We start from the raw sequence: 144,179 nt of genomic DNA on the forward strand, positions 1-144,179 counted from the left end.
GGTTCACCAGACTGATTCCCGGGATGGCGGGACTGACCTATCAAGAAAGACTGGATCAACTGGGCTTGTATTCACTGGAGTTCAGAAGAATGACAGGTTGAAACGTTTAAAATTCTGATGGGTTTAGACAGGTTAGATGCAGGAAGAATGTTCCCAATGTTGGGTAAGTCCAGAACCAGGGGTCACAGTCTAAGGATAAGGGGTAAGCCATTAAGGACCGAGATGAGGAGGAACTTCTTCACCCAGAGAGTGGTGAACCTGTGGAATTCTCTACCACAGAAAGCTGTTGAGGCCAATTCACTAAATATATTCAAAAAAGAGTTAGATGTGGTCCTTACTACTAAGGGGATCAAGGGGTATGGTGAGAAAGCAGGAATGGGGTACTGAAGTTGCATGTTCAGCCATGAACTCATTGAATGGCGGTGCAGGCTAGAAGGGCCGAATGGCCTACTCCTGCACCTATTTTCTATGTTTCTATGTTTCTATCAACACCACCGTCTCAAAAATCAACCCCTTTCCTCACCAAGATTCTTAAACATGTTGTCACCTCCCAGATCTGTGCCCACCTTTCTGTGAAACTCCCTGTTTGAATTCCTCCAGTCAAGCTCCCACCCTCCCCATCGCATTGAAACAGCGCTAACCAAAGTCACACATGGAATTCACTGTTGTAATGTAGGAAGAGCAAAGCCGGCATGTTCAGTCCCGGCCACAAACTCTCTAACCTCACCACCGACTCCATTCCCTTCCCTGCCACTGCCTCGGGCTGAATCAGACTGTTAGCGATCATATTCTCTTGGCTTTGAGCTGAGTTTCTGACTTCGTACCCTCTCCTTCACAAAGACTGCCTACTTGCATCTGTGTATAATCACCCATCTCGGCCATCCCATCTGTCACTGAAACCGTCCTCCATGCCTTGCTGTCTTCAGCCCCGATTACTCTCATCATCATAGGCAGTCCTTCGAAGCGAGGATGACTTGCTTCCACGCCAAAAAGGGATGAGTTCACAGGTGTTTAAATAAAGGACCTAATATTCCAGGTCCAGAAATACATCCTGAAGAGTGGAAGATGCCCGTGCTTGGATTTTTTTTAACGTGCGGTGGCCGTTGCACACCAGCCACCACACGGGCTTGACAGAGCTGGGTCTTGGTCCAGTGGCAAGGATTACCCAAGACTAACTGGAGACCAGCTCTGTTGCACAGACCACGCGCGCACACATATCGCAGTGTGGGCTGGCCCGTGCTGCCCCAGGCCCTCGCCTCTTCTGGGCCCCAGATTCACGCCTCTCCTGGGCCCCAGTCACTTCCCTCTACGGACTCTTGCCGTTCCTTCGCCCCTCCTGCTGTGCCTGCCCGCACTACAATCAGTGACCTGGCTTCGTAGCCATCGCCCTCCTGCAGCAGCACACGCTGCTCCCTGCAGTGGTATGCCACCGCACACTGCTCCCTCCAATGGCCTCGGTCTGATGATGGTCTTGCAGGCCGGGACCGCGCCGACTTCCAGGCCGGGCCGTCGAACGCTGCATGCTTGAACTCTAAGGCAGTGCTGGCTGACTTCCCATTGCCACCCTCCATAAATTTCAGCCTGTCTAAACCTCTGCTGCCGGTATCCGATCCCCCATCAAATCCTGCTCACCCAATAGCTTGTTGGCTCCTGGTTTTCCAAACACATCAGATTTAAAGTTCCAATCATTGTGTTTTAATCCCTCATGGCCTCTCTCCTCCCTTTCTCTGTCCTCCTCCTCCAGTTCTATAACCCCCCCCCTCCCCCCGAAATCTACCCCTTTGACTGGTGCATCCCTCCTTTCCCTTTGCCCCACCACTGGGGCCTTCATCGGCTTGGGTCCCGCTCTCTGGACTTCTCCGCCTCTCTAAACCTCTCCGCCTCTGCAACTTCCACACTTCTTTTAAGATGCTCCTGAAGATCCACCTCTTTGACCAAGCTTTTGATCACTCATCCTAATATTTCCTTCTTTGGCTTGATATCCATTTTACCCCTTGTAGGTCTGTGAAACAGCTTGGAACATAATTCTGTGTTAAAGTTGCTATATAAATGCAAATAGTTGTTCTTATTCATAGAATCATAAATTGATACGGCACAGAAGAAGTCCATTCGGCCCATCGAGTCTGTGCCGGCTCTTTGGTAGAACAATCTAGTTAGTAACTATCCCCCGCTCTTTCCCCATATACCTGCAATTTTTTCCCCTTCAGGTATTTATCCAGATCCCTTTTGAAACTTACTATTGAATCTGCTTCTACTATCCTTTCAGGCAATGCATTCCAGATTACAAAAACTTGCTGCATAATTTTTTTTTCCTCATGTCATCCTTGGCTCTTTAGAAAGTCACCTTAAATCTACATCCTCAGGTTACTGACCCTGCTGCCACTGGAACCAGTTTCTCCTTATTTACTCTTAATAAACCATTCATTATTTTGAACACTTCTATCAAATCCCCTCTTGACCTTCTCTGCTCTAAGGAGAACCACCCCAGCTTCTGCAGTCCCTCCACATATCTGAAGTTACTCGTCCCTGGTACCATTCCAGAAATCTCTTCTGCACCCTTTTTATTTTCATTTTAGTTTAACAGTCTTTGTTGATTGCTGTTTTGCAGTGATTGGGCAGGTTAAGCATCAAGTCTGCTAAAACTCCTGCATCTCTTTCAAACTCAGTTGTAGCTATTTCGACACCATTCGTAAAGAACATGGATGTCCCATATTTTCCTCTATGCAGAGCTTTCGTTGTTGCCCAAGGAGTTATATGACAAGCTACATTCCATCTGGAACAAAGCTAGAAGGACAGGGCGCAAAATCTGACCCTGTCTATGTCATCCCGTGGCTCCTTCTGCTAACTAATCATGAGGTTGGTAACTGTATGGGAAGGTCAACAGGTCAGAGTGCACTGACCTGTCAGCTGCTGATGTTGAGAAGCTTGTGGAGGGCTTAAATTTGCAAAAGAGAAGTTGGCTTAATTTTATCTAAAGTACAAGTTTCAGAATATTTTCATAGTGCAACCTCTGACACTTGCCTCCGATTATGGTCGGGGTGCATGCCTTTTGCGTAGAGTCATCTAGGCATTGGCAGCTTGTGAAAAGTCCACCAGCACAGAGCGGCTGGCAGCTGCAGGCTCAAAGCTGAAGCCTGCGGCTCTTTTATCACAAGGAGTTTTGAAAACTTTTTTTTTTTAAATTGGAGGCTTTTGGCTTGTCCTCATTACTTTCCACCTGGGCTGTGTGAAGTGCCATCTGTGGAAAGTAAAACCGATCAGTGCACCTTGGGCCTTGAAATTACAAGGCCAACTGGGAGAAGGAGAGAAAGAGCTTGCATTTATATCGCACCTTATCACATTCCTCAGAACATCCCAAACCGCATCAAGTACAGTGAATTACTTTGAAGAGCAGTGACTGTTGTGGAAACGAATATAGCAACCGTTCAGCACAGCAAGATCTCACAATAAGCAATGAGATGATGAGTAGTTAATCTCATTTTGGTTGAGGGGGGAATATTGGCCAGGACACTGGGAAAGCTCCCTTTAATAGAGATATAGAAATTTACATGGGAAGTAAGGATATTAAGAGATATGAAGAAAAGCCAATTATAAAGATAGAGCTGCCATAGCTAACAAGAGTGGTAGAGCATGCTCAATAGGACAGTTTAAAAAAAAACATTATTAGTTCATGGTATTTGGACATTGCTGCCAAGGCCAGCATTTATTGCCCATCCCTAATTGCCCTTGAGAAGGTGGTTGTGAGCCGCCGCCTTGAACTGCTGCAGTCCTTGTGGTGAAGGTACTCCCACAGTGCTGTTAGGGAGGGAGTTCGAGGATTTTGACCCAGTGACGATGAAGGAATGATGATATATTTCCAAGTCAGGATGGTGTCCTCCTAGGTAGAGGTTGCGGGTTTGGGAGGTGCTGTTGAAGAAGCCTTGGCAAGTTGCTGCAATGCATCTTGTAGATGGCGTATTCCTGTTCCTGTGTTCCCTGCACTCTCCAAATAGTGACACGGAATTGTTAACACCCAACAATCAGACAGTCTCTGAAAGAAGGGACCTTCAACAATACAGCTCTCCCTCAAGACAGCGCTGAAGGGTTATCCTAGGTTACGTGCCTAGGTTCCAGAATAGAGCTTCAACCCACAACCTTCTGACTCGTAGACAAGAATGCTATCAACCGAGCAAAGCTCACACTTGTTTATTTTAAATGGGCTAATGACTTCTGTTAAAATAGCATACAACGGAATTTCATACAAACACGTTACCCCTCGTGCACTGATAATTCACACAGGGTACATTCATTCATGCAATACCTAGTTATAGTGTTCACACCATGTAACGGGTTAAATAAATGTGCGGCCCAATCATAATGAAAGGCAAGTGCTTCCCTATAAGTAGCCAGTTACATTTTACCATAGCTCTTGAAAGCTCCAGAAACTACTGTAATTGCAACCATAATGTTCCCAGCAGTCCTTCCTGAAGTGTAGCCCCATGTGATGTGGTTTCAACTATATAATAAAAAAAATTCTGTTTTATGACGAGAACTGCTTATGCAGCATATCGATGTGGAGCCAGTGATGATCTCAGTGCTGCCTGTAATTCTACACTTCCTGCCCTGTAACTCTCTGGTTATTCAGTATGACAGTTGGTAGATTGCGCTCCCCAGAGTGTGTTTCTGGCAGTATCACGTTCTGCTGCCCAACAATGAACATACAGCAGAAAATGGCAATTTAATTACAGAGTATAAATCAGCGAGTGCTGATTGAGGCTTCCCACAGTCTGAGCAAATGCTGCCCCAGGACCGTAGGCCCACTCTCCTTTCTTACTCTGCGCATGCAGCTGGTGAAAAGAAAAATCTCCCTCTGAAGCAGAGCAGAAAATGCTAGAAATGTACAGCAGATCCATCAGGATCCGAAAGTGAAAGGAAGGTTTCCCCATCTTTCACATAGCCGCCGTGCATTTTCTTCCCTTTTCCCTGTGTAGCCGAGTGATGGGCACGACGTTTTACTCAAGGGTGCTATATAAATGCAAGTTGTTGTTGTACTGCTCCTGGCCACTTTGTTCGTTTGGCTGGGGAAGCCGTGGCAGAATTACCCAGTTTGTCTTTCGAAGAAACCTAACTTTTCACATCCTTTGTTGGCTCAAAAATAGCCCATGGAAAGGTTTGAAAAGGAACTGGATGTGAGGAGATCCATGAACAAGAGCCTCCTCCACTCTCCCTGAACGGCTGGTCAGTGTGTTCTTAATTCCGGCGGAATCTCGATTATCTGCCAGTTTCCATTATGGCCGTGGTAATTCCCTCCACTCTGATGGGCAGTCGGAAGCTCCGCGGTACCCACAGGCCTTTCCCACACAAATACCACAGGCTTGATTGAATTGTGATGGTCTGTCACAAGATCTTCTTTCTGTTAAATGTGCACTGTTCCAAACGCTTGTGAAAAGTCCAGCAGCTTGTTCTGGCCATTAAAGAGAAAGTGGGGGAGAGTGTCGACCCCACAACCAGCAGCCATAATTATACGGTCAGTGGAGCTAGAACACCACAAAGTTATATCAGAAGGGGCAATAACCATGAACTCCTCCCATACTGCCACTAACTAGCAGCTTTAAAGCATAAAACACAGTTCAAGTTAGTGACTGAGAGACACAGAAATGCACAGGTTATCTCCCTTTAAAACATTTAATGTTGTGTGCAAATGGAAAGAACATCCCACTGAATTAAGCGGTGACTAACTACAGTTCATAGTCATATTAATCTTCACTGCAGTTAGTTTGTAGTTCCTGAGAATAAATAAAATGACCCAATGTTTACCTGTTTACAGAGTGATCTGCTGGACTATTATCTCACATGTATATGATTTTATATTACACCTGGAAATGCTGCAACTAGTTAGAAGTGCAGATATTCAATTGCAATTGTCCAATAGAAATCGCTGACTAGCCACAGGCCTGGCTATGACGACACCGTTTTAGCCATATGCACTCATTTTAGTACAAAAAATGCATTGAACACAATTCCAGTTAATGTACTTCCCATGTATATTTGTTTAATAAACATCAGTGCGAAACTTTGAAGTTTTTCTCTTTTACTAAAGTTTGGCAATTCTGGCATGAATTGATCAGACACTGCACGTCTTAGTGCAGCTTTGAGTTATTGCAAGCAGGGTAATTGCTGAGAATGTTGACTCGTACAACGAGATGCACCTGACCGGCCCCTGCTCCCCGGATGCTGCTTGCCCGTTGCCATGATGTGTTTTGTTGGAGCTGCTTGTTATTGGCTGGGCTTGACTTCTTTCGCTTGCCCGGAACAGTTATTCCAATTGGTCGAGCTGACCATAATGACAGCTTCCCACTCCAATCAATGTTGCTGGTGTTTCCATGGTGCTGAAGTCTGACGTACCACCCATATCACACACCAATTTAGGAGTAACCAAGGAAATAAAGCACTCCGAACTGTCAAAAAAACACTAGTAAGCTCTGCATTTTGCCGTATTAGCTTAAATTTCAGCAAACTATCCAACTGCATTTCTGGAACTCTTTTGTCTGAAGACAGTAGTAGTGGGGTTTCAGAAGAGTTGACCTTGTTCAGGGTGCTCATCATTGGTCACTGTGAATTTGTTGGACTGTCATTCACTGTAGTTGGAGGGTGGCTAAATGATTGTTAGTCCCTGGAATTTGGGCCAAAAATCTTATTTTCTTGATTACTGAGGTCTTGAATCAGAAGTAATGTTGGTAACCTACGAACTGACTTCCCCTGCAAATGAGTCTTAATGGTGCTTACTTTGTAATCTGTAACCAACAGGGAGATGTGAAGGAACATACATTGTTAAATAGGGCCATTAGTGATTAATGCACTGCTATTGACATAATGTCGGCTATAGTTGAAAATTGAGGTCTGTTCTAGTCTGAAGATGAATTGCACTAATTACATCTTCTGAAAAAATAGCCTTAAAAAATTTTCCATAAAATGCCAATTGTTACAGTTTGATCTTTTTCACAACACTTGCTCTTGTCTTCATGGCTGGACAACAGTTTTCATAAGCCAACCAAGCTTTTGATGAACCAAAACCCCTGCCATTATTCACCACTGTGTATGGGCTAGCGTGCCCACGTTGAACAATTAACTCCTAATCATGGTAGACAGCTTACTGGAGAATCCCTGGAATGCTCACCACGTCCTCCATCACCTTCAAAGGGAGAAATAATATGCTACCACACATGCGTAGGCTAAAACTATTTGTTCAGGTGAAAAAATGTACAGAGCATGAAGACTCAATAAGATACTAAAACAGTAGACTAGTTAAAACGAGAACTAGAATTAGCCTTCAACAGGTACATATACTTTTTATAAAAGAGATATTTCTTACAAACGCTTGGAAATGTACAGCCTCTGATGTAGATATGTGAGACTGTTTCTCACAAAGCCCCTCTGGGCCCTCCTTTCACCAGAGAGGTTAGATGCTTGATGAAATGCAGAACTGGGAGACATGAGATGAGCAATTGTGCGATAGTGGTTTTTGATGTGAAAACAGACCTTTTGAAGATCTGACCTCAACACACACACATCACAGCGAGCCATGTGTTAATGTTTTATCAAACAAGTCTCATCTTGATAATCTTCCTAGCTATAATGGTTCTTGACACCTGACCACCATTTAGAAACACAGCCCAGTTTGTCAAGTAATACACATGAACATTTCAAATAATAGGTTTCTGCCATCAAAGTAAATGTAACATAATTTTTTTCTGAAACCAGGTATTTGCCTCTTTCCCATAAAGCTACCATCTGTCGTCCATCATTTTGAACCTTAGTGAGCGGGGACCTTAGTGCCTTTCATGAACTCAGGATGTCCCAAAGCCCTTTACAGCCATTGAAGTTCTTTTGAAGTGTACTCACCTTTGTAATGTAGGAAATACGGCAATCAATTTGTACACTGCAAGTTCCCACAAACAGCAATTTTATAATGACCATATAATCTATTTAGCTGGTTGAGGGATAAATATTGGACAGGACACTGGGGAGAACTCCCCTACTCTTCTTTGAAATAGTGCCATGGGATCTTTTACATTACAGGCTCTCGGTTTAATGTCTCATCCGAAATACAGCTCCTCTAACCATGTAGTGCTACCTCAGTACTACACTGAAGTGTTAGACTAGATTTTTCCGGAGTTGGACTTGAACCCATGACCTTTATGATTCAGGTGAGAGTGCTACCCACTGAGCCACAACGAGGAGGACAACCTTCCATTTGAACTCTAGCTAATTAAACAAATATATAAGGAATTAGCACATTAAGCCATATTTACATGAAGCTGTCAGTGAATAAGATATTAGTAACTGAGAGAACAAGGAGATAAGCCTGGAACAGTGTTGAATCCTCCTAATCCAGAGCCGTGCATTCCTGTACGATGGCTGTGGATTGAGCTCCTGGCAGCAGCAACCAATGCCGGGATAAAAATAATGCTAAAACTGTGGGATTGAAAATCATTGCAGTGCATACTCTGAAAATGTTCAGCAGTTGCTAAGGTTTGTGCAGCAGTCAAAGATTTGCTGCATTGAGGCCCCTAAGACATGGATAGCAATTTGAATTTTTAAAAAAATGCAGTTTTGGCCACAGATGTTTAACGGCAGATCTCGGAGTATGTCCATCTTCATGTCCGAAATTGTTTTCCACAAAAAGTAGCTATTTTCCTTCCTTGCTCAGAGCTCAGCCTAGAAGTTCTAATAAAGGGTCACATGTGGACTGACCACCTGTGCATTTTCAGAACCACCAACATAACCTCTCCCATCTTCACCCCTACCTTAGCCCATCGGTTGCTGAAACCCTCAGCCTCGCCTTTGTCACCTCCAGACTTGACTATTCAGACTTGACTGGGCTTCTCTGCCCAGCTTCACATCTTTCACCTCCTTCAACTTCAGCTCATCCAAAACTCTGCTACCCATATCCTATCCTGCACCAAATCCTGCTTGCCCATCGCTCACTGACTTACATGAAGGCAGAATATTATCTGAATGGTGGCAGATTAGGAAAAGGGGAGGTGCAACGAGACCTGGGTGCCATGGTACATCAGTCATTGAAGGCATGCAGGTACAGCAGGCGGTGAAGAAAGCAAATGGCATGTCAGCCTTCATAATTAGGGGATTTGAGTATAGGAGCAGGGAGGTCATGCTGCAGCCGTACAGGGCCTTGGTGAGGCCTCACCTGGAATATTGTGTTCAGTTTTGGTCTCCTAATCTGAGGAAGGACGTTGTTGCTATTGAGGGAGTGAAGTGAAGGTTCACCAGACTGATGCCCGGGATGGCAGGACTGACATATGAGGAGAGACTGGATCGACTGGGCCTGTATTCACTGGAGTTTAGAAGAATGAGAGGAGTTCTCATAGAAACATATAAAATTCTGACGGGACTGGACAGGTTAGATGCAGGAAGAATGTTCCCGATGTTGGGGGAGTCCAGAACCAGGGGTCACAGTCTTAAGGATAAGAGGTAAGCCATTTAGGACTGAGATGAGGAGAAACTTCTTCACTCAGAGAGTTGTTAACCTATGGAATTCCCTGCCGCAGAGTGTTGTTGATGCCAGTTCATTGGATATATTCAAGAGGGAGTTGGATATGGCCCTTATGGCTAAAGGGATCAAGGGGTAAGGAGAGAAAACAGGAAAGAGGTACTGAGGTGAATGATCAGCCATGATCTTATTGAATGGTGGTGCAGGCTTGAAGGGCCAAATGGCCTACTCCTGCACCTACTTTTTATGTTTCTATGGCTCCTAGTCCCTCACTGTTGCAATTCTAAAGTTTTCCTTTTGTATAAATCCCTCACTATCTCTGTAATCTCCTCCGCCCCTATAACCCTGCACCTCCTTTCCCTTCACACGTGTAGGGCCCATGCTTTGGAATTCCCTCCCTAACTCCTCCAGCTCCCTCTCCATCTTTAAGACCTTCTTCAAAACCTGCCTCTTTTATCAAACCTTTGGTCTCTCCTTCTAATAATTCTTTGGCTTACTGTCAGTTTTTCTTTATGTCTCTGTGAAGCCCCTGGGATACTTTTGTACATTAAAGGCGCTGTATAAATGCAATTTGTTGTTCATATTTCACTCAATGCTAATGAAAAGCTGATTAATCTCTCTGACGCTAACTATTTTTTCTCAGCCTGCATAGTTAGTCAGTTTACACTGCAGTCTCTGTAGGTCAGTAAAAAAAGCATCATCATTAAAATCCAAAAGCTTGGATCTGAACAGGAATAATGGTCTGAGCTACAGACTTAAAAAAAAACAGTGGTTAGCTCAGAATAAATGAGAGGATTACTGTTGGGGACAGAGATTGGTTCAGTGGACAGATACATCAATTTACTTTAAAAATGCAGTATATGTTCGTTGGCAGTCAGGACAGATTCTTTTTCAGAATGATTAACCCTTCTCATCCTAACCTAGTGCAATTATCTGCACTTAATATTTTCAGTTACGTTCTCAGAATCCTGAAACTTAAAGCTGTAAGACTCCATAATGTTTTCTTCTAACTCAAAATTAATTTTTTTCCTGAATAGATCAGGGCCTGCAGCCTGTTATGAGGAAGAGCGCATTGCCCCAATTACCCCACACTCCCAATTTTACCCCTCACTTCGTGCCCCTCCAATGGCTTGCAGATGACCTGTGCCTGGGACACCACTAATGTGCCTCTTGGTTGTCCACCTGAAGATGGCATCAATTGTTAGCCGTGGCTCAGTGGGTAGCACCCTCGCCTCAGAGTCAGAAAGTTGTGGGTTCACGTCCCACTCTAGGACTTGAACACACAATTCTAGGCTGACATTCCAGTGCCATATTGAGGGAGTGCTGCACTGTCTGAGGTGCAGTCTTTCAGATGAGATGTTAAACTCTCTCAGGTGGATGTAAAAAATTCCCATGGCACTATTCAAAGAAGAGCAGGGGTGTTATCCCTGGCGTCCTGGCCAATATTTATCCTTCAATCAACATCACTGATGCAGATTATCTGGTCATTATCACATTGCTGTTTGTTTGAGCTTGCTGTGCGCAAATTGGCTGCTGCATTTCCTACATTACAATAGTGACTACACTCCAAACAGTACTTCATTGGCTGTAAAGCGCTTTGGGACGTCCGGTGGTCGTGAAAGGTGCTATGTAAATACAAGGCTATCTTATAAGAACTGACTGGTGGAGATGTTATTTCTGATTCTCTCCACTTCGATCATGACATAGTTAATTTTATTGCCCGAGGTGTTTTTTTGCGACTTAACGCCATCTGTTGATGACATCACAATGCAATGTGTGGGAGAAGTAGCCAATTTGTCATGGCTAATCTGAGCATGTGCAGTGCACTCTACAACCAGTTCAGAGGGAGAGTGGCAGTGTGGGTGCCAGTGTAAATTCTCCCAAGTCCCAACCTGTAATATACAACAACAACTTGCATTGATTATAGCACCTTCAAAATAGTAAATGTCCCAAGGCACTACACAGGAGCATTATCAAACAAAATTTGACACAGAGCCATATAAGCAGACATTAGAGCAGGTGAGTAGGCTTTGAAGAGTGTTTAAAAGGAGGAAAGAGAAGTGGAGAGATTTAGGGAGGGAATTCCAGAGTTTAGGGCCCAGGCTACTAACTGCATGGCCGCCAATGGTGGAGCGATTCAAATTGGTGATGTGCAAGAGGCCGGAATTGAAGGAATGCAGAGATCGCGATGGGTTTTAGGGCTGGAGGAGTTAGATCGGGAGGAGCAAGGCCTGGAGGGATTTGAAAACAATAAGGAGAATTTTAAAATGGAGGCGTTGCTGAACCTTCAGGGCCATAAAAGTCTCACTGAAGAAGTGTATTGGTGTAATGTTGAAGCAAATTGGCTTAAATGCAAGTTAATCATAATCATTCCTACAACCTAAACAGGCCTAGTCATAACATTGGTTTGCTCTCCATAAACTGGCATTACCTAATCTATGCATTTTTGCCAAATTTAAAAGAGTCTGATTTAATTTACATCAAGCTGTTTCAAACTATTATCAACAGGGTGCAATGGCCTGCACTCTTTTTTTTCTAGGAACCTGTTTTTATTGTAAAGCAGTGTCCCTGAGCGCTCTCCCCATTATCCTGCACAGTATCCATTGTATTTCCTTGTTCCATGTCACTGCGAGTCCCAGTTGTACTCTGATGAGGTCAGAGACCAGTGTGCTCAGGACACTCGCACAATTCACTCATCGTGGGTGAGCTGTAATTAAAAAAAAACTCCTGATGAACAAGACCGATATCAGCCAACCCTGGTTGCCAACTCTGATTGGACATATTCCTGCAGGTGTCGTCACACTCCCCAACCGCCCCTCCCCCACACTCCTGTCATTGGTCGCCTTTCATGTACATCTTCACGGTGCTCCGCCTTCCCACGCCAATTGGAAAGCAAACAGACTCTTCATTACCCGATTGGATGATTCTTCACCGTCAGTCAAACAGCCTTTTTTTCTCATCACCGATATTTTTATGACTAATAAACAAAAGTGTTAAAAGAAAATATATAAAAAATGAATGGCCCTATGATCTTTCTCCAGGGTTACTCGCAGCAGTGTCCTGGAGATTAGTCTTTGGTTCCTGGAGACTCCAGCGCAAGCCTGGAGGATTGGCAACTCCAGCCAGCCCACCTGATGAAGCACATGTCTGTTGTTGTGGAATACCCTGTCACAAATCATCCTGCATGGGGAGGCCATGTGACCGATTGGCTCGGGGATATCCAGCGAGTTTGTCGTTGTTACACAGTGGTAATGAGAGCACACTTTACAGATGGGGACCCTGCAATGTTCCCCTTAATTTTTTGTTTTTGAGTGTGCGGCCCTCTTAACGGGCTGCACGGCTCCCTCAGGTTTCTGCACATGCGCGGGACCTCCGGACCGTTCCCCGACCGTGCAGCTTAACTGGAGCATTAGGACCCTGTGTAAACCTATGTGTGACAGTGCAGAGAAAGATGAGGCGAGTGGCAAAGGTTTAATATAAAGGGTGAACAAAAGGACAGCGAAATTCAAGGAACAAGAAAAGAAAACAAGCTGAAATGAGGGTTGGGAATGTACAATCTACATAGAGAAAAAATTGGCATCATTTTGAGATTTAATTGTCAGGTTTTTTTGTGGTTATGTTGCCATCCATTTATTTTGAAGAAGAAGCAAAGACAGACAACTGAATATCTGAAGAAAATCTATTACATTTAAATCTAAAAGCATCTAAATGTCCTGTTAAAATAAGCTAGCACTCCCACATTAATATGTATCTCCTGATCTTTTTAGTAGCCAAGTCTGCTGGTAATACTGGTCGACATGCCCTGCCCTGCCCAATTAACTGATCTGTATTACTGCATTTGAATGCTGCAGACTTAAGAGTCAAAATAAGTCTCTGTTTTCAGCAATAAAACGAGGATGACATATCCAGGACTATTATCCATCCTCTCTGTGCATTCTGCAGCTGCATTTATAGCTGTGTTGAAAAGCAAAGTGACAAAACATTTAATGTTACTAATGCAAAGACATTTTAAATGGAGATTTTCGTAAACCCAGACCATTCCAGTTGATGAATAATCCTTGGCAAGACATCCTGTTAGTGTAATTTTTGAGGACAAAGTTTGGAATATGCTCTGCAAAATGCCAAAATGTTATTATTTGAAGAATAAACAATCTAAGTCAAATTGCTGGAGGATTCCAAGGTCATGCCACCCATAGCCTTGGCTGCTGAATAATCATCCTGCCCATTGACTGTTTGCACGGTTTGGTTTGTGATTGGGTCTGTGCCGTGCCGACTGCTCGCCGATACGAGTGGGATTTGAAGCTTTGTGAGATGGTAGTGAGCATCTATTGCTGTTTCTGAGCTCAGTGTATGGCACCATTGAATGATAAGGGAGTCAAGGGTTACAGGGAGCAGGCCGGGAAGTGGAGTTGAGGCCAAGCTCAGAGCAGCCATGATCTTATTGAATGGCGGAGCAGGCTCGAGGGACCAAATGGCCTACTCCTGCTCCTAGTTCTTATGTTCTTATGATAGCAAAATAACCAAGGGTGCTGGCTGCGATGTGCTCTGTGTTGCTTTTTGCTATATTTATGTCAATTTTTCTTCTCTTCTGACAGCATTGACTTGCTGCTGGGGCACAGTTCCACAGGTGTTGAGGATTTTGTGGCTGTGATTTACTGCGGCTGGCAGCCAAGGCTGCCAATACTGCGGACACAAGACATTGGGTCAAAAAAGTTCATTTTGGTTTAACCTCTCGGCAGCTACTTGATCACCAGAGCATGTCTTGCTGAGCTGCTATCACGTATGTGGGATATGCCACTGATTCTCCTGAGCTTTTTTGTTTTGTTAAATATTTCCTGATGACCCTTTTGGATTCACCTGCTAAATTCTGACCGTTTTCTCCAGTTTTTCCGCATTGGGAAACCATTGAGTTAAAGATAAAGTTTTTTTTTAATTCATTCACGGGATGTGGACATCACCGGCAAGGCCAGCATTTATTGCCCATGCTTGATGGCCCTCGACAAATGAATGTCTTGCTAGGCCATTACAGAGGGCAGTTAAGAGTCAACCACACTGCTGTGGGTCTGGAGTCACATATAGCCAGACCGGGTAAGGGCAGCAGATTTCCTTCCCTACAGGACATTAGTGAACCAGATGGGTTTTTACGGCGATCTGGTAGTTTTATGGTCACCATTACTGATACTAGCTTTTTAAATTCCAGATTTATTTAATTTACTAAATTTAAATTCCCCAGCTGTCGTGGTGGGATTTGAACTCGCGCCTCAGGGCCTCTGGCTTCACTAGCCCAGTAACGTAACCACTATGTTACCGCATTAAATGTAGGAATTAAATTCATGACGATTTAAAAATACAGGTTCTTTTTTAAACGAAGGGGGCAAAGTTAACCCCACCTTTCCGGTGGGTGGGCAGTTAATATCATTCACGTTACTTACCTGTCCTGTAGCTGCTAGGAACTGACCAATCACAATATTAACTTACTCAACTGAGCAGGCACCAAGGGCTCTTCCCCGAGCCAGCGGGGTCCTTTTTTTACATTTGTATATCAGATCCTGATGGCGTCATCAGGGCCCGACTGCAGTCCTTACTAGGCGGCCTGAACGAGAAGCAGCAGTGATTTCCCCACCAAGCCAGCACAGCGAGTAAGCAGATCGGGGTCAGAATAGGCAGATAAATCCCTTGGACCTGATGGCTTGCATCGTAGGGTCTTAAGAGAAATAGCGGCAGGGATTGTGGATGCATTGGTTGTAATTTACCAAAATTCCCTGGATTCTGGGGAGGTCCCAGCAGATTGGAAAACTGCAAATGTAATGCCCCTATTTAAGAAAGGAGGCAGACAAAAAGCAGGAAACTATAGACCAGTTAGCCTAACATCTGTGGTTGGGAAAATGTTGGAGTCCATTATTAAAGAACCAGTAGCAGGACATTTGGAAAAGCAAAATTCAGTCAGGCAGAGTCAGCATGGATTTATGAAGGGGAGTCATGTTTGACAAATTTGCTGGAGTTCTTTGAGGATGTAACGAACAGGGTGGATAAAGGGGAACCAGTGGATGTGGTGTGTTTGGACTTCCAGAAGGCATTTGACAAGGTGCTACATAAGAGGTTACTGCACAAGATAAAAGTTTATGGGGTTGGGGGTAATATATTAGCATGGATAGAGGATTGGCTAACTAACAGAAAACAAGAGAGTCGGGATAAATGGTTCATTCTCTGGTTGGCAATCAGTAACTAGTGGGGTGCCGCAGGGATCAGTGCTGGGACCCCAGCTATTTACAATCTATACTAACGACTTGGAAGAAGGGACGGAGTGTAATGTAGCCAAGTTTGTTGACAATACAAAGATGGGAGGAAAAGTAATGTGTGAGGAGGACACAACAAATCTGCAAAAGGACATAGACAGGCTAAGTGAGTGGGCAAAAATTTGGCAGATGGAGTATAATGTTGGAAAGTGTGAGGTCATGCACTTTCACAGAAAAAAATCAAAGAGAAAGTTATCATTTAAATGGAAAAAGATTGCAAAGTGCTGCAGTACAGCAGGACCTGGGGGTACTTGTGCATGAAACACAAAAGGATAGTATGCAGGTACAGCAAGTGATCAGGAAGGCCAATGGAATCTTGGTCTTTATTGCAAAGGGGATAGAGTATAAAAGCAGGGAAGTCTTGCTACAGCTATACAGGGTATTGGTGAGGCCACACCTGGAATACTGCGTGCAGTTTTGGTTTCCATATTTACGAAAGGATATACTTGTTTTGGAGGCAGTTCAGAGAAGGCTCACTAGGTTGATTCTGGAGATGAGGGGATTGACTTATGAGGAAAGGTTGAATAGGTTGGGCCTCTTCTCATTGGAATTCAGAAGAATGAGAGGTGATCTTATCGAAACATATATAAGATTATGTGGGGGCTTGACAAGGTGGCTGCAGAGAGGATGTTTCCACTGATAGGGGAGACTAGAACTAGGGGGCATAATCTTAGAATAAGGGGCCGCCCATTTAAAACTGAGATGAGGAAAAATTTCTTCTATCAGTGGGTTGTAAATCTGTGGAATTCGCTGCCTCAGAGAGCTGTGGAAGCTGGGACATTGAATAAATTTAAGACAGAAATGGACAGTTTCTTAAACGATAAGGGGATAAGGGGTTATGAGGAGCGGGCAGGGAAGTGGACCCGAGTCCATGATCGGATCAGCCATGATCGTATTAAATGGCGGAGCAGGCTTGAAGGGCCATATGGCCTATTCCTGCCCCTATTTCTTATGTTCTTATGTAAAAGGTAAGTATTTACATTTTGTTTTTAACTTTCCTGCTTGGTCCCGCAGGAGCACTCCACAAGGGAAGCTTAGACGTCTCCTGGCATGACACCCCTCCCCACTTTCCCAATCACGGGGTTCCCGTGGGATGTCCCAGCAGCCGAATCTACCACTTGCCTTCTGCCGGCCAGTGACGTCTGGGTCACGTGATTTCCTGCTACTTCCCACTCCGAACAGGTGGAAAGTTGGCCGGCAGGATTTAAAACAAGGCCCAATTGCCGGGAGTCATTCTGCTGTGAGCGGGCAAGAAATTAACTCCCCAGCACGGTTCCCACCGGAAGCTCCACTGGCAGTTAAAATCCAGGCCCACTGTCCCTACATTACAACAGTGACTGCACTTCAAAAAAAGAACTTCAATGGCTGCAAAGCGTTTGAGATGTCCGGTGGTCATGAAAGGCGTTATATAAATGCAAGTCTTTCTACTATCCCCTCCTCCCCACCACATTATGATTCTGCAGTATGAACATGTCATTAGAAGGATACAGTTATGTTAATTCTGTACATATATTAAAACATTCTACAATTGTCCCTATTATCTCTTTAGGGTTTCGAGTATTGTACTAAATGCAGTAAATCAACCCAGTGCCTCAGTGGCTTAACAAATAAGTTGATGCTGCACTGAACCCAGCCCCGACTCTCACGATCACTCTGACTCTCACCAGCTGCTCCAGTGGTTGCACTGTCAGCACAGTCACACATTTGCTCAGCACTCATTGGCACAATAACAGTGATTAGTTTTCATTAAGCACTTGTTCACAAAGCCAGTAATCCCATTCAAGGCTGGGTCAGTGGACAAAGGCAAAGGTTCCCGGCTGTTTTACTAAGCAGAGCTGACCATAAATGGGTAAGTGAATTTAGCCTTAAGTGCTTGGTGCTGCACCTAAATAGGTTTAATTGTTACAAGGGGCTTAGAACCAATCTGATTAGCAGATGTGCAAAGGAAATTTCCAGCTGACTGGATTGGCGTGAAGAGGTAACCTGAGAGGCAGTGGGCTTGTATTGGTTGTGTGCTGAAGGCTGATTGATGGGCCCTGGATAACGGTTTGTGGCAGCTGGTAATCACATCGGCTTTGGCAGCCTGATAGTCGGATGCTTACACACACTAACTGGAGAGTACTGTGGACACACCATTGCTAACAATCACCAGCCAACAGCTTGCATATAACTCCATTGTAGAAGCCCTACAGACACCTCACAACTTGAGCCTCCTCGGGGAAATCCCCTCCGTGCCTTTCAGTTCTGCGCGGAGCGGATTCCTGTACGGGGGCTGCTCTTGCACACTCTCCACCTTGCCATTCTCGTCTGCTGTCCGGACATGCCATGGCGCACCATCTTGCCGACCGGAGGAGGCAGGGGTCCCCAATGGAGTGCACTCTACGCGGGAGTCCTCTCCCCTATTTATTGGGGACTTGGCCTGGAGGGTGTTGCACGGAGCAGTCCCGTGCAATAAGTTTTTAAATCGGTTCACGGGCTCCCAGGCCGCCTGCAATTTCTGCGGTCTGGAAGAGTCCGTGTTCCATGTTTTTACTGAGTGTGCGAGGTTGCAGCTCCTCTTCCAATATTTGAAGGGGCTGCTCTTCAAATTCTGGTTGCACTTCAGTCCCACACTCCTGATCTTTGGGCACCTTGTGGGGAGGGGAGCGGGCAGGTCAGAAGGCCTCCTCGTAGGACTGCTCCTGGGCATGGCCAAGGGGGCCATCAGCCGGACCGGGCAGCAGATGGTTGAGGGGGTCGTTCAGCCCGACTTCCTGCCTCTCTTCCGCAGTTACATCCGGGTCAGGGTGTCCCTGGAGATGGAGCACGCGGTGTCCATTGGTACGCTCACGGCCTTCTGTGAGAGGTGGGCGCCGGAGGGACTGGAGTGCACCATCACCCCCCGGCAACCAAATTTTAATTTGATTATTATTGTTTAAAGCTTAATTTGTCGATGTTTGTCAGTTTTAGTGCCCCCCCCCACCCCCCTCCTTTAACCAGGGGGCACTTGTATAATTTGCATTTTGATGTCCTCTGAAAAAAAAAAAAAACAAGGGGGCACCTGAAAAGTTTTTGGAGTGTGCCCCTCCTTTTAATCAGGGGGCACTTGATTATTGTCTTCAACTAAAATAGTTGCAGAGCTGTTGGGGGCGTGGCCTATTCACTTGGGAGGTGCTGCAACTGCTCCTGCAGCCTGCAAACCTGTGTACCCAGGAAGAGGAAAAGCCCTACAGAATTTGGTTTAAAAAAAACACAGACCAACTGGACTCACTATAGGATTGTCACCTGCCAACGAGTCATCATCATCATCATCACAGGCAGTCCCTTGAAATCGAGGAAGACTTGCTTCCACTAAAGTGAGTTCTCAGGTGACTGAACAGTCCAATACGAGAATTACAGTCTCTGTCACAGGTGGGACAGACAGTGGTTGAAGAAAAGGGTGGGTGGGGAGTCTGGTTTGCGCACGCTCCTTCTGTTGCCTGTGCTTGTTTTCTGCCTGCTCTTGGCGACGAGTCTCGGTGTTCAGCCCCCTTCTGGATGCTCTTTCTCCACTTAGGCCGGTCTTTAGCCAGGCATTCCGAGGTTTCGATGGGGATGTATCACTTTATCAAGGAGGCTTTGAAGGTGTCCTTTAAACGTTTCCTTTGCCCACCTGGGGATCGCTTGCGTGTAGGCGTTCCAAATAGAGCGCTTACTTTGGGAGTCTTGTGTCGGGCATGAGGACAATGTGGCCCGCCCAGCGGAGCTGGTCGAGTGTGGTCAGTGCTTCGATGCTGGAGATGTTGGCCTGATCGAGAACACTGACTATGCGTCTATCCTCCGAGGGCAATTGCAGGATCTTGTGGAGACATTGTTGGTGGTATTTCTCCAGCGATTTGACATGTCTACTGTATATGGTCCATGTCTGAGCCTTACAGGAGGGTGGGTATCACTACAGCCCTGTAGACCATAAGCTTGGTGCCAGATTTGAGGGCCTGGTCTTCGAACACTCTCTTCCTCAGGCGACCAAAGGCTGTGCTGGTGCACTGGAGGCGGTGTTGAACCTCGTTGTCGATGTCTGCCCTTGCTGATAGTAGGCTCCTGAGGTATGGAAAGTGATCCACCTTGTCCAAGGCCGCACCGTGGATTTTGATGACCAGGGGGAAGTGCTGTGTGGCAGGGTCAGGTTGGTGGAGGACCTTTAGTGTAAGGCCCATGCTTTCGTACGCCTCGGTGAAGATGTTGACGATGGCTTGGAGTTCAGCCTCTGAATGTGCGCAGATGCAAGTGTCGTCCGCATACTGTAGTTCGATGACAGAGGATGGGACGGTCTTGGATCTAGTCTAGAGGCGACGAAGGTTGAACAGGTTCCCACTGGTTCTATAGTTTTGTTCCACTAAATGAGTACTTGCTACAGCAAACACTATGAATAAGTTGTTTCTGCTTTCTCCCAGTACCACTGAAAAAGGCTTTATTTTCTTCAGAATTGTGCGCTTGCTGTGATGTGCTGGGTTGTCGGCTCTGGCTGTGATTTGTCTGTCCAAGAAGCAGGATCTATTTCTTTGTGACTTGTGAGCTGCCACCTTGCATTGGGCCCAACATTGGCCATGGCTTGCATCAATTTTTTTGGAGTAAGTTGTTTTTTCTGGCGTAAGTTTAAAAAATGACATTTTCCCCCAAGAATTTGCTCCAGAGTAAGTCAGTTAGGTCAGTTTTTTTTTTAGGTCAGTTTTTTAGGTCAGACACTTATGCCAGTTTTGGCCATTTATGCCACTTTGGACAGCAAAAACTTACTCCAAATCCACTTAGGTCAGTGTATGTGGCCAGCTCTGAAAAACCTTGCGCAGTGAAGAAAAAGCAGCGAAGAAAAGCAGCGCACATTCGGTAGACATTATGGCAGGGATAGGGGAGGGAAGAGAACTGGAGAGGACCTCAACAACCAAGCACCAAACATTGCAAGGAAAAGCTCAAACCATTAAAATACAATTAAAAAAGTATATCCTACCTTATCTTTAAAGTCTGCCCGGGAAAGGCAGCAGGCCGGCCTGTGCGTGAGGCCATTCGGCCTGGGATAGGGGAGGGAACTGGAGAAGTGCGAGCTTCTGGACGCCGTCTCACTGAGGGGGCGGGTGCCGCCAAGCAACCGAAGAAGTCACAGCTGCTGGGCCGGGGCTGTCTCACTGGGTGATGGGAGGGGGCGCCGCCGAACGACCGGAGCCAGATTTTGTCACTATTGCGCATGCGCGCACGTCGGGCCGGCACGACTGTGCATGCACACAGGTGCCGGCACTGTTTTTGGCGCTGGGGTTTGGCTCCGCCCCCCACTTCAGCATGCACGCCACACCAGGACTCCGAGGACTGTGAACAGCGGCGAGGATGGGGCGATTTATTTTTCTTTTCCCCAGCGCCGTTTCCAGCATGCAAAGTCGGCGCGCTTCAGGTCAATGCGCCGAAAAAAGGGCTTGGGCAATGTTGGGCCCATTGACTGGAGAGAATTTACACGTTTTTGAGCACAGTGTACATTCAGTCTACTGTTACTGGACTCCAATCCAATCCCCTTCAGGAGTTCTGGGGATATATCCAGGGTGCTGTAGATAACTTTCACTTGTGTGTAATTATCTTGAAGGATTAATGAGTATTTTAAGCAGAAAAGGTTTATTTAAAAACTGAAAATGTGTCAGTTGGCAGCAAAATGGCACCTGGCTCCAAACTTAAATCCATCATTCTGTGTTAATGTAAAAATGTTGAAGATATTGTGAGACAATTTGGCTACCGTGTTTCCGACATTACAACAGTGACTACACTTCAAAAAAGTACTTCATGGACTGTGAAGTGCTTTGGGACATCCTGAGGTTGTGAAAGACGCTATATAAATGCAAGTTCTTTCTTTAAAGACTTTAATGTAACATTGCGCTATTCCATTTGACATTCTAATCCTTTGACATGTTGGTGGTCTTTTTCCATCCAGTGGAAGTGATGACAACGTTACATCTTACAGTGCATCTGAACAAACAAACATGCAATCTGTTGAATGTTAGAAAGTACAACCGAGTTTCGTGAACCTTTTATGAGGAATGATGGTAGTTTGTGTGAAAATGTGCGTTTGTAATTTTTCAATTGCACTGTAGTCATGGGAAAATATTCGTAATAGATGTAGTTTATCAAAGAAAGACTTCACTACGTCTGAAACTTGGAGGAAAAACGTGTCTGCATGTTTCATTGATTAGTTCATACATGCATTTTTCAAACAAGCTATCACTCCTATCTTAATAATTGATTTTAATATTATGACGTTTCCTGTTTTAAGATACCAACTCTTTTGTTGATCTCGGGATGGAAAGTTCCACAAAATGTCGTGGTTACTCATATGTCAAGTGGTTGTTAGATACATCATCAGAGATAGAAAGACAGTTAAACCTTCTGATATAAACAGACCACCAGTTACTGGTCCTTGATGGTTGTTTTGTTACATCTGGTGAAGCTTAACATAAAGCAGGTTTTAGATGAGATATTTCTAAGTGGGTGGTGGTCTCTGAGGATTAATAATGTACTGATAGTTCAGACTCAAAAACAAGACTACTTAGTTCGCAGGGTGATTAGGTATTTCCATGAGTAAGTACTGGAGCAGTAGGTGCCTGGTAAATGTATATCTCTGCCCTTTGTAAGGACCCTATTCTCATATTTTCCATTTTCAATAGAATGACTTGCTTGTTGTAGTCTGGGGTTTATGTGCCTGTTTCCTTGAATTATAAATCTTTACGAGTCAATTTCCCATGGCATGGGCAGTGAAAACCCAGAGCAGTCTTCAGGCAAAAGGGATTAGATAATTGGACCAGGGCATGCAGACATAATTCAGTCCCCATTTTAAAATCATATGTTCTGTCCATATTTTTATATAATACTTTGATAAAACTTAGTAATTTGGGAACAGAGAACTACAGTGGGTTGCAGTTTCTCTGCAATACCAACTGAAGTGCTGATAGACACATAACCAAGGTGGTACAATGCCACCACTGGTGGGAGGGTATAATTACAATCTGAGAAGTTTATACAATTTCCATTATAAAAGCAGACAGAGGAATTTATAAGAGGAATTTATAATGGGGAAAGTTGACATAGGAAGTGTGTGCAACAGAAAGGATTTTAATATATTTAAAGATTTAAATGGAGACTCATAGTTTTGTCACTTTAAAAAAAATTTTAAGTAGGCTGAGGAGCTCAATCCCTCTTAGTGACTGAGTTTCCTTGGATTGTTCCCATCCCCTTCAACTTGCACCTCCTCTCCAGTGCCAAGTCTAATCCTGCCTAATCCGTTGCTAATCTGATGAGCCATTGGGGCAGGCTTTCCCTGGATTTTTGCTGGGTCATTAGACAGAACAATTCATGGTGTTGGAGAGCTTCTTCCTGAGGGAAAAAACTCTCGGGCTGGACCTACAATGAACAGCTGCAATCTACCAGTCTCTAAGTTGAATTGACAGCAAACTTGGCAAAGACCAGCTCTTTTCCACAGTAGCGGCTGAAGGACGAAGGGTCACAGAATTTGATAGAATTTAGGATCTAACGAGAGAAAGAGGAGGGCACCAGATGCAGAAAGTAAATGCTGGGAATACCGTAGTCCATTGCCGATGTATGCAGTACATATTGTATTTATATCGCAGAAACAGGCCATTTAGCCCAACAGGTCCATGCCGCTGTTTATGCCCCACATGAGCCTCCTCCCACCCTTCTCCATCTAACTCCATTAACATATCCTTCTATTCATTGCTCCCTCGTATTTATCTTGCTTCCCCCTGAGTGCACCTATGCACCTCTGCGACTCGTTGTGGCAGTGGGTTCCACATTCTAATCGCTTGCTGGGTAAAGAAGTCTTTCCTGCATTGCCTTTGGATTTATTAGTGACTATCTTATATTTATGGCCCTTAGTTCTGGTCTCCCCCACAAGTGGAAACATCATCTCTGCATCTACCCTATTGAACCCTTTCATAATCCTAAAGACCTCTATCAGGTCATCTTTTAGTCTCCTCTTTTCTAGCGAAAAGAGCCCCCGTTTGCTCAGTCTCTGCTGCTAGGTATAACCTCTCAGTTCTGGTATCATTCTGGTAAATTCAGTTTGCACCCTTGTCATTGCCTCTATATCATTCTTATAACATGGAGACCAGAACTGTTCACAATACTCCAAATGTGGTCTAGCCAAGGTGTTATACAAGTTTAACATAACTTCATAGAATCATAGAATTATCAAATAGTACACCACAGAAGGTGACCATTTGGCCCATCGAGTCTGTGCCGACTCTTTTGAAGAGCAATCCAGTTAGTAACTCTCCCTGGCTCTTTGCCCATATCCCTGCAATTTTTTCTCCTTCAAGTATTTATCAAGTTTCCTTTTGAAGGCTATTATTGAATCTGTACCCACCGCCCCATCAGGCAGTGCATTTCAAACCGTAACCACTCGTTGTGTAAAGATGTTTCTCTTCGGGTCACCACCGATTCTTTTGCCAATTACCTTAAATCTGTGTCCTCTGTTAATGGACCTTTCAGCCACTGGTAACACTTTCTCTTTATTTATCGTTATCGAAACCATTCATGATTTTAAACACCTCTATCAAATCTCTACTTAGCCTCCTCTGCTCCAAAGATAACAACCCCAGTTTCTCTAGTCTATCCATGTAACTCTATTCCCTCAACCTTGGAACCATTCCAGTAAATCTCTTCTGAATCCTCTCAAGCCTCCACGTCCTTCCGAAATTGTGGTTCCTAACTTATCTGCTTCTCAATTCTATCCCTCTGGAAATGAACCCCAGTGCTTGGTTTGCTTTTTTTCATGGCATTATGAACCTGTGTTGCTACTTTTACTGATTTGTGTATCTGTACCCCCAGATCCCTCTTCTCCTCTACCCCATTTACACACTTATTCTTCCTACCAAAATATACCACTTCACTCTTATCTATATTGGAGTTCATTTGCCAATTACACATCCATTCTGCATGTTTATTAATATCTTCCTGTAATTGGTTGCCATTTGATCCTTCGAGCCTACCTACTCTGTCATTCATTAAGATCATAACTGATTTTCTACCACAACTCTAAATTCTCCCTTCTCCCCCGCCCCCCACGTCCAGTTCTAGACTACCCAGTCACTGAAAACATCCTCGCAGCATCTACTCTGTCAAGCCACATAAGAATTTTATATGTTTCAATGAGCTCACCTCTCATTCATCTAAATGCAAGGGAATACAGGTCCAGTCTACTCCATCTCTCCTCATAGGACCATCCCCTCATCTCGCTCTGGGCCTCACTCTATTCCCCCGCTCCGCTCTGGGCCTCGCTCTATTCCCCCGCTCCGCTCTGGGCCTCGCTCTATTCCCCCGCTCCGCTCTGGGCCTCGCTCTATTCCCCCGCTCCGCTCTGGGCCTCGCTCTATTCCCCCGCTCCACTCTGGGCCTCGGCGTTTTCTGAACTTTTGAACTTTGGGACTGGCCAGCAAAATGTAAATTCCTATGTTCCTAAAATTAATCAAATATACCATAGCACATTAAATATAATTAGGATAATTGATTCATTTTCCCTGCTAGTTAAATGATGAATACCCTTTATGTTTCATAAATATGGAACTTTTTATGAATTTAGAAACATTAGTGGCTTTGTGAGACGGTTTACATTTTAATGTCACTGTTTTGCTCCAACTCTTAGCAGTCAACACATTGCCCGTTAATTCCAAATTAAAAGTGTGTGCAGTGTCAAGGTTTGTCGTGGATCAATTCTAGTCAACATCTCTGCCTTTCTTAGTCTTGCTGCTTTGTGGGTGAACCCATGCTTCTTATCATAGCTGAAATTGCTCCATGTGCCCTATGGCCATAAAGTGTGATTTCACCGACACCAAGGAGCATGAGTAAGAGCTGCCACCATTAAGTACTGAAAGCCCAGAGAATAGATATACTAAAGCTGTACCGGTAGAGGGAATAGAACGGTGGCAGATAAAAAGCTAGTATCAGTAATGGTGACCATGAAACTACCAGACTGTCATTAAAAACCTACCTGGTTCACTCGTGTCCTTTAGGGAAGGAAACCTGGTCTGGCCTGTATTTGACTCCTGACCCACAGTGATGTGGTTGACTCTTAACTGCCCTCTGAAATGGCCGAGCATTCAAGAAGAATGTATTCAAGTAGACGGCTCACCACCTTCTCAAGGCCAATTAGGGATGGCCTTACTGGCGACGTCCACATCCCATGAATGAATAAAAAGAATCAGAACGAGGTTGATTGGCAAGCTGTGAGAAATAAAGTGTACAAATATTTAATTTTGCAACTGCTCTCTTGCTACCTCCCCAGCCAAGAAACTTCCCAGAATTTTAAAACATTTTTTTAGAGGTTTTTCCCACTGCATCTCTTCCCCAACCCTGTCTGAGACCATCTTGGCCCCTCTTGGAACCCCGGTTGGTTCCCTCTTCTCAGGTACTGTCTCTCATACTTTCAAAACCACCATCATCACCCCCTCCTCAAAAAGCCCACCCTCAACAACTCTCACTCTATCTTCAACCTTGCTTTCCTCTCAAGTTCTCAAACGTGCTGTTGCCTCCCAAATTCAAACACATCTTTCCTGCAACTCCATGTTTAAAGCTCTCCAATCAAGATTCCATCCTTTCCACAGTACTCAGCCCGAACCAAAGTCCCAAATAGCATCCTCTGTGACTGTGACCGTGGTGTACTATCCCTTCTCATCTTCCCCCAACCTCTCCATGCTTGACCACACCAATCACCTCCAATGCCTTTCCTCCATTGTCCAGCACAGTGCGACTGCCCTCACTGTCCCACTCTTACCTATCCGATCATTGCCAGAGCATCTCTCGGAATGGCTTCTCTTCCCACCTCTGCACTCTTAGTTCCGAAATCTCCCAAGGATCTGTCCTTGGCCCTCTCCTCTTCCTCATCTACATGCTGCCTCTTGGCGACACCCACCACAAATATGGGGGTCAGCTTCCACATGTACACTGATGACACCCAACACCACCACTCCACCACCTCTCTCAAACTGTACGTTGCCTCTCTGTGTCAGCCTGCTTGTCCATTATCCAGTTTTGGATGAGCCCCAGTTTCCACTAGTTAAACATTTGGAAGACTGTAGTCATTGTCTTCGGACCCCTCTACAAACCCCTGTTTGCTTGCCACTGATTCCGTTCCCCTACTGGCCATTGTCCCAGGTTAAAACAGACCATTCACAAACTCAGCATCTTATTCAATCTAAATCTAAGATACCCACCCCATGTACTCTCCATCACAAAGACTACCTACTACCATTTCCATAACATCACCCACCTCAGTCCATCTGCTCATCCATGTCTTTGTCCCCTCCAGACTTAAGTGTCCAAAAGCTCTCCTGGCTGGCCTCTCTTTCTTCACCCCCCACTATTTAAAAAAGGAGGGAGCGAGAAAACGGGGAACGACAGACTGATTAGCCTGACATCAGTAGTAGGAAAAATGCTGGAGTCTATTATAAAGGATGTGATAACGGCACACTTAGATAATATCAACAGGATTAAACAAAGTCACCATGGATTTATGAAAGGAAAATCATGTTTGACAAACCTACTGGAGTTTTTTGAAGATGTAACTGATAAAATAGATAAGGGAGAACCAGTGAATGTAGTGTATTTGGATTTTCAGAAGGCCTTTGATAAAGTCCCACATAAGAGGATAGTGTGTAAAATTAAAGCACATAGGATTGGGGGTAATGTATTGGCATGGATTGAAAATTGGTTAAATGACAGGAAACAGAGAGCAGGAATAAACGGGTCTTTTTTGGGGTGGCGGGCAGTGACTAGTGGGGTACCACATGGATCAGTGCTTGGACCCCAGCTATTCACAATACATATAAATGATTTGGAGGAGGAAACCAAATGTAATATTTCCAAGTTTGCTGATGACACAAAACTAGGTGGGATTGTGAGTTGTGAGGAGGATGCAAAGACGCTGCAAGGCGATTTAGATAGGTTGAGTGAGTGGACAAACACATGGCAGATGCAGTATAATGTAAAGTTATCCATTTTGATAAGAAAAACATAAGGACAAAGTATTATTTAAATGGTGATGGCTTGGGAAATGTCGATGTACAGAAGGACCTGGGTGTCCTTGTACACCAGTCATTGAAAGCAAACATGCAGGTGCAGCAAGCAGTTAGGAAGGCAAATGGTATGTTGGCCTTCATTGCAAGAAGATTTGAGTACAGGAACAAGGATGTCTTACTACAGTTATACAGGGCCATAGTGAGACTGCACCTGGAGTATTGTGTGCAGTTTTGGTCTCCTTACCTAAGAAAGGATATACTTGCCATAGAGGGAGTGCAGCGAAGGTTTACCAGACTGATTCCTGGGATGGCAGGACTGTCATATGAGGAGAGATTGGGTCGACTAGGCCTGTATTCACTAGAGTTTAGAAGAATGAGAGGGGATCTCATTGAAACGTATAAAAATTTGACTGGGTTGGATAGACTGGATGTGGGGAGGATGTTTCCCCTGGCTGGGAAGTCTAGAACAAGGGGTCACAGTCTCAGGATACGGGGTAGGAAATTTAGGAGCAAGATTAGGAGAAATTTTTTCACTCAGACGGTGGTGAACCTGTGGAATTCTCTACCACAGAAAGCTGTGGAGGCCAAGTCACTGAATATATTTAAGAGGGAGATAGATAGATTTCTAGAAACAAAAGGCATTAAGGGGTATGGGGAAAAAGCGGGAATATGGTGTTGAGATAGAGGATCAGCCATGATCATGTTGAATGGCGGTGCAGACTCGAAGGGCCAAATGGCCTGCTACAGCTCCTATTTTCTATCTATGTTTCCATAAACTTCAGCTCATCCAAACCTCTACTGCTCGTGTCCTATCCCACAGCAAGTCTCGCTCACCCATCACTCCTGTCCTTGTTGACATATGGTTTCTAATCTCCCATTTAATTTACATCCTTGTGTTTAAATCCTTTCATGGCCTCACCCCTCCTTATCTCTGTAACCTCCTCCAGCCTGACAGTCACACCACCAGAACACTCCATTCTTCTGACTCTGGCCTTTTGTGCATCTCACTCACCCTTTGCCTCACCATTTGCCTTCAGCTATCTAAGTCCCGTGTTCTGGAATTCCTTACCTAACCATCGCCACCTCCTTCTCCTCCTTTAAGCCCTCTTTAAAACCCACCTCTGACCTAGCTATCTGTGACCAGTATATCTCCTCCTTTGACTTGCAGCCTATTTTCGTCTTATTACCGCTCTGTGGACTTGGAATATTTTTCTACACTAAAGGCGCTATATAAATGGAAGATGCCATACATCAGAATCAATCCCCAATACAAACCTTGCCCAGTATTTCCCCACAGCTGTTGTTAAATCCTAGAATCTGTTCCGCAGTGTTACCAAACCCATGTATCTACCTCCAATCTGTTACACATTGCCTACAATCCTTTTGTCTATAATCTTAAAAAAAATAAACAAATGTATAAGACAGTCCTCACCATTTATAGCACCCACACTAACGGCAGGATGGCATGTTGGCCTTCATAGCAAGGGGATTTGAGTACAGGGGCAGGGAGGTGTTGCTACAGTTGTACAGGGCATTGGTGAGGCCACACCTGGAGTATTGTGTACAGTTTTGGTCTCCTAACCTGAGGAAGGACATTCTTGCTATTGAGGGAGTGCAGCGAAGGTTCACCAGACTGATTCCCGGGATGGCGGGACTGACCTATCAAGAAAGACTGGATCAACTGGGCTTGTATTCACTGGAGTTCAGAAGAATGAGAGGGGATCTCATAGAAACGTTTAAAATTCTGATGGGTTTAGACAGGTTAGATGCAGGAAGAATGTTCCCAATGTTGGGGAAGTCCAGAACCAGGGGTCACAGTCTAAGGATAAGGGGTAAGCCATTTAGGACCGAGATGCAGAGGAACTTCTTCACCCAGAGAGTGGTGAACCTGTGGAATTCTCTACCACAGAAAGTTGTTGAGGTCAATTCACTAAATATATTCAAAAAGGAGTTAGATGAGGTCCTTACTACTCGGGGGATCAAGGGGTATGGCGAGAAAGCAGGAATGGGGTACTGAAGTTGAATGTTCAGCCATGAACTCATTGAATGGCGGTGCAGGCTAGAAGGGCCGAATGGCCTACTCCTGCACCTATTTTCTATGTTTCTATGATAACCATCTGTCTGACAACATTTAACGATAACCATTATCTCTCACTATAGGAATCTATTACAAAGGCACTGCTTACAAAGTATTAAGCATGCGGACTATCTAGGGCAATTCAGTAAACTCCTAGCACCATTGTTGTTGATGGAGAGCACTTAAAATCCTCTAAAATACACTGACGTTTCAGTGGCAAAAATGAATTAATCAGAACGAAAGATAGTGTGGGGGCAAAATTTCCCCCTTTTAAAGCCCCGTTAACGCCTCCGGAGGGTGCGGGCCACCGTGCAATCGGCGATGATGTCATTACCGTGTGGGGTGATCCCTCACCGCCCCCCGCTGACCGTTACCGCCCCGTGGGTCACGAGGCTGGCGCGAGCGGATGTCATCGCCAGCTTCACAGGTCAGGAAGCTGGCCGACATCTGCTGTGGGACGTTAGTTAAAGGGGAGGGCGACAGCGCCCCGGGTCACCATCTTTTTTTCATTGCCGACTCTTGGGTCGGCTCTGCGATGGTGGCCCTAGCATGTTCCGTTTTGGGTGCTGGGCTGCAGGCCCGGTCCAACGCTGGCCTGGTGGAGGCCATCAGAGGCCTTGCGGAGCACGCAGCGCCCCTCCCCTTTAAGCGAAGGGGAGAGGCATTGAAGCACGTCAGTGCTATGTGGAACATCCACGTAGCGTTTCCCTCACCGCTGCGGTAACCACCCCCGCAAAGGAAGTGGAGCGCGCGAATTTTCACTCCGTTTCCTTTGAGGCGCGGTAAGCCAAATTCAGCGGCGGGGGCAGGAATTCTGCATCGGGCGCAGAAAGTCCCGGCCACAGATGCTTACCGCCCGCAATTGGGGGGGGCTGGACAATTTCGTCCCCTGTGTTTATTCATTTGACAAGAATGACAAAAAAGGATGGAAGCCACCAGTGCCACAGGCAATGGTCCCTCTAATTATATTTTGGGCCGCGTGGCCCCTTTCATAGAAGGGTTGCAGCACAGAAGGAGGCCAGTCAGCCTGTCGAGCCCGTGCCAGCTCTCTGCAAGAGCACATCAGCTAGTCCCTTTCCCCATTCCCTTTCCCTTGCAAATGTTTTTCCTTCAGGTTCTTAGGTTCTTATCCAATTCTCTTTTGAAAGCCACAATTAAATTTGTCTCCACCACCCTTTCACCACCCGCAGGTGCCACAGGGCGAACGGTCGCAGATACCAGTGCCGCAGGGCGAATGGTCGCAGATACCACAGTCGCAGATACCACGGTCGCAGATACCAGTGCCGCAGGGCGAACGGTCGCAGATACCACAGTCGCAGATACCACATTCGCAGATACCAGTGCCGCAGGGCGAATGGTCACAGATACCGGTGCCGCAGATACCACAGTCGCAGATACCGGTGCCGCAGGGCGAATGGTCACAGATACCAGTGCCACAGGGCGAATGGTCACAGAAAGCAGTGCCGCAGGGCGAACGGTCGCAGATACCAGTGCCACAAGGCGAATGGTCACAGAAAGCAGTGCCGCAAGGCGAACAATCGCAGATACCAGTGCCGCAAGGCGAACAATCGCAGATACCAGTGCCGCAAGGCGAACAATCGCAGATACCAGTGCCGCAAGGCGAACAATCGCAGATACCAGTGCCGCAAGGCGAACGGTCGCAGATACCAGTGCCGCAGGGCGAACGGTCGCAGATACCGGTGCCGCAGGGCGAACGGTCGCAGATACCGGTGCCGCAGGGCGAACGGTCGCAGATACCACAGTCGCAGATACCAGTGCCGCAGGGCGAACGGTCGCAGATACCACAGTCGCAGATACCAGTGCCGCAGGGCGAACGGTCTCAGATACCAGTGCCGCAGGGCGAACGGTCGCAGATACCGGTGCCGCAGGGCGAACGGTCGCAGATACCACAGTCGCAGATACCAGTGCCGCAGGGCGAACGGTCGCAGATACCACAGTCGCAGATACCGGTGCCGCAGGGCGAACGGTCGCAGATACCGGTGCCGCAGGGCGAACGGTCGCAGATACCGGTGCCGCAGGGCGAACGGTCGCAGATACCACAGTCGCAGATACCGGTGCCGCAGGGCGAACGGTCGCAGATACCACAGTCGCAGATACCGGTGCCGCAGGGCGAACGGTCGCAGATACCGGTGCCGCAGGGCGAACGGTCGCAGATACCACAGTCGCAGATACCGGTGCCGCAGGGCGAACGGTCGCAGATACCGGTGCCGCAGGGCGAACGGTCGCAGATACCGGTGCCGCAGGGCGAACGGTCGCAGATACCACAGTCGCAGATACCGGTGCCGCAGGGCGAACGGTCTGGTGGTTTCTGCTTACAAACTTATTGAGCAAGTGAGTAATGCACGGCGGGAAAGGAGGGTCAGGTGCACAGGCGTAGAAATTAATCTCCATGGATATTGTTAGGTCATAACTTGAACTATTGTCTATAAAAAAAAACACGTTGCTAAAACTTTGCCTCTTGAATGTGAGCTGGTTCATTTCAAAGTTCCTGAACTGCTGCTTCCGGTTTTGTAAATGTCAAAAATTAACAAAAGTTTTAAGTACCATTTAATAATCAGCCTCCAGCACCTGTCACTTGCTGCGACCTTTAACACACTTGGATTTACTTTAGCTTCGTAACTTTTAAAGATACATTCCAAATCCTCTGGAGGGTGTCTGGGGCTATGCTTCATTCCTACCACCTATAATGGTTTAATCGTCCAACGCTTGTAGCGACGAATTGTGTGAACACCATCGTGCCCACCACAAGTTGTGCGGACTGTAATAATAATCAAGGCCACTCCTTTATAGTGGTCATAGAGTAATGGAAAGTTGTGGAATTCCATCTCCCAAACATTGGTAGAAATTCCAGCATCCTATGTAATAAAAACTGAATTTGACATTTTCAGCTATTGTAAGTCAGTGTTGTCCAATTAAAATCACTGACTAGCCACAGGTGTGACGACAGAGGCACAGTTTTGGCCTAATTTTAGTAGAAACTGTCTCACATACACTCTCAAAATATAGGTAAATGTACTTTCCATGTATGTCGACAATCATTAAGTAACCAAGGAAGCAAAGCACTTACAATGATTAAAAAAACACTCCTCTGCTCTGCCTTTCGTCTTATCATTTTAACAACAACCGCACTAAAAAGGTTTAAGTACACATGCATGCACTGTGCAAATATGAATATTGAGATCACACACCCAACAATGTGGTCTAGTTGGGTGTGTGATCAGTTTTTATTTACGAATCAGAAATGCAATTGGCCACATCTGGATTCCCAATTAGCCACACGTGGCTAATGGTTAATGTATTAGACAACACTCCCTTAAATCAATGGTCCTGATAATACACTGGGGCTGATGGTCGCCTGGAGGACACCTGATGCACTGTGCCCACTGCCTGTATTATTGGATGGAGAGGTCTGCAATGCACCCTGTGTGCTCACCCCGATTTGGTTCATCAGCACAATGGGTGCTGGGAATCTGTGTACGAGCAGCGTGGGAGGCTTATTATTGTGAGATGTCATAGGACATCTACTCATAGAACATATAATAAAAGAAAGAAAGACTTGCATTTATATAGCACATTTCACAACCACCAGACGTCTCAAAGCACTTTACAGCCAATGAAGTATTTTTGGAGTGTAGTCACTGTTGTAATGTATAATGTGTTAGAAATGTATAAATTGAATATTAGAAACTTCGTTAAATTTTATAAAAACTATTTCCATTGACTACAGTAAAATGCAATGAGTGGAAATATTTTAACCAGGATACAGGAAATAATTTGCAATTTTTTACATTCTTTTCTGCCAAAAGAAAATGAAATGAAAAACATCTAAGTCTACACTTGACTCTGGAAATCACTTTAAAGCTGACTCTGTTAATGCCAGTCTGTGGACATATACCGAGACAGAATCTGTCTGTTTTTCTGATCTGTTGTTGTGTATTGCTGTGTGTGCAATGGGTCAAGGTGGGCTGTCTATATAATGCGTGCTATGTACATGATGGACCAGCTGCGTACATGCTGTTTACATGAACAATCACAGCTCGTGTGTGTATATGAAGGATCACTATGAGGACAGTGTCGGGGGATGCTCAAGCCCACTCCAACTGAATGGCTCCCAGTGTTGCCCCACCTGCCATTCGTTGTGATGCCACCATGCACCATGAGATGGAAAAAGTCATGAGCAACACTGACCTTCCCAGTCATGAAATACCCACCACAAAAGTGCTTAAAATCGCCCTGGCCATTAGACACATGGGACCTCATCATTGACCCCACAGCAGAGGTCTCTGGCTTCAACCTCTCTCGAAGACAGTGGACAAGGCTCAACTGAATCCGCACAGGGAACGGATGATGCGGCCAACTGCTCCACAAGTGGAAAATGAGGAACAACCCGAAGTGCAGCTGTGGCCATGAATCCCAGACCATGGAACACATCACATCAACCAGCCCACTGAGATCTGTTGCGGGGAGACACCTAATTTCTCCATTCGGCACCTTAGGAGGCCATCGAGTGGATAGCCAAACTAGATATCCCATTATAAGCTTTTCCCATCATATGAAACAACAACAGATATAGAAGCATAGAATCATAGACATTTACAGCACGAAAGGAGGCCATTTCGGCCCATCGTGTCCGTGCCGGCCACAAGAAGCTATCCAGCCTAATCCCACTTTCCAGCTCGAATACAATTATAGAAATATCTAGGCCATGTTCAAAATAATTCTCAAACTATCGCACAACAAGGATTTGCATCCACCAATACAGGAAAAAACAAATAAAATTTAATGGAAATTCTTTTCTCTGTGACACATAAGAAAACTTCATTATACTGTACTATATCTTTACTAAATAATGGAGTCTTCAGTGTCCCGTGTCAGTGCTGAGCCTATGGTGCATCAAGTCATAGGCAACACAAATACTTTTCTTTAAAAGAGTATATTCTGCTTTATTGCTGCACCATTCTAAATATTATAAGAGGAGATATTTGTACCCTAATTCACTTTTTGTTACCATACATGCTAATCTCAAAAACTAGCAAAGACTGATTAACAGTTTCAAAAAGCTGATCTTGCCTACAAAAGCTGACAACACGTGTGTGTATGTGTGTGTGTGTGCACGGTGGATGCATTGTGCATGTGTATATTCTGGGTTAGTGTGTTGCTGTGTACATCCTGGTTTAATGTGGCGCTGTGTATATGATGGGATTGTGTGTTGCCGTGTAAACTGAGCTGATTCTGCTTGATGTAATGAGATCTCTCTGAAGTTCTACTGGGGAACTATGTGTTTGAACAACAGGGTTTATCTGCAGACCACATCAGCTGGCGATACTTTCCACACAAAGCGTTTCAGTTTCCCCGGTTTCCTTTCCTGACTTAACATGAAAGCCAGATGGCATTGTGGGCAGGACAGCAAGTGCACCGCGGTATTACACCCTCTTGAAGCAGCTGAGCGCTGTCTCGATCATTACTTTAATGGACTAAACTGTTAGTTGGAAACAGTTTAATTGTTCAACGGCTAGCTCAAGATAAAAAGAAATGTATGTTTTGTATGTCTGCTTGGCTTTTCATTAATCTTGTTATTCCAGTACCTTTATTGATGTCCAGGCAGCTGGATTATTGGTCCCTGCACTGGATAGTCTGTCAGTAAGGCAAGCAGAGCCAATGGAGAAGCAGATGATAGTGGCGGGCAGGTGTAAAAGATGTGCACAATTGTGTACGAATGTTACTTCAATGTTATCTTGGTAGCAGTGGGAGATATTTCCAATGTTGCTTATTCCTTGCCGTTTTGTGTGGTGAAGAAGTGAGATAGATGCACTGTAATGTGTGCAAGGTGGGTGTCTGGGAGGGGAAGGGAACAATATCACAAACTTTACATTTTCGACCTCTATCCCTGGTTGTGGGCACACTGATGATATTTCCATTACTGCAGTCGGAGGTGAAAAACAGAATTTCCATCTGCCTGTTCAGATTTAGACCGTGCTTGTCATGTAGCCGAGAGGATGAATAGGTGACTTGCCTCGTTGTTTGCAGGATTTGGTCCTCTGAGTCTCGAGAACTCAATTCCTCTGCAGCACATTGCCTCTCCATGCCTCCTGCAGCGAATGTTATTGACTTTTACCCCGCTCTTATCTGTGCCGTTCCTGACACCTGTGCTGAGAGATGAGCTTGGAGATCTGCTCACTGCCCGCCATCAGTGTAGTTTTTGTCATTCATCTTCCTTTTGGAGGACATAAGCATCTGCACAAAGTTGTTTAAACAGTGCACTTGCAGTAAGCAAATGCTTCACACATAAAACATGCTTCACACATAAAACACACTCAACCACCAAACCATGCAATGTTTCCCTGCTTTGATTCTCCTTTGAGATCCACTGAATGAAAATCCAGGCACTGTGTGCAAAACATATTCACTCCTTTGTTTTTATTGGGGCTAGACTTTAGACTTAATGCCCAGCTGTTCCCGTCTGCCAGTGCTGTATTAGGTCTGTAACACTTTAAAATCATTTATATTTCATTAAAAAATTACTTGTATGTTAACCTCAATATAAAGATTGAAAGTGTTGATCTTATACTTGGCAGGTTTCTGTCCTTTGTAACATAGTTACTGTGGCGTGTTAAACCTACACCGAACAATACTTGAGCAGTGCTGAGGACAACAGCAGCTGTTGTGATATCACAATAGCCTCTGTGATGGTAAGATGACCATGGCCCTACAGATCATGGGAACAGAAGCTTGAAGGGTAGAGCTGGGAATAGAGAAATCATGGGCAGGATGATTAGTGCTTATTCAAAAAGTCCAAACAAAACTAGATTTAAAAAAAGAAGTAAAAATGAAACATGCCAATCAATGTTCCCTTTAATTTATTTTGGGTGCATGGCCCCCTTTAAGGGGCTGCGCGGCACATTTAAGACACTGAGCATGTGTGGTTTTTCCCATTTTAACCCAGTGAGCCGACTGTGCGGGAGCTACTGAACACTGCGGCTTAAAGGGACCATTGAGGTCAATGCTGAAATTAGAACAGAAAATGGTGGAAATACGGAATAGATCAGTCATGATCTGAAAAAGATAAAGGGAGATTAACGTTTCAGGTGGACCCCCGCCATAAACACCTGAAATAGTAACCTGATTTTTCTCTCTCAGATGCTGACTGACATGATGTGTGTTTCTAAGATTTAAAAAAATAAATCCTTGATGCACCCTTTTTGTTTAATACTGGAAGATTTACACGAGGTGTAGAATAAATGTGTGCTTCACATAGGGAAGAAAGCAATGTGTGCCTGCCAATACCCCCAAGCAATGAGCTCCTGAGTTGAATCGGCCAATAAGAGCAGTCCACTTATTGGCGATTGGGTACTTTGCAGCAAATAAATGAAAAGAATAAAACTATGGCATCAGTGCCCCTTTTCAATAGCGGCCCCTCATTTGCTAATTGAAAGCTGTGATAGCCCAGCCCTCTAACAACATTCCCATGCCATCATTTGTTAGAGGGCCTGAAGAGGAATGGGAACTTTAAGAAATAAAGGCCTTCATATTTAGCGAGGGTTCTCCTGTGGCAGGAGATCCACAGAAATCCGAGAGAAATGGTGTAAACGTTAAATGCTGTTTCCCAGGGGGATCTGTCACAGTTATGATGGGCGATCGGAACGAATCTAGTGGAATTTTCAGGTCAGAATTTCCAACATTTCCCATTATTTTAGAGGGAACTGTCCCGATCCCCCACTTAGTGACGATGGCAGAGTCAGGTGGGGTGCAACTGGAGGTTCAGAAGCACATGGAGCAGAAAGTGAGCTGAGAGCCACTTTGTCAATGGGAGGATTATCAGGACCACTGGCTTACACACTCGCAAGGAATGATTGTGTTGGTCACACACCCCACTCTCTCGTCCACCTGCCACTCACTGATGTACTTCCTGGTACTTGGCAGACATCAACCGCCACCAGACTTCAGTGTAACCTGAACACTACTCCTTCCACATTCATCATGAAAATAAACAATTGATGAAACATCTCCTGAAACAAATTGCAATTGCGGTATAAATGGAACATGCTGTCGAGTGTGGAACTTAGCAGGCGGGGGGGATGGGTGTTGGGTGGAGGGAACACATTTTGCACCTCCTGCTACTGCACCAGAAATCAATGTCTCAGTACTGAGTGCATTCCAGCACAATCGACAACTGCAAGCTACTCTGTTAGGGACAGATCTTCTTAAAAGCCCTGCCCCAAAGAGCGGTGCACGCAGGGCCAAACCCTCAGTTGGCTGGCTTTCCTTACCTCAGCTACTCTGTGAGGAATGTGCTCAGAAGAGACAAGGGTCATGTTGGGCAGGGAGGAAAAATCTATGGCAACCGTCACTTCCCTCCTGGTAACCTGCTAAGACTGGAATTGCTGGATGTCTGGCAGAATGCCTAATCATGTTCTCGTCCAGTATCCACACAAACCCTTTGCAGTCGGAACAGCTGAATAGCAATCAGGGACTCTCACTGATTTTTATTTTCTGTTCCCTAAATCAGTGTCACTAAGGCCAATTATAGCCCCCCCACCGCGTCTTCACCAGCTGACATCAGCAAACTCAGCACAGACCAGAACTTTAACCTGGAACCGTGTGGTCTGTACTATTCAATTACTCACTGCCTTAATCACTGGGGAGAATTAAGCAAGGTCAGTGAAATCAACAAAGACCCGAGATTGAACCTGGGACCTTCCTGATTTGTACAGCACTGTTCCATTCACTTGACACAGAGCCATTGAGGGAGCATTGTACTATTCATAAAAAGTCAATCATCAGAAAAGAATACTAAAGCTTTGAGTACATTTTCACAAATCAAGGTTTCATGCTGCAAATGGGTTGCATGTCACACTGTACTCATTGTATTCGGACTGCTGCTGTATTGACATCCCAAACGATCTTTGTTGACACCTTGGGGTAGAGTTTCCGTGAGTAATATCAGCACAATCCGGGCGGAATCATCCAAACCAGTGCAAAAGATCGGGGAATTGTATACCTAAGTGAGTTATGCCCCAAACCACCTGCATTCATGTTTACTGTGATCTTTTAGGTTAGTTCAGGACTCAATTTTCTCTAATCCAGCCCGCCCACAAAACTGGCAAACCCCCAGGTCGAAATTGCAATATTTTGGCAATTGCGCTCATTTTCTTAGTGGCACAGGCACTAGTAGGCAAGTTTTAAACATTTGTTCACATCTAAAAGTATTTAATTTACTAAGAAACTAACTGGTAAATGATTTTTTTGAAGTCATTTTCAGTGATTTTAAATCTGGTTACTCACAGGTGATGGATTAGACATTCTGATTAAAAATGTTTATTTTTGGTGACAAACCCATTTTCAGCTGTATTAATAAAAGTGCCCCAGGTTATGACTCTTATACATCAAGCAATACCTTTTAATGGAAAGGGGGGGAAAAATAAATGATTACAGTCTATTACACTGCCCAATTGCACTGGTGCATGGAAGATTTTACGTATGTGATTTTGTAAATGAGTTTTAGCAGAAACTTGAAATGTAACCCAACCAACCATGCAATGTCAAGTGAATTTTGGGCGCAATTTTCCGATTGTACCCAAAGCAGAAACGTCACCCCCTCCATGTGTATGTTAGTGGGAGAGCATTGCAATTTTTTTTAATTGTTTTTGAGAAATTGCAAGACTAGCAAAAATAATTTGCATTCTAGGAATTTCTAATTGGCTTGACAAAGGTTCTGTGTCCTTCTAGTAAACATGCACAAAGAAGATATGTTAAATTACATCTACATGTAGAAAGACTTCGAATATCTTTGAAGTGTTACCTAGATTGTTTTGCATTACTTGATATTTGTTGAATTATTTTAAAGTGCAGCTATCTGTCATCGTTGCTGCTGCCTGTGTCTCAACCCGCTGATTATCACAAAATTCCACAGCACCAAACCACACATTCTTTTCTATTTCATATTTTTAGTTCTGCGTCTCTCCTTCTTTCCATAAGTCCCTCCCATCTTCCTGAGCCAGCCTGAGAGATCAGGGTTTTAAAGAAAAATATGTATAAAATTACAGTGCATGGGATACACATCAAACTTTAAAAAATTAAAATCAAACTAATTATATGTTCATGCTCAGCTCCCATTGCTTGAAATGTGGGAATCATGCTGTGAAGAATAGACCCGTGACAAATTAAGACATCTCAATTGTGTTGCGTAAGGTTTGATGAAACAGCATGATTTATATTACGTTGACTCAAGTGTTTCTTTAATTGGGAATGTGGTTGACGCACGAATGTTGCAGCTACATTTTGTATGTCTGATGCAAACAATTGAGCAGCCAGTCAGGGTCCTGTTCGGTAGTTAAGAACAACCAGTGAATATCAGCAGAGGCTTGAGCTGAAACTACCAGACTGCTTGGTTATGCAGAATCTTCTTTGCCGGGCATCATTTTGTGCTGAAGGAAAGTAAGTTACTGGAATGGGAGTAACACTGAACCAGTTCAGGCAGATCAGAGGCAACCAATATCCCAAAGGAATCTTTGAAATTTTCAAAGTGAATGCACAGATCTCATAAGCAAAAATAAAGCTTTGCTGGAAACACTCAGCAGGTCAGGCAGCATCTGCAGAGAGAGAAACAGTGTTAAAATTTCGGGTCGATGACCTTTCATCAGAATAAAGATCTGATATTGTGTGTGTGTATGCGTTTATTTCTTAAATAGGTTGAGGCGGTGACTGGATCTGTGGACTCTGATGGCAACTGACAGCCCAGCGGTACAGTGCACTGCAATAGCCTGTACAGTGTTGAGTTCCTGAGGTATGGTTATTTGGTTTCCATTTAAGTATTAAAATAAAAATTATGTTAAATTAAGCTACTTCTCTGAGTATTTGAAATAGGCAAACAGCTAAACAAATGAATTTATTTACCATTAGCAAGAAATGAAGATATTTGACCATGTTCCAGATGTTTTGTTGGGGTAACTCAGGTACATAAAGATCCCAAACTGGTCCAGTACAGCTCACTTTAATGATTCTAAATTATCCTGAAGCAAATTGTATGGTTCTTGTGAAAATGCCAATACCAATGAGAAAGCAGCAATTCCACACTTCTGCGCCTCTTTCTGTATTGTTTGAAACAGGAAGTGTAGATACGGGTACTGTAGTAGATGTAATATATTTGGATTTTCAAAAGGCATTCGATAAGGTACCGCATAGTAGACTCATGAATACGGTCAGAGCATGTGGAGTCAGGGGACATGCAGCAGAATGGATAGCAAGCTGGCTACAAAACAGAGAGCAGGGTTTAAAGGTATTTACACAGATTGGCGGGAAGTGGTGTTCCACAATGCTCGGTGCTGGGACAACTGTTGTTCAAGATTTACATAAATGATTTGGACTCAGAAATCGGAAGTGCTGTTTCAAAATTTGAGAATAACACAAAATTGGCGGGGTATAGTTAATCCTGAGAAAGAATGCGACAAAATACAAAATATTTTATTAAACTTGCAGAATACGTATGTAATTGGCAAATGGATTTCAATATAGATTAGTGAATAAAGAATTCAGGAGAAATTTCTTTACCCAGAAAGTGGTGTGAATGTGTAACTTTCTACCACAAAATAGTTGAGACGAATAGCGTTGATGCATTTAAGGGGAAGCCAGGGAGAAAGGTATACAAAGTTATGCTGTTGGGGTTAAATGAAGGAAGTTGGGAGGAGGCTCGTGTGGAACGTAAACAGCCATGGACCAGTTGTGCTGAATTGCCTGTTTCTGTTATGTAAGTTCTATGTCATTCTATGAAAGTTGACATTTTGGTCTTTAATGATGGACCAACAAGCATGAGCCCTAAATTCAAAACAAACAAAATTCAGCACTTTGTGTCCCCACTGCTGATTTGATGCTAGCACTAGGTCCAAGTTGCCTGGAATGAAAATGATGAGTTTTGCATCTAAAGGGTAGGTTTGGTCAATCTCGGTCGCAAGAACAGAAATAAACCAGACATGAGAGGATCAGAACTAATTTCTCCCCCGACTGAGCTTCATTTCTTGGACTTTCATTCCACTTTTCTTCTCTCTCTTACATCCTCTTCTCCATTGCTTTCCAGAAGATTTCTCAGGCTTGGGTATTGTTACACGTGCAGTGAGAGTCATTCACCTGCTTGGTCAAGTGGCCATACTTAATGCGTGAGTCTGAACAAACAGTGAGAATGACTGTATGATTATGGGAGAGAGGAGTTGGCTTTACCACTGAGCCCTATTCTGTCTTCTCCAAATTCATGAGCTTTTCAGCAGCAGTTATTTAATTGTGATCAAGGGCAGGAACCCTGCCGGGGTACTGAGGTAAATTATAAAGCCCCAGCCATTGCTCTGGAATTGAAGCTGGAACCTGTGCGATGGTGGTAACCATGGAGATGTCTTTGGATTGGACCAGTTGCAAAGATTTGAGGGAAGGGTGAGGGGAAATGAGGGAAATATTTGAAGGAAAGAAAATTAGGGAATCTATTTTGGTGAGAATGTAGCAAGAGAAGTGAGCACCTGTCAGTAGAGGCATGAATTTATTTACATGCTTTGTGACTTCTGCACATCAAGGCATCTTGCAGTGGCATTTCATCTGCAGCCTCACTTTAATGAAAGGCTGTGTTTGTAAATGAATTAGACCCCTTTACTCTGCTTCAGCACTTGTATGGATGCTGTCCTTCCAGTTCACTGTGAGGCAGTCTGACTGTGCCTCAGTAGTTTTTTTTAAGGAAATGTCATTCTCATGCAGTGGGTTGGATTTTTCTGGCGGTGAATTGAAATGCCGTGCGTGAATAATGTAAAATGGCTCGTGCCTGATTTGACCTCATAGTTCTTAGAACTGACGTACACTGCAATAATCCTCAAAGATGTTTCATGACTTACTGGAGCCCATGGTGTCTGAAACATCGTGGTGCTTTGGGTGTTGCCAACACGCCAGGATTGTCCTGGAATCGCCAGGAATTAACGATTAATCTGCAGCACACTGCTGCAGGCAATCCAGGAGAAAAATCATCGTGGCATTGAAAGAATTGTGTCTTTTATTCATTTTCTTTGAATATTTTAATTTTATTAGTTATAAAAGTATTGTAGATGGGGAAAAATGGCTTTGACTGAGTGAGGTGGTTGGAGGCGGAAGGTCATGTCATGAAACCTCCAAGAATTTGTCCAATCAGGATTGGCAACCCTAGTTAGGGCAATATATTGTCAGATTCAGAGGCATGAAGCCTACTCTGCAACTGATGCACGAAGCACAGGGAAGTGTGGGTGGGCAGCGCCCACAGTATTGGGAGCCCCTGCATTAGCAAGGTTCATTTGCAATGTGGATGAGGCCTGTTCTCTGTAATGAGTCTGTGTTCCTGGGAAGCATGCCAGTTGCTCAGCCTTCATTGTAAGGGACAGCTGTGGGGAAATTTCCTGGGTGGCCTTGATCTTCCACTACAGTCTCCCACTTACCTGCGGCTGCATAGCTGGGACTCAAAAGGCCGAGTTTGCTCAGACTCTGCCCTCCTCCCCTCGAGTATGCTGTGCTGCCTTCAAGTCATTCACATACCACTGGTGCTGGCAATCCTGGTTCGCAACCTCAGTGCTCCCTCAGCGTGCCATGAACAATATGTGGGAGCAACATTCAAAGATTCTAAAAATACTCATTATTTTGCCACGTCGGTTTATTTGCATGTGGCTGTATGATGAGTAGCACTGTGCCATCGGCCCCAGTCAGTACTACTACTAACAGTTGTTGTCATAATTGCTGTTTTTCTGAGAGTTGCATTGGTTTACAATTGGATTGAATCGCTACACTTTGTTCACGTGGTATTTGAAAGGCGCAAGCATCAAGCCAGCAGGCTGGCTCAGTTGTATAGCACGTTTTGGGCAATATTCAGGTTTTTTTTAGTTCAGGGAGCTTATCAAAATAGTAGCTGAGAAATACAGATGAGCAAGGCTAAAAGTTTGATCCCAGGTTTATGCTCAATTGGCAGATCTTAACCATGCTGAAGTTAAGAGTTTTATTTGGCATTAACTATATCTGGAAACCACCAAGAATCTATCCTGGGCCTTCTATTTCTCATCGACTTGCTGTCCTTGGCAACATCATCCGAAAGCACATTGTCATGCTCCACATGTACGCTGAGGATACCCAGTTCTACCTCTCCACCAGCTCTCTCAACTCCTCCACTGCCTCTGATTTGTCACCCTGCTTATCTGACATCCAGTATTGGCCAGGCAAAAATTTCCTCCAATTAAATATTGGGACGATTGAAGCCACTGTCTTCGGTGCCCGTCACAAACTCCCTAGCAACCGACTCCATCCCTCTCTGTGGCCACTGTCTGAGGCTGAACCAGACCGTTCACAATCTTGGCGTCCTATTTGACCCTGAGCTAAGCTACTGACCCCATATCGTCTCCATCACCAAGACTGCCGACTTCCACGTCCGTAACATCACCCATGCCTCCTCTTATCTGCTGCTGAAATCCATATCTTTGTTAACTCTAGTCCCGACTATTCCAATGCTCTCCTGGGCATCCTCCCACCTTGCATCCTCCATAACCATGAGCTCATCCAAAACTCTGCTGCCTGTATGCTAACTTGCGTCACATTCCCATTCACCCATCATCCCTGTGCTAACTGACCTACATTGGCTTCCGGTCTGGCAACACTTCAATTTTAAAAGACTCACCTTTGTTTTAAAATACCTTCAGGGTCTCGCCCTTCCCTCCTCTAGCCCTACAACTGTCCAATTCTAGCCTCGTGCCTGATTTTTATCACTCCACCATTGGTGGCTGTGCCTTCAGCTGCCTGGGCCTTAAGTCTGGAACTCCCTCCCCAAACCTCTCCGCCTGTCAACCTCTCTCTTCTTCTTTAAGGTGCTCCTTAAAATCTGCCTTTTTGACCAAGCTTTTAATCATCTGTCTTAATATCTCCTATATGGCTTGGTGCCAAGATTTGTTTGATAACGCTCCTGTGACTTGGGAGGTTTTACTACTTTAAAGGTGTTATATAAATGCAAGTTGTTGTTGCTAATGCCCTTGGAATAGGGAAAAGAAAATAGGATCAATGCCTCTGTTCCTGATCGGTACCAAGATTCTGACAGGTTAGATGCAGGAAGAATGTTCCCGATGTTGGGGAAGTCCAGAACCAGGGGACACAGTCTAAGAATAAGGGGTAAGCCATTTAGGACAGAGATGAGGAGAAACTTCTTCACCCAGAGTTGTTAACCTGTGGAATTCCCTACCGCAGAGAGTTGTTGATGCCAGTTCATTGGATATATTCAAGAGGGAGTTAGATATGGCCCTTACAGCTAAAGGGATCGAGGGGTATGGAGAGAAAGCAGGAAAGGGGTACTGAGGTGAATGATCAGCCATGATCTTATTGAATGGTGGTGCAGGCTCGAAGGGCCGAATGGCCTACTCCTGCACCTATTTTCTATGTTTCTAAGTGACCTCTGCTGAAAGTGTGCTTGTGCTGAAACCGGGTGAGAACAGAATCTGTAGTGGCCCTGCTCCCTATGCCATGGACAAGTAGCCTGCTGACACTCACTAGCAAGGCTGACATTTAAAGATTGGTCCCTTAGGCATGCTCCCTGAGAGAGTCGGACATCCTTGAAATTAGATTGCAGCAAACAAATCAATGCTTTCAACTGAAGAGGAGAGAAAATTTGAAAATAAAAATGACTGCTTGTCTACAAGGCCTCAAAATATCCAACGAGTGAGTCACTAATTGATGGGACATGTTTCGGTGAGGCTTCCCCAGTGGCTTTGAAATATAAAGATATGGGCCGTGGAATTCCAAGGGCCAGAGCGGACACATGCTCTGCCAACTAAAGAGCTAGAATCTGGACATGAAGCCAGTTCCACCAGCATGTGCACAAATTAATCTTCCCAACAGTGGCATTGAGCGCTCTTAGAAGAAGGTTTAAAAAAAAAAATGCTGCCCTCTGTCTCTTCATCCTTTGTTGGCCTCCAATCTGCTGTTGGAGCAGGCTCCACACATGTGCATTATGGGTTATCTATCCCGAGTATTTAAATGCCTGTACCCCACAAATTTAGGACAGGGTCTGTCATATTGCAAGGCCTGACAGGAGTTCCGCTCCATCATAATTTGACTGGCGAAGCCAGACGCCAGAAACTTCCAATTCACAGTTTTTTTTTTATTCATTCATGAGATCTGGGCATCACTGACAAGGCCAGCATTTATGGCTCTTGAGAAGGTGGTGGTCAGCCACCTTATTAAACCGCTGCAGTCCGTGCAGTGAAGGTACTCCCACAGTGCTGTTACGGAGGGAGTTCCAGCGAAGATGAATGAACAACAGCAATTTGTATTAATATAGCACCTTTAACATAGTGAAACATCCCAAGGCGCTTCACAGGAGCAATATGAGATTTAAAAATTTGACAGCGAGCCACATGAGAAATTAGGGCTGGTGACCAAAAGCTTAGTCAAAGAGGTAGGTTTCAAAGAACGTCTTGAAGGAGGAAAGAGAGGTAGAGAGGTGGAGAGGTATAAGCAGGGAATTCCAGAGCCTAGGGCCTAGGCAACAGAAGGCACGGCCACCGGTGATATACTTCCAAGTCAGGATGGTGTGTAAGTTGGAGGGGAATGTAGAGGTGGTGGTATTCCCATGCGCCTGCTGCCCTTGTCCTTCTAGGGTGGTAGAGGTTGTGGTTTGGGAGATGCTGCCGAAGAAGCCTTGGCGAGTCTCAGAGCCATAAAAACTGGAAAGGCCCCAGACTCGATCCCCACCCTATTCTGAGGTAGTTGATTTCAGCCAGGGCAGTGGCAGCAGAACTACATTTAGCTTCAGTGCCTCTGGGTCAGGGAGGGAAATATAGCCAGTGTTCCTGTTCCTGTGGATGTTGGATGAAAACAAGCTCAGGTTGTGGTATCTTTCATGGTCAAGTAGTCCATCAGCATTCACTGTCGAGGATTTCGGGCGAATAATGGCCAATTGGGGAACTGTATCCCAGCAAGAAGTTAAAGCCTGCAGAGGAGGATGGGGTGGGGGGGAGAAGTCTTTCCTGGTAGACATTCTAGCTCCATGTAGTCACCTGAATGTCGCAAATGTAACTTACTGCGAGCACTCAAACTTGTAAACAGGGCACATGGTCCTCCACCACTTGAGTTTCCGAGTTGTCCAGTCAATCTTCCTCTCTGTCACCTGGTCATTAAAAGAAAAAACACTTTGATAACAAAAAACTTAATTGGCATCTGCATATGTTTAAGCCATTCAGTGAGTTAATATTGTATGTGCTGTAGGGTATTATGGAAAGTTTGAGAATCGATTTCCTCTTGCTGTGTTTAATAGCACATCCTGTATTTTTCAAGTGCTGACCACTCACATATGTTTCCACACGCTTGTGAGTGCCAAGAATTGTGTTTTACAGTGGCTCGTGCCCACAGTCTGTCGTGCTACATCTCGAAGCTCATGAGAAGAGAATTTTCCCCTGTCATGTTCTCGTTGAAAAACACTCAGTCATTAAAGCGATTTATTGTTTTACTCTTCGTGCTTTGTCTTTAGACACATGATTAACTGCAAGAGTATTAGCTTATATTCAATGACTCTGATATAGAGTAATGTGAGAAGTTGGGAAGATTCCAGAAGCTATAATTAACATCATATAGTAGCTTTTTAAGCAAGGAAATAATCCCATTGCTATATATGTGTTGGGCACATCGTTAATACAGTAACGGTATTGTTGAATCCTGTTATGGTGGTTTTATAATGAGATCCTCTGTCTCTCTGTCTGTCTTGCACTGATATACCCAGCCTAAATTTTCATTTGTTCCCTCTCACTTAATAAAAAATATATATCTTTGCCATTGTCTGGAATGCACTACCTGAAAAGGTGGTGGAAGCAGATTCAATAGTAACTTTCAAAAGGAATTGGATATATACTTGAAACGGAAAAATTTGGAGGCTATAGGGAACTAATAGTGGGACTAATTGGATCGCTCTTTCAAAAAGCCAGCACAGGCCGATGGGCCAAATGGCCTCCTTCTGCTCGTAAGATTCTTTGATCTCAGCCACCTTAATTAGGTTCAGTATCCTTGGGCTGGGTAGGCAAAATTCAGCAAGAGGATCTTGCTGCTTAACACGAGCCACTGAGCCCAGCTGGAAACATGCTTGTGTGGACTGGCCTTGGCTGTGTGCTGCATGACCCTCACTCTCCAGGGGAATGGCTGCTGCCCTCTCTGACATTAAAAGATTTGTACGGCACTGGGCAGCTTGAAGAAAGTAAAAGAGGAAAAACTGAAACATAAACTGCAGGGCTGAGCATTTCCATGGGCTTCTCCCGATCCCCTACCGTATCTTCAGTGGAGATGGTGGAAATCCTGGATAATCGGCATAAGCGTCCACTTTTTAGTCCGTGCTTGTGCATCACACTTCAGATACCGGGTCTGAGGTGGTTGGCTGAATTATGGGTGCAATAACCTAAGTTAAAGAAGGAAAAGGGTAAAAAGAAATAAAACAGACTGACTTGGCAATCCTTCATAATCATAAATTGGCAGTAGCCAGAAGAATAAGGACATGGAAGTGTGAGGAACTCGTCAGAAATCACCTATTTTTTGGTTTTCCCACTTGAGTGGTTGAAGTACTCATTTCAGATGATAAACATTGAATAACTCACGTGAGAAACAACATGATAATTGGTGGACATTAAGTACTGAATATCAAAGATATGGCAAGAGTAACAGGGAACTGGCTAGCAGTGTGAGTGCAAACCCATCTGAATGAACGACACTTGAGGTGGCAGAGTTATTCCAAATATATCTTGAGGTTTACAGTCAACCATGAATGACTGAATGCAGCAGGGTCCAGGAAAAGACTGAATGCAGAAACAAGCACTGATGGGAATGAGGCACAGAGTTAGGGAAGCTGTACCCAGTTGGATAAACGCTGGACTCTAGAGGGACCATGGAGTTGCCCATGAGCTAAATTATGATTTTGGGTAGAGTGAGTTGAACAGCATCTCTGTTCCTACTCTGGTGTCAGCCGTGGCTCAGTGGGTAGTACTCTCGCCTCCAAATCAGAGGGTCGTGGGTTCCAGTCCCACTCCAGAGACTTGAGCACAAATCAGAGGGTCGTGGGTTCCAGTCCCACTCCAGAGACTTGAGCACAAATAAATCTAGGCTGACACTCCAGTGCAGTGCTGAGGGAGTGCTGCACTGTCGGAGATGCCGACTTTCGGATGAGACTTTAAACGGAGGTCCCATCTGCCCTCTCAGGTAAAAGATCCCATGGCACTATTTCGAAGAAGAGGAACGGAGTTATCCCCGGTGTCCTGGCCAATATTTATCCCTCAGTCAACATCACTAAAACAGATTATCTGTTCATTATCACATTGCTGTTTGTGGGAGCTTGCTGGGCGCAATTAGCTGCGAACCTGTTCAACCTTCGTCGAACCAGATCCAAGACCATCCCATCCTCTGTCATCGAACTACAGTACGCTTGCGTCTGTGCACATTCAGAGGCTGAACTCCCAAATCATCGTCAACACCTTCACCGAGGTGTACAAAAGCATGGGCCTTACACTAAACATCTGTAAGACAAAGATCCTCCACCAACCTGACCCCACCACACAGCACTGCCCCCCAGTCATCAAGATCCACGGCGTGGCCCTGGACAATTTGGACCACTTTCCATAACTCGGGGCCTTATATAAGCAAGGACAGGTGTCAACGACGAGGTTCAACACTGCCTCCAGTGCGCCAGCACAGCTTTCGGCTGGCTGAGGAAAGGTGTGTTTGAAGACCAGGCCCTCAAATCTGGCACCAAGCTCAAGGTCTACAGGGCTGTAGTGATACCTGCCGTCCTGTAAGACTCCGAGACGTGGACTATATACAGTAGACACCTTAAATCGCTGGAGAAATACCACCAGCGATGCCTCCGCAAGATCCTGGAAATCCCCTGGGAGGACAGACGCACCAATGTCAGTGTTCTCGATCAGGCCAACATCCCCAGCATCGAAGCACTGTCCACACTCGACCAGCTTCGTTTGTCGGGCCACATTGTTCGCATACCCGACACAAGACTCCCAAAGCAAGCGCTCTACTCGGAACTCCTACTCGGCAAGTGAGCCCAAGGTGGGCAGAGGAAACGTTTCAAGGACACCCTCAAATCCTCCTCGATAAAGTGCAGCATCCCCATCAACACCTGGGAATCCCTGGCCAAATCCGGGAGGGCGCTGAGCACCTCGAGTCTCGTCGCCGAGAGCATGCAGAAAACAAGAGCAGGCAGCGGAAGGAGCGTGCGACAAACCAGACTCCCCACCCACCCTTTCCTTCAATGACTGTCTGTCCCACCTGTGACAGAGACTGTAATTGCCGTATTGGATTGTACAGTCACCTGAGAACTCACTTTTGGAGTGGAAGCAAGTCTTCCTCGATTTCGAGGGACTGCCTATGATAATGATGATGATTCTTACATTATAGCAGTGACTACACTCCAAAAAGTACTCGATTGGCTTGAGATGTCCGGTGGTCATGAAAGGTGCTATGTAAATGGAAGTCTTTTTTGCATTATGCTTAGGTGGCCAGAAGCTGAGGGGAGGTTTAACTGTTGCCTCTGCCCCCACTTTCCCTCCAGTGGGATGTACTTTGAGGTGAGGAGGTGCTGCATTGATGCTTCAATGTGTTGTGCCACGAAGTGATAAGATGACAATTTATGCCTAACACCGCACTGGGGGAGATTCACAATTTACACCGTGCTCCATTTGAAGAACACAATACCGGCCCTTCCCTGGTTGGGAGCTGTGAGTCCTTTCGGCATAGAACTTGCTAGGCAGCCTTATATGCTGCCTTTTCAGTTGAGGCTAGGCTGCATGACAAGAAGCGGAGCGGAGAAAATTGAAATAGCTTGGAATATCTCATCAAGAAATTCTTTGTGGCAATTGTGAGAAACTTAGTGGAGTGTGAAGCAGACAACTACAGAAATGGCCCAGGTTTTAGAAAATATGGCAGAAGATTCCCCTTATTCACTGTTTCTGGCAAGGTCTCAAATGTGTTCTTTACCATTGGCTTCACAAAGAGTGAATGAGGGAAATCGTCCAGTATCGTGCCAGCCACAATATCCTACAGCACTTGATCGTCCATTTCCCGTGCCTCTGTGGGAAAACACCTGAACAAAATCTCAATCTGAGAATTTTTTTTATAGAGTTTACTTCAAAAGACCTGTGAAGAGGCACACTCCACATCGAGGAGCTGAAATCGCCTTCAGTGAGAAATTGGGGAGGGCACTTTGAATTAACCGGAAATTTACCGTCTGGCTTGGAGGGAAGAGCCGGGAAAATCGTCTCTTTCACTCTGGCACTGCCTCCCAGTGCTTTGGCCGCTGTTAGAGGCGGGATCGGGTCCGGAATGGTGTCCATCACCTCGACTCGGATGTGTCGCAACGTCCGTCCCCTTCACTTAAAGGGGAGGGACGCTGTGAGGCCTAGTGAGGCCCTCCATGGAACCCAAGAGGGGGTGCCGGACAGCCGCCATTCTCGGGCCAACTCAGGAATCGGCCGACAAGTAGGAAAATGCAGGCTGCGACGGTGCGCCTTCCCCTTTTAAGGGACAGGTTCATATCGCTGTTTCTGGGGGTAGTGTGCATCCTCAGATAATATGGCACAACAATAATATTATCGGTCAGTCATGGGAGCATTAACCAGCGAGCAGAAACCACCAGCCCAGATGCCACACGCATCATGTCATTTAATGTTCCATTCATGGTTCTGCTATGACTTGCACTGCATAGAAACGTTTAAAATTCTGACGGGTTTAGACAGGGTAGATGCAGGAAGAATGTTCCCAATGTTGGGGAAGTCCAGAACCAGGGGTCACAGTCTGAGGATAAGGGGTAAGCCATTTAGGACCGAGATGAGGAGAAACTTCTTCACCCAGAGAGTGGTGAACCTGTGGAATTCTCTACCACAGAAAGTAGTTGAGGCCAATTCACTAAATATATTCAAAAGGGAGTTAGATGAAGTCCTTACTACTCGGGGGATCAAGGGTTATGGCGAGAAAGCAGGAAGGGGGTACTGAAGTTTCATGTTCAGCCATGAACTCATTGAATGGCGGTGCAGGCTAGAAGGGCTGAATGGCCTGCTCCTGCACCTATTTTCTATGTTTCTATGTTTCTATTAACATAAATTGAGGAATACATAGAAACTGTCACGAAGAAACGGTTTACACTCTTGTGAACCCACATGTCCACACCCCACCTTTCCAGGTTAATTTTGACGGCAATTATTGCCATTGTTTCCTCTTCACGTGCTGTTCAATGTTGAATGATGGCACGTCATTCTCCAGCAGCCTGACATTGTGTGCTTTGCCCTTTAACTCCATGCAGCCATTTAAAAACACAAGTAGCGCCCTTGCTCCTTCCCCTTCGGAATTTTCCACCCCGTCCCCATTCCCCCCCCCCCCCCCCCCCAGGATTAATTTGGAGTGCTGGTGGCAGGACTCGTGCCCTCGTCATAGAGTCATAAAATAATACAGCACAGAAGGAGGCCTTATGGTCCACCGTATCTGCACCGGCTCCTTGTAAGAGGTTTCCAATTAGTCCCACTCCCCTGCCTTTTTCCCATGGCCCTGCAAATCTTGGGGAATCAAGGGATATGGGGATTGGACGGGAAAGTGGAGTTGAGGTAGAAGATTAGCCATGATTTTCTTGAATGGTGGAGCAGGCTTGAGGGGTGAATGGGCCTACTCCTGCTCCTAATTCTTATGTTCTTCTATTTGTTATGTTCTTGCAAGCTCTGCCCTTCCAGCTCCAGCTCACAATGAGGCTACAGTTATGTAATGGCACCATATCGCCTAATCTTGCACTGGTATCACTTGACGTCCTGAATAGTCAAGTTCTGTGTGTTTAGCTGTAGTCATCTGTTTAAATAAGTATGAACCATATGCCCTATGTATCCTGCAAATGGATTACATGTATGAACCACATGCCAAATGTCATCATCATAGGCAGTCCCTCGGAATCAAGGACGACTTGCTTCCACTCTTAACATGAGTTCTTAGGTGGCTGAACAGTCCAATACAAGAACCACAGTCTCTGTCACAGGTGGGACCGATAGTCGTTGAGGGAAGGGTGGGTGGGGAGTCTGGTTTGCCACACGCTCTTTCTGCTGCCTGCGCTTGGTTTCTGCATGCTCTCGGTGACGAGACTCGAAATGCTCAGCGCCCTCCCAGATGCACTTCCTCCACTTAGAGCCAAATGTATCCTGCAAATGGATTACATGTCAAGGCCACTTAGTTGCCAAAAAATAAAACACCCTTTTCACGCTGACAAACCACTCGGGCAAGTGATGAACTCCGTCATGCAGAGGTTTATTTTTCTACAAGTCAGCAGTCCCTGGAATGTATCTACTATTACTGAGAGGAGGCATGTTGTGAGAAAGTGGCTGATGGAGTGAACAGCTATCAAACCCTGACCAGCTGTAGTGTAAATGGATAATCATTTACAGGCGGTCTCTCATTCAGCTGTATTTGTGCAGTCGGGCAATATTGCTAGATGCAATAAGCAGAGGGAGCAGTGCTACATGGGTGGCAGAGGGAGCAGTGCTACATGGGTGGCAGAGGGAGCAGTGATCTACGGGTGGCGGAGGGAGCAGTGCTACATGGGTGGTGGAGGGAGCAGTGCTACATGGGTGGCAGAGGGAGCAGTGATCTACGGGTGGCGGAGGGAGCAGTGCTACATGGGTGGCAGAGGGAGCAGTGCTACATGGGTGGTGGAGGGAGCAGTGCTACATGGGTGGCAGAGGGAGCAGTGCTACATGGGTGGCAGAGGGAGCAGTGCTACATGGGTGGCGGAGGGAGCAGTGCTACATGGGTGGCAGAGGGAGCAGTGCTACATGGGTGGCGGAGGGAGCAGTGCTACATGGGTGGCAGAGGGAGCAGTGATATATGGGTGGCAGAGGGAGCAGTGCTACATGGGTGGCAGAGGGAGCAGTGCTACATGGGTGGCAAGGAGTGATCCAGTTGGGTTAACTTGGCTCTTACAAACCTGTGTAATGTCGGTCAGAAATCAATTGATGGAAATTGCATGTTAGTGCCACACATAATTGATTTAACAGCTTTGGTCTGTATATAGGTATTGGAGTAGGCCATTCTGCCCCTCGAGTCAGTGCCGCCATTAATTTAGATCCTGGCTGATCTTTACCTCAACACTATTTACCGTCTGTTGTTCCATATACCTTGATACCCTTACTGGAAGAAAAATCTAGCGATTTTGGTCTTATAAATTTCCAGCCATTTGGCAGAGTAAGTTGCCTTTTTCCACTACCCTTTGTGTGCTAACGTGCTTCCTGATTTCCTGAATGGTCTAGCTCTAAATTTCATATTTTACCCTCTTGTTCTGGATTTCCTCACCAGAGGAAACAGTTTCTCTGTAACTACACTATCAAATCCCTTTTATAATTTTAAACACTTTGATTAGATCACCCCGCTACCTTGTAAACTCAAGGGAATACCAGCCAAGTTTATGTTGCCTGTCCTCATAATCTAACTCTTTAAGCCCTGGTATCATTCTGGTGAATAGGCGCTATATCCCCTCCAAGACCAATATATTTTCCCTGACGTTCAATGCCCAAAACTGAATGCAGTGGTCTGATCAAGGCTCGTCACAACTGAATCACGTTTGAATTCCGCCCCCTTTTGAGATAAATGCCAATATTCCATTAGCCTTTATGATTACTTTTTGTACCTGTGCAGTAGCTTTTAGTGATTTGTGTACCTGGACACCTAAATCCCTTTGCTCTTCACAGCTCCCAGTCTCTCATCATTAAGAAAATATGCAGAGTAAGCATCTTCACTTTGCCCTCAAATTGCAGATTGCGATTGTGGTATTGGTTTTGCCTTCCTTGGCTGATTTATTGATGCTGTGATTTTTATTCTCGTGGATTTAGTGACACTGTGAATTTTATTTTCAATCAGAAAGTTGTGAGTTCTAGGTCCTGGGTTTCATTTCACTTGCCCTGGCTGACTGAGTCTCTTTGGTTTGTGACCAATGCAGCTTAATCAAGTGCGTTGAGCTAAAGGGATGTGTGGTTAAGAAAAGTCTGGAAGAACCTGCTACCCAGCTTGGATTGTGGTTACTGTGAGCCAGTTCGCAGAGTGGCACTGAAGGCAATGTGCTGGTGAGCTGCTCTGTTAGGCAGATCTGACAGAACTCAACACTCCCCACTTGACTCCATTAGAGATTGCAGAGTACCATTCGAGGTGGCAGTGGGGAAATCTGCCCAGACTATTCTGCCTTGGCCAAAGAGGGTTTTTGTGGGAAGAAGCAATAACTGGGGGAGAGCATGAGGTGAATTGGGCAGTGAATTTAAATTTAAAAAATAAAATGATTTGGGGTGGATTCAGAAAAGGCAGATAATATTGTGTATTTATTCACCAGCTGCTACAGACTACTTTTGGCATTGATCCATTGTCCGTGGATTAAAGAAGGCACTGGATGGTTTCGTGTGGAGTGTGTGTGGGCTGCAAGAGTTTCTCATCTGATAGCAATGTGTAGGGAACAAGCTTCAGGTTAAATGATTTATTCATTGGCTATGAACAAAAACTATGCAAGAACTCTCAGCAGAAGCATCAATACACTTCTGTTGGAATTCTATGTCATGCGAAATGCATTTAGCTAGGCTCCATTGTACATTGTTCCAAATCCTTATTTACATTCCGAATCTCTCACCTGCGGACAGTGATCTATTGGGGTTTCATCGCTAATGGCAATCCTTGCTAGAAAGTGCATGTGTGGACGTCGGGTGAAAACGAGATCAGGCTCAATTGTGATGTTTTGCCTATGAACAAATAGCCTCCCAATATTTACTGTCCAAGCTCGCAGAGGAAAATGGGCACTTGGGGGAGGTACTGGAGGGGGGGGTTGTTGGTGCGTTTGAAACCATTATTGGTTAATATTATCAGGTGGTGGAGCTGTCCCAATGTGTGTGGCAGCTGTAGTCAATTTGTACTCTCTCAGCAGTACTTTCTGTAACAGTGTGAAGCAGGATCCTGGCTTTAATTTCCAGAGTGCATCCTTATTGCTTTATATTGCAGTTACCTCAGAAACATCAGCTAAAACATCAAAATGTGCAAGCAATAAATGGCCACATGGTGGGGTAGATCTTGACTTTGTGCGATAGTGTAAAATGAGTGATAGCAAATCAACAGTGAGTTTTAGTTGGAAGTCAATGGAAATAAAAATCGAAAGATGTAAAACAGGCTACCGACTTGTTATCGCCCGTTAAGATCTTCCCCAGTTTGTGTTCATGGGGTGGGGGATTATCTTGGATTATTGTGACCTAACTTGTGTTGTGCCAACATCTAAATTTCCACAGTAGGAGACATCAGCACGACTGCCAGAGCTGAATCTACACATACGTATGTCATTCTTTATCCGTATTAAATGTAGTTGATGGCATTGTGCAAATTTATCTTCACATCCCATCCAGAACCATAACTGGGAGGTGAAGTCTGTAGCTTAGAAATTCCAGATCTCACAGCCTAATTCAGTGGTTCAACTCCTGACATTTTATTAAATGATGTACAACAGAGAATGTTATACCCTATCTGTGCATTCCTGAACTCTTGCACTCGGATTTCATAACTATGCCATGGTTCTTCCCCGAAATGAACATTTATAAAATGTAATTTGGTTCCCATGAGAAGGGGAAATAAAAACAAAATATTTATTTTCATTAAGTTGCTGTATTAAGGATAAAGGGTTATTCAAATATAAACTTACAAGCTACCTTACAACTGTAACAGAAAGAAAGATTTATCATACTTCAGCTTTCTGTTTGTCAGGCCATTGTAACAACAAATAGCTCTGGCGCTGCTTAATTACAATGCACAGATGCGAATTCACAAAGACTTTCTTTAAAAGTGAAATAATCATTATTGTACTCAATTTAAGGAACGAACAATTGTACTTAGTACAATTTAAAACGGTGAGTATGTTTAAAATTAAATGGCACAACTTTGCCGCTGAGTTACATTGGGAGCAGCTTTTCTGCTACTCCTTGATCTGATAGCTTTAAAAATGTGCTTCCATCAGGGGTCAGATTTTGCCCCTTTCATTAGCAACAGGGTGGCTGTCATTATGAATCATTTGCTACCTGGAATGACCTAACATCCAGGGTTCCACTGCTTGCTGTGTGCCATTATCAGCAGGGACAGAACCAATGGGGAGCTGGTTCTATTGCTGTAGTGCTGACTGAACGCAGGAGCTTGGGCATCTCTGAATGGTAGAACAGAAAAACATCAACACTGCTGAGACATTCTTTCTGGGAAGGGGAAAATGAACAAGCCTATGTTTAGAATCATAGACGTTTACAGCACAGGAAGATGCCTTTCGACCCAAAGTTCTTGCTGGCTCTTTGCTAAAGCAATCCAAAAAAATCCCACTGCCCTGCTGCCTCCCTATATCCTTCGCTTTAAATGTATATCCACTGTTTCCTGAAGAGATGCAATGGTTTCTGCCTCAACTATTCACTGCAGCAAAGCATGCCAAACTGTAACAATCTTTTGCGTAAAGAAATTTCTCCTAACCTCTCTCCTCACTTCCTTACTGACCTTTTTAAAGTAAAAACCCTTTGACGTTAGCACCCCAGCCAGCGGAAATAGCCTTTCCCTTTTCATTCCATTGAAAGCCCTTCATAATTGTAAATAAATGTATTAAATCTCCTCGTAGCCTTCTCTGCTTCAGTGGAAATAGTCCTAGTGTACCAATCTCTCGTCATAGTTCCCTATCATTGGTACCATCTGGTGAATCATCACTATACATTCTCTATAGCTTTGTGTAACTTTGCATGTGTGGAAAGTTAGCTTAAATTTGAATCTGATCAGTCAGACAAATTAGTCTTGGGAATCTGCGAGAATGTTGAGGAAAAGAGTAGCATTTTTACGTTGGTCTTAGCTAGGTGCTATAAGGTAATCACAGTTATTGAGAAGAAACCTAAATGTTTTTGTCTTGCCCACTGTTCCTCTCTCAGTACATTTCTGATCTCCGCCATGCTGTTGTTCTGAGAGGCTGAGCAGGTGACTGACATTTGGGAACTTGTGCCACAATTGGGCGAGCTGTCCCACAGACTAGTCAAGCAACAGCCTGACATAGTCATACTCACAGAATCATACCTTTCAGCCAAAGTCCCAGACTCCTCCATCACCATCCCTGAGTATGTCCTGTCCCACTGGCACCATTACTGACCGAGCTGGCCGAGTCCTGAAGGACATAGCTGCCAAACTGGGCTAGTGGTGAGAGAATTACCTACTTGACCTCATTCTCACCAATCTACCTGTCACAGATGCATCTGTCCATGACAGCATTGGTAGCAGTGACCACCGCACAGTCCTTCTGGAGACAAAATCCCGTCTTCACACTGAGGACGCCCTCTATCATGTGTGGCACTGCCACCCACGCTAAATGGGACAGATTCAGAACAGATCTAGCAGCTCAAAACTGGGCATCCATGAGGTGCTGTGGGCCATCAGCAGCAGCAGAATTGTATTCACTACAATCTGTAACCTCATGGTCCGGCATATCCCTCACTCTACCATTACCATTCAGCCAGGAGACCAACCCTGGGTCAACGAGGAATGCAGAAAAACATGCCAGGAACAGCACCAGACATACCTAAAGATGAGGTCCCAATCTGGGGAAGCTGCATCAGAGGACTACATGTATGCTAACCAGCAGAAGCAGCATGCTATAGACAGAACTAAGCAATCCCACAATCAATGGATCAGATCAAGGCTCTGCAGTCCTGCCACATCCAGTCATGAATGGTGGTGGACAATTAAACAACGAACGGGAGGAGGAGACTCCATGAATATCCCCATCCTCGATGATGGCAGAACCCAGCTCATGAGTGCAAAAGACAAGGCTGAAACATTTGCAACCATCTGCAGCCAGAAATGCCGAGTGAATGATCCCCATCACCCTCCTCCTGAGGTCCCCACCATCACAGAAGCAAAACTTCAGCCAATTCAATTCATTCCACATGATATCAAAAAACGGCTGAGTGCACTGGATACAGCAAAGGCTATGTGTCCCGACAACATCCCGGCTGTAGTACTGATGAATTGTGCTCCAGAATTATCTTTGCCTCTAGCTAAGCTGTTCCAGTACAGCTACAACACTGGCATCTACCCAACAATTTGGAAAACTGCTCAGGTATGTCCTGTCCATAAAAAGCAGGACAAATCCAATTCGTCCAATTACCGTCCCATCAGTCTACTCTCAGTCATCAGCAAAGTGATGGAAGGTGTTGTCGACAGTGCTATCAAGCGGCCCTTACCAATAACCTGATCATCGATGCTGAGTTTGTGTTGAGCCAGGACCACATCGGCTCCAGACCTCATTACAGCCTTGGTCCAAAATGGACAAGAGCTGAATTCCAGAGGTGAAATGAGAGTGACTGCCCTTGACATCAAGGCAGCATTTGACCAAGTTAAGAAGCTCTAGTAAAATTGAAGTAAATGGGAATCAGAGGGAAAGCTCTCCACTGGTTGGAGTCATACCTAGCACAAAGGAAGTTGGTTGTGGTAATTGGAGGTCAATCATCTCAGCCTCAGGACATAGGGCCCAAATTTCCCATGAGTTGCACTGTTTTTTTTTGGTGTAACTTGATTTTTCTGGTGTATCTTTTTAGTTGCAAATATGGCCATTTAATTTGCGCCGGTGTAAGTGAGTTAGTTAGGTTTTTTGTTAGGTCAGTTTCTTTTCAAAAGGGGGCGTTCCCAGCCACTTACAGCTTTTATGCCAATTTGGCCAGAAAAAACTAACTTAGGGCAGCGTATGGGTCCACGTTTGTCCACATGGAAAGACCTTACTTACAGTTAAGGAATCGGCGCAAGTAACTATATTTAAAGCACCACCAAGCACCAAACAAAGCACAAAAAGTAATAAGCAATGAATTGACAAATAAAATAGAAGGAACACTGCCCTTAAAGCACCAAGACCAAAGTAATAAGCAATCAATAAATAAAAAATAAAAAAATAGAAGGAACCATGCACCTGAAGCACCAAAATCAATCAGTAAATAACAAATAAAAAATAGAAGTCCTACCTTAGGGAACACAGCGGGCCGATGAGGGAGCCCATTTGGCCAGGGCTAGGAGGGGGAGGAGAGGGGGGTGGGGAGGCGAGGGAGGGGAGGGGAGAGGAGGGGGGAAGAGAGAGATGGGGGGGAGAGAGGAGGAGGGGGAGGGAGGAGAGGAGAGGGTGAGAGGAGAGAGGAGGAGGGGGAGGGAGAGGGAGGAGAGGAGAAGGAGAGAGGAAGAGGGGGGAGAGCAGGGGGGGAGGTGGAAGTACCATCTTGATCACATGGTACAAATCCTCTGGAAGGTCTGGAGCCACCCCTTGGACTTCAGCATCCTGAGGATCTTGTTCTCCCAAGATACAATGGACGTTCCCTCCGCTCAGGTGCATCTGTTCCTGCTGTCGGGGCCGCTTACTGGGCTGCCTGTGCGACGCAGTTACTCCCGTCCTCGTGCACAGAGGGCCTGGCTTCACGTTTGGGGCACTGATCTTGGAGGCTTTGGTGATGACCGCTTGCTGATGACAATAGTCTACAAACCCCTTCAGAGTCCTGTAAGAGTTTGGCATGTCTAGACTGATGTCCGGCATGGCATCAAACACCCGCATGAATACTTGGTTCATCTGGTCGAGAGTTACAAACCCAGACCCCCAGAAACTCTTCAGGAGTTTAACAATCAGGTCAGAGTGGACACAGCCTGCAGAGGGGATGAGGGAGCCCATTCGGCCAGGGCTAGGGGCGGCGTGCTTCGGGCCCCTCCCACACAGCCTGCAGTGTGCGTTCGCACATGTACGCAGACTCTAGTGTGCATGTGCACAGGTCCCGGCATTGTTTTCAGCGCCGGGACCCTTGCTCCGCCCCCAATCCATTGGGCCACGCTGTGCCACAACCGAAGAGAGGCTGGGGAGCGGCCAGAATACCGATGTCTTTTTTCGGAGCTCTTGGAGGCGGACAAAAACGGCGCACCTCAGGTGAGGGCGCCAGAAAAACAGGTTAGGGAAATTCTAGCCCATAGCTGCAGGAGTTCCTCAGTGCAGTGTCCAAGGCCCAACCATCTTTAGCTGCTTCATCAATGACCTTGTCTCCATCATAAGGTCAGAAGTGGGGATGTTCGCTGATGATTGCACAGTGTTCTGTTCCATTCGCAACTCCTTAGATAATGAAGCAGTCCATGCCCACATGCAGCAAGACCTGGATGACATTCAGGCCTGGGCTAATAAGTGGTAAGTAACATTCACGCTACACAAGTGGCAAGCAATGACCATCTCCAACAAGCGAGAGTCTAGCCACCTCCCCATGGCATTCAATGGCATTACCATCGCCGAATCCCCCACCATCAACATTCTGGGGGTCCCCGTTGACCAGAAACTTAACTGGACCAGCCACATAAATACAAGAGCAAGACAGAGGCTGGGTAATATGCGGCGAGTGTCTCACGTCCTGACTCCACAAAGCCTTTCACCATCTACAAGGCATAAGTCAGGAGTATAATGGAATACTCTCCACTTGCCTGGATGAGTGCAGCTCCATCAACGCTCAAGAAGCTCGATACTATCCAGGACAAAGCAGCCCGCTTGATTGGCACCCCATCCACCACCTTAAACATTCACTCCCTCCACCACTGGCGTACCGTGGATGCAGTGTGTACCATCTACAAGATGCACTGCAGCAACTTGCCAAGGCTTCTTCGACAGCCCCTCCCAAACCCACGACCTCCACCACCTAAAGGACCAGGGCAGCAGGTACATGGGAACATCACCACCTCCAAGTTCCCCTCCAAGTCACACACCATCCTGACTTGGAATTATATCGCAGTTCCTTCATCGTCACTGGGTCAAAATCCTCTAACTCCCTCCTTAACAGCACTGTGGGAGTACCTTCACCACAAGGACTGCAGCTCCTCAAGAAGGCCGATCACTACCACCTTCTCGAGGGCAATTAGGGATGGGCAATAAATGTTGGCCTTGCCAGCAACGACCAGAGCCCATGAAAGATTAACAAAAAACCTCAGGGATTCATGTTCCATGTGGCCCCTTCATTCGAGTAAACTTTTTTTCTATGTGCAGGATAGAGCGGGTAATGATGCACATTAATCAATGATGCTTTGCACTATACACTTGTCCCTCGGGACTTGAGGGACAAAACCCCATGTGGCTTCGTGCCTCCCTGATAAACCCATCATTCCCCTCGCCAGTTGGAAAATCTATGCTGTAAGTCACAGAGAACGAGAAGGATGTTGAATTATTTCTACAAAGTCAAATTTGATCTCGATCTTCGATGTTTGTCTTGTCAATGTTGGTATTCTGCTTTGTAATTATAAACTGGGTTCGTCTGTTTGACTGTCAAACAGACCTTATCTGGTCATATCTGATGTCAAGTTAACAATAGTTCCATTAAAGTTAAATGTTTACTGTCTTTACTGCTGTGAGTTAACCATTTTGGTGCCAGACTGCTCAAGTAATCTGGTTGAAGTGCAATAAAAAGAACCTGCTTTTATGTAGTGCATTTCATGACGTCCCAACTTAGTTTACAGACAATTGTTTTTATTCATTCTTTGGGTATAGGCATTGCTATCAAGGCCAGCATTTATTGCCCATCCCTAGTTGCCCTTGAGAAGGTGTTGGTGAGCCGCCGCCTTCAACCACTGCAGTCCGTGAGGTGAAGGTACTCCCACAGGACGTACTTTTAAAGTGTAAACTACATTTAGTGAAACCTTTTTAAAAATTTTCTTCTGTGTTCCACCTGTTTGATTTTTCCTCCCTGTGGTATATTTGGAGATGAAAGTTTGGCCAGCTCCTTTGTTGCCAGATGCATTGCTTGGGTGGCCTCCGGATTGATCTTTGTTCTGTATGGAGTTTGCTGATCTCAGCTGAGCCTGCAGTGGAATTGCTCAATGGCCTGTTCCCTGAGCTATGGAAGGAAGAAAATCAGCCCCGCTTCCTGCTCCTGATTATTATCCAGTGGCCTGCATTAGAAAGTGGACTAAGCTGCGATTCCCTTCATGGTCGACCAGCCTGCTAATACAAACTGTCTGGGACATGTATGAAGAATAGGTGAGGTACCAGAGGGTGACCAGCACCCAAGAAGCTGTAGCTCGGCTTCAATCTGTATCTCATGGGAGAAAAGGGAAAAAAAATCAGAATATATATTTTTTAATCTTCCCTAGAGGGGCAACGTGAGCTATGGGGAATACTTATTTAAAATTCTTCCCTATTTCATGTAGAAAAATAATGTACCAACTTAAAAAAAACTATGTTTTATTTCTCAGCTTGTAATAGACATGCAAGTTTGTGTCGTTCTCCCTGTTAGGCCACTCCGTGGGTCGCCCATGGGGTCTGACCCTGTGGTCTAAAATTGTTCCATTGCAAGCGGCAGACACGGTGATTTCTGAAACAGCCCGAAATATGGATCCTGGGATTTCTCGGTAAAACAAGACTACTGGCTGCGTAAATTCAATGCCAACAAATGGTTGCAATTATTTCTGTCTAAAATGAGGGAGCACTTTGAATAAAGAATACTCCCCAGAACCATGCCTTCCTCTTTAAGAATGGCCGAAATAAAATCTTGAGGGAACTTCCTTTCATTAATTCCAGCCTCTTCCATCACAAGAAAGAAAGGCTGACAGCAACTCAGTCCTTGAGCCTAGTTTACAGTGGGTAGATCTAGAGACAGGGGCACTCGCGCCTAGTCATACTCTTTCTCCCTCTCTCTCTCTCTCTCTCTCTCATTAGGTACAGCTATTTACCACAAAAATGCAGTGCTGGGAATAATGAGGTAAAATCTGTTTATCGAATCATGTTTCTGAAATGTACTAATCGCTAGTGCAACAGAGACCTGTTGTTGCACAGCAACAGAAGAAGCATAGAACACAGACAGTTTAGTCTTAGAAGTTTCCAGCTAACTCCGTTTGCCGACTTCTCGTTAGACCTTTCTGTGTATCGGTTCAGAATTTAAATGAAAGTCAGGTCACTTTTCCGCTCAGGGTGGGGCTTCCACTAAAGTAACATTTGCTCTCTCTCTCTCTCTTCCTTGTAGGTGTGTGTTTTTTTTATAGATATGAACAAAGTTGTGGGCAGACCTTGGAACGTCCTCCAGTGAAATGGTAACGTCATGTACCGGCCTGCACACTGATAAAGACACACAAACCCACTGAAACTTGGGTTCCGAGGGAGAATCAATCAGCACAGCACAGACTCGTCAGTTGGCAGATGAACACAGTTGAATGTGACATTTGATTTCTCTCTGTGATGAAGTAAGGATTTACCTTCTCATTGACGCCTCGACCTAACAAATATTACAAGACACCAACTTTCAACTCTGTCTGGGTTTTTTTTTTCAGCCTAAGCATTTTTACTTGGAGTTTATTCAGTGCGGACTGAGCAGAAGGGCTTTGCACCAGTTTGGATTAAACCATGTGTCATGTGATTGTTACCTGTCGCTCGATGCTGTGGACCCTGCTAAGTATTGTGGTGGCCTTTGCCGAACTGATTGCCTTCATGAGCGCGGACTGGCTCGTGGGCAGGCCAAAGGCCAATGGCACTCCTGCCCTCGCAAACCGCTCCAGTACTTGGAAAGATCCCTATCACCCAACTCTGGGCCTCTATGGCCGCTGCATCAAACTGCCACACTTGCTGAACTTAAAACGAGGGAGTCTGTGCGGGCCGTATGCCGAAAGCTTTAACGAGATTGCCAGTGGATTCTGGCAAGCAACGGCTATTTTCCTGGCGACGGGGATTCTCGTTCTGTGTGCCGTGGCTTTTGTGTCGGTCTTTACCATGTGCGTGCAGAGTTTTCTGAAGAAAAGCATTTTTAACATTTGTGGATTACTACAGGGAATCGCAGGTAAGTTTGACCGTAAAGGGGTAGTTTCGCTGAACTGCCACAGAGGTGCTAGGGATTATTTATTGGGGAATGGATTTGTCGAAGGTTAAAGCTGGAAATGACATTTGAGTTTTAGGACAGCTAGCTCAATCCTGATAACAACTCTGCTGAGTCACTCAGTCAAAGAAGTTATTTTACAGTCGGGCGTTGCATATACCTGGAATGGCCACGTGTGTACAAACTGAGTCAGGAGCAAATTGTACCAGATTTTCTTATCCAGAATCACCTTCTAAATGATTTGTATGTAAGTGGGTCTTACTGTAGTTTATACTAAATATTAAAAGGGCTGTCAAAAGTTCCTAAACACACAGTTTTTCCTTCAAGTGCAGCACTGTACTGATAAACTGACCTCTCATACAATGCTCATTGTTCATGGTTCCTTCCTTGATAGATAAAACAACCTCAAAACACCAAGGTCTCTAATGTATTTCCAACGTGTCATGCCCTCCGCACAGCAGTCGGACACAGTATCGGAGAAAGACTGGAGTACATGCTAGGGTTTTGTTTTTCTCCCAGTGTTGAGGAAACCACTTAAGTCTACAAAATATGTTGTGAATTTGATTTAATCTAATTTGGATTTTCACATTTTTGCTGAGTCTCACCATACCTGCCCTGGTCCACACATCCCACGCAAACATGTTTGAAAGCTAGTTGCAAAATAGTTATTTTCAACATCATGGGCTGGGGATAGTTCCATTAAGGTTGGGATGGCCTCAAGGTGAGGATGGAGGAATATATACAATATCATTATAATGTAAACTCACCCTGCTCTTTAGCTTGTTAGACAGGCCTTTAAACAATCCACTCTTTATCAGAAGCTTTTTTTTAAAAGAAGATACGTTGCCAACTATTAATCCCTCTTCGAATTGTTCAGCATTCATTTCCTCAGTGAGTAAATTTAGGGCCAGATGTGGTCATGCAGTCTGGGAGATCCCAAGGTGGCCATTAGTTATGTCAACCTTAAAAGTGTGTTCAGCGGGCTGTTTTCCGCCCCCCACTCACCTCCGGAGGGATAGCATATTGGAGTCACATCCTGTCCACATCTTGCATTCGCACATGCACATGTCCAGCAGGGACTGCTGGATAGCAATGAGTAACAAGTACTCTGGCTAATTTCACTTTCACAACCCGGGTTATGGGGGCCAATTGTAGTGCCCCCCCCACCCCCCCCCCCCAAACACTGTGCCGGCTGAGAGCTAACACACCGCCATCCAGGGTAAGGACCTGGGACTTTCCTTAGTCTGTGCGTTCTCAATTGCTAAGTGGATATACTTCCTAATCCATGGAGGGAGCTCTTGACAGAGTCATTCAGCAGAGGGAACAGAAGCAGCCAGGGGACAGGTCGTGTTACAACAGGTTGACCAGGGAGTGGTATTACGTGGGATCGTCAAACCCTTTCCTGAGGGAATAAAAGAGGGGGAGGGAGTAGTCTTGAATTATAAAATAAGGAAACCACATATCTAGTCAGTTTGATCAGTCTGGTGCACAAATGGTGGCATACTCTGAAACTAGTTTCATTTAGCAATGTCAGCTCAGAGTGAGTTGTTCCAGGATCACAGAAATGCACTTTGTAAACTGGGTGGATTAACTCCCTCACTGCCAGAACAGCAAGACTTTGACTCTATATCAAGTTCCAGAAATTATTCTCATTGGTTTGATTCAGCAAGGGAACCAGCAGAAACCATCCTCCTTCTCACCCTAACAGAACCTGCAAAAGGACATTGACAGGCTAAGTGAGTGGACAAAAATTTGGCAGATGGAGTATAATGTTGGGAAGTGTGATGTCATGCACTTTGGCAGAAAAAATCAAAGAGCAAGTTATTATTTAAATGGAGAAAGATTGCAAAGTGCCGCAGTACAGCGGGACCTGGGGGTACTTGTGCATGAAACACAAAAGGATAGTATGCAGGTACAGCAAGTGATCAGGAAGGCCAATGGTATCTTGGCCTTTATTGCAAAGGGGATGGAGTATAAAAGCAGGGAAGTCTTGCTACAGCTACACAAGGTTTTGGTAAGGCCACACCTGGAATACCGCGTGCAGTTTTGGTTTCCATATTTACGAAAGGATATATTTGCTTTGGAGGCAGTTCAGAGAAGGTTCACTAGGTTGATTCCAGGGATGAGGAGGTTGACTTCTGAGGAAAGGTTGAGTAGGCTGGGCCTCTACTCATTGGAGTTCAGAAGAATGAGAGGTGATCTTATCGAATTGTATAAAATTATGAGGGGGCTCGACAAGGTGGCTGCAGAGAAGATGTTTCCACTGATGAGGGAGAATAGAACTAGAGGGCATGATCTTAGAATATGGGGCCTCCCATTTAAAACTAAGATGAGGAGAAATTTCTTCTCTCAGGGTTGTAAATCTGTGGAATTCGCTGCCTCCGAGAGCTGTGGAAGCTGGGACATTGAATAAATTTAAGACAGAAATAGACAGTTTCTTAAACGATAAGGGGATAAGGGGTTATGGGGAACGGGCAGGGAAGTGGAGCTGAGTCCATGATCAGATCAGCCATGATCTTATTGAATGGTGGAGCAGGCTCGAGTGGCCGTATGGCCTACTGCTGTTCCTACTTCTTATGTTCTTATGATTTCAGGTGGTTAAATTCTTTGGTCTTCAATGTGACTGTGTTGTCATACCAGTTTACAAGGCTCATGGATGAATTCCGCAGTGCAATGATTGAATTTTGTACATCCTTAAAAAATGCACTGAAAATTATTAATAATAACTTTTATTTATATAGTGCCTTCAAAGTAGTAAAACATCCCAAAGCGCTTCTCAGCAGTGTTACAAGACAAAATAGATAAATTTGACACCAAGCCACAAAAGAAGAACTTAAGGCAGATGACCAAAAGCTTGGTTAAAAAGGTAGGTTTTAAGGAGTGTCTTAAAGGAGGAAAGAGAGGTAGAGGTGCAGAGATTTAGGGAGGGAGTTCCAGAGCTTAGGGCCCAGGCAGCTGAAGGCACAGCCACCGATGGTTGAGCAATTATAATGAAGGATGTTCAAGAGGGCAGAATTTGAGGAGCGCAGACATCTTGTGGGATTGTGAGGCTGAAATAGATTACAGAGATAGGGAGGGGCAAGGCCATGGAGTGATTTGTAAACACGGATGGGAATTTTGAAATTGAGGTGTTGTTTAACCGGGAACCAATGTAGGTCAGAAAGCACAGGGGTGATGGGTGATCGTGACTTGGTGCGAGTTAGGACATGGGCTGCTGAGTTTTGCATGACCTCCAACAGAAGGCTGCACAAAATGCTGTCTATATTTGCATCCATTTAGAATAGATTATACCACCAGTCTGATTTTTGAGGGACTTTGGAAAGTTGCACCCCTAGTATTTTTAATTACAAATATGGAATATTTTTATTTCCCGTCTGAGTGCAAGCGGAGAGTAGAATGGCTATGAGATGTGCAACTTCCAGATAGGAGAAGTATTTCCATTATTAGTTTAAACTTGCGGAGTCTAAAGTGAGATTTCCATTTTGAGTCAGTAACTGAACTAAAGTTATCCACTTCAAATGATGGAGCTGTAGCTTGTTAACCCTTTGACTCTCGGGCATTCTCAGTACAAACAGCGGATGGACAGAATAGGGCCACAATTATTCGGTACGGGGAAAAGGTGTGGTGGGTCAGCAGAGAATCTTTTATCAACTTGCATTATGTAAAAAGTAAAGTTTAAAAACTTCATCTTCAACAAAAGTTTTGCAAACCCCGCTGCCGAACATAGCAATGGAATTTGCATTGAAATGTATTAAGGCATCACAGAAACATGCATTACACACAGGTGATGTTGTGATGAAAGTGACCCCAGGCTGTTTTGCAGAACGGTCTGTTGAGCTGTGTGACACTGTATCACTGAATGTTCAATTGTTACACATTTCACTACTAGACCATGCAATCTCATTTGACGTTGGAAAATTCACTCTGTTCTAAAGACTGAAGTAAACATGGATATGTTGTTTATTTTTAAAAAACAGGTTTCTTCAAATTGTTCCCCTAATAATCTAATCATATAAACACTTTACTTTCATTAAAGTTGCTAAAAAGAATACCTTATCTTGTGCTACAATCATATAGGGTAGATGCAGGGAGGATGTTTCCTATGACTAAAGAGTCTAGAACCAGGGGTCATAGTCTCATAATAAGGGGTCAGCCATTTAGGGCTGAGATGAGGAGAAATTTCTTCACTCAGAGGGTGGTGAATCTTTGGAATATTCTACTCCAGAGGGCTGTGGAGGCTGTCGTTGAGCATATTCAAGACCGAGATCGATAAATTTTTGGATATTAAGGGAATCAAGGGATATGGGGATAGTGCACGTAAGTGGAGTTGAGATAGAAGATCAGCCATGATCTCATTGAATGGCAGAGCAGGCTCAATGGGCCGAATGGCCTACTCCTGCCCCTATTTCTTATGTTCTTATTAATGCTACATCAGCAAGAGTAAAAGGAAATTACTACAGATCCAGGCTCAAGACTCATACTCCACAATAGGTTCTACAGTTTCCACATACCAATTGACTCCATGGCAACCTACATACCACACACAGCTCGAATATCTTTCCATGACTCAGTGCATAAATATTGGCTAAGTCCATATGTTCGTTCATTTTTTCCTTAATGAACCAAATTTTTAAAAAAAATATTTTGAACTCTAGTCACTTATCCATTGTACAAAAGGTTTCTAGGGTGAAATGATACTTTACTATCTGTAGACTTGTGGCTTGTGTAAACATTATATCTAGTACCTTGTTATCTGTTCTGTTTAGAACCTTTGATGTATCCTCAGATATTGACTCCTGTGGGCCGAAATTGCCCACCGCCCGAATTGAGGCGCACCTACCAATTTCGATGTGTTCTGGCCATCCCAGGCATTGGAGCTGTCTAACCGTCGAAATTTATCACTTCAGGGATTTTTTTTGAGCGGGGCAGAAGTGGCCTCATCATGGGGGCGGGGCGCAATGGCCATCAATAGCGAGGTGGAATCGGGAGCGGGGCGGAGTAGCCGAAGCTGTCAGTCATCAGTGGCGTGCTGATGACGTCATTGCGCTGACGCGTCACAATGCCTCTCTCCTTCAGTTAAAGGGGAGGGCCGCTGCGAACTCTGCAGCCACTTTGGTGGCAAACAGTGGGCCACCGGGGAGGGTTTCGGCCGGGCCAGCGGCCTGGCACCCAGATCAAAAAAAATAACATGCTGTCACCGGCAGCACCACCTCCCCTTTAAGGGCAGCCGTGCCGCTAAGCCACAGGCAGTGTACTGAGGGGAAATTTCGGGAAGGGGTCCCCGCCGGTCGGTAAGGAGTCAGCGAGTGCACGCCGCGGCGGGAAAACAGGCGGCGTGGTCCCGGACACCACTCCAAACCTGAGGAAGGGCAATTTTAAAAAATGGCGGCCCCTCCACGGAGACTCGCCGACCAATCCGCACCGACCCCTGGTGGCTGCTTTCAGGCAGCCAAAGGCCTGATAGAAAGGGGCAATTTCAGCCCCTATATCCAGTACCTTGTTATCTGTTCTGTTTAGAACCCTCGATGTATACTCAGGTTTTGACTCCTGAGGTACAGTAACTGTTTAAATACAGAGGATCGAGAGGTACTTCTATTAAAATGCATTGTGTGCAGACACACTGCTTTGAGTAATTTTCTGAGTATGGGCTACTTGTGGTTCCCCACTGCCAACACATACGTGGAACATTACCAACAGTGGCAATATAGCTTTATATCTAGGTATATCCAGAATAACTTTGGAATAGCAACATTTTAACTGTTACCCCTTCATGAGGAATGTCATTCAGTGCTTTGCCAGTGCCCACACAAACAGAAAACTGATTGGAATCATCCCGTATAGAGTCTAACATGACTTGGAGCGAAGCTGTCATTTGATCGCAGGGTGCAGATTACATTTTTTTAAATCACTCGAGTTTTGCTTTCATAGTTGATGACACTATCATGTCTTTGATTTAATTGCTGCCTGGTAATCACTCCTAAGTACTTGTGTTTTCTACCTCTTCCAGAAGTTTTATAACTCATGTAGTCATATGAAAAGTCAGGACGTTATCAGCTTTTCTCGCATGTGTTTAAGGGTCGGAGTGAAATATCATTAAGGGAGTCGCAGTCCAATTGCCACACAAATGGAGGTTCACAGGGCAAGTCTTTCACAATGAATAACATTTACGTTATCAGTTCAAGATAAAATGAGACATGTTTCATGCTAAGAAGTTTCCAGTGCCTTGTCGGCTAAAGATAAGGGGCCAGTGAGGGGCTTGACAGACAAAGGTTTTATCTTTGTGCAAGTCATTCATACTATGTTTTCTTATTATTTTGGCACAAAGTGGGTTTCCAGACTGTTCATGTACAATAATAGGAAGGCATTCACGCTCTATAAGGTGATGGTAAGGAAAATTCAGATGTCAAACGGTTAAATGGTGATTTTAAAAACTTTCAATGCAGTTCTGGAAAGACAGCACCTCTGGCCAAGCAAAAGACTAGCAGCTCAGTGGTTTTTTTACTTCTCAGTGTTATGAAAACAGCGAGTGGCTGGTTGATGAGTTAGCGAGGGGTGCTCTGAGAATGCCACTACTTTGCTTCAGCTCTTTGCACTTGGAGTTGCAGCGCTGCCTGCAGACGTACTCAAGCGGGCTATGACCTAGAGGATGCACATGTGAGTCGTAGCCGTTGTTTCGAATCTCTGTTCTGGCACTTGCCAGGACAGTCAGTTGGTTGGCAGTCTGGGGCATTGCCTGCAGCTGCCACGGTGTCTGAAACCCCAACTCCCAGGAGTTTAAAAATATTTCCCTTTTCTTTCTGTGAACTGTAATTCAAACATCTGAGGATGGTCTTTTCCCAAGTTCGTCAGTGAATGAATGCATTTAAAAGTCTGGGGAGTAGTTTACAAAACTTTAACATTGATATTCTGGGAATACTGTAGCTACACCCCATGAGCAGAGTATCAAATTCTGCTCTTCAAACACTTTTTTTTGCATTTGAAATTTGGGACATACTCTTTGGGCAGGAGCTGATCATTTCTCAGAATATGTCATCAGCTTTGGCACACGATTTTTGTCTAGTTATTGTACAGCAGCTATCGGGCCATCAGTCTCGCAAGTCTATTCCAAGATGTACCCTCAATCCTCATAAAGACTCATAAATTCTTTTTTAAATAATTCTGGTTATTTTAGTATATCTGAGTGTATTGTGCTTGTTGGTTGTTTTTGAATTGTTCTTACAGAACCATAGGGGGAAAAATTGCCTCTCACCCCGATTGGGGGCGGGACCGCGACTTTTATCACCCGGCCCCGAAGTCCCGCCCCCGATGTGGAATTGGGCCGTATGCGCATCAAGGGGGTGGGGGGCCGCTGTGCGCTCCGCAGTCCCTTTAGTGGCCAGCTGATTGACCGGGCCAATGGCCCGGCACCCAAAGCGGAGTGCCAAGCTGCATGATGGCGGCCCGGTCGACATGAGGGCCGCCGTTGTCGGTCCGACGCAAGAGTCAGCCGACAAAATAAAATGTCTGCCCGGGGCGCTAATGGCCTCCCCTTTAAGGGGCGCCCTGGCGGCGAATGTCCGCCAGCTTCAAAGGGAATGGCGCGGGGCGATGACGGCGTGGGGCGCACGGCAATGACATCATCGCCGGTTACGCACCGGCCTGGGGCGCTAATCACAGGGTGCAGTGCTCCCAGGATGGCGCCCCCCCCCCCCAAACCTCCCGGGCAATTTCCTGGGGGGGCTGTGCCCCCCTACCTCCCCCCCAGTCAAAAATGCCATTGCGAACCCCCCCCCCCCCAGAGGCGCTAACAGGGCTATAAAAAGGAGCATCGAATTTTACAGCACAGAAAGAGATAATTCGACCCATCGTGCCAGTGCCAGCTCTCCAAAAGAATTATTCACTTAGGCTGACACTCCAATTCAGTATGGAGAGAAACATTAAACTCAGGCCCCATCAATTGCGGAGGGGGGGGCTCACAATTAATCAAACACCATCCAGGCGCACAGATATGTAAGAGTAAGAAATCAGAAACAGATTAAGGGAGGATGGCAGGCTCCATTGGGAGCTGTCAGTTTTTAAGGTAAAATAAAGGACTGTGATCTATTTTTGAACCCTTGAACTCGCCTGAGACACCAGTGAAAACAAGGTAACATAAAAGGGGTATGGAAAAATTCAAATGGGAACATGAGGCAGAGAAAACTTTAGGGGGACCATTTGAGAGAAATAATGTTAAAACTATTTGAGAGAAGAAGAAATAACTTGCATTTATATAGCACATTTCATGTCCTCAGGACGTCAAAGCATTTTACAGCCAATAAAGTACGTTTGAAGTCTAGTCATTGTTGTAATGTAGGGAACTGCGACAGCCAATTTGCACACAGCAAGGTCTCACATACATCATCATTATCATAGGCAGTCCCTCAAAATCGAGGAAGACTTGCTTCCACTCTAAAAGTGAGTTCTCAGGTGACTTTACAGTCCAATACGGGAATTACAGTCTTTTTAACAGATGGGGCAGACAGTGGTTGAAGGAAAGGGTGGACAGGGAGCCTGGTTTGCCGCACACTCCTTCCGCTGTCTGCGCTTGGTTTCTGCATGCTCTCGGCGATGAGACTCGAGGTGCTCAGCGCCCTCCCGGATGCTCTTCCTCCACTTTGTGCTATCTTGGGCCAGGGATTCCCAGATGCCGGTGGGGATGTTACACTTTATCAAGGAGGCTATGAGGTTGCCCTTGAAGCGTTTCCTCTGCCCACCTGGGGCTCGCTTGCTGTGCAGGAGTTCGAGTAGAACACTTGCTTAGGGAGTCTCATGTCGGGCATGCGGGCGATGTGGCCTGCCCAACGGAGCTAGTTGAGTGTGGTCACCACTTCGATGCTGGGGTTGTTGGCCTGATCGAGAACACTGACATCGGTGCGTCTATCCTCCCAGTGGATTTGCAGAATCTTGCGAAGGCAGCGCTGGTGGTACTTCTCCAGCGCTTTGAGGTGTCTACTGTATATGGTCCACGCCTCTGAGCTATATGGGAGGGCGGGTATCACTACTGCCCTGTAAACCATAAGCTTGGTGCCAGATTTGAGGTCCAGGTCTTCAAACACTCTCTTCCTCAGGTGACCGAAGGCTGCGCTGGGGCACAGGAGGCGGTGTTGGACCTCGTCATCGATGTCTGTCCTTGCTGATAGTAGGCTCCCGAGGCCGTGCCGTGGATTTTGATGACTGGGGGGCAGTGCTGTGTGGCGGGGTCAGGTTGGTGGAGGGCCTTTGTCTTATGGATGTTTAGCCTAAATCCCATGCTTTCGTACGCCTCAGTGATGGTGTTGACGATGGCTTGGAGTTCGGTCTCGGAGTGTGTGCAGACGCAAACATCGTCCGCGTTCTGTTGTTCAGTGACAGAGGATGGGACGACCTTGGATCTATCCTGGAGGCAACGTAGGTTGAACAGGTTCCTATTGGTTCAATAGTTTAGTTCCACTCCAGTGGGAGCTTGTTGATAGTGAGATGGAACATTGCAGCGAGGAAGATCAAGAAGAGCGTTGGTGCGATGACGCAGCCCTGCTTGACCCCGGTCCAGACGTGGATTGGGTCTGTAATGGATCCGTTGGTCAGGATCACGGCCTGCAAGTCGTCATGGAGCAGGCGGAGGATGGTAACAAACTTTTGGGGGCAGCCAAAACGGAGGAGGATGCTCCATAGTCGCTCACAGTTAATAGTGTCAAAGGCCTTTGTGAGGTCAAAGGCGGCCATGTTATAAGGGTTGATGCTGTTCCCTGCATTTCTCTTGTAGTTGTAGCGCAGTGAAGATCATGTCCGTTAGTGGACGGAATCTGCATTGTGACTCTGGGAGGAGTTCTTCAGCCACAGGGAGAAGACAGTTGAGGAGGATTCTTGCGATGACTTTCCCAGTGGCCGACAGCAGGGAGATTCCTCTGTAGTTGCCGCAGTCGAACTTGTCCCCTTTTTTGAAGATGGTCACGATTACAGCATCTCTGAGACCTGGCATGCTCGCCTCCCTCCAGATAAGAGAGATGAGGTCATACATTCATGCCAATAGTGCTTCTCCACCATAATTTAGTGTCTCAGCGGGGATTCCATCTGCTCCTGATGCCTTGTTCTTGAGCTGACAGATGGCCTTTTCTACCTTGTGCCGGGCTGGGGATTGCCGAGAGGGTGGCGGGTAGCATGCTGCGGGATAGAGTCGAGGACACTCGTGTCGAAGGCAGAGTCTCGATTAAGGAGACCTTCGAAGTGCTCCTTCCAGTGGGTCCTTACATACAGCAATTAAATAATTGACCAGGTCACCAGTTTTAGGAGTGGGTTAAGGGATAAATGTTGGCTAGGACTATTCTAGTACCGTGGGATCTTTTACACCCACCTGAAAGGCAGAAAGGGCCTCGCTTTTTAACATCTTTGCTGGAGTTCTTTGAGGATGTAACGAGCAGGGAGGATAAGGGGGAACCAGTGGATGTGGTGTATTTGGATTTCCAGAAGGCATTCAATAAGGTGCCACATAGAAGGTTACTGCACAAGATAAGTGCTCACGGGGTTGGGGGTAATATATTTAGCATAGATAGAGGATTGGCTAACTAACAGAAAACATAGAGTTGGAATAAATGGGTCATTTTCAGCTTGGCAAACTGTAACTAGTGGGGTGCCACAGGGATCGGTGCTGGTGCCTCAACTATTTACAATTTATATTAATGACTTGGATGAAGGGGCCGAGTGTAATGTACCCAACTTTGCTAATGATACAAAGATGGGTGGGAAAGCAAGTTGTGATGGGTGGGAAAGCAAAAAATCTTTAAAGGGATATAGACTGGCTAAGTGAGTGGACAAACATTTGGGAGATGGAGTATATTGTGGGAAAGTGTGAGGTTATCCACTTTGGTAGGAAAAATAAAAAAGCAAATTATTATTTAATTGGAGAGAAATTACAAAATGGTGCAGTACAGTGGGTCCTCCGGTCCTTGTGCATGAAACATAAAAAGTTAGTATGCAGGCCCAGCAAATAATCAGGAAGGCACATGGAATATTGGCCTTTATTACAAAGAGGGTGGAGTATAGAAACATAGAAAATAGGTGCAGGGGTAGGCTATTCGGCCCTTCTAGCCTGCACCGCCATTCAATGAGTTCATGGCTGAACATGCAACTTCAGTACCCCATTCCTGCTTTCTCGCCATACCCCTTGATCCCCCTAGTAGTAAGGACTTTATCTAACTCCCTTTTGAAAATATTTAGTGAATTGGCCTCAACAACTTTCTGTGGTACAGAATTCCACAGGTTCACCACTCTCTGGGTGAAGAAGTTTCTCCTCATCTCGGTCCTAAATGGCTTACCCCTTATCCTTAGACTGTGTCCCCTGGTTCTGGACTTCCCCAACATTGGGAACATTCTTCCTGCATCTAACCTATCTAAACCCATCAGAATTTTAAACGTTTCTATGAGGTCCCCTCTCATTCTTCTGAACTCCAGTGAATACAAGCCCAAATTGATCCAGTCTTTCTTGATAGGTCAGTCCCACCATCCCGGGAATCAGTCTGGTGAACCTTCGCTGCACTCCCTCAATAGCAGACCAAAACTGTACACAATACTCCAGGTGTGGCCTCACCAAGGCCCTGTACAAATGTAGCAACACCTCCCTGCCCCTGTACTCAAATCCCCTTGCTATGAAGGCCAACATGCCATTTGCTTTCTTAACCACCTGCTGTACCTGCAAGCCAACCTTCAATGACTGATGTACCATGACACCCAGGTCTCGTTGCACCTTCCCTTTTCCTAATCTGTCACCATTCAGATATTAGTCTGTCTCTCTCTTTTTACCACCAAAGTGGATAACCTCACATTTATCCACATTATACTTCATCTGCCATGCATTTGCCCACTCACCTAACCTATCCAAGTCACTCTGCAGCCTCATAGCATCCTCCTTGCAGCTCACACTGCCACCCAACATAGTGTCATCCGCAAATTTGGAGATACTACATTTAATCCCCTCGTCTAAATCATTAATGTACCCCACTAGTCACTGCCTGCCATTCTGAAAAGTACCCATTTACTCCTACTCTTTGCTTCCTGTCTGACAACCAGTTCTCAATCCACGTCAGCACACAACCCCCAATCCCATGTGCTTTAACTTTGCACATTAATCACTTGTGTGGGACCTTGTCGAAAGCCTTCTGAAAGTCCAAATACACCACATCAACTGGTTCTCCCTTGTCCACTCTACTGGAAACATCCTCAAAAAATTCCAGGAGATTTGTCAAGCATGATTTCCCTTTCACAAATCCATGCTGACTTGGACCAATCATGTCACCTCTTTCCAAATGCGCTGCTATGACATCCTTAATAATTGATTCCATCATTTTACCCACTACTGATGTCAGGCTGACCGGTCTATAATTCCCTGTTTTCTCTCTCCCTCCTTTTTTAAAAAGTGGGGTTACATTGGCTACCCTCCACTCCATAGGAACTGATCCAGAGTCTATGTAATGTTGGAAAATGACTGTCAATGCATCTGCTATTTCCAAGGCCACCTCCTTAATACTCTGGGATGCAGTCCATCAGGCCCTGGGGATTTATCGGCCTTCAATCCCATCAATTTCCCGAACACAATTTCCCGACTAATAAAGATTTCCCTCAGTTCCTCCTCCTTACTAGACCCTCTGACCCCTTTTATATCCGGAAGGTTGTTTGTGTCCTCCTTAGTGAATACCGAACCAAAGTACTTGTACAATTGGTCTGCCATTTCTTTGTTCCCCGTTATGACTTCCCCTGATTCTGACTGCAGGGGACCTACGTTTGTCTTTACTAACCTTTTTCTCTTTATATATCTATAGAAACTTTTGCAATCCGTCTTAATGTTCCCTGCAAGCTTCTTCTAGTACTCCATTTTCCCTGCCCTAATCAAACCCTTTGTCCTCCTCTGCTGAGTTCTAAATTTCTCCCAGTCCCCGGGTTCGCTGCTATTTCTGGCCAATTTGTATGCCACTTCCTTGGCTTTAATACTATCCCTGATTTCCCTTGATAGCCACGGTTGAGCCACCTTCCCTTTTTTATTTTCACGCCAGACAGGAATGTACAATTGTTGTAGTTCATCCATGCAGTCTCTAAATGTCTGCTATTGCCCATCCACAGTCAACCCCTTAAGTATCATTCGCCAATCTATCCTAGCCAATTCACGCCTCATACCTTCAAAGTTACCCTTCTTTAAGTTCTGGACCATGGTCTCTGAATTAACTGTTTCATTCTCCATCCTAATGCAGAATTCCACCATATTATGATCACTCTTCCCCAAGGGGCCTCGCACAACGAGATTGCTAACTAATCCTCTCTCATTACACAACACCCAGTCTAAGATGGCCTCCCCCCTAGTTGGTTCCTCAACATATTGGTCTAGAAAACCATCCCTTATGCACTCTAGGAAATCCTCCTCCACCGTATTGCTTCCAGTTTGGCTAGCCCAATCTATGTGCATGTTAAAGTCACCCATTATAACTGCTGCACCTTTGTTGCATGCACCCCTAATTTCCTGTTTGATGCCCTCCCCAACATCATGACTACTGTTTGGAGGTCTGTACACAACTCCCACTAACGCTTTTTGCCCTTTGGTGTTCTGCAGCTCTACCCATATAGATTCCACATCATCCAAGCTAATGTCTTTCCTAACTATTGCATTAATCTCCTCTTTAACCAGCAATGCTACCCCACCTCCTTTTCCTTTTATTCTATCCTTCCTGAATGTTGAATACCCTTGGATGTTGAGTTCCCAGCCCTGATCATCCTGGAGCCACGTCTCCGTAATCCCAATCACATCATATTTGTTAACATCTATTTGCACAGTTAATTCATCCACCTTATTACGGATACTCCTTGCATTAAGACACAGAACCTTCAGGCTTGTTTTTTTTATCACCCTTTGTCCTTTTAGAATTTTGCTGTACAGTGGCCCTTTTTTATCTTTTTCTTGGGTTTCTCTGCTCTCCACTTTTCCTCATCTCCTTTCTGTCTTTTGCTTTTGTCTCCTTTTTGTTTCCCTCTGTCTCCCTGCATTGGTTCCCATCCCCCTGCCATATTAATTTAACTCCTCCCCAACAGCACTAGCAAACACTCCCCCTAGGACATTGGTTCCGGTCCTTCCTAGGTGCAGACCGTCCGGTTTGTACTGGTCCCACCTCCCCCAGAACCGGTTCCAATGCCCCAGGAATTTGAATCCCTCCCTGCTGCACCACTGCTCAAGCCACGTATTCATCTGCGCTATCCTGCGATTCCTACTCTGACTAGCACGTGGCACTGGTAGCAATCCCGAGATTACTACTTTTGAGGTCCTACTTTTTAATTTAGCTCCTAGCTCCTTAAATTCGTTTCGTAGGACCTCATCCCTTTTTTTACCTATGTCGTTGGTACCAATGTGCACCACGACAACTGGCTGTTCTCCCTCCCTTTTTAGAATGTCCTGCACCCCCTCCGAGTCATCCTTGACCATTGCACCAGGGAGGCAACATACCATCCTGGAGTCTCGGTTGCGGCCGCAGAAACGCCTGTCTATTCCCCTCACAATTGAATCCCCTATCACTATCGCTCTCCCACTCTTTTTCCTGCCCTCTGCAACAGAGCCAGCCACGGTGCCATGAAGTTGGCTGCTGCTGCCCTCCCCTGATGAGTCATCCCCCTCAACAGCACTCAAAGCAGTGTATCTGTTTTGCAGGGGGATGACCACAGGGGACCCCTGCACTACCTTCCTTGCACTGCTCCTCCTGCTGGTCATCCATTCCCTAGCTGGCTGTGGATCCTTCTCCTGCGGTAAGACCAACTCGCTACACATGCTACTCACGTCGGTCTCAGCATCGTGGATGCTCCAGAGTGAATCCACCCTCAGCTCCAATTCCGCAACGCGGTCAGTCAGGAGCTGGAGGCGGATACACTTCCCGCACATGTAGTCGTCCCTGAGTTCCCACATGGTACAGGAGGAGCATATCACGTGACCGAGCTCCCCTGCCATGACTTAACCCTTAGATACACTTAAATTGACAACAACACTGTTAAGTTACTGACTGATATAAAAAAGAAAGAAAAAGAAAAGCTACTCACCAATCACCAGCCAATCACTTACCCCCTTGGCTGTGACGTCACCTTTCTGTTTCTTTCTACTTCTTTTTTGCCCTCTCCCTGTAGCTGTACCGGCTCGCCTCTCGCCGACCCCGGACTCACGCCTCTCCACGCACCTCCCGACGCCTCTCGCGACCTTTTGTAGGCCTCTCGCCGACCCCGGACACGCCTCTCCACGCACCTCCCGACGCCTCTCGCGGCCTTTTAAAAGCAGAGAAGTCCTGCTACAACTATACAGGGTATTGGTGAGGCTACACCTAGTGTACTGAATACAGTTTTGGTCTCCTTATTTAAGGAAGGATATACTTGCATTAGAGGCAGTTCAGAGAAGGTTCACTCAGTTGATTCCTGAGATGAAGGGGTTGACTTATGAGGAAAGGTTGAGTAGATTGGGCCTGTACTCATTGGAGTTTAGAAGGTGATCTTATCGAAACATATAAGATACTGAGGGAGCTCGACAAGCTAGATGCAGAGAGGATGTTTCCCCTCGTGGGGGAGTCTAGAACTAGGGGGCATAGTTTCAGAATAAGGGGTTGCCCATTTAAAACTGAGATGAGGACGAATTTCTTCTCTCAGAGGGTTGTGAATTTTGGAATTCTCTGTCCCAGAGAGCTGTGGAGGCTGGGTGATTGAATACATTTAACGTGGAGATAGACAGTCAGATTTTTGAGCGATAAGGGAGGGAAGGGTTATGAGGAGTGGGCAGGGAAGTGGAGCTGAGCCCAAGATCAGATCAGCCATAATCTTATTAAATTGCGGAGCAAGCTCGAGGGGCCAAATGGCCTACTCCTGCTCCTATTTCTTATGTTCTTATCTGAAAGATGGCACCTCTAGCAGTGCAGCATTACCTCAGTGTTGCAGATAACATGCTGAAGTCTCGAGTGGGTCTTGAACCCATGACCTCCTGACTTGGAGGCAAGAATGCTGCAACTGAGCCAAGACTGACACCGAAAAATTAAAGAGGGTCACTGAAAAGAAATAAGATTAAAGGTAGGGGAGAACATCAGGGAAGTATTATTATGATGTGTGTTTTCTGTGGGACGTTTAGTCAGAGAAAGTCAGGTATACTGAGTGGGAAAATATTTTTTGTTGATCAAAAAAAATTAAGGCAAGAGTTTTGGCCTTGACAAGGTCACAGCAGACAAAACCAGATGGGGTTATCAAGGGCAAGTGGAGAGTACCATTCTTGTTAAGTTAGTTATCGCAGAACAGGGAGCAGGTCAAGCTAGCATTGGATCTTGAGACTAATTCATTGGGCTTCCGAGTTGGAGATGAGTTCAAAATGGCATGTGCCAAGAAATGGAGGCAAGTGTTGAGGGGAAACCAAGAAAATAGAAAAATTTAATGGATTATGGTTTGAAAGAATAGCAGGGAAGATAAGAAAAATATTTCATCTACTCAATAGGTTACAATAACAATTGCAGCCATTGTCCTATAATGCAGAAACATAAAAACATAGAAACATAGAAAATAGGTGCAGGAGTAGGCCATTCGGCCCTTCGAGCCTGCACCGCCATTCAATGAGTTCATGGCTGAACATGCAACTTCAGTACCCCATTCCTGCTTTCTCGCCATACCCCTTGATCCCCCTAGTAGTAAGGACTACATCTAACTCCTTTTTGAATATATTTAGTGAATTGGCCTCAACAACTTTCTGTGGTAGAGAATTCCACAGGTTCACCACTCTCTGGGTGAAGAAGTTTCTCCTCATCTCGGTCCTAAGTGGCTTACCCCTTACCCTTAGACTGTGACCCCTGGTTCTGGACTTCCCCAACATTGGGAACATTCTTCCTGCATCTAATCTGTCTAAACCCATCAGAATTTTAAACGTTTCTATGAGATCCCCTCTCATTCTTCTGAATTCCAGTGAATACAAGCCCAGTTGATCCAAGTCTTTCTTGATATGTCAGTCCCGCCATCCTGGGAATCAGTCTGGTGAACCTTCGCTGCACTCCCTCCATAGCAAGAATGTCCTTCCTCAAGTTAGGAGACCAAAACTGTACACAATACTCCAGGTGTGGCCTCACCAAGGCCCTGTACAGCTGAAGTAACACCTCCCTGCCCCTGTACTCAAATCCCCTCGCTATGAAGGCCAACATGCCATTTGCTTTCTTAACCACCTGCTGTATCTGCATGCCAACCTTCAATGACTGATGTACCATGACACCCAGGTCTCGTTGCACCTCCCCTTTTCCTAATCTGTCACCATTCAGATAATAGTCTGTCTCTCTGTTTTTACCACCAAAGTGGATAACCTCACATTTATCCACATTATACTTCATCTGCCATGCATTTGCCCACTCACCTAACCTATCCAAGTCACTCTGCAGCCTCATAGCATCCTCCTCGCAGCTCACACTGCCACCCAACTTAGTGTCATCCGCAAATTTGTAGATACTACATTTAATCTCCTCGTCTAAATCATTAATGTACAATGTAAACAGCTGGGGCCCCAGCACAGAACCTTGCGGTGCCCCACTAGTCACTGCCTGCCATTCTGAAAAGTACCCATTTACTCCTACTCTTTGCTTCCTGTCTGACAACCAGTTCTCAATCCATGTCAGTACACTACCCCCAATCCCATGTGCTTTAACTTTGCACATTAATCACTTGTGTGGGACCTTGTCGAAAGCCTTCTGAAAGTCCAAATACACCACATCAACTGGTTCTCCCTTGTCCACTCTACTGGAAACATCCTCAAAAAATTCCAGAAGATTTGTCAAACATGATTTCCCTTTCACAAATCCATGCTGACTTGGACCTATCGTGTCACCTCTTTCCAAATGCGCTGCTATGACATCCTTAATAATTGATTCCATCATTTTATCCACTACTGATGTCAGGCTGACCGGTCTATAATTCCCTGTTTTCTCTCTCCCTCCTTTTTTTAAGAAGTGGGGTTACATTAACTACTAGAAGAGGTAGCTAGTAAACCTGAGAAGATAGCTGAGACAAAGAGGCAGGTTGAAAGGCACAAGCAAATAACTTGAAGCGACTCTTATTAGCAAGATGGACAACATACCTGACTTTCAAGTGCCTAAACACTCCACAGCAAACACACATTCTAATAAAACTCCTCTCATGGTTTCCCCCATCCATATTGATTTAACTTTTTTTCAATTGCCCCTCTTTAGCTTTTACTTAGGGTCGTGGAAGTAAGATCAAAGCTAACACTCCAGTGCAGTACTGAGGGAGTGCTGCCCCACCAGAGGTGTCTTCTTTTGGATGAGATGTTAAACTTCCCTCTCAGGTGGACATGAAAAATTCTATGGCACTATTTTGAAGACGAGCAGAGGCATTCTCCCCGGTGTCCTGGACAATATTTATCCCTCAACCAACATCATTAAAATGGATTATCTGGTCAGTACCACATTGCTGTTTGTGGGACCTTGCTGTGTGCAAATTTGGTTGCTGTGTTTCGTGAAAGATGCTATATAAATGCAAATCTTCCTTTTCAGATTCAATAGTAACTTTCAAAAGGGAATTGGATTTATACTTAAAAAGGAAACATTTGCAGGGCTGTGGGGAAAGAGCAGAGGAGTGGGACTAGTTGGATAGCTGTTGGATGTTGTACAGGGCCTTGGTGAGGCCACACCTGGAATATTGTGTTCAGTTTTGGTCTCCTAATCTGAGGAAGGATGTTCTTGCTATTGAGGGAGTGCAGCGAAGGTTCACCAGACTGATTCCCGGGATGGCAGGACTGACTTATGAGGAGAGATTGGATCGACTGGGCTAGTATTCACTGGCGTTTAGAAGAATGAGAGGGGATCTCATAGATCCTGATGGGATTGGACAGGTCAGAGGCAGGAAGAATGTTCCCGATGTTGGGGAAGTCCAGAACACAGTCTAAGGATAAGGGATAAGCCATTTAGGACCGAGATGAGGAGAAACTTCTTCACTCAGAGAATTGTGAACCTGTGGAATTTTCCACCGCGGAGAATTGTTGATGCCAGTTTGTTAGCTATATTCAAGAGGGAGTTAGATGTGGCCCTTACGGCTAAAATGATCAAGGGGTATGGAGAGAAAGCAGGAAAGGGGTACAGAGGTGCATGATCAGCCATGATCATATTGAATGGTGGTGCAGACTCGAAGGGCCAAATGGCCTACTCCTGCACCTATTTTCTATGTTTCAGAGAGCTGACACTCGCATGATGGGTTGAATGACCTCCACCTTTGCTGTATGATTCTATATTACTGATCTCAGTTAGGTGGGTAGCCATGTGTGTTGCTTAAAGGATGGTGAACTGTTTACCTGGAGCTAGAGCAGTGCACTTTGAGGCCAAGTGGTGATAACCATGTAGGGGTAAATAGAATAGGGCTTAAAAACTCCTAGATAGAGGATGCAAAGTAATGTTGTCTGGTATACTTCTGGTATTTGGAAAGGAGGGATGGGCTGCAAGTAAACAAAGCAAAAACAATGAGACTGAAAGGAACCTTGAGGCAAATAGATAGATGGGGTAGACGGAGGGTGAGGAAGAAATTAGATCCCAGACTAGACAGATTGTAGACTAGAAGGTAGTCAGCAGGCTTACAGTGACAGGTAGAGACAACAGAAACCAGACACCACAAACAGAAAGACACTGGGGGCCAAGAAACTAGACAAATCTGCATTTAAGACTACTTGAACTGGAAGCTGTATTGCAGTAGGGAATTATGATGGAGTAGAGACATTGAAATCTAGCTGCCCCGAGAGGGTAATAATGAATACAACATACAGGAGTATAGAATTTTCAAAAAAAAAGGGGATAGAGTAGGTTGGAAAGGAGATAGTGCATATATGTCAGGGACACCTGGAAAGTTAAAGAAATTGATCCCATTGGAGGCGGAAAGTTATACAATGTACTAGTCTGGTTGGACGTATTTAATGTGACTAGAACAAAGCTAAGAGTAAGGATATGCTCAGACCAATAGGTCAGAATAAGGAAGCGAGGCAGCGTTCTCTATGAAGAGATAAATGTATGTGAAATCAGGAAGGTTATTTTAATAGTAGACTTGAATAAATTGAGAATACTCAACTGGTTGGTAGTGCAGATGTGTAGCGTAATGTATGACAGCTTCATGACTCAAAGCATCAAGGAAGCCATGAAAGACAGTGCGCATTGTGACTTGGTCATGGCAAATGACCAGACGACACAAAGTCACTGCACCCTTGGGTGTGGAGCCATGACCAGAACTTTTACCCCACCTTACTGTTGAACTAAATACATCCAGGATTAGATTTTCATGCTGCCAGAATCAGGAGTAGTTACCAAGAGTGTTTTTGTTATCCTTAACCTGGTAAAGAGCGAAGTTACAGTTTTCTTCTTTCTCTAGCCTTGGTGAAAGAAAGAAAAGAAAGACTTGGATTTATATAGTGCCTTTCACGACATCCTAAAGCACTTTACAGCTAATGAAGTACTTTTGAAGTGTAGTCACTCTCATTATGTAGTAAATGCGGCAGCCAATTTGCGCACAGCAAGCCCCCACAAACCGCAGTGTGATAATGATCAGATAATCTTTTTTAGTGATGTTGATTGAAGGATATGCCAGGACACCAGGCATAACTCTCCTGCTCTTCTTATAAATAGTGCCATGGAATCTTTTACGCCCACCTGAGAGCAGATGGGGCCTTGGTTTGATGTCTCATCTGAAAGACATCACCTCCGACAGTGCTGGTCTCCCTCAGTACTGAACTGGAGTGTCATCCTAGATTTTTGTCCTCAAGCCTCTGAAGTGCGACTTGAACTCAGCACTCCTGACTCAGAGGCAAGAAAGCTACCCACTGAGCCACAGCTGGTGAGGCTCAAGTCAGGAGGGTGACCAGAGGAATCAGGGCGGGTCTCTATATTGTAGCTGGGGTGCTACAATTAACCTCAGTACCTATGTTTTAGTAATGGGAAAAATCAGCTGGGGTTCCCACTCCTGATCACTATCAGGAGACCTGTGTTGAAAAGTCCAGGGGTGTGAACGTTAGCTGAGAACAGAATTGGGTTCAGCTGTGATGCCCCCGATAAGCTAATAGATTGTCAACACTTATTGCCTTGGTTCATACATGAGGATGGCCACTTGGCTAAGGCATTGGAGGGCAGCTGCCATCTGTGTAACACAGCAAGAGTCAGGAGTGCCTTTCCTCCCGCTCCATTTCCTCCCCATTTATGCTCGTTAAAAGGGGCTTTCACCGAAGCTGCGGTGGCAAAACAGTAAAAGTCCTGAGGAAATCCCCCCTCCCCTTCCTCCAGTGCCTTTAGGAGAGGTGGGGAACGCATTTGGGGAATGGAGAACATCCAATACCTGAAATAATGTCCAATACTTGTTAGAAGCCCTTATTTCTGACTTCCTGTTGCTGGTGCAGTGCTCTGTGTTTATTCGTGTTCCAATATGCCCAGCTATACAAGCCTTGACACTCTCTTTGGACGGTGACGAGAATTCTCTGCAACAGTGCGTTGTGTAATTCCTTCCACTCCTATTACAGTGAGTCTAAAATTACAAAGGTACAATTCAGCCAAGGGTCAATGCTGCAATGGTTACTGCTTGATTACATTTGCAAAGGGCAGATTCTACACTGCACTTTGATGTATTTGCAGATTTATAACTATAGCTGTCATTAACTTGTTGTCAGTAATGAAGTTAGAAATGTGGAAAACAAGGACAACAAATGCAAACTTATTGAGTGAAAGAGCACTGAGCCCTGGCACAGTAATTTTAGACTTGCTGCTATTATCCTTAAATTCCCCCACTCATTTAGAGAAATGGTTGAATCATCCTCAAAGCAGAACACTTGGAAACAGAGGCAATAAAAACTGGCATTAGAATGCTGTTTGGGACTGATGGAGATATTATGTTGCTTCATTATGTGATCTGTGATTTCACTTATTACTAGTCAATCGCCTGTGACATATCTCAAGATCAAGGCAGTCTTCAGGTGAAGAATAATTAGAGGGCAGGGGGTCATTGGACCAGAATGTGTAGATATAAATGAATAAAATGTACGTCTGTGCACATTTCCACATTTATAATGGAAATTGCTCGCATAATTGTCACGCAGTAATTGCCATTGCCGAGAGTTTGTGGTAATTTTACATGGACAGTTTCCATTATAAATATGGGCATAGGAATTTATATCGGGAAAAGTTGACAGGAAGTGTACACACTCAGAACATTACCAGTCGATCTCTCGTGTCATTACACACTGTACATTGGAGAACATGGCCTCGGTCTTATCTGTTGTCTTACTGCTTTTGTTTCTCTTGCTGTCCATTCTCCATAGGTTCTGTGTCTCTCTCTTCTGCTTCTCTTCCATTAATTGTTTTTGTTGCTCTCTCTGTCTTTTGAGTTTTCTCTTTCTCGTTGAGATCTTTTATGGGATCTTTTATGTCCACCCGAGAGAGCAGACAGGGCCTCGATTTAACACCTTACCCTTAATCTTCCATCCACTCAACCCCGATCCCACTCACCTGCCCTCAGGCAGCTGGTGCAAGGCCAACATTCTCATACACTGGACATGTTGGGGAAAGGAGCCATCATTGGCTGCAGGCTGAATTTGAGGTTGGACTTTAGTGGAAAATGTAACATTCATCCCTTCCCCAATCACTCGTGCTTCGCCCCACCCCCTCACTCCCATCATGTTTCCATTCCCCTTCCTAACACACTACCTCTTTCTCTTTGAACTACTTACTCAGCTACTTTATCCTTCCCTGCCCTTGAAAAAAGAAACACTTGCACTTATATAGCACCTTTCACAACCACCAGACATCTCAAAGCACTTTACAGCCAATGAAGTACTTTTGAAGTGTAGTCACTGTTGTAATATAGGAAAAGCGGCAGCCAATTTGCGCGCAGCAAGCTCCCACAAACAGCAACATGATAATGACTAGATAATCTGTTTTAAATGTTGGTTTAGTGATAAATATTGACTAAGACACCATGAATAACTCCCCTGCTGTTCTTCGGAATAGTGGCGTGGGATCTTTTATGTCCACCTGAGAAAGCAGACTGGGCCTCAATTTAACACCTTACCCTTAATCTTTTATCCATTCAACCCTGATCCCACTCACCTGCCCTGAGGCAACTGGTGCAAGGCCAACATTCTCATACGCTCCCTTCTACCTGTTTCCTTCAAAGGCTTTGCTGTCAAAATTGAACTTTCCTATTTAAAAAAAGCAATCCTATTAGAATGAGAAGAAAATGGCCATTCTCTCTATTTGTGTCTCTATTTCTCCCTCTGTCTCGCATGTGAAATCCATCAGCATTGATCTTTTCCAATTGTCAACAAAATACAGTACAGGGAAAGTAATTAGTTGGCTCCAGAATTCAACTGGTGCTTTTGGGGGGGGGGGGGAAATTAAAGTAAAATTAATTGAAAAATTGCACTCTTTTCCCCTCCCCTCACTCACACGCTTTCACTTTCTAAAGTTTATAGAACTCAAAACAAAGTCTACAAAATGCGTGTAACCAGAACACTCATTTTTCTCACACACACACACATACTGTTTGTTTTTAAAAATTAAATACCAGAAGTAATTATTTTTTTACTTCAGTAAAGCTTTTGCAAATAATTTTGATAAAGTTAAGGAAATAAATATTTCTTTATATAGCTGACTGATCCTTATGCATCCTGGGAGATTAGGTACACTGCACATGCTCAGTCTGCACAACCCAAATTCCATCCACAGTAACACGATGCCGGACAAAAATATTAACTCCAAGTCCAGATAGTTGCTGCTCCAACTGGCCTCTCAAAAAAATATATATTTTATTAAATCTTATATCTTTTTGAGCCATTGCTGGGTGTCCAGTCGGTTTCATTGGTCAGGGTGACCACAGTATGGCATTACAATTGCCTCAGGGTCCAGAGTGACAGGCCCCTACTTAACATGTGTTAATGAGGCAACTGCCTGGCTCAGGCGGACACCTCAACCGCCCAGCGTTAAAATTGCTGCGAGATGGTATCAAAGCGTGAAAAAGGGACGTTCAAGTTTTTAACACCCGTTCCAATTGGTTTCCCCCATACGGAAGGAGTTAAACAACTTCCCTAGACCCCTCTTTTTAAAAAAATGGTGCCAAAAACGTGATAAGAAGTGGAATGGTGCAGACAGGAAGTGAAAAATACAAGATTTTAAAATATATTACAGATACAGGCAACTCTCGATTATCCGTACACGGATCTAACGGAGAACCCACTGCAACGGCACTGTGATTCTGTCCCGTGTACAGCTGCACGCGACCATTAAACCCACCCCACACACAGTCCTGCGCTGACACACAGCATTATCACTACACACAGAGGAAGGGCTTTATTTGATAATAAAGTTTAATGCTGTCTCGACCTTAAAGGAATCCTTGTAGAGCAACATTTGTACTTATTGAGCTTGTGCGCTAAGCATGGATCCAACCATTAATGAAATATGACTAGGGATGGCACGCAGTTCGAGAGTCAAGCCTATGCACACGGGTCCCTTCTTAATTCCGATTTATATATGTATAAAACTTCCAATCAAACTCATCAATCAAATTAACTCAGACCTGAACAGTCTGTACGCTCATACTGTGACCCATCCTCATGTATCACTGAGGGTGCCGCCCGGCCTCAGGAATAAGTAAGAGCCGAGTCTCATTCGACCTCCAGCGGTTGAAGCCTTTAGACTGGCCATTTTAAGAAAAAGTAGACACAGTATAATATGGGTCTCTTCACTTTATATTAAAATGAATAGGTGGACAATCCCATCCTGGAGTGCACAGAGGTAGGAAAGCATCAAAGTATAAATTTGGGACCCAAACATTCTCGGTAAGTACGTGCACTCGCCCTAGCGGCAAAATCGTTTACCCGGAATAACCCGATCCCCGAGGGCCCCGGATAATCGAGAGTTGCCTGTATATAGATATTGGAGAGAAACCAAGTGGTCCGCAACTGCTTTAAAAAGCACTAATGGAGTGGACTGCACTTTGGTTGCTTGGGTTCACTGTAGTTAGTGTTCCCAGGGTTGTTGTGCCCTGAAGGCACCTTCACATTTGGAATTCTGTAGTTCGTACAATGCAGACGAGCAGCAGCTATGTGCTCGATCGCCCTGTTTACATTGCTAAATCATCATCATCATTGACATTCCCCCGGAATCAAGGAAGACTTGCTTCCACTCTAAAAGTGAGTTCTCAGGTGGCTGCACAATCCAATGCGGAATTACAGTCTCTGCCACAGGTGGGGGAGACAGTTGTTGAAGGAAAGGGTGGAACCTGGTTTGCCGCACGCTCCTTCCGCTGTCTGCGCTTGGTGACGAGACTCGAGGTGCTCACCGCCCTCCCGGATGCTCTTCCTCCACTTAGGGCAGTCTTGGGCCAGGGATTCCCAGGTGCCACTGGGGATGTTGCACTTTATCAGGGAGGCTTTGAGGGCACATTGATGTCACTCTCTCACAATCCAAATTATAGAAACGCCAAATGAAAGTGAGTTGGAAGAGTTCTGATGAAAGGGCATCGACCTGAAACGTTAACTCTTTCTCTCTCCACAGATACTGCCTGGCCTGCTGAGTATTTCCAGCATTTTCTGTTTTTATTTCAGATTTCCAACATCCGCAGTATTTTTGTTTTGTGAGTTGGAACTGTTGGTTACAGTTTTCCCAGGAATGAATTTGGCTTCGGATTCCAAGCCGGTCATTGATACCATTTGAATGAGCTATTTAATTCTGAAGTATCAATGGGGAAACTTAAATGTCAAATAACTGAAAACCTAATTACCAACTTGTTTGGACATTGTTTCATTTTTCCCATTTTTGTCATGCTCGCTATCAGAGTTTCTGGGATTCTGATCTTTGTGTCCACTAAGTGCAGAGGAGGGAGGTGTGGGAGGTAATGTAATTGAGCAGTAGATTAATTGAGCAGTAGATTAGCTTGGTGCCATGACTAGTAACACTGATTCGTCAGTGTTAAACCAGCCACCACTCAACTGTTGTGTCCTGTCTGTCCCCATTACATCAGCCCTAGTGCTATGTGTCAGCTGTGGCTCAGTGGGTAGCTCTCTCGTTTTGGAGTCAGAGGTTGTGGGTTCAATCCTACTCCAGGGACTTGAGCATATAAATCTAGGCTGACACTCCAGTGCTGAGGGAGTACTGCACTGTCCCATCTACTCTCTCAGGTCAACATAAAAGATCACATGCCACTATTTTGAAGAAGAGCAGGGGAGTTATCACTGGTGTCCTGGCTAATATTATCCCTCAATTAACATAACAAAAACAGATTATCTGATCATTATCACATTACAGTTTGTGGGAGTTTGCTGTGCACATAGTGGCTGCAGCGTTTCCCACATTACAACAGTGACTACACTCCAAAAATATTTCATTTGGCTGTAAAACTCTTTCAGACGTCCGGTGGTCATGAAACACGCTATATAAATGCAAGCCTTTCTTTTCTTTATATGATGGAGAGAGAAAGGTCTATAATTTAACCATCAATAAGTAATTTGGATTTATCTACAGGCAGTATTCCTTTAAGTTTTATTTGAATTAAATTTCATTGTAAAGCATAACTCCCATGGAGGTCAGATATGATGTAGGCGTGACCCTAGATTGATTTGTTCATAAAATTTCTCCCTAGATAATGGTTGCTAACCATGGAAAGCGCAAAGGTCTCAGTGTGTTAGTTACCAAGCAACAAGAAAGCCAATGGTTCAACTCATTCAACATAGTAATCACAAGTTACCACACTTTTCTTTTTAAACGACATGACATGAAGAGCCGGATGTGCCCGTGAGTCATTGAAATGATTTATTGTGTTAATGCCCCAGTGGGATGTATTGTGCTAACATCTCTATATCTAATTCCTGTATTTTCTGCACTGCAGTCTGGGCTATGCTGGAGCTCATGGAACCTGGAATCATTTGAATAGCCCAATTGTCTGACTTTCGGGAAAGAGGCATGATCCCACAGGCTGACAGGTTGTGCTTCACACCTGTGATTATCCAGGACAAGAGTGTTGGTGACACTGACAGAGGGAAGCAGCAAATGGAGGATATGTTTGGAAGGCAAGAAAGTCTTGATATCGCGCCTTTCACATAGGAACAGGAGTAGGCCATTCAGCCCTCGAACCTGTTCCGCGATTCAATGAGATTGTGGCTGATCGGCGATCTAACTCCACCTGCCTTTGGCCATATCCCTTAATACCTTGGTTAACAAAAAACTTAGCAATTTCTGATTTAAAATGAACACTTGATCTAGCAATTACCATCAATTCATGACCTCAGGATGTCCAAAGCGCTTTACAGCCAATGAAGTACATCAAAGAGTGAATTGTCTCAGGATGCACTTTTCCTCATCATCATCGGCAGTCCCTCAAAATCGAGAAATACTTGCTTCCACTCTAAGTGAGTTCTTAGGTGGCTGTGCAGGAATTACAGTCTCTAACAGGTGGGGCAGACAGTAGTTGAAGGAAAGGGTGGGTGGGGAGCCTGGTTTGCCGAACGCTCCTTCGTCTGTCTGTGCTTGATTTCTGTATGTTTTCGGTGACGAGATTCGAGGTGCTCAAAGCCCTCCCGGATGCTCTTCCTCCACTTTGGGCAGTCTTGGGCCAGGGATTCCCAGGTGCTGGTGGGGATGTTGCACTTTACCAAAGAGGCTTTGAGGGTGTCCTTGAAATGTTTCCTCTGCCCACCTGCAGCTCGCTTGCCGTGCCTACAGCGCCTGGTCTGCCCTCCAGGCTTCCATAACCAGTGCCTGCGAAGAGACGCTCGATCACTCAACCAGGAAACACCAAGACTGGTTTGATGAGAATGACCAGGAGATCCAGGAGCTAATAAACTGCAAGCGCAAGGCATTTCTGAACTTAAAGCAGCCACCCAATTCGAGATCAAGAAAGCAGCTCTACAGGTGGCTGAAGGTCAAGGTCCAACAAAAAAACCCGTGACCTAAAGATTAGATGGTGGGTGGAGACAGCACAGGAGATCCAGCAGCTGGCTGACAACCACGATGTGCGAGGATTCTTCAGCGCAGTCAAGATCACCTATGGCCCAAGCACCCAAGGCCCCACTTTTCCTAAGAGCAGCATGGTAGAGGTCTGGGAGCAACTGGTAACGATTTGTGAGATGGGGAATGAAAAGAAAAATGTACATGTTTGAGGTAAAAATAAAACTCGGGACTTTTTTGTTTTATTTCATTGTAAATGGTCCTTGTAAGGGGTTGAGTGAATTTTGTATGACCACGCCAGTCAGCAGGCTGACATTGTTCCCGACCAGGATCAGTTTAAAGTCAATCCCACCAGGCCAACTATTACGTCAATACCAGATCTGACAACTTGCTGACATTAGAACAGGGTAGATGGCACAACTTGGTTATGGAGAGGAGTCTGTAACCTGGACCATAGTTTAAAGTAATACTCTCATTCAGTGACTGAGAGTGAAGAGGGGGAATAATGGATTAAAAATACATGTTAAAAATAGATTGAGTGGTGATCCCAGTCCCAATCCCAATCTCGCAATGCATTATAGCCTTATATGGATGGATCATTTATATTGTTAAAGGCTTCAGACCTAAAGGGGATGATTTTAAGTTGCGTTCGAAAAGGGCGCCAAGACAACAGAACGGCCACACCACCTGCCCATTCGTGCCAGTGTGAGGCCCAAGCTATTTTGAGGCCTGGACCTCATTAGCATTTCGCTGGTGACCTGAGAGTGCTCTGCTGAAACTCACTACTTCTGGGAGGGCGAGAAATTAGCCAGCTCCCACGCTGATGAACTTACACTGCAACCTTAGCTTAGGATCAAAGGGCACTCCAGTGCTGGACAAGTCATCCAAGATCTACATTGACATTAATCACAGAAATTAGAGGTAATCCTGATGTTCTTGCCAACATTCCCCTAAGAGATGCTACATAGCACAATATTTCTTCCCAAGGCCTAGATGCGCCTTCTGACTGAACTGCCCTGGTTAATCTCCAAATTGCACTTGTAGGACTGGGATAAGAATTTCGATCATGAGCTAATTCTAATGTTTCTCCAAGTGAAGCCGACATGTACAATGTTCATCAGATCCACAGGGAAAAACCATACGGCAAAAAAAAAAGGCCTTCTTTCTGTTACCATAACAACTGAAGCAGACAGAGTTAAGGTATGACTGAATCACTCTTGAGTCAAATATAAAATAAGTCGGAATGTCTGTGCCATGTTCTCCGCAGCTGGAGTGTCAAGTCACAGCAAAGTTCAACAAATCCGTGAATGTGAGGCTGATCATACGCACAGAGAAATATTCAAAATATGAAACAGTCTACGCTTTTCACTATACATCATATTGTATTGTTCTTTGGCTTCTAACACAGTACCTTAGAAACATAAAAGGGCACACATTATAACCTATAGAGCGGCCCTGCAGTGCACTGGAACTGTTTTTTTTCCCCACGTACCTTTGATTGGCATGTTAACATCCCACCCACTTCACTATGTACCCGTAACAATAATATTTATGGAATAATATACACATTAAAAAATCAAGCAACTCCGAACCAAATCATTACACTGTGCCCTGAATTCTTGGTATTTTTCAGGCTTCTGTGTGTTTATGTAGACCCTCCAGAATCGTCCTTGTGTCTCCAGGAATTAAAGATTAATCTCTAGACCATTGCTGCCAGCAACTTGGGGGGAAAAAAATCACACAGGCTTCAGAATTCTTTTTCATTTTCTTTCCACATTTTCATTTATTAGTTATAAAAATATTGGCGGTGTGGGAAAAACAGCTGTTTGACAAATGATCAATAATCATCCAGGTAGATAAAGTGTCTGTTCACTGTTCAATTGGTATGGGAAGGTGGTACCTCACAAGGACAGACATGGGCAACCAATGGCAGGAGCTTGTAGGTAGAGTAGTCGGAGGAGGGAGGTCTTGCGATGAAACCGCCAAGGGGCTCGATAAGGTGGATGTAGAGAGAATATTTCCACTCATAGGGGAAACTAAAACTAGGGGATCTGGGGCTAGATTTTACACTTTTGTGTGCAGATTGCCCAAAAACGGGCGGTATTTCCAGCGTGGGCGGTAAAAATTGGTTTTCAGATCACCGGCTTGTCGTCCATTCTCAAAACCCCTAGTCTCCATTTTTGAAATTGGGCATTACCGCGAGTAATATGAAATAGGCGTTAGCGTTAAATCTGTCTGACCTTCTGCTGTAAAGCATGGCAACGCTAGATTCCTGCGATTCAGGAGGTCAAGGGTCATCATGACATGCGCAAGAGAGGGAGCTGAGAGGGACTGAAAGCATGTGTGGCTGTGGTGTGTGCTTGTTTGGCTGTTGTGGGAGGCACGAGGGAGATTCACCAGCAGCGAAAAGCCTACTAAGCACCAAGAACATAGTTGGCACCGAGTTTTTGTCCAACAAATAAGATATAACATGGAAGGGATGGAGATGGCCCTGGAGCTGGTAGCCAGGAACACTGGTGGCAGAGGGCTCCCAATGCTCCTGGAGAGCGGCACTGCACCCCGATGCCCCACCCCGATTGCCAACGATACATGAGAGCCAGGAGCAACATGTTGCTTCTGGCTCGGAGCACGTTCCCACCTCGGGACCATCCTCTCCCGTATCCGTCCAAGCAGCGGTTCGGCCGTCATTCCCCCCGCCACCCAATGAAGCATCGCCTGAGGAGCCCCTCGGCCAGGCGGCTTGGAGTCAGGAGGGGAAGGGGAAGGGGTAGAGGTGGGGAGGAGAAACGGGGAGGCGGGGTGGGGAGGGGTGATTTTTACAGAAACAATTAAGATTTCAAACAAATGTTCGGTTTAAATGTTTTTTATTTAACACAACCTTGTGCGCATTGGCTCAGATAGCTGCACTGTTACACGCTGGTGATTCCTTAACATCAAAGGGTATAATTACACTTAACTTCAATCAACGTAAACTTTAACTGTCACCAAGATGATGCTCACCATTGATGTATCACCTGCACACCCAGCAGTGCGTCAGCTTTGTAAATAACACCAACATTCTTTCAGGCAAAGCACTCATTTATGAACTCCTGACGTAAGGCTCTTGCAGCTATCATGCCACCATGGGCCCTTTCAGCGGTTTACAGGGGGGCGGTGGCATGGCTTCAGCATCAGCCTGATTGTCTGGACCGATGTCAGCGTCCACCTCCTTGTCCTCCTCTTCCTCTCTCTGGTGAGATGGACTGTCAGACTCATCAGGCAATTCTTGTCCCCTCCTGATAACCAAGTTGTGCAGCATGGAGCACACCACCACGAATTGAGCTACCTGCTCAGGGTGGTATTGGAGCTCACCTCCTGAGTGGTCCAGGCACCTAAAGCACTGCTTAAGCACTCCATTGGTTTTCTCCACGATATTGCGAGTTGCTCTGTGGCTCTCGTTGTATCGCTTCTCTGCTTCAGTGTGGGTGTCACGCATCAGCCATATCCTTTGTCACCAAGCATCCAGCATTGACCTTGTGCCTGATTGTTAAACAAGTCAGATACAGCGCTCTCACGCAGGATGTGAGCATCATGGATGTTGCCCGGAAATTTAGCATTAACTGCCATAATAATTTGCTGGTGGTCGACAACGAGTTGCACATTCAGGGAGTGGAATCCCTTGCGGTTCCTGAAAATCTCTGCATCCTGAAAAGGTGCCCGCATCGCGATGTGTGTACAGTCTATTGCTCCCTGCACCTTGGGGAAGTCAGCAATTCTGTAGAATCCTAAAGCCCTCTCAGTCTGAGCCTCCCTGGTCATAGGGAAGCTGATCACGTCCATTCTGTGTGCATACAGGGCCTCAGTGACCTGTCTAATGTAGCAATGTGTGGCATGCTGAGACAGACCGCAAATGTCGCCAGCTGTGGCCTAAGAACCCGACGCGTGGAACGACAGTGCCGCGGTGACTTTGACCTCGACGGACAGTGCAGTACTGATGGTGCTGGCAGGCTGCAGATCTCCCCTTATGAGCTGACATACCTCAGTGATAACCTCTTTGTGGAAGCGCAGTCTCCGAAGGCAGGTGGTGTCGGGCAAGTCGATGTAAGACTGCTTCTCCCTGTACTTGTGGGGGGTGTAACGTCTGGTCCTCCTCATCAGTCTGGCACGTCTTACATTGGGCACATAATGCTGTGGAGTGTACCTTCTGCCATCTTGCGTTTGCAGCATGTAATTGGTCATCAAGAGAGGGTGAGAAAGGACAGGCCCCATTCCAAATCTGTTTTCCACCGATTGGTCACAAAGAATGAATGTCCCGACAAAGATATTTATTAAATTCCAATCATTCACAGTATGATAAAGATGTTTGTTCAGATGTTCACATCACCCCCAAAGACCTCCAGAGTACATCCGAACTTCCCCGAGGTTGAAACTGAGCAGCCTTTTAAATGATGTGACATATGATTTAGAACATGGCGTCCATAACGCTGTGAGTAGTTCTGGTTAGTTCCACTTTTTCCCGACGTTTTTTTGGGCGAGCAATATTGTGGGTGAGATGTGTGCGAGGCGGTGAAAGTGACGCTGGGCGATCTCATGGGCATTAGTTTCGGTAAATGTGATCTTTACGACAAAATAAAGTGGGTGGTCGGTAGTATTGAATCTCGGCATTAAATCAGTGCGGAAAGTAACACTGGGCGATATTATGGGCGTTGGTTTCACCCATTCTGATAATTCCGCCCCAAAGAAATGTGGGGGGGGGGGCGGTATTACTTTTTCCTGGCGTTACACACATGAGGAAAGTAACACTTGGTCATAAGTGTCTGAAAAATGGGCGTCAGTTTCCATTTTGTGGCTAAATGGGCGATATCTGAGCATTATACATCATTTCAGCGTTAAAATGTATGTTAAGTGACCGTTATGCATGCAAAAAAACTGGAAAATCTAGCCCATAGTCTTAGAATACTGGGCCGCCCATTTAAAATGAGATGAGGAGAAATTTCTTCTCTCAGAGGGTTGTAAATCTATGGAATTCTCTGCCCCAGAGAGCTGTGGAGACTGGGTCATTGAATATATTTAAGGCAGATCTTTGAGCACTAAGAGAATAAAGCGTATGGGGAGCAGGCAGGGAAGTGGAGCTGAATCCATGATCAGATCAGCCATGATCTTATTGAATGGCAGAGCAGGCTCGAGGGGCCAAATGGCCTACTCCTGCACCTAGTTCTTATGTTCTTATGTAATACTTCCAAGCAGAGTTTTATGTACACGGGCACTCGGGTCTCGGGGGAAAATAGAGTGTGAGAGGAAACTTGCTGGGAACATAAAAACTGACTGAAAAAGCTTCTATAGATATGTGAAGAGAAAAAGATTAGTGAAAACAAACATAGGTCTCTTGTAGTCAGGTTCAGGTGAATTTATAATGGGGAACAAAGAAATGGCGGACCAGTTAAACAAATACTTTGATTCTGTCTTCACGAAGGAAGACACAAATAACCTTCCAGAAATACTAGGGGACCAAGGGTCTAGTGAGAAGGAGGAACTGAAGGAAATCCTTATTAGGTGAGAAATTGTGTTAGGGAAATTGATGGGATTGAAGGCCGATAAATCCCCGGGGCCTGATCGTCTGCATCCCAGAGTACTTAAGGAAGCGGCCCTAGAAATAGTGGATGCATTGGTGATCATTTTCCAACAGTCTATCGACTCTGGATCTGTTCCTATGGACTGGAGCGTAGCTAATGTAACACCACTTTTTAAGAAAGGAGGGAGAGAGAAAACGGGTAATTATAGACTGGTTAGCCTGACATCAGTAGTGGGGAAAATGTTGGAATCAATTCTTAAAGATGAAATAGCAGCGCATTTGGAAAGCAATGACAGGATCGGTCCAAGTCAGCATGGATTTATGAAAGGGAAATCCTGCTTGACAAATCTTCTAGAATATTTTGAGGATGTAACTGGTAGAGTGGACAAGGGAGAACCAGTGGATGTGGTGGATTTGGACTTTCAAAAGGCTTTTGACAAGGTTCCACACAAGAGATTGGTGTGCAAAATTAAAGCACATGGTATTGGGGGTAATGTACTGACATGGATAGAGAACTAGTTTGCAGACAGGAAGCAGAGAGTCGGGATAAACGGGTCCTTTTCAGAATGGCAGGCAGTGACTAGTGGGGTGCCGCAGAGCTCAGTGCTGGGACCCCAGCTTATTTACAATATACATTAATGATTTAGATGAAGGAATTGAGTGTAATATCTCCAAGTTTTCATATGACACTAAGCTGGCTGGCGGTGTGAGCTGTGAGGAGGATGCTAAGAGGCTGCAGGGTGACTTGGACAGGTTATGTGAGTGGGCAAACACATGGCAGATGCAGTATAATGTGGATAAATGTGAGGTTATCCACTTTGGGGGCAAAAACACAAAGGCAGTATATTATCTGAATGGCGGCAGATTAGGAAAAGGGGAGGTGCAACGAGACCTGGGTGTCATGGTACATCCGTCATTGAAAGTTGGCATGCAGCTACAGCAGGCGGTGAAGGCGGCAAATGATATGTTGGCCTTCATAGCTAGAGAGTTTGAGTATAGGAGCAGGGAGGTTTTACTGCAATTGTGCAGGGCCTTAGTGAGACCTCACCTGTAATATTGTGTTCAGTTTTGGTCTCCTAATCTGAGGAAGGATGTTCTTTTGAGGGAGTGCAGCGAAGGTTCAGTAGACTGATTCCCGGGATGGCAGGACTGACATATGAGGAGAGACTGGATCGACTGGGCCTGTATTCACTGGAGTTTAGAAGGATGAGAGGGGATCTCATAGAAACGTACAAAATTCTGACGGGACTGGACAGGTTAGATGCAGGAAGAATGTTCCCGATGTTGGGGAATTCCAGAACCAGGGGACATAGTCTAAGGATAAGGGATAAGCCATTTAGGACTGAGATGAGGAGAAACTTCTTCACTCAGAGTTGTTAACCTGTGGAATTCCCTACCGCAGAGAGTTGTTGATGCCAGTTAATTGGATATATTCAAGAGGGAGTTAGATATGGCCCTTATGGCTAAAGGGATCAAGGGGTATGGAGAGAAAGCAGGAAAGGGGTACTGAGGTGAATGATCAGCCATGATCTTATTGAATGGTGGTGCAGGCTCGAAGAGCTGAATGGCCTACTCCTGCACCTATTTTCTATGTTTCTATTTCTTCAGACTAGCTACCTTGATGCTACGGCTATGACGAATTCCATCTCTTTGTCCACAGGAATTTAATTGACTTTGCACTATACTGAGCTGCTCAAATTTTTTTACTCCCACTCTTGCACTGGACAACCTGTATTAACGACAATGGGTAATGTTTTACTTTGCCTCTTTTTCATACAGGATTGCTGCACTTTTATATTAAGAAAAAATGAAGAGTGATGTTTGTTGCCCTGGCAGTAATGGCATCTGTTGCTGAGTGATTTGGACATTTTGTCTTGTTTTGTTATTGTTGTGGTTCAATCCAGTTACATTACTCTGTAAACACGAAGCTTTGCATGTCTGCAAGTTTCAGACAAACATTCATCTGTTTGACATGGTATGAGTTTGAAAACAAGCAATAGAAAATCTCGAGGCCGCACCAGTAAGATTGCACTGATGGTGATGCTGAGATTTGTAAGAGAACACCAGTAAAGAAAAAATTATCTGAGCCATTCAGAGGAGAGAGAAGATAGGGGAAAGGGGTTTCAAGGGAATAGGAAGAGTCGGGCAAATAGAGAGATAGACACGGCACTAAGGAAAGTAAGTTAGATGCCTACACTAAGAGAGAAACAGAAAAACAAAGAGAGAAATACACCAAAAGAATTTAGAATAAGAGACAATTGCTGGAAGAGAAAAACATTTTTTTTCTCTGTGATCAACGCCATGGGAGATCATCTTGTATATTATTTTTAAAATGTAGGAATTTAAAAGTAAATGTGCTCTACAAGTGCTGCTGTGTTTTGTGGAATAACATTGATTGACTAAATCTGCACTGCACACAGGACTTCTTGGGCAACAGCATGTAGTTCCTTCCTCCTGTGTCCATGGAAACAAATGCCTAGTAGAGGAATTACGATTTAAATTATTTAGAAAAGCTCCAAAATTGCTGTAGTTTTGCAACTCTTGCATGGCACAAAACAGATTTGTGGTGGATCACTGCGATTTATAGTTAATAGAACTGAACATTTACTCCATGTGTAAATTTGTCCTGTATATTGTATGCTCAACCCCTGTTGAGATATCTATGTCTTGTGCACCTTAAACAGGCAGATATGCAGTTGATTTTTATATATTTTTCTATATAGCTATATAACAGCTGAACTGTGGAACATTTCTTCATTCATGTCTGTCCAGTGTACAAATGGTGGGAGTGACTACCAGCAGACCTTGTTAAATCAAAGTCTCATCTCCACAAACAATGCACTTCCATGTGCTAAGTGAAACAACAACTTGTATTTATATAGTGCCTTTAACGTAGTAAAACATCATAAGGTGCTTCACAGGAGCGTTATCAAACAAAATTTGACACCAAGCCATATAAGGAGATATTAGGATAGATGACCAAAAGCCTGATCAAAGAGGTAGGTTTTAAGGAGTATTTTAAAGGAAGGAATTCCAGAGCTTGGGGCCTAGGCAGCTGAAGGCACGGCCACCAATGGTGGAGCAAAGAAAATTGGGGATGCATAGGAGGCCTGAATTGAAGGAGCGCAGAGATCGCGGGAGTATAGTAGGGCTGCAGAAGGTTACAGCGATAGGGAGGGACGAGGCCATGGAGGGATTAAGGACAGATGTAGCAGTCCATTAGACACTGTGGGCCATCAGCAGTAGCATCAGAATTGTATACCACCACAATCTGTAACCTCATGGCCTAGCACATCCCTCACTTCTCAATCATCATCAATCCAGCAGACTAACCCTGGTTCAATGTGGAATGTAAAAGGGTACGCCAGGGAAGTGTGAGGCAACTCCCAAGGGCACCACCATTATGGACACAGCAAAGGCTATTGGGTCCCAACAGCATCCCAGTTGGAGTGCAGAAGACCTGCGTATCAGAGCTAGCTGCAGAAAATTACCCTTTATTTTACTTTTGAAGCATAATCATTGTTGTTATGTAGCAAATAGGGCAGACAATTTGTAAACAGCAACAAATAGAAAATGAGATAAAATGACCAGATAATTTTTTTTTTTCTGTGGTTATAATTGAGAAGTAAATATTTGCCAGATCGTCAGGAGAACTCACTGCTAAATAGCAGCTTCTCAATGAATGTTTTCCGGATTACTGAAAATGTTCTTTACGCAGCATTTTGACCTGCCAGCACTTAACTGAGTTTTTGATTAATACTAAACACACTTGGTCAGATAAAAGGTGCTTACAGTGATGGTTTAGATTGTAACTAAACGTTCTTTTATAAACATTATTTGTTAGGAATCTGTAAATACTGCTCCTTTAGGATATTTGTGTTCATGCGGAACGGTGTTTTTTCTAGGAAGAGTATGGTGCAAGCACGAGTGCATTATTCTTGAGGGTGTATAGCTCGCTGAGGTGAAGCATTAGTGAGAGAGTTCAGAGTGCCAGTGAGTTTGATGTTTAATGACTCATGGCTGGTTAAATGTTTTGATTCAGACTACAGCAGCTGCAGGATTTTTTCCCCCCACATGATATTTGGTGCTCCCAGCTGACTCTGATAACTCTAATTGGTATTTAATCTGACGGGTGCAAACCTTTCTGCCTTAAATATTCTTCTTCTTAGGCAGTCCCCCGGAGTCCAGGATAACTTGTCTGCCTTAATTATTTAACTAATGAAGGGTTGGATTAGATTTCATTGTGTTGTGTCACCTTTCGTTCTGTGTTACTCTTGCCATTTTCATCACTTTAGGTTCTCCACTTTTGGTCTTCCAAGACTTGAAGTTCTGGCAGCTGAGAGGGCAGGGGACTTGGTCTCCGGCCTCTGCAATGCTACCCACAAGTTGGCCACTATGAGGCGATCAAGAGTAGATGGCGCTCCCTACCAAAGGAAAGGGCCTTCTCTTCGCTTAATGTTGCACCACAGCAGCATCTCTGCGTTTGGAAACTCAGTGTAAGGGGAGAGCGAACCTTTATCCCAATGTGACATTGGGACACACACTGCTCCTGCAGCACACTGCATCATTCTGTCATTACCAGAAAGTCAGTTTTATAGAAGTTTATGCAACATTCCTACTCCTAGATCTGAAAAAAGTAACACTTTTTTAAAAAAAGCATAGGATTTGTTAAAGTTGGAGATTCCATGATAATTCTGTCCTACTCAGCCATACAGACCTGATGGTCTTGGTTTGATCCCTAGCCTGTGCTGACTTAGCTAATAGCACCTGCAGCACTGGATGGGAGCACCACAACCTGATCTGTATCTTTGGACTAGGAATGTGGAATAATCAGCCAGGGTTCCTGCTCCTGATTACTATTCAGTAACCCTTTCTGGAAAGTACATGTATGTCGAAGTTTGGTAAGGTGTCTCACTCCCTCGTCATGAATGGACTGCCGATGCTCACTGGCAAGGCTTACATATGGATAATTGCGATTTGGGTGAGTATTAGAGAGTTGCTGGTATTCCAGGCTTATTCATTGCCTTTAGAAAATTGAAAATGAATTCCAGTAATGGGGCAGTTAACAATGTATCACAGCATGCTGCACCATGAAGTGCTGGCATCAGGTTCATGTCCAATTCTCCACAAAGAAAATTCTTTGTTGGATTATCAAGGAGAGGCGGTCACGTTCTTTCCACTGTGGTGGGTTTGAGCCGCAAGATGCTTCTTGTTCCTACTTATTAGTCAGAGCGTATGAACAGTTTGGCCAGTACATAATCATGCCCCCACCCCCCGTTACAAATGGCCTGGCAGAACCAGAAAAAAAAACTGACATTCACAATCTGGTGAGGTAACAATCGTACATCCTGTTAGTGAATCGGGGAGTAGAATTAACATGGTTACACTGAAAGGCCAACAATATATCCTGGGGTCAAAAGGAGAAGGAGAAGAAAAAGGCTGAGGAAAATCCAGCTGTACAGTTTGAAAAGGCTCCCACTGATTTGGGTTTGAAAGGATTATGTAAGTTCTCGGTGACCTATAATCAGTGTATTCATGTGCCTTAGGGTAAATCAGCTTATCTTTAATGCTCACATCATGACGTCTGACTCAGATCAGTTGGCTGAAAGAAACAAAGTGATAAAGTGATAAAGTACACCTGCACGCATTCAATTATAATTATATTTGTAGCTCAGTAGGGCATTCACATGCAGTAATTAACATTTTACTTGACACCAGCGAGCCATAGTAATACTGCACTCCAAGAAGGAAACATAAAGTATCTGTAAGGGTGCCTTTTCCACAGGTACAAAGCTACCTCCTATCACCACCAGTCTTAGCTGGGTCTTCAAGGAGATATCAAGCAGAGATGAGGTTCTTTCATAGGAGAAAGGTTGGGGGTGGATAAAAATCAACACACCATTTACGAGATTTATGAGTGGTTCCAGGGATGAGGGACTTCAGTTACTTTGATAGACTGGAAACGCTGGAGTTGTTCTCCTTGGAGCAGAGAAGGTTGAGAGGAGATTTGATAGAGGTGTTCAAAATCATGATAGGTCTGGACAAAGTAGATAGAGAGAAACTGTTCCCATTGGCGGAAAGGTCGAGAAGTAGAGGGCACAGATTTAAGGTGATTGGCAAAAGAACCTAAGCCGACACGAGGAAAAACTTTTTGACGCAGTGATTGGGATCTGGAATGCACTGCCTGAGAGGGTGGTGGAGGCAGACTCAATTGTGGCTTTCAAAAGGGAATTGTACAAGGAAAAATATTGCAGGGCTACGGGGAAAGGGCAGGGGAGTGGCACTAGCTGTGAAGTGCTCTTGCAAAGAGCTGGCACGGGCTGGATGGCCTCCTTCTTTGCTGTAACCATTCTATAATTCTGCCATCTCTCAAGGCTGTCATTGCAGGGACAATAGAGAAATCTGTCACTGAGTGTATGTTAATGAATATAATTGTATTTTACTTTGAAAATATAAGAAATTATATGACACACATCTTTAGTTTTTTTATGCAGATTAAACCTGCTTCAAAACATCACTCTTACCTTGCACATTGTTCCCCAATTGCATTATTACCATATCCCATGTGGTCAGCTCTCTGTGTCTACATGTTTAGGATGCAAAGCCATTTCTTCCAGCTCTCAGTTTAGAATCCAGCAGACAAAGTTCCCATTGTTCACTGTCACTTTGATCTTCAACCACTGTGTGAATCCAGCAATGAACTTGCCTTAAAACAGGAAAAAAGTGCAGGGCTATCGGGAAAGAATAGGAGGATGTGGCTATTTGGATAGCACTTTCAGAGAGCCAGCATAGGCACAGTGGACCGAATGCCCTCCTCCTGTGCTGTGTAATTCTATAATTCTATGTGGTGTTAACCTTTCCATCACACCTGTGTCAGTGTCTCAGAACTCTTTTGCCCTTCAGCCAACTTCTCTGAAAGTGAAATGAAGAGGGTGCACAGGGTGGAAGCTGAACATTACACTTGCTTCATCTTTAAACATAATAGGAACATAGTTAAAGCAGAATAAATGACAACTTAATTATTGCTCTTTGTGATTGATAAATTACTGAATGTGGAAAATATTCGCACAGACCATTTTGCTGTTAGTGGCTGTGAATAATTGACAGAGAACAGCACTGTTCTTTGTGGTGAATGTAATACATGAGGTTGTGTTTTCTGTTAAAGTGTGTTTACCATTTGCCTATTTTTCTGTTAGATTATAGTCCTTATTAAGATAACCACATCATAGTTACAGCAATTATGTGCAATAGAAAGCTTGGGCCCAATCCAAATTTCCAACAGAGTACTGACAGTTTTAAAGAAATTATTTCTTGAGTTGTGGGCATCACTGACAAGACCGGTATTTGTTACCCATCCTCAATACAATTGAGTGGTTTGCTAGACCACTTCAGAAGATAGTTTGGAGTCAACCACATTGGCATGGGACTGGAGTCACAGATAGGCCAGACTGGGCAAGGACAGCAGGTTTCCTTCCCTAAGGGACATTAGTGATTCAGTGGGGGAGGTTTATGACAATCTGACAGCTTTATGGTTGTTTTTACTGATTCCCATTTTTTTATTTCCAAGGTTTTTTTTAAACAGAATTCAAATTCTCATAATGCTGTGGTGGGACTTGAACTCACGTTCTATGGATTATTAGTCCAAGCCCGTGGTTACTAATCCAGTAACATCATCATCATAGGCAGTCCCTCGAAATCGAGGAAGACTTGCTTCCACTCCAAAAGTGAGTTCTTAGGTGACTGAACAGTCCAATACGGGAATTACAGTCTCTGTCACAAGTGGGACAGACAGTCATTGAAGGAAAGGGTGGGTGGGACTGGTTTGCCGCATGCTCCTTCCGCTGCCTGCACTTGTTTTCTGCACGCTCTCGATGACGAGACTCGAGGTGCTCCCGGGTGCTCTTCCTCCACTTAGGGCGGTCTTTGGCCAGGGATTCCCAGGTGTCGGTGAGGATGTTGCACTTTATCAGGGAGGCTTTGATACGTTTCCTCTGCCCACCTGGGGATCTTCACCGTGGCGTATGAAAGCATGGGCCTTACACTAAACATCCGTAAGACAAAGATCCTCCACCAACCTGACCCCGTCACACAGCATTGACCCCCAGTCATCAAAATCCACGGCGCAGCCTTGGACAACGTGGACCACTTTCCATACCTCGGGAGCCTACTAACAGCACAGGCAGACGTCAACAACGAAGTCCAACACCGCCTCCAGTGTGCCAGTACAGCCTTTGGTTGTCTGAGGAAGAGAGTGTTCGAAGACCAGGCCCTCAAATCTGGCACCAAGCTTATGGTCTACAGAGCTGTAGTGATACCCACCCTCCTGTATGGCTGAGATGTGGACCATATACTGTAGACACCTCAAATCGCTGGAGAAATACCACCAACGCTGTCCCCGCAAGATCCTGCAAAATCCCCTGGGAGGACAGACGCACCAGTAACATAACCACTTACACTTACTGGTTTCAGTGGTAGTTCACCAAACAAGCTTAGTCAGTACCTTAAATGCTACCCCAAGATGCATTTGGTAATTTTCATAATTACACCACCATGAGCTGCAAGTACAAGGGTTCCAAATGAACCTGCTGTGCTCTTTCAGTTGATAAAATGAAAACTCTGTGACAGCAAATTTCTTCATTCAGAAGCTCCTGAGGAATAAGAACAGACAGCCTGTTGAAAAATATTCCTGATTTTGTTGAATCAGCTAGTATTATTTTACGATCTAACTACTTTAGAATCTTTCTTATTCTGGTCAGATAAGACTGCTAATGAAGGGAATATTTCATTTCTTGTCTTTATTGTATATATATTTTTTAATCCATTGGTATGTCTTTACTATAGGTGAACCTGATTTGTGGTTTAGTGAACATTGTTATTCATGAGTGTAGCTCTTTCACAGTGTGGTCACCCTCCTCTTAATTATTTCCTTTCTCCTGGTGCATAATATTTTTCACATTTGCAGCACATTGGGTTATGTAGGACTAAAGGCTCAAAGATATGCAATGCTCAGTAAAATAGACACCGTTGCAACAATTTATAATGTAATTATATTATTTAAATAAATCATTATTTGGCATCCATTGTGGTAGGACTGCTAGTACTGCAGTCTACAAAGTAAAATATAGAGGCACCCAAAAACCTATGTTATTTTCAGGGCATCAGGGGTGCAAACCCAATTAATCTATTTTCCTTCTCTTTATTATCTTTTTAGTCATTCTTTGCTGGCTTTGAAAAGTTTCCCAATTCTCTGGCCTCCCACTAGTCTTGGCCACTTTGTCTGTTCTTGTTTTCAATTTAATGCCATCCCTTATTTCCTTAGTTATCCACAGGTAGTTATCCCTTCTCTTACAGTCTTTCCCTCTCATTGGGATATATTTTTGTTAAGAGTTATAAAATAACTCCTTTACTGTCTGCCACTGCTCATCAACCGTCCCACACTTTAATCTATTTTCCCAGTCTGTTTTAGCCAACTCTGCCTTCATACCTTTGTAGTCTCCTTTATTTAAGTAAGCTTAGGACACTGGTTTGAGATCCAACTTTGTCACCCTCCAACTGAATTTAAAATTCAATCATGCTATGGTCACTCATCCCTTGAGGATCCTTTACTAGGAGATCATTTATTAATCCTGTCTCATTACACAGTACCAGATCTAAGATGGCCTGCTCCCTGGTTGGTCCCACAACATATTGTTCAAGGAAACTTATCTCCGAAATACTCTCTGACCTCTTCCTTAAGGCTACCCTGGCCAATTTGCTTTGTCCAATCAATATGACGGTTAAAATCGCCCATGATTATTGCTGTTCCTTTTTTACAAGCCTCCATTATTGGCCAGGACACCGGGGATAACTCTCCTAATTTTCTTCGAAATAGTACCATGGGATCTTTTACATTCACCTGAGAGAGTTGGCCTCGGTTTAACATCTCATCCGAAAGACGCCACCTCTGACAGTGCAACACTCCCTCAGTACTGCACTGGAGTGCCAGCCTAGATTTTTGAGCTCAAGTCCCTGGAGTTGGATTTGAACCCACAACCTCTGACTTAGAGGCGAGGGTTTTACCAACAGGGGAAACTGAGGCATGAGAAGTGCTCAGATCTGCATCCCCTTGAACTTGAGGGATCGAATATGAGGGCCATACTGGGGAAAATTACCAGGACAGGACAGACTAATGGTTTCACTGGGGTCAGGGCACCAATGGTGGAGGCGAGGGAGCAGTTGAGCAGATAAACAGTTGCAGAAGCATCACGATGAATGGAGAACCAAAAGAAAGAAAGAAAGAAAAAAGACTTGCATTTATATAGTGCCTTTCACAACCACCGGACTTCACAAAGCACTTTGCAGCCAAGGAAGTACTTTTTGAAGTTAGTCACTGTTGTAATATACCTGGTCGCCGTTTTGGAACGTGGGCAGGAATATCGGCAGGGCCCAGGTACAGAGGAGTGGGAAGGTCGGGGCGGATGAGTCACGAGAGTTTGTGGTGAGATGCGGCGAATGTTTGTGGTGGAGGAGCGGCGAGAGATTGTGGCGGAGGTGCGGCAAATGAGTGTACGGGGCCCAGAAGAGCCGAGGGCCCAGGGTCAGCATGGGCCAGCCCACACTGCGATATGTGTGCGCACTAGGTCTGTGCAGCAAAGCAGGTCTCCAGTCGTCCTGGTTAACCCTTGCTACTGGATAAAGGCCTAGCTCTGTCAAGCCCTTGTGGTGGCTGATGTGTAACGGTCACCACACATTAAAAACAATTCACGCACAGGCATCTTCCACCCCCCTCAATTGGCATTCAGGACTGGAACATCAGGTCCTTCATCGAAACACCTGTGAACTCATGGAAGCAAGTCGTCCTCGTTCGAGAGCCCACCTAGGATGATGAGATGAATTCTATAGTGGGATCAATTTCCAGCGGGTCACCACCTTGTGTTCAGCAATACTGGGATTTTCTGAGGTGTGTGGGCAGGATTTCCCAACGTCAATCCCCTTTGACATTGATGTCACGGATTAAGACAGGACTGGCAGGATATTGTCACCCATTAGCGCCAGTCTCGCCTCGGCTGCCCCCACCCACCACCAACAATACTGTATGCCTGCAATAAGTAGGCATACAGTAAGTTGAAGGAGGTTGCATTAGGACCCACAAAGCGATTGGCTGCTGCAAGGAGAGCGGCCATTATGGAATATGGGCAATCTGTGTTTCTCTCTGCTTCTGCTGGACCTGCCCCTGCTGCTCCACTGTGACCATTTCAAATAGAGCAAGAGTCCAGTTTCCCTGTTAAGTCTAAGATCTTAAGGGGTGTCACAGCGAGCATACTGCAGCTTTGCATTTCTACACTTGTAACCTAACGCCAAGCATCCAGTCACTCGGACATAAAGAAACAGGGTTGGATGGGGAGACTGGGTGATCCAGTGGGATCGATACAGTTTCTCTGGGACGTGGGTTCAAATAATGACACAAAAGTCTCCTTTGTCTGCTGGTTGTATGGGTCTTGCATGAAATGAGTTTGGACAATCTCAATGAAGTTCCTAAAGGGCATAGGCCAAAGGGCACAAATCTGCCCTCAGTTCGCTACTAAATTCATAATATCACTCAAAAAAGGTGATTGGATGTAGGAAATGTAAAAACAAATGCCACATTGGTGTAGCAGGGAATGTTCTTTTGAAATTCAAACTCAGGACATTGTTAAGGCCGAGTAGTTATAAAAGGCATCTTTTTTGCTAATCCGCCTCTCCCCAAAAAAAACACCTTTACCATTCCGTCCTTGCAAACTGCCGCCCCATCTCCAACCTCCCTTTCCTCTGCAAAGTTCCTGAACGTGTTTTCGCCTCCCAAAACCATGCCCATCTTTCCCGCAACGCCACATTCGAACCTCACAAATCAGGTTTCCACCCATCACAGCACAGCACTTATCAAAGTCACAAATGAAATCCTATGTGACTGTGTCCATGGTAAAATATCCCTCCTCATCCTTCTTGACCTGTCTGCAGCCTTGGAGACAGTTGACCACTCCATCCTCTAGCACCTCTCCTCTATCATCCAGCTGGATGGGACTGCAGTCACCCGGTTCTATTCTTATCTGTCCAGACGTAGCCAGAGAATTACCTGCAATGGCTGCACTTGAAGCCAGACCATTTGCAACCTTGGTGTCGTATTGGACCCCGAGATGAGCTTCCAACTACATATCCACTCCATCACCAAGGCCGCCTACTTCCAGCTCCTTAACATTGCCCATCTCCACCCCTACGTCAACTTATCTGCTGTTGAAATTTTCATCCATGCCTTTGTTATCTTTAGACTTGACTATTCCAATGCTGTCCTGGCCAGTCTCCCATCCACCACCTTCCATAAACTTGAGCTCATCCAAATCTCTGCTGCCAGTAACCTAACTTGCACCAAGTCCCACTTGGCCATCACCCCTGTGCTCACTGGCTCCCGGTCCAGCAAAGTCTCCATTTTAAAATTCTTATCAAGTCATCAGTAATAATGCATGCATTTTAATTTATTATTTTTCAAATGTGTAGCAAAATAAAATTGACCATTACTAGCCTATTTATCCGAAGGCGGAATGTTAGAGGAGTACTTTGTTTCAGAGTACCTCTGAGATGTCTGAGAAAAATACAGTCAGGTGTATATTTTCTGCTTTCAAAAAGAAATCTTGCAGACCTGAGCCACCACTTAATGTTTCCTTCTCTTCGGTTGTCAATCTCTATGCACCACTTTGTTGGAAGTTCCCAATTCCAACTAACCCGAGATCTAAGCTTGAGCTACCACACCCTCAAAAAAGTTCATAAATGGTGGGTCTCCATAAGGGACTAAAAATCAATATTATTTTTTAATGGTAACAAATATATTTGACTCTTTTTATACAGACACTGGGGGAATTACATTGTACACAGTACTCACTAGAGACGTTCCTTCTCCTTTCAACATGTAAGGTGTGGTGAACTAAACCAGTCAATTGGCATAGTTTCCTCTTTGGTCTTCTACCAGATATTTGTAGTCATGGCTTGCACTTCTGAAATGTGACACATTAAAGAAAAACCTTGCACTACATATTTTAGACAAGAATTTCAGATGTAATTACTTAAATTACAGCGTTTGTTATAATTAACTTCATATATGTTTACAAATGTATTGCAGACAGCAGCTAAAAATGAATCTCGTTAAAGAGTAACAGAAGGAAAGCAAATGTGCTTCCACAAAGGAATGGAAAATTGCCATATACAGTAGACCCCTTTATATTTTCATCTCTGGGGCTCTTATTGAAGGCTTCCCTGTATATGTCTTCTCTGTTAGAGGGTGGTTGTGATGCATTTTGTAATAATTTGGAATCACAATTTTAGTTAAAATATATACACAATAACAACATTAGATTTTTCTTATGGGATGCCAAAAAAGATGATTTAAAAAAGAGCAATATATTTTTGTATAAATTTTCTAAGTACTTTTGAAGTAAAATATCTCCCAATGTGTTTGCTCTACCAGAGAAGTAGAAACAAAGGAAATATAGCTGGCAGGAAATATTTGTGAAATGTAAACAGTGTGATTTATCAACAACTGTGCATGAGGGGTGAGGAGGAAGATTCTATCAAATTCATACACTAAATCAGTGATGAAGAATATATTAGAACAAAGTAACTGCACCCTTTTGACAGTATTCCTAACCTATTTAACTAGTTGCACATTAAACTGAGCTGAGTAGAATTGCTTCAGGCTTGATGTTAGACATTTTAATTACTATTTACTTCTGACCCTTAATGTAAAGCTTTGTGCATTCATGGCTGTTCAACTTTAGCAACCTAACAGTAAGAGTTTAAAGATAAATTTTGTTTTTATATATGGTAGTGCAGTGGGTACACACACTGCTTATTGTGGGTGCTGAGACATAGAGACCAGGAAGGACCTCTTGCAAGCTGGAGATACTGCAACTTACCTCCATGTCCCTGGGCTGGGGAAGGGGAACAATTGGCCAGGTTTCCTGCTCTTGATCTCTGTTCAATGACCCTTTGTGTAAAATGCAAGTGTGGACAATGGGCGAGCTTGGGATCGAGCTGAACTCTGATGCTCCCACAATCCCAAAAAAAATGCCTGTTCACATTCACCATCTAAACGTGAGAAGAACGGTCATTTAGGCGAGACAGCTGAGTGCTGCCCAGCATGAGTCAGCACCTGCAGGACAGCAAGACCAGTCCTTGGATAAATATATCAGATTGCTGGCTGTAAGGGGTTTTCCTGTACAAATCAAAATACTTGGATAACAACACTGTGTGGTCTTTTTGTATTTTAAATAATTCATTTGTTATTTCTTTCAGGCCTCTTCCTAATTCTTGGTCTGATCCTATATCCTGCTGGATGGGGTTCTCAGAAGGTGGTGGACTATTGTGGACCGGACGTTTCACCTTATCAGTTAGGCGCCTGTTCTCTGGGATGGGCCTTTTACACAGCAGTTGGCGGTACTGTCCTTACATTCCTCTGTGCAGTGCTATCTGCTCAAGCAGAAATTGCAACATCTAGTGATAAAGTACAGGAAGAGATTGAAGAAGGGAAAAATCTCATCTGCTTGCTGTGAGAAAACGCCTCGGGTCTATTTTTATTTCATGGCAGTCTCTTTTTTTTTATTTTTTGAAACGGGGCACCAGGAGTTTTGGCCCTTCACTACCTTCCCACTGAATTTAAAATTCATAAATATGCATATATGTGGCAGTGATTTAGGACTGAATTCCATCCCAAGACTGACAAAAACAGGAAGTGCCACACACCAACCTACAGCTGTGATGGAGAAAATTCTGAATGTTGTTCCTTCATTCTGGACTGTGGGTTTTCCTTTAAAAACTGTCTGCGTTGATGCTGCACAGGCTAGGACATTTAAAGAGTTGTCAAGAGACAAAGCCTTCTCACTTTACAGAGGAATAGAAGTTCTTTTATATGCACACAAACAATGTTGGACTATTAAAAACCATAATTTGTCAAGGGAAAACATTTTCCACTGTAAAGTTTGATTTACTGTGAGATGCAGCCTGCACCTTCTAATATTACAGCCAAGATCTTTTTGAAATGTGTGTGCAGCATATATATCTCATTTCCAATTTCACCAACACATTTCACTGGCACAAGGTCCCAGCAAAAAAAGACAGTGCAGTTCATAGTTTTATTGAGCGGGTGGTCTTGCTTCTTATTGAAGAAACCACCCAAACTATTTCGATAAAATACATGAATTATTCCACATTCTCATTCACATTACATATGTTGAGCGTGCTGGACTGGTTGGAAAGTTTTTCTAAAACATCGTTGAGAATGGAGGAGCATGAATACAATAAATGGTCCAAAATTATGAAGAAGGCGAATTGTGACCTAGATACGAAAATCTTTATAGGTGCAAAGAAATTTTTTATAAACTGCTTTTTATTATGACAACTTCATATTGAAACAACATGAACAGTAAGGCCAAGTAGGTCACAGCAGCTTCAATGCATAACACCTTTATGTAATTGTTGTTGAGGCTGCCATGGCTGCTGCAAGTACAACTCCATCATCTCAACAAATGTCCATGGTCAGCTGTTATATGTCAGCATGAAGTGAACATTCAGTGAACTGTGAATCTGTCCCATTTGAAAAAAGCCATATTGTTGTGTATACAATATAGAGACCAGCAGTCAGTACCCATCACCAGTGCTTGGCTGTTCTAATTGTATTTGTAGTTCTGATGCTATCTGTGATCTACTCATTCATGCCATTTGCCAAAGAAAATGCCCAATACCACTATGTGTGACGAGAACGTTGTACCTTTAATATTACTAGGTATTGCCAATCATCAGTCATTTTTGAGTAATATTTACCATTTCACTGCAAATAACCACTAGGAATACACGTGGCCGTTCCCTATCAAATTTAGCCTTATGGAACGTTTCAATCTTAATCCAGTGCTAGTTAGGTAGGATACAAGTGGGATGCAAGAGTTTCAGGAGTCGGTGAATTTGATTTACAAAATCATCTCTAAATCATTTCATGTAAAGTAACACCATGACCATTTTAGTAAAACTAGAAATTACGTTTCTCAAAAAGTGCCAGAATAATTTATTTTGTGAAAGTGCACGAATGACACACCTGCACATTGAAGAACGTTGAGCAGGGAGAACTGGATTTAGGAAACAAAAATAAAAGTTGTGCCATTCTAAAAGCTGGTAGCCTTGTTATCTGTGACATGCAAGCACTGATGGCAAAAGTGCATCAAAAACTTGAAGGTGTCGCTACCACAGAACTGGACGGTTGTGGAAGTAAATAGGAGGGACCGTCTTCTCCCAAGACACATAGTCCGCTTGTGAATAAGAAAAGTGAATAGGCTGCAGAAGCTGGCTTGCCAAACCTTATCTGTGCTGATAAACCTGTGTTTGATTACTAGCTCTTTGCAATTATATATTGACCACATTTAAATGAGAAAGACCATAATTTCTAGCTGATGTTCATTGTTCAGTAACCCCAATGTGTTTAATGTTACGTGCCATAGTCTTTTGTAAGATTTTAACCATTATTTAAAATTAATACACCATATGTGTGAGATATGTGCAATAATTAATAAAGAAATTGAAATTGTTTATCATGCATGTGTGCATGGGAGGAGGAGGAGAAGGGGTTTTGATTAGGGCTGATGTGATGGGTTTTATCCATTTTAGTTCCCTTGTGCCAGTATATAAAGCTGAAGTATCCCTTATCCAGCTATATGTTCGCCATTTCTTAATAAAAGCAGTATTACTAAACTAGTGATCTCGGTGTACACATCAAAGGGGAACAATCAAATAATAGATTACCAAATTCCAGCCAAGGCCCCCGCCCCATTTCCCTGGGTCACCTAAAGTCATTGCTGGGTTGAGCAGAATTGCCAGAGTGCTGCTGGGTGGACGGATGCAAATGTGAAACTTGCACTGCTAAATTCCTGACTTTAATTCCACTGTGCAGGGGGTGTCAGGTGGCGACACAGAGGCCTTCCCTTGGAGAGGGCAAGGAGGGAAGAGTGGATGGGGCGTCTGACTTCTAGGGACCAACAAGGAGCAGCAATGGTAACGGCCTGGGAACCTTTCAGGCTCTGTGCCTTTCATTGCAGACAGCATACCCACAAAAAATGGTGAAAGGAAAGAAAATCACAGAAATTGATTGGCGCAATGTAATTTTATTTTGTTCCAATGAAGGCTATAAAGAGTATTGGATAAAGGATACAACATTCAACCACTAGTCATCATGACCAATCATTTTTTTTTTAAATGAAACATTTCTGCTATATCTATATTAACCTCAATAGCAGAATTCAGCTTTTGCTGCCTTGTTGGATATGCTAAGGTACGATTTGGGGAAATCCAGTGTAATTAATTTACAGAAAAAGGTTTTATTCAGCCCTCTCTCAAAGTTACTTGCGCACTATTTACACTGTAATGATTGGACTCTACCATCATGATGAAATACTGTGATAGTTGATTGTTAAATGGCCAGTTGGAAGTTAGGCGATGTAGTTAGGTCTCAGTCGTGTATGGATTATCTTCGTGCTCCAATGTAGTTTTCCTGTTTGGAGATTTATTGAACACAAACCCGAAAGCTAAATTTCATCATTCAATATGAAAATTATAGGAATATTAAAATCAATTATTGTGACATCAATAATCACTGTTACTAAACTGCTGAGGTGGTTGCAAATAGTTAACTGTAACCAAAGCTGTTCTGGAAATCTGGTGTAGCTACTCAGCTGAGCAACCCAGGGAACACTCCCAGCTGGCCATTTACCCTATTGCTTATGTAATGAGAATTCAGCAGAGCTGTATGGATTTCTTCCATGTTTCCAAAATGCTGAAAATTTGAGCGCAAAATTGGATTATTAAAGCTGTTTGTATTTCATACTACACCATGGCTTTCTGTTTCATCTCAGAAGTGCTCAATTGTAGCCCTTTTTGTGTTGCAGGTTCAATATTGTGCAACTTTGTTTTCTCTGCAAATAGCATTCTGTAACTAGCCAGAAGATGGAAACCTATACAGGGAGACAGAGGGAGACAAAAATGAGGCAAAAGCAAAAGACAGAAAGGAGATGAGGAAAAGTGGAGGGCAGAGAAACCCAAGGCAAAGAACAAAAAGGGCCACTGTACAGCAAAATTCTAAAAGGACAAAGGGTGTTAAAAAAGCAAGCCTGAAGGCTTTGTGTCTTAATGCAAGGAGTATCCGCAATAAGGTGGATGAATTAACTGTGCAAATAGATGTTAACAAATATGATGTGATTGGGATTACGGAGACGTGGCTCCAGGATGATCAGGGCTGGGAACTCAACATCCAGGGGTATTCAACATTCAGGAAGGATAGAATAAAAGGAAAAGGAGGTGGGGTAGCATTGCTGGTTAAAGAGGAGATTAATGCAATAGTTAGGAAAGACATTAGCTTGGATGATGTGGAATCTATATGGGTAGAGCTGCAGAACACTAAAGGGCAAAAATCGTTAGTGGGAGTTGTGTACAGACCTCCAAACAGTAGTAGTGATGTTGGGGAGGGCATCAAACAGGAAATTAGGAGTGCATGCAATAAAGGTGCAGCAGTTATAATGGGTGACTTTAATATGCACATAGATTGGGCTAGCCAAACTGGAAGCAATACGGTGGAGGAGGATTTCCTGGAATGCATAAGGGATGGTTTTCTAGACCAATATGTCGAGGAACCAACTAGGGGGGAGGCCATCTTAGACTGGGTGTTGTGTAATGAGAGAGGATTAATTAGCAATCTCATTGTGCGAGGCCCCTTGGGGAAGAGTGACCATAATATGGTGGAATTCTGCATTAGGATGGAGAATGAAACAGTTAATTCAGAGACCATGGTCCAGAACTTAAAGAAGGGTAACTTTGAAGGTATGAGGCATGAATTGGCTAAGATAGATTGGCTAATGATACTTAAGGGGTTGACTGTGGATGGGCAATGGCAGACATTTAGAGACCGCATGGATGAATTACAACAATTGTACATTCCTGTCTGGCGTAAAAATAAAAAAGGGAAGGTGGCTCAACCGTGGCTATCTAGGGAAATCAGGGATAGTATTAAAGCCAAGGAAATGGCATACAAATTGGCCAGAAATAGCAGCGAACCTGGGGACTGGGAGAAATTTAGAACTCAGCAGAGGAGGACAAAGGGTTTGATTAGGGCAGGGAAAATGGAGTACGAGCAGAAGCTTGCAGGGAACATTAAGGCGGATTGCAAAAGTTTCTATAGGTATGTAAAGAGAAAAAGGTTAGTAAAGACAAACGTAGGTCCCCTGCAGTCAGAATCAGGGGAAGTCATAACGGGGAACAAAGAAATGGCAGACCAATTGAACAAGTACTTTGGTTCAGTATTCACTAAGGAGGACACAAACAACCTTCCGGATATAAAAGTGGTCAGAGGGTCTATTAAGGAGGAGGAACTGAGGGAAATCTTTATTAGTCGGGAAATTGTGTTGGGGAAATTGATGGGATTGAAGGCCGATAAATCCCCAGGGCCTGATGGACTGCATCCCAGAGTACTTAAGGAGGTGGCCTTGGAAATAGCGGATGCATTGACAGTCATTTTCCAACATTCCATTGACTCTGGATCAGTTCCTATCGAGTGGAGGGTAGCCAATGTAACCCCACTTTTTAAAAAAGGAGGGAGAGAGAAAGCAGGGAATTATAGACCGGTCAGCCTGACCTCAGTAGTGGGTAAAATGATGGAATCAATTATTAAGGATGTCATAGCAGCGCATTTGGAAAATGGTGACATGATAGGTCCAAGTCAGCATGGATTTGTGAAAGGGAGATCATGCTTGACAAATCTTCTGGAATTTTTTGAGGATGTTTCCAATAAAGTGGACAAAGAAGTACCAGTTGATGTGGTATATTTGGACTTTCAGAAGGCTTTCGACAAGGTCCCACACAGGAGATTAATGTGCAAAGTTAAAGCACATGGGATTGGGGGTAGTGTGCTGACGTGGATTGAGAACTGGTTGTCAGACAGGAAGCAAAGAGTAGGAGTAAATGGGTACTTTTCGGAATGGCAGGCAGTGACTAGTGGGGTACCGCAGGGTTCTGTGCTGGGGCCCCAGCTGTTTACATTGTACATTAATGATTTAGACGAGGGGATTAAATGTAGTATCTCCAAATTTGCGGATGACACTAAGTTGGGTGGCAGTGTGAGCTGCGAGGAGGATGCTATGAGGCTACAGAGTGACTTGGATAGGTTAGGTGAGTGGGCAAATGCGTGGCAGATGAAGTATAATGTGGATAAATGTGAGGTTATCCATTTTGGTGGTAAAAACAGAGAGACAGACTATTATCTGAATGGTGACAGATTAGGAAAAGGGAAGGTGCAACGAGACCTGGGTGTCATGGTACATCAGTCATTGAAGGTTGGCATGCAGGTACAGCAGGCGGTTAAGAAAGCAAATGGCATGTTGGCCTTCATAGCGAGGGGATTTGAGTACAGGGGCAGGGAGGTGTTGCTACAGTTGTACAGGGCCTTGGTGAGGCCACACCTGGAGTATTGTGTACAGTTTTGGTCTCCTAACTTGAGGAAGGACGTACTTGCTATTGAGGGAGTGCAGCGAAGATTCACCAGACTGATTCCCGGGATGGTGGCACTGACCTATCAAGAAAGACTGGATCAACTGGGTTGTATTCACTGGAGTTCAGAAGAGTGAGAGGGGACCTCATAGAAACGTTTAAAATTCTGACGGGTTTGGACAGGTTGGATGCAGGAAGAATGTTCCCAATGTTGGGGAAGTCCAGAACCAGGGGTCACAGTCTAAGGATAAGGGGTAAGCCATTTAGGACCGAGATAAGGAGAAACTTCTTCACCCAGAGAGTGGTGAACCTGTGGAATTCTCTACCACAGGAAGTAGTTGAGGCCAATTCACTAAATATATTCAAAAGGGAGTTAGATGAAGTCCTTACTACTCGGGGGATCAAGGGGTATGGCGTGAAAGCAGGAAGTGGGTACTGAAGTTTCATGTTCAGCCATGAACTCATTGAATGGCGGTGCAGGCTAGAAGGGCTGAATGGCCTGCTCCTGCACCTATTTTCTATGTTTCTATGTTTCACACCAAAAAAACAGAAAATGCTGGAAATACACAACATTCTGAAAGACACTAGAAAGGGCAATAGGCAATTTTATAAGATACCAAAAACATGAAGAGAATTTTGATTTTAAAATAAATAATCCCATTTTTCCCCATTCATCTGTGTGTGATTTTTCTGTCTATAATGAAAGTTTAAATGTGCAGGTTCCTGGAAAAGGATAGCAGAACAAGAGGTGCTGATGTAGTTGGCAGCCTTGTTTTTTCTGGAATTAACCCCAATTACTGGCCTTTTATTGTCAAACATCAAGAACAATTTGTTGATTTGCACTTTGCTTTACACTGCTTGTTGCAGTATTTCAGTGATGCGGTGCAGGTAGACTTGTCTTCAAAATCTGCTTGGATTCAGATAGCCTGAAAAATAGCCCAGGCGCCACAAGATAAATTTCTTCTCCAATACCCTATTTGATGCCAGAGCTCTGTTGAACAGAACAGTCTTACCACATCTCTGGCTGGTAGGAGGGGCAGAAGAATGATTTTCTGTTCTATGTTCCTCACCTATTACAGGTGGGGTTAGACAACTATAGGATACTGCCTTTTGATGATGGAGGGTGAAATGGTTACCTTCCTCTTTTTGTTCTCTCTTCTTCCCTTTCCTTTCTACCTCGATGATTAAATCAAGTTAATCATCAGAGTAAGGTAAAACCTATTGTAAAATACTTAATAGACACTAATGGTCAAAATGCACTATAGCAAACTGATTGAGTCTAGGGGTTAGAAATTCGGCAGGTTTGCACCCGTTCATCGCCATGACGCGGCTGAAAAAGTAATTTTTTGGGGGCGCTAAACGAGTCGCTCAAAATTTAGTGCCCGGGCAGAAAATTCGGCAGCGGTTTTGCAACGGCGCAAAAATGATCACCCACCTGTTTTTATGCCGTCAATCAGCAAGCAACGCTGCGCTATCACCAGGGACGGTATATTCGCTGATACTCTCATTTTTACTTCCCACCCAAAAACATGCCTGAAAAAAATCAAGTCTTATCAGGTCGCATCCAGGCAGCACTCGGCGCTTACGGCGCCATCTTGAAAAACGGAGCAAAAGTTCATTGCAAAGGTTACTGCGCAAGATAAAAATTCACGGGATTGGGGATAATATATTAGCTTGAATAGATGATTGGCTAACTAACAGAAAACAGAGTGTCGGGATAAATGGTTCATTCTCTAATTGGTAACCAGTAACTAGCGGGGTGCCGCAGGGATCAGTGCTGGGACCCAAACTATTTACAATCTACATTGACGACTTGGAAGAAGGGACTGAGTGTAACGTAGCCAAGTTTGCTGACGATACAAAGATGGGAGGAAAAGCAACGTGTGAGGAAGACACACAAAATCTGCAAAAGGACATAGGCAGGCTAAGTGAGTGGGCAAAAATTTGGCAGATGGAGTATAATGTTGGAAAGTGTGAGGTTATGCACTTTGGCAGAAAAAAAATCAAAGAGCAAGTTATTATTTAAATGGAGAAAGATTGCAAGTGCTGCAGTACAGCAGGACCTGGGGGTACTTGTGCATGAAACACAAAAGGATAGTATGCAGGTACAGCAAGTGATCAGAAAGGCCAATGGAATCTTGGCCTTTATTGCAAAGGGGATGGAGTATAAAAGCAGGGAAGTCTTGCTACAACTATACAGGGTATTGGTGAGGCCACGCCTGGAATACTGCGTGCAGTTTTGGTTTCCATATTTAAGAAAGGATATACTTGCTTTGGAGGCAGTTCAGAGAAGGTTCACTAGGTTGAGTCCGGAGATGAAGGGGTTGACTTATGAGGAAAGGTTGAGTAGGTTGGGCCTCTACTCATTGGAATTCAGAAGAATGAGAGGTGATCTTATCGAAACGTATAAGATTATGAGGGGACTTGACAAGGTGGATCGAGAGGATGATTCCACTGATGGGGAATACTAGAACTAGAGGGCATGATCTTAGAATAAGGGGCCACCCATTTAAAACTGAGATGAGGAGAAATGTTTTCTCTGAGGGTTATAAATCTGTGGAATTCGCTGCCTTAGAGAGCTGTGGAAGCTGGGACATTGAATAAATTTAAGACAGAAATAGACAGTTTCTTAAAACGATAAGGGGATTTGGGGAGCAGGCAGGGAAGTGGAGCTGAGTCCATGATCGGATCGGCCATAATATTGAACGGTGGAGCAGGCTCGAGGGGCCGTAAGTCCTCCTCCTGTTCCTCTTTCTTATGTTCTTATATTCTTATCGCATAAAAGGTTTTAGAGGGAAGGCTGCGTTTTACACAGTGAGCTGTATCTGAGTTCATAGTTCGTTTTAAGGATATTTAAGGACATTTAAAAGAATGGGGGCTGTAATATCTCTGCCATTATATGCTGGTTGTTTTTTCTATGCAGCATCGAGCTGGAAGAAGGCTTATTCAAGAGCATTTTGAGCATAATCGAAGAGCTCACAGATGTGTGGGGAAGAGGCCTTACCCCCCATGAGTTTACAGGGAACAGCACTCATACCTGCAGCTGTCTGAGGCACAGTGCGTTCGAAGGCTGCACTTCCGAAAAGAGGTGGTCTGATAAAGGCAGACCTACAGCCTACCAGCGGCAACAGGACTGCACTGCCCATCGAGGTGCAGGTGACTGCAGCACTTGCCTTCTATGCCTCCGGCTCCTTTCAGGCATCAGCGGGGGTCATATGCTCCATCTCACAGTATGCTACACATTGATGCATTCGCCAGGTGACTACTGCACTGTACGCACACAGGATGGACTTTATAAAGTTCCCAATGACCAAGGAGGCACAGAATGAAAGGGCTATAGATCAGGCTGCCATTTACTGTACGCACATTTCCCTGCGAGCACCTTTAGAGGATCCAGAGGTTTACCAAAACCAAAGGGATTCCACTCCCTGATCGCATGGATCGCCTGCGTAAATGTCCAATTTCCAGGGAGCATCCATGATGCTTTCATCTTGCGTGAGAGCAGTGTCTCATACCTGTTCAAGCATCAGCCACAAGACCAGAACTGGATACTGGAGACAAAGGTTTCGGCCTTGCCACCTGGCTCATGACCATCCCCCAGCCCCCCCCCCCCCCCCCCCCTCTCACCTCCGGAACCCAAAGACACAAGCCAAGCATCGCTATAATGAGAGCCATGCAGCAATACTCAACAGCATGAAAAGACAATTGGAGTGCTCAAGCCTGGACCACTCTGGAGACTGCCTGCAATACTCTCCTCAGCAGGTCTCAGAGTTCATTGTGGTGTGCTGCGTGCTACACAACTTAGCCATCATGAGGGGACAGGATTTGCCAATGGCGACTGAAGGACCACCTCAGGAGCAAGGGGAGGAGGTGGAGGACCATGAGGAGGAGGAGGAGGAGGAAAATGAGGAGCCTGACGATTAACACATGCCACCATCCCCACCACCACAGGGGAGGCCTCCTGGAGCTTTCGTCACTGCAAAAGCCTTACATCAGCAGCTCATAATTCATTACTTTGCTTGAACAGTGAAAGACACGTTTCACCGTTGCCTGCCTACTCTATCCCACCATGTTGACTATTCCCCCTCTTACTCTGCAAATGAGACAACTGCAAGGGAATGGTTAAGGTGCACAAAAGAATGTATTAAACATACAGTAACTTGAATAAGATTTATTAAACATTATAAACATAATTTGGAAACTGGAATAAAATGAAATAAACATTATTGTGAACTTTTAGGACTTAATAGAATTGGGAAACTTTAAAAACTTTTCTAAAAGTGCAACAACAAAACAGCAACAAAAGAACGAAAGAACACTCCCTGCACCGAACGTCTTTTAACTGCGGGCCCTCCTCCTCACCCCCCCACCCCCGCATCATGACCGCACCCAAGATGGTACCAAGATGTCGTGCAGCAACACAGCCAGAGTCCTGCTGTAAAAAGGGGCTAGACAATGGAGATGCCATGTGTGGATGCCCTGGAGAAGCTCGGGGTATGGAAAGCCTGGCGTCTGAGTGGCAAGGCTCTTGCTTGGCCTCACCACTCACAGGTGATGTGGGTCTGGGTGCTGCGACACTGGGGACTACAGTGCCAAAGGCCTAGACCATCAATTGTGCAAGGCCATTGAAAGCCTCGGTGTTCTGGCGGGTCGCAGCAACAATCTGCGTCATGCCCTCCCTCGTGTCTGCAGATAGTGCTGCAATGCTTGCGGGAAAAGCACCCAAGAGCTCCAGGAGCTATTGGCTGAGCTGGAAGCTCTCCCTGGACAGTCCCACCATGTTCAGGTGTGTGTCAGCAGACCGACATTGCCGACTCACCCTCCAGAGAGACAGCATACGGGATTCAACCCTGGGAATGCGTTGCTGCACACCCCTTGTACCCGGGGCCTCCGATCGGCCAAAGCCCGAGAACGTGTCTTCCTCGTCAGAGCTTCTGGCTGCAGCTAAAAGAGGTGTCAATTGCGTCGGTCCCCCACCCCGGGGTTTGCTTCATGAGTTTTCTCCTCCTCCTCCGCCCCCCCCCCCCACCCACCCCCCCCCCCGCCCGCAGAATAGCTTCATGAGTTTCCTCCTCCCGTGGAGGTTCCTCGTCCTCAGTGACTTCGTCGGCCCTCTCCTCCACCCCCACATGATGGGCTGAGGTGGAGGCTTCCATTGGCAGATGTGGCACCTCCTCATCTGGAAATAGAAAACAACAGACAAGTGGTTAGCAGCAGGGGAGGGGACAGGGTGACACGAGGAAGGTCACATAACACAGGCTCATTTGAAGGACTAGTGCTACTGCATTATATGTAGCCCACAGCCACTGCATCACATTACCCCAACCCTAGCCCAAAGCCATTGCATTACATTGCCCCTACCCCAGCCCCAGCCCACAGACACTACATCACATTGCTGCAACCCTAGCCCACAGACACTACATCACACTGCTCCAACTCGGCCCGGGAATTTTGCAGGACTTGCCCTCAGTTTTGAACAGGGGATCAGCACCCCCACAGGTAGTTGACCTCCCAGAGGCACCGATCAGAACTGCCACGCGCTCCTCCAGGCTGGTTAATGGCGGTGTCTGGGGTGGATCGCCGCTGCTCTTGGCGGTTGTGCGACAACTTTCCCTGCAACGATGACAATTGGAATGGTTACCAGAGGGCCCTTTTGCTCTTGTAGCACACACAGATAGCCATGAAAGCACTTCTACCATACTGTGCATTTAAGAAAGTTCTCTGTTTAATGGCCTTGGTAGTTGCACATGGTTCATGGGGAAGACATCGAAGTGCAGAAACATCTTTTAAGATGTCAAAAAGCAGTCTTACCAATGTGTAATGATCATTCATGGCAAATGAGGTGATGTTCAGCCATGATCTCATTGAATGGTGGTGCAGGCTCGAAGGGCCGAATGGCCTACTCCTGCACCTATTCTCTATGTTTCTAAATAAGGTGCAACACTAAGCCTGCCTACACCAACATGTGTCAGATTTACAATTTAAGTAATGAAGGAGTTCATGAATAAAAATATTACTTATTCTGACGATCCTGCAATGGTCATTGAACCTTTTCCGACGCTGCTATGGTTCCTCTTGATATCATCCACTGACGCCTTAGCACAGCTGGGAGGGGTTTACCAGCACGTTCCTATTAAAATCGAACCACCTGCTTTGCATAGCTACGATGAGGGACTCGTTTGCCTCATAATTGAACTTTTTAGCTCTCTGCCTGCTGAAGTCCCCTTCCATCATGGTTGCTTGCTCTGTGAAATATAACTGATTCAGCCCTGGATTTACTGCACATGAGCAAGCACACCCTGACAGCTGACCAGAATCGCAGGAAGAAGAAAAAAAAAATCAGGAAAAAAAATCGTTAAAAAAAAAATTTGCCCATGCGCAGAAGTTCTGTTTTTTTCTTTCTTTTTTCGTCTCCGGCACACAAATTCACTTGTGCAAGGCCGAATTTATCGCTATTGCTGGTCACCGTTTGGTGCATTTTGCGATGTCCAACGATAGCGGTACCCCAGGCAGTAAAAAAGAAATTCCACCGTGCTTATTGCCCAAAAATGGGCGAAATCGCTAAAACCCGAATATCTAGCCCTAGGTGTCAGAAATCAATAGACATACCTTCTTGTCAAGTTCCCATCTTTTTTTTTCACAAGAATTACTACTGTTCAGTTTAAAACCATGTTTTTAAAATCAATATTGTATTTCTTTTTCCGTACTTGCATTCAAACAAGTCTTTTTTTAAACTATGTGCAAGAACTGGATAGGACAGCAGGTTCCTTGGCAAACAAAGAATATATTGAAGTATCAAGTTCGAACTTGTTAGAAGTTTGGCAAGACAAGAATGGAGGCACCAGTTAGTGATACGTAGACACACTTTGAAGAATCTTAACTCCTCAAACTTGTTTATTCAATATTCAACTGACTGAATGCATTGTTATATCACTTAATCAAAGGTAAGGATGCTAGTTTCTGCTTTCAATGGTGGAGTGGCAATTACAGAAGGTGCACTCTTGCGAAGCCTGTAATCCTTGCAAATCATAAAATGGTTACAGCACAGAAGGAGGTCATTCAGCCCGTCAAGCCCGTGCCAGCTCTCTGCCAGAGCACTTAACCTAGTCCCACTCCCCTGCCCTTTCCCCATAGCCCTGCAATTTCTTTTCCTTCAGGTACTTAACCAATTCCTTTTTGAAAGCCACGATTGAATCTGCCCCTAATTATTTTGTGCTGTCTCACTTGTTCCGTGAGGAAGGGGATAATGTTGTTCCTCCTGAAAGACACGATATTCAGTTCAGATCACTATTGTTACACACTGAGTTATCCTACTGTATAGTTAGTTACTGGGCAGTACGCGCACATCCCTAAATATAACACTAGTACTGCATATGGGAATAGAAACATAGAAAATAGGTGCAGGAGTAGGCCCTTCGAGCCTGCACCACCATTTAATATGATCATGGCTGATCATTCCCTCATTACTCCATTCCTGCTTTCTCTCCATACCCCTTGATCCCTTTAGCCGTAAGGGCCACATCTAATTCCCTTTTGAATATATCTAACGAACTGGCCTCAACAACTTTCTGTGGTAGAGAATTCCACAGGTTCACAATTCTCTGAGTGAAGAAGTTTCTCCTCATCTCGGTCCTAAATGGCTTACCCTTTATGCTTAGACTGTGACCCTTGGTTCTGGACTTGCCCAATATCGGGAAATTTCTTCCTGCATCTAACCTGTCCAATCCTGTCAGAATTTTATATGTTTCTATGAGATCCCCTCTCATTATTCTAAGTTCCAGTGAATATAAGCCTAGTCGATCCAGACTTTCTTCATATATCAGTCCTGCCATCCCCGGAATCAGTCTGGCGAAACTTCACTACACTCCCTCAATAGCAAGAATGTCCTTCCTCAGATTAGGATCTCCTGAAACATAGAAACATAGAAACAAAGAAAATAGGTGCAGGCCCTTCGAGCCTGCGCCAGCATTCAATAAGATCATGGCTGATCATTCAGCTCAGTACCCCTTTCCTGCTTTCTCTCCATACTCCTTGATCCCTTTAGCTGTGAGGGCCATATCTAACTCCCTCTTGAATATATCCAATGAACTGGCATCAACAACTCTCTGCGGTAGAGAATTCCACAGGTTCACAATTCTCTGAGTGAAGAAGTTTCTCCTCATCTCAGTCCTCGATGGCTTACCCCTTATCCTTAGACTGTGTCCCCTGGTTCTGGACTTCCCCAACATCGGGAACATTCTTCCTGCATCTAACCTGTCCAGTCTTGTCAGAATCTTATATGTTTCTATGAGATACCCTCTCATCCTTCTAAACTCCAGTGAATACAGGCCCAGTCGATCCAGTCTCTCTTCATATTTCAGTCCTGCCATCCCGGGAATCAGTCTGGTGAACCTTCGTTGCACTCCCTCAATAGCAAGATCGTCCTTCCTCAGATTAGGAGACCAAAACTGAACACAATATTCCAGGTGAGGACTCACCAAGGCCCTGTACAACTGCAGTATGACATCCCTACTCCGATACTCAAATCTCCTAGCTATGAAGGCCAACATACCATTTGCCTTCTTCACCGCCTGCTGTACCTGCATGACTCATAAGAGAATATTTAAGACAGACCCTGAACGTCTAACACCTGATCGTGCCACCTTATTCTGCACCATGTTCACTTCGGCCATGTTGTGCCTACAGACCTGGTTTCCTGTCTCCGCATTTCTTGTGCCAGCTGGTGAATTGTGGCAGGCATCCTCATTGCCCAAACAAGCTGAAATATGAACCTCTTACAGCCCTCTTCGCATTAGTGTTAATAAACTAAGATTGAAACCTGACCAAGGGGAAAATGAACAACATTATAAGCGAATGAGAAGACTGGCTACATTTTGCTGCAACATTTTAAGAGGAGGGCAAACATTTAATTGTTGGGAGATAAAACAATTCAGCAATTGCACTTACAGTTAGGAGCTGCGGCCTGACCACCAATGGATGCGAACAATTTAATTGAGTTTCAGCCAAGTGCAGGTTACAAAGGCAGCTCACAGACTTAAAATGCAGGCAGATGGCCAGGAGAGTAATGCTGTATACAGATGACTGTTTGCTTTGGACACATGCTATTTGACAACTGACACTCCAAGGCTGTGGGACTTATTTTCCAGGCACTTGAGTCATTAAATTAACTGATGGAAATTGAAGGGCCCCACTGATTTCTGTATTAGTACAGTAACATTTTTACAGACCTTGTTCATGTTAGCCTTTTTGGACAGTTAGGTTCTTCATCTTTGTGATGTGTTTATTTAATATCAGCGACATACTTTTATACAGCGCCTTTCACACAGAAAAACATCCCAAGGCGCTTCGTAGAAGTGCACTCAGACAAAAATCAACATTGTGCTAAAGAAGGAGATATTCGGAGGGGTGAATAAAAGCTTGATTAGAGGAGAGTCTTAAAAGAATTGGGAGGTCCTGAGATGTAGGGAGGGAATTCCAGAACTTAGGGCCCAGATAGCTGAAGGCACAGTCGCTAATGATAGAAGAAAGGGATTTGGGAAAATACAAATCGCTGGAGTTGGAGTGATGCTGAGTTCAAGGAGGACTGAAGAAAATTACAGATATAAATTACAGATGGGAACTAAATATTCAGGGGTATTTGATAATTCGAAAGGACAGATAGAAACATAGACACTAGGTGCAGGAGCAGGCCATTCGACTATTTGAGCCTGCACCGCCATTCATTATGATCATGGCTGATCATGCAACTTCAGTACCCCACTCCTACCTTCTCTCCATACACCCTGATCCCTTTAGCCGTAAGAGCCGCATCTAACTCCCTTTTGAATATATCCAATGAACTGGACTCAACAACTTTCTGTGGTAGAGAATTCCATAGGTTCATAATTCTCTGGGTGAAAAAGTTTCTCTTCATCTCGGTCCTAAATGGCTTACCCCTTATCCTTCGACTGCGACCCTGGTTCTGGCCTTCCCCAACATCGGAAACATTCTTCCTGCATCTAACCTGTCCAATCCCGTCAGAATTTTATATACTTCTATGAGATCCCCTCTCATTCTTCTAAATTCTAGTGACTATAAGCCTAGTCAATCCAATCTTTCTTCATATGTCAGTCCTGCCTTCCCGGGAATCAGTCTGGTGAACCTTCACTGCACTCCCTCAATAGCAAGAAGGTCCTTCCTCAGATTAGGAGACCACAATTGCACACAATACTCAAGGTGTGGTCTCACCAAGGCCCTGTACAACTGCAGCAAGACCTCCCTGCTCCTATACTCAAATCCTCTCGCTATGAAAGCCAACATGCCATTTGCTTTCTTAGCCGCCTGCTGTACCTGCATGCCTACTTTCAATGACTGATGTACCATGACACCCAGGTCTCGTTGCACCTCCCCTTTTCCTAATCTGTCACCATTCAGATAATAATCTGCCTTCCTGTTTTTGCCATCAAAGTGGATAACCTCACACTTATCCACATTATACTGCATCTGCCATGCATTTGCTCACTGACCTAACCTGTCCAAGTCACCCTGCAGCTTCTTAGCATCCTCCTCACAGCTCACACTGCCACCCAGCTTAGTGTCGTCTGCAAACTTGGAGATTTTACATTCAATTCTTTCGTCTAAATCATTAATATATATTGTAAATAGCTGGGGTCCCAGCACTGAACCTTGCGGTACCCCACTAGTCATTGCCTGCCATTCTGAAAAGGACCCGTTTATTCCCACTCTCTGCTTCCTGTCTGCCAACCAGTTCTCTATCCACGTCAATACATTACCCCCAATCCCATATGCCTTAATTTTGCACACTAATCTCTTGTGTGGGACCTTGTCAAAAGCCTTTTGAAAGTCCAAATACACCACATCCACTGGTTCTCCCTTATCCACTCTACTAGTTACATCCTCAAAAAATTCTAGAAGATTTGTCAAGCATGATTTCCCTTTCATAAATCCATGCTGACTTGGACCGATCCTGTCACTGCTTTCCAAATGCGCTGCTATTACATCTCTAATAATTGATTCCAGCATTTTCCCCACTACCGATGTCAGGCTAACCGGTCTATAATTCCAGGTTTTCTCTCTCCCTCCTTTTTTAAAATGTGGGGTTACATTTGCTACTCTCCAATCCATAGGAACTGATCCAGAGTCCATGGAATGTTATAAAATGACCACCAATGCATCTACTAATTCTAGGGCCACTTCCTTAAGTACTCTGGGATGCAGACGATCAGGCCCTGGGGATTTATCGGCCTTCAATTCCATCAATTTCCCTCACACCATTTCCTGACTAATAAGGATTTCCCTCAGTTCCTGCTTCTCGCTAGACCCTCAGTCCCCTAGTATTTTCAGGAGGTTATTCGTGTCTTCCTTAGTGAAGACAGAACCAAAGTATTTGTTCAATTGGCCTGCCATTTCCTTGTTCCCCATTATGAATTCACCTGATTCTGACTGCAAGAGACCCACATTAGTCTTCACTAATATTTTTCTCCACATAGCTATAGATATCTTTTGCAGTCAGTTTTTATGTTCCCCGCAAGCTTACTCTTATACTCTATTTTCCCTCTCCTAATTAAACCCTTTGACCTCCTCTGCTGAATTCTAAATTTCTCCCAGTCCTCAGGTTTGCTGCTTTTTCTGACCAATTTATATGCCTCTTCCTTGGATTTAACACTATCCCTAATTTCCCTTGTTAGCCACGGTTGAGCCACAGTTTTATTTTTATGCTAGACAGGGATGTACAATTGTTGTAGTTCATCCATGTGATCTTTAAATGTCTGCCATTGCCTATCTACTGTCAACCCTTTAAGTATCATTTGCCAGTCTATCCTTACCAACTTACGTCTCATACCATCGAAGTTACCTTTCCTTAAGTTCAGGACCCTAGTCTTTGAATTAACTGTGTCACTCTCCATCTTAAAGAAGAATTCTACCATATTATGGTCACTCTACCCCAAGGGGCCTCGCATAACAAGATTGCTAATTAATCCTCTCTCATTACACAAGACCCAGTCTAGGATGGCCTGCTCTCTAGTTGGTTCCTCGACATATTGGTCTAGAAAACCATCCCTATACATTCCAGGAAATCCTGCTCCACAGTATTACTACCAGTTTGGTTAGCCCAATTGATATGTAGATTAAAGTCACCCGTGATAACTGTTGTAGCTTTATTGCGCGCATCCCTAATTTCCTGTTTGATGCCATCCACAACCTCACTACTACTGTTTGGTGGTCTGTACACAACTCCCACTAACGTTTTCTGCCCTTTGGTGTTTCGCAGCTCTACCCAAATAGATTCCACCTCATCCACGCTAATGTCCTTCCTTACTATTGCGTTAATCTCCTCTTTAACTAGTAATGCTATCCCACCTCCTCTTCCTTTCTGTCTATCCTTCCTGAATATTGATACCCCTGGATGTTGAGTTCCCAGCCTTGGTCATCCTGGAGTCATGTCTCCGTAATCCCAATTACATCATATCCGTTAACAGCTATCTGCGCAGTTAATTCATCCACCTTATTACGAAAGCTCCTCGCATTGAGACACAGAGCCTTCAGGCTTGTTTTTTTAACACTCTGTCCTTTTAGAATTATGTTGTAATGTGGCCCTTTTTGATTTTTGCCCTTGATTTCTCTGCCCTCCACTCTTACTTATCTCCTTCCTACCTTTTGCTTCTGCCCCCGTTTTACTTCCCTCTGCCTCCCTGCGTAGATTCCCATCCACCTGCCATATTAGTTTAAACCTTCCCCAACAGCACTAGCAAACACTCTGCCTAGGACATCGGTTCCGATCCTGCCCAGGTACAGACCGTCCGGTTTGTACTGGTCCCACCTCCCCCAGAACCGATTCCAATGTCCCAGGAATTTGAATCCCTCCCTCTTGCACCATTCCTCAAGCCACGTATTCATCTTAACTATCCTGCTATTTCTACTCCAACTAGCACGTGGCACTGGTAGTAATCCTGAGATTACTACTTTTGAGATCGTACTTTTTAATTTAACTCCTAGCTCCCTAAATTCAGGTTGTGGGACCTCATCCCGTTTTTTACCTATTTATCGTTGGTACCTATATGCACCATGACAGCTGGTTGTTCACCCTCCCCCTCCAGAATGCCCTGCAGCCGCTCCGAGACATCCTTGACCCTTGACCAGGGAGGCAACATACCATACTGGAGTCTCGCTCGCAGCCGCAAAAACGCCTATCTATTCCTCTTACAATAGAATCCCCTATCACTATAGCTCTCCCACTCTTTTTCCTGCCCTCCTGTGCAGCAGAATCACCCCTGGTGCCATTGACTTGGCTGCTGCTGCCTTCCCCTGATGAGCCACCTCCCTCAACAGTATCCAAAATGGTATATCTGTTTTGGAGGGAGGTGACTGCAGGGGACCCCTGCACTATCTTCCTTCCCTTGCTTTTCCTGATGGTCACCCATTCCCTATCTGCCTATGTAACCTTTACCTGCGGTGTGACCAGCTCTCTAAATGTACTATCCATGGCGTCCTCAGCATCACGGATGCTCCAGAGTGAATCCATGCGAAGCTCCAGTGCCGCAATGCGGTCTGACAGGAGCTGCAGTGTCCCTGACTTCCCACATAGCACAGGAGGAGCATGACATGGCTCTGGGCTCTCCTGCCACGACTTAATCCTTAGATTAACTTAATTTGGCAACAATGCCAAAGGCTGATAAGAAAAGAAAGAGAAAAAGAAAAAAGAAAAAGTACTCACCAATCAACCAGCTAATCACTTACCCGCTTGGCTGTGATGTCACACTTTGATTTCTTTTTACTTCTATTTTACCTTTTGTCCCTGCTCCCGTTGGCTCCTCCGACTGCCGCTGGCCTTTTATAGGCCTCGAGCCTCCTGCTCCCGTTGGCTGCTCCTGACTGCTGCTGGCCTTTTATAGGCCTCGAGCCTCCCGCTCCTGCTGGCTGCTCCTGACTGCTGCTAGCCGAAGGAAAAGGAGGTGGGGTAGCTCTGTTAATAAAGGATGAGATCAGTGCGTTAGTGAGAAATGATATAGGCTCAGAAGATCAAGATATTGAATCAGTTGGGGTGGAGATAAGGAATAATAAGGGGAAAGTTGCAGGTGGGCGTAGTCTATAGGCCCCCTAACAGTAACTACACTGTTGAACGGAGTATAAATCAAGAAATAATGGAGACTTGTAATAAAGGAACGGCAATAATCATGGGGGATTTTAATCTTCATATTGATTGGACAAAGCAAATTGGCCAGGGTAGCCTTGAGGACGAGTTGATAGAGTGTATCCTGAATAGTTTCCTTGAACAGTACGTTGCGGAACCAACCTGGGAGCAGGCTATCTTAGATCTGGTACTGTGTAATGAGACAGGATTAATAAATGATCTCCTAGTAAAGGATCCTCTAGGAATGAGTGACCATAACATGGTTGAATTTCAAATTCAGTTGGAGAGTGAGAAAGTTGGATCTCAAACCAGTGTCCTAAGCTTAAATAAAGGAGACTATAAAGGTATGAAGGCAGATTTAGCTAAAGTGGTCTGGGAAAATATATTGAAGTGTGGGACGGTTGATGAGCAGTGGCAGACATTTGAGATATTTCATAACTCTCAACAAAAACTTATCCCAATGAGAAGGAAAGACTATAAAAGAAGGGATAACCATCCATGGCTAACTAAGGAAATAAAGGATGGTATCAAATTGAAAACAAGGGCATACAATGTGGCCAAGACTAGTGGGAGGCCAGAGGGTTGGGAAACTTTTAAAAACCAGCAAAGAACTACTAAAAAAAATAATGAGGGAAGCTAGATTATGAAAGTAAACGAGCACAAAATATAAAAACAGATAGTAAGAGTTTCTACAGGTACATAAAAAGGAAAAGAGTGGCTCAAGTAAATGTTGGTCCCCTACAGAATGAGACTGTGGAACTAATAATAGGGAACACGGAAATGGCAGAGACTTTGAACAAATATTTTGTCTTGATCTTCACAGCAGTTGTTATGTTCAGAATAACTCCACAAGACTGTGTGCTGTCAGCTCAAAGTGATGTGACCTTAGTCTGTTTAATCAAACTCCAGAGTGAAGAATCAGCATGGCAGACAACCTTTTATACTTGCTTGCATGAGGTGTGCAGTTGACCCTTGGGTCTCCAACAGGTGCTCCCCCTGGTGGCAAGTCTTACACTATTATAAAGTTTACATACATAACATCATTACCCCCCCAAAATCTTTGATACAAGTTATTTACAAGTTGAGGCGATCCGGAGCTCTTCGTTTCCGGGTTGATTGCCTGAGTTGAAGTCCTGGCATGGGTGAGTCGGTCGGATCATTGCTGCACTGCGGTGTGGCTGATCTGATCGGACTGTCAGGCATGGTGGGTTCATTCTCGTGGTTGACCGCGAGGTCGATTGATGGTTGGGTGTGTGTGGGTGGATCAGTGATGGTAATGTCCTCTTCAAACGGTTCTTGGTTGTCAATGAATCGCAGTTTGGTCTGATCCAAATACTTTCTGCACCTTTGTCCATTCAGAAGTTTGACAACAAACACTCTATTCCCCTCCTTGGCAAAAACAGTGCCAGCAACCCATTTGGGACTATGACTGTGATTAAGAACAAATACAGGGTCATTAACCTCAATGTCACACGGTACAGCCGCGCGATCATGGTACATGTGACCAGTGACGCCGGGTTTCTACATGATCATTGAGATCCAGGTGGACTAAGGAGAGCCTGGTTTTGAGTGCTCTCTTCATTAACAATTCTGCAGGGGGAACCCTGGTAAGCGAGTGGGGTCGCGTCCGGTAGCTGAGCAGAACCCGAGATAACCGGGTTTGCAGGGAACCATCCATCAGGTGTTTCAAGCTCTGCTTGATAGTTTGGACTGCCCATTCCGCTTGACCGTTGGATGCGGGCTTAAACAGGGCAGACCTGACATGTGTGATGCCATTGCAGGTCATGAACTCGTTAAATTCCGAGCTGGTGAAACATGGTCCATTGTCACTAACAAGGACGTCGGGCAAACCATGGGTAGTGAACATGGCCCGGAGGCTTTCAATGGTGGCAGTGGATGTACATGATGATATTATTACACATTCAATCCATTTAGAGTAAGCGTCTACTGCTACTAGGAACATCTTTCCTAGAAAGAGCCAGCGAAATATATGTGGACCCTGGACCACGGTTTGGAGGGCCATGGCCACAGACTCAGTGGGGCCTCCCTTGGTGCATTGCTTAACTGTGAGCATGTGTTACATTAGTGTACGCATGACTCCAATTCAGAATCAATGCCGGGCCACCAAACGTGCAACTTGGCGATAGCCTTCATCATGACTATGCCTGGGTGGGTATTGTGTAGGTCACGTATAAACGTTTCCCTGCCTTTTTTTGGCAAAACCACGCCATTCTCCCATAGGAAACAATCCGACTGGATGGACATTTCATCCTTGTGTCGGTAAAAGGGCTTAATTTCATCTTGCATTTCCCTGGGAACAGTCGACCAGCTCCAGTTAAAGATGCAGTTTTTTTTTTACAAGTGATAGCACAGGGTCCTGGCTAGTCCAGGTCCTGATCTGGCGAGCCGTGATGGGTGACCCCTCGCTCTCAAAAGCATCCATTACAAGAAGCAAGTCTGCGGGTTGCGCCATTTCCACCCTCGTGGTGGGTAATGGTAGCCGACTGAGGGCATCAGCACAGTTCTCAATGCCTGGTCTGTGGTGGATTACATAGTCATACACAGATAGTTAGTGCCCATCTTTGAAAACAGCGAAGTGAGCATTTCGTGGTCGGTTTCGAGCTCGAACTGGAGTCCAAATGGATATTGGTGCATTTTCTTAACCCCGTATACGCATGCTAATGCTTCTTTCTCAACCATACTGTAGGCTCTTTCAGCCTTAGATAACCTTCTGGACAAATGTGCAACCGGTTGCAGTTTGCCTGACACACAACCGACCCCGTACGAAGATGCATCACAAGCTAATACTAAACGTTTACACGGGTCATAGGATACAAGTAACTTGTTAGAACATAGCAGGTTCCTAGCCTTCTCAAAGGCTGTCTATTGAGATTTACCCCAAACCTAGTCATCACCCTTACGTAGCAATAAACGCAAAAGTTCCAGCAAAGGGTAGAAAGTTACTAAAATAGTTGAGGAGTCCCAGGAATGAACGCAGCTCCGTCACATTCTGTGGTCTGGGTGCATTCTTGATGGCCTCCGTCTTGGAGTCCGTTGGTCTGATGCCGTCTGCCGCAATCTTTCTCCCCAAAAATTCGACCTCTGGTGCCAGGAAAACACACTTGGAGCGTTTCAGCCCGAGTCCCACTCTGTCCAGTCGCTTTAGAACCTCTTCCAGGTTGTACAGATGTTTGGTGGTGTCACGACCAGTGATCAAGATGTCATCTTGGAACACAACGGTGCACGGAACTGATTTCAGCAGAGTCTCCATGTTCCTCTGGAAGATGGCCGCAGCCGAGCGAATCCCAAAAGGTATATGAACAGTTCTTTGTGCGTGTTGATGCACGTCAATCTTTTCGAAGATTCAGCCACCTCCTGTTCATGTAAGCAGAAGTTAGATCCAGCTTGGTGAACGACTTCTCCCCTGCTAACGTTGCGAACAGGTCCTCCGCTTTTGGTAGTGGGTACTGGTCCTGTAATGAGACTCGGTTGATCGTTACTTTGTAGTCTCCGCAGATTCTGACCGTGCCATCGCTTTTCAACACCAGAACAATTGGACTGGCCCACCCGTTGAACTCGACTGGCGATATAATTCCCTCTTGTTGAAGTCTGTCCAGTTTGATCTTGAATTTCTCAGGCCTTGTGATGAATGGGCCGTGTATCAGGGACTAGATGGATCTGCACTTTGGCGCCTCTGAAGTTGCTGATGCCTGGCTCAAATAGTAACGGAAATTTGTTTAGCACTTGAGCGCACGAGAAGTCATCCACCGAAGACAGCGTTTTGATGTCATCCCGGTTCCATCGGATCTTTCCCAGCCAGCTTCTGTCGAAATGGGGTTGGGCCATCGCCTGGTACGATCCATCGTGATAAATCATGCACAGCTCCATCGTACGATACCTTAACTGCCGCATTGCCAAAGACTGGTATGAGATCTTTGGTGTAACTGCGCAGCTTTGTATAAATCGGACTTAGTTTTGGCCTTTGTGCCTCGTTGCCCCACAGTTTCTCAAAAGCCTTCTGGCTCATAATTGACTGACTCGCCTCAGTGTCCAATTCCATGGAAACTGGAATGACATTTAATTTGACTTTCAACATTATCGGAGGGCTTTTGGTGGTGAAGGTGTGTACGCCGTACACTTCCTCTTCAGCCTCGGGTTGAGTTGCCTCTCTTACTCGTTCAGCGTGATCCGCGCCGGATCGGTCATCTTCTGCTGACTCTGCCACGTGGTGAGTCACAGCACATTTGCACATTCGCTGGAGGTGCCCCATTGTTCCGCAGCCTTTGCATAAGTAGTGCTTGAATCGACATTGATGGGCTCTATGATTACCCCCGCAGTGCCAACATGGTGTTAATGAATTTGCATCCTCGGTCTGGCCTCTGCAGACGTGTAGGCCCTGCCATGTACAGTTCTGCCTGCTGAAGGCGTTATTTTACGCATAGCACTTCAGAGCAGGCCGGGGAATGGAAGGAGCAGCATGACGGCCTGCCCAGCAGGATGAGTGGCCCCCGGCCTGCGAGCACCATCAGAGCAGGCCGGGCAGCAGAAGGAGCAGTGTGGTGGCATACCACTCCAGGGAGCAGCACATGCTGGAGCAGGAGAGCAACGGCAGTGAAGAGGGACATCAGTAAGATCCAGGTCGGTGATTGGAGTGTGGGCAGGTACAGCAGGAGCGGCGAGGTCGGGGCGAAGGAGCGGCGAGAGATTGTTAGAGGGACGCGAGCGGGGCCCAAGAGAGGTGCAAGTTCGGGGCCGAGAAGAGCCGAGTGCCCAGGGGAAGCATGGGCCAGCCCACACTGCGATGTGTGTGCGCACTAGGTCCGTGCAGCAGAGCAGGTCTCCAGTTGTCTTGGTTAATCCTTGCTACTGGACCAAGACCTAGCTCTGTCAAGCCCGTGTGGTGGCTGGTGTGCAATGGTCACCACACGTTAAAAAAATCCACGCACAGGCATCTTCCACCCTTCAAGATTTCGTTCGGACCTGCAATTTTAGGTCCATCATTGAAACACCTGTGAACTTTTTGACGTGGAAGCAAGTCATCCTCGGTTCGAGGGACTGCCTATGAATGAATGAACTTGCCGGTGAGTTTCGGTATTGAAAAGATATCTGCTTAGTGTTATCATTCGTGGACATGAAAGCCTGAGCTATCGTGATGGCCTTGCTCAGATCTAGTGATTCAGCAGACAGCAGTTTACGAAGAATGACCTCGTGGCCGATTCCAAACATGAAAAAGTCCTGCAACATTTCCCCCCAAAATCCGGCAAATACGCACGGTCCCGCAAGGTGTCTTAGGTCAGTGACATAGCTCGTCACATCCTGGCCCTCGGAGCAATGGTTCATATAAAAGCGATACCTGGCCATTAAGATGCTCTCTTTCGGCTTGAGGTGTTCTCGAACCAGCATACACAACTCTGCATATGTCTTGTCTATTGGTTTTATTGGTGCTAGCAGATTTTTGATGAGGCCATATATGCTGAGGAGAATCGCCCTGCGCTTGACAGCATTACTGTCCATATCCACGAAGTACTGGTCAAGACGCTCAACGAAGGCTTCCCAATCATCACCCTCAACAAATCTCTCAAGAATACCAACAGCAGCCATAACCACGTGAAAGTTCGTGATCTGTTATTCGTCGCCAATTGTTATGTTCAAAATAACTCCACAAGACTGTATGCTGTAAGCTCAAACTGATGTGACCCGAGTCTCTTTAATCAAACTCCAGAGTGAAGAATCAGCATGGCAGACAACCTTTTATACTTGCTTGCACAAGGTGTGCAGGTGCTCCCCCTGTTGGCATGTCTTACACTCTTACAAAGTTTACATACATAATAGTAATAAACACTAAAAACATTCCAATAGTGGATAATCAAGGAGCTATAGGGAGGGAGGAACTTAATACAATCACTATCATTAAGGAAGTAGTACGCGGTAAAATAATGGGGGTGGTGGACGTGGGGGGAGCGCGGTGGCAGCAGATCCTGCCTTGTGGGGAGGGGGGTGGCAGCAGGCCTTTGCGGCCCTTTCGGTAGCGGTGGGGTAGCACTACTTTCGGGGGAGCGGGCTTCAGCGTCTCTGGTTGCCCTGGAAACTTCAGCTTTTCGCGCATGCCCAGAGTGTTTTTAGTGCAGACTTGAAGCTCTGCCCACCAGACTAACTTCGGAGAGCGATGCGCCAAATTCAAATATTTATTTGGCCAAAGTCCCGATTTTCTTTTCTGGTGCAAACACACACAAAAAAAATCGTAAGTTGACATGTGCGGGTGCCAAAAATCCAGCAAATGGAAAATAGGGCCAATAGTCTCAGACTAAGGGATCACCCATTTAAAACTGAAATGAGGAGGAATTTCTTCTCAGAGGATTGTAAATCTGTGGAATTCTCTGCCCCAGAGAGGTGTGGAGGCTGTTATTGAATATATTTAAGGTGGAGATAGACAGATTTTTGAGTGATAAGGGAATAAAGGGTTATGGGGAGCAGGCAGGAAAGGGAAGCTGAGTCCATGATCAGATCAGCCATGATGTTATTAAATGGCAGAACAGGCTCGAGGGGCCAAATGGCCTACTCCTGCTTCTAATTCTTATGTTCTTATGTAGGAGTGAGACCATGAAGCGATTTGAAAATGAGAATAAGAATTTTAAATGTGAGATGTTGAGAAACTGGGAGCCAAGGAAGTCAGCAAGTATAGGGGTGATGGGTGAGTGAGATTTAGTGCACTAATAGGATATGGGGAGCAGAGCTTTGGATGAGCTGAAGTTTATGGAAGGTGGATGATGAGAGGCCGGCCAGGAGAGCATTGGAATAGTTAAGCCTGGAGGTGACAAAGGTACAAGTGTTTCAGCAGCAAATGAGCCAAGGTGGGGTGCAGAGGGAGGTTATTACAGAGGTGGAAATGGGAGGATGTGGAGTTAGAAATAGGAGGTTATGGAGTTAGAACTCAGCTTGGGGTCAAATAGGACTCTGAGGTTGGGAATTAAATTCAGTTAATTAATAAATCTGGTATAAAAAGCTAATATCAGTAATGATGACCATGTAACTACCAGATTATCATTAAAAAAAAACATCTGGTTCACTAATGTCCTTTAGGGAAGAAAATCTGCTGTCCTTACCCGGTCTGGCCTATATGTGACTCCAGACCCACAGCAACGTGGTTGACTCTTAACAGCCTTCTGAAATGGCATAGCAAGCCACTCAGTTAAGGGCAATTATGGATGGGTAATAAATTCAACCCAAGACAGTGGCCAGGGAGGGGAATGAAATTTGACAAGAGTACGGAGTTTGTGTGTGCGGGCTGAAGATAATACACCCATTGTAATGCTTCTTTATACAATCACAAATTCCCAAATGCCTGTATAACCAAATCAGTCTTATGTGTCAGCTATGGCTCAGTGGGTAGCATACTTGTCTCTGGGTCAGAACGTTGTGTGTTCAGGTCCCACCCCAGGGATCTGAGCACAAAAGTCTAGGCTGACTCTCCAGTGCAGTGCTGAAGGAGTGCTGTTGCATTGTTGGAGGTGCCGTCTTTCGGATGAGACGTTAAACCGAAGCCCTGTCTGCTCTCTGAAGCGGACGTGAAAGATCCCACTATTTCGAAGAAGATCAGGGGTGTTATCCCTGGTGTCCTGGCCAATATTTATTCCTCAATCAACATTTTTTTTAAACCCTGATTATTTGGTCATTATCACATTGTTGTTTGTGAGAGCTTGCTGTGCGCAAATTGGCTGCTGCATTTCCTGCATTGCAACAGTGAATACTCTCCAAAAGTACTTCATTGGCTGTAAAGTGCTTTGAAACATCCGGTGGTTGTGAAAGGTGCTACATAAATCCAAGTCTTTTCTTTCTTTTTCTTTTTTTCTCTCGCACTGGTTAACTGGATCTATGCACAGTTATGAAAAAAGTAGATTTTTTCTTTGGTACCCATTTTTTGTTCCTGCAAGTTTTTCTCCTCCCATTGGGGTACTGTTCTACAGTTGCCCACAGCCCTTTGATACTGTACCAAAATGACTGTGAATCTACACTGCCTTGTGTCAGAAGGCTTTTTGATCGTGACTGGAGACGGTGGAAGCAGAGAGAATAGAGACTCACCACTGAGTTCAGGCTGATCATGTCCTTACTGGTGTTCACCTGCACACACTTACCAACAGCAGCAACAGAACAGCAATTAGGAACAAGAATCCTGGCAGCTTTCTTTCGACCCTAGCCCAGGGCACTGAAATTAATTGTACTTAATCTACTGCCATTCCCTGCTGTTGGCAACCAACACAGCAGAGGAAGGAATGCACCTTGTATCTTTCTGGTCTTTTATGAATGTGCATGAAATTGGGCCTGAAAATTACGCTGTTTATTTTAAAATGGGTTAACATCTCCTTCAGGACAACAAAGAAATTATATACAAATTCATTAAGCTTTGTAAAGGTGTAATTTCCAAGCTATAGGAAGCAAATAAGACAAGCAAAAACTGGCATGAGCAAACAAGGTGTTAAGGCACAAATTGGCATTTTACACCCAGTCCAGAAAGATTGCCCCAGCTGAACTGTGATCCTACGATGTAGCTTTTGAGGATATAACGAGCATGGTGGATAGAGGTGTACCGATGGATGTGGTGTATTTAGATTTCCAAAAGGCATTCGATAAGGTGCCACACAAAAGGTTACTGCAGAAGATAAAGGTACGCGGAGTCAGAGGAAATGTATTAGCATGGATAGAGAATTGGCTGGCGAACAGAAAGCAGAGAGTCGGGATAAATGGGTCCTTTTCCGGTTGGAAATCAGTGGTTAGTGGTGTGCCACAGGGATCAGTGCTGGGACCACAACTGTTTACAATATACATAGATGACCTAGAAGAGGGGACAGAGTGTAGTGCAACAAAATTTGCAGATGACACAAAGATTAGTGGGAAAGCGGGTTGTGTAGAGGACTCAGAGAGACTGCAAGGAGATTTGGATAGGTTAAGCGAATGGGCTAAGGTTTGGCAGATGGAATACAATGTCAGAAAGTGGGAGGTCATCCAGCTTGGGAAAAAAAAACAGTAAAAGGGAATATTATTTGAATGGGGAGAAATTACAACATGCTGTGGTGCAGAGGGACCTGGGGGTCCTTGTGCATGAATCCCAATAGGTTAGTTTGCAGGTGCAGCAGGTAATCAGGAAGGTGAATGGAATGTTGGCCTTCATTGCGAGAGGGATGGAGTACAAAAGCAGGGAGGTCTTGCTGCAACTGTATAAGGTATTGGTGAGGCCGCACCTGGAGTACTGCGTGCAGTTTTGGTCACCTTACTTAAGGAAGGATATACTAGCTTTGGAAGGGGTACAGAGACGATTCACTAGGCTGATTCCAGAAATGAGGGGGTTACCTTATGATGATAGATTGAGTAGACTGGGGCTTTACTCATTGGAGTTCAGAAGGATGAGGGGTGATCTTATAGAAACATTTAAAATCATGAAAGGGATAGACAAGATAGAGGCAGAGAGGTTGTTTCCATTGGTAGGGGAGACTAGAACTAGGGGGCACAGCCTCAAAATACGGAGGAGCCAATTTAAAACTGAGTTGAGAAAGAATTTCTTCTCCCAGAGGGTTGTGAATCTGTGGAATTCTCTGCCCAAGGAAGCAATTGAGGCTAGCTCATTGAATGTTTTCAAGTCAAAGATAGATAGATTTTTAACCAATAAGGGAATTAAGGGTTACGGGGAGAGGGTGGGTAAGTGGAGCTGAGTCCACGACCAGATCAGCCATGATCTTATTGAATGGCGGAGCAGGCTCGAGGGGCTAGATGGCCTACTCCTGTTCCTAATTCTTATGTTCTTATGTTCTTATGTTCTTTCAATAGTGACCCTTGCAATATATTGTCAGAATCAAAATAAGCTAAGTGGCTCCACAGTTATATCAGCCTTTGAACAATACTTGCTCAAATTATCAAACCTGAAAAATAGGACCCAAAACCATAATCCAAGCTTTGAAATGGAGCCAAGTTTTGTTCCCCATTTTTAGTGTTAGCTAACAAGGACCCATCATAGATCCTCTTGTAGCACCTGCCACCTCGTAATGATTTACTGGATATTCCATTCCTATCTGGGACCTCGGTGGGGGCTACCAGCAGGAATTTGTGGTTGTATAAGGAAACATTACAATGGATGCATTGGTTCTACAAACTATCAGAGAGGGTTAACCTCATCAACTCACAATAGAGTTGAAAGATTCCATCAAACCTGTGGTGCAGCATCAGCAGCCAAGATAAAACATTTCAGTAGTGAATGAATTCTATTCCCAGGTATTTTGTACTTCCCAAAAAGCCAGATGTATTCCCCCCTGCACTAGATCTATAAGTTCTACATGTATTCCTAAAACAGCAGAAATTTAAGATGGTCATACCAACAACAATGCCTTGTGAACCATCTAACGATCATAAATCTAAATGATGCCACCTAAAGGAACACAACCGGCTGTTTCACAGGTTTAGTTTCAAATGGCAAAGTTACTAGTGCAAGTACTGTACTCCTCTTTGGTTGCTCCTTGGGATTTGGATTTAGTGCAACAAATTTGTGATTGGAATGTCCCCCAGGAATATTTATATCTACAAGATGGGTTGCTCCAGAATCCCAAGCCTAGGTCTGTCAGTACAACCACGCAGCAGATACTAAATAAAATCTGCACTTGGATTCACAACAATGCATTTATGTAACGCCTTTAAGTAACAACATCTCAAAACCACTTCACAGAGGTGAACCGTATGCTGTGGAGGGTGATGGGAGAAGATTTAGGGGAGGCGACCAAACAGGCAGACGTTTGGAACAAGAGAGAGAAGCAGAGTGGTTTGGAGAGTGCTCCAGTTATTGGACAAATAATTGAAGGCTCTGCAATGGAAAATGGAGCAGAGAGAACCAAAAGATAGCAAATTTGGAAGAGCAGAGCCTTCAATTATGGCTGGTACATATGGCTGGGGGAGATTGCAGAGTTAGATCAGAATGGAGCTGTGGAGGGACTTATGGAAAAGGGCAAGGATTGAGAGTTCAAATACGATCCAGGCAGGAGTTAATAGACTTGGTGCCATTGTTGAAAACAGTCAAGTCCTGACTGCAGATAGATTCACTGTACTCACCAATTTGATATACTCTTTAAAGATCAGGAATTGCAGCAAAAATATTCTTTAAGAACTTTAAGTCAATTTGCAATAGCTATCTTTGTAGTTCCCAACATTTTATGCAACCACTTCAGCCAAAAATGTTCAACTACAACTCACAACCCTTGTCTTCC

General features: G+C 44.9%; 1 protein-coding gene across 1 annotated transcript; it reads left to right on the plus strand.

Moving 5' to 3' along the window:
- The first annotated feature begins 40,631 nt into the window (after positions 1-40,631).
- On the plus strand, positions 40,632-116,134 carry lhfpl2b (LHFPL tetraspan subfamily member 2b). The gene is made up of 3 exons (XM_070879770.1): positions 40,632-40,687; positions 63,942-64,748; positions 112,584-116,134. The coding sequence occupies exons 2-3, from the start codon at positions 64,319-64,321 to the stop codon at positions 112,838-112,840; spliced, it is 687 nt and encodes a 228-aa protein (XP_070735871.1). The 5' UTR covers positions 40,632-40,687; positions 63,942-64,318; the 3' UTR covers positions 112,841-116,134.
- The last annotated feature ends 28,045 nt before the right edge of the window (positions 116,135-144,179 follow it).

The sequence above is a fragment of the Pristiophorus japonicus genome, chromosome 1, assembly GCF_044704955.1.
Source record: "Pristiophorus japonicus isolate sPriJap1 chromosome 1, sPriJap1.hap1, whole genome shotgun sequence".
NCBI lineage: Eukaryota > Metazoa > Chordata > Chondrichthyes > Pristiophoridae > Pristiophorus > Pristiophorus japonicus.

What these genes read in the sequence shown, in the direction of transcription:
- lhfpl2b (XM_070879770.1), top strand. Translation starts at nt 64,319, where the DNA reads ATGTGTCATGTGATTGTTACCTGTCGCTCGATGCTGTGGACCCTGCTA. An exon ending in ATTACTACAGGGAATCGCAG is followed by an intron (nt 64,749 to 112,583) that starts GTAAGTTTGACC and finishes TATTTCTTTCAG; the next exon opens with GCCTCTTCCTAATTCTTGGT.